This window comes from Catharus ustulatus, chromosome 18 (assembly GCF_009819885.2).
Source record: "Catharus ustulatus isolate bCatUst1 chromosome 18, bCatUst1.pri.v2, whole genome shotgun sequence".
Lineage (NCBI taxonomy): Eukaryota > Metazoa > Chordata > Aves > Passeriformes > Turdidae > Catharus > Catharus ustulatus.
The window spans coordinates 3,264,190-3,381,039 of NC_046238.1; the positions used below are offsets into that span (position 1 = coordinate 3,264,190).

Sequence of the window (116,850 nt, forward strand, 5' to 3'; positions counted from 1 at the left end):
CCCTTTATCATCCACGTGCCAATGATGCAGCACACAGAGCTCCTGGAAACTGTCATTACTGCCTTTTAACTCCATGGAAGGAGGAATAAAAAGTGCCAGACCTCCATAAGCTTCCCTACAGAGCTTTCTTTAAATGTGTGTAGAAGATGGAAACAGCACATTATTTTGTTGTTCACTTCTGTTAGAAAAATACTATTTCTCCTATAACTAGGAAAAAAAAAATTGTTCATTTTAGAACATGTGATGAACATTTACCTTGCCTTGCTTTCCAAGTGCAACCACATAAACTGAACTGGTAAATGATGCAAAAAGATTTTTCAGCCTCTCAGAATTCACACATAAAGGTGCTTTGGTTTTGCTTTCCTGTAAAGTTTAGGGAGAAAAGAAGAAAGATAAATAAATAAAGGCTTTAACTGCAAAAAGCCAAGGGTTCTCATAGAGATTCAAATGCAGAGTGCACCAACATAATTTATTTTAAAGATCTTTGGGTTTTGCACTAACTGCAAAGCTGAGAATTTGAAAGAATTAAGTTCACTCTCTAACATTATCTTACAGACAATCCCCTTCACAAGTTTTTTGTTAGATAATTGAAAATGCTTTGGTTTACTCTGCTTTACACTTGCTGGAAGGGCCAATGCTTTAGCAGCTCCAAGGAATCCCTCACATCAGTCTAGGGCTCCCTCTCTTGGCAATGAACAGTGTACAATCACTTCAGCCTCCCTCCCCAGACAAGGAGGAGAAAAAAGTGTTAGAACAATTAATCAGGATTATAACACTTCCAAGTATTCACAAGTGGGAGCTCTTCAGATTATGAAAACTGAATGGTATGGCAAGGTTCTGTTCAAGTAGCTAAGAGAATTTTAACAGTTTCTTGATTAAGAAAACCTGAAGCCAACAGCTGTGGCCCTTCCTGAAATATTCCACTGTACTCATCCTCATTTTGCTCAGCTTGTTTTCCCAATTTTCTTCAGCAGCTGATTTTCAAAAACCAGCATTTTGCTGCTTTAGGACTCCAATTAGAAGCTCTTTAGCTAAAAGCTCATTTATTAAACCTCTGTAGACAACCACGAACATGTATGTACAGCAGGTTTACATGAAGGACGATGCTACAAAAGATACAGTGGCAATTAAAACAGACCCACATAAATAATTTATAAAAATACTTGAAATGGTGAAAATAGCACTGGAATCCCCAATTATTTTCCTCCAATTGCCAGGACTTTGATGTGGGAAATCTTAACATCAGACCTTTTTAAAAACATTCTGAATATATTAAACTTATCTACAGGATAATTAGCAAAATGTATAAAGTGTAGATTATTGTACAAAGGACAGATATTTAAAAAAATCACCAATCCACCTGAAACTCAAGGACAATATAAATCTTAGCCAAAATAATGAACACCAAACCACAAACTCTGCATTTTAGAGTCTTGAGTATTGGCAAATAAAATGCTCTTAACAAATCATCAGTCCTATTATTCCTTTAGTGGAAGCATGAAATTTGGGAAAATTCTACATTTTCTGGTCCTGGTCAAGATGGAAACCTGCACTGACTTCAACAGCAAGGAAAAACAGGGCAGACCTGGATTTGTCAAGATTTTCTCATAAGATGAGGGAGGTTATCTGAGTTTGTAAAACTGGGGAGGAAACAAAAGGGATTTGGACAGAAGAAAACAAAAAAAAAACAGTTAAGATTTAAGTCTTTTTCTTTTGTTGGTTTCTTGGGGAGTTTTTTAACAGGCTCCTTATCCGTAGATAAACCCCGGTTGACTCTGCCATATTTTCAAACTCGAATGGTGTGATGCCTGCAGCAAACTTGCTCATGTCAGGAACAAATCCAGATTTTTTCACAGATGATCCAGTGCTTGTGGGCACTTTATTACCACCTGTGTTCTCCTCCTCATTAACCTCAGGATTGGGAGCAGGCAGAGTGTCATCCAGCAGACCTTCAGAAACTGCATTTTCAGGATTTTCCTTTAAGTCCAGCAAACTGTCCTCTAGATTGGGACTGGGTAGAGAACATTCATTTTCTGGGATCTGCTCACTGATGTCAGAAAATTCTGTTTCCACTGAGATCACTTTCTCAGGTGACCTGACTTCTGCAACAAGATCTGCTTCATTCCTGGCTGGTGATGATGTGAGGGAATTCCCAGTTAAAGGTGTGTCAGCAGGAATATCAGAGTCACTGTTTGTGCTCTCTGCCTGCTCCAGAGCTGCCCAGATTAACCTCTGCTGCTCCTCCAGCTCCTCCAAGGTCAGGGTATCCTCATCCATGACTGAGTCCACTATTTTGGGCTGAGGGCTGTCACTGGAAGAGTTTGCTGGTGGAGCAGTCCTGGGGAGGGGAGAGTGGCTGGGTGTGGAAGGCTGGGGGGGGGTGAGTGGGGGCGTTCCTTGTGGCACAGGAGGAGGGGTGGACATCGATGGAGATCCAGGTGGCAGAGGAGGCTGGAACTGAAAACTGTTGGGAGTTTGAGATTTCTGTGACCCTTCCAGATCTAGAAAGATTAAAAGACACTTTTTAGAACTTGAAATCTGAGCAGGACAAAATTCAAAATGCCAGTGTTCTGATTAACTACCAGATTTACATTTTCTCATCCTTGGTTTTGAGCTGAGACAGAACAAACTTTGTGAGGGTTTTCATATTCACCAAAATGATGGTTTTTTGGGATTTTAACTCTCCCAGCCATTCAAGGCAAAAAAATTACTCTTGAAGGTGTCAAGAACAAACTCATCCCACACTGAGACACACTGAAGGATTCCTCATGGCAGATTTCAAAAGGAAAGCCAGAAGTTTCTCCAGCTGTTCTAACACTTAACACTGAATCCTCTTTTGAGTTTGCCTCATTTTTCAGAAGCTGTAAGCCTGCAACTTTATGTTACTTCATCCAAATATTTAGGGATTTGGGGGTCTTAACAGAAGTTTCTTCAGGGTGCTCCTGAAGTAAAGAGATCAGTTTTTAACCTAACATTGCACTTGTTCTGAGCACACCTGAAAGCTCCTGCCTGAAAACCACAGTGACAATGACAGCAAATGTCCCTGCAGCAGGACACTGCTGGCCTCTGTCAGCACTGCCTTTACTTACACCAAAGTGACTGCTAGCACACTGGCTTCTCCTTTTAACTCTCACATTTCAATTCAGTTATTTTGAAAATAAAAGTTGAAACTAGGGAAAGAAAAGCAGAATGACTGTACCAGAGTCCAGGTCCATGTCAGCTGCTGCTGCCTCTGAAACCTCTTCTCTGGCTCGTTTGGAATGATGAGACTTTGACTGAGGTGCAGCCCTTTTGCTGCTGGATTTTGGACTTGGCTAGAGAGAAATGATCACAAAAACAAAAAAGAATTAGTATTATACCATACAGGGTAATGTTTCCAGCTGTAAGAATTACAGCAGTTTTGTAACTATACAATAATTTGTGGACCCAGTGTGTAAACAGACACTGACATTTGATGTGCTGCCTATGAAAATTCTTCTCATTTATTAGGGGAGTCTGGAACTTCCAAGTTGTGTAAATTCACAGCAATATTTTTCCAAACTGCTCACAAATCTTTGCACAACTGGGATCTCCTTATATTATGTGAAATAACTGAATTAATTTTAAACATGAAGCCATTTTTTGGTAAAACAGGTAAGCCAGATGAGCATTTCACCCTCACTAGTGTCAATAAAAAGTCTGTCCCCTTGTGCAGAAAGAAGATACAAGCAAGAAATCATCATGACCTACACTAACTAAAAGACAACATTGGTTTTTTTTTTTAATAACAAGGAGATATATTCACCTCCTGAAAACTAGAAAGGTAGTGAGCAAAAACATCCTTCTGTTGAGATGGCTGCATGGGGATGGAACCAAACATCTGCCACTCCTACAGCAAAAAGAAAAGAAAAGAGATAAAATAGAAACTGCATATTGGTTAAGAACAACTTTGGCTAACAACACAATAAAAAAAAACATTTGGAGGTCACTAAATGGGAAAATGTAAAAGTGTAAATGCACAAGTGCTTCTTTTTAATGCACAGGCATTGAGGTCAGTGATGGAATTCCCTGACAGGAGGTTAAAATGTTTTTGAAGATAAAAGTGCAGCACCCACAGATTTCTTGTGTGCTCTTGCTTAAGAGGGCACCCACTAGACTTGTTTAATTCCAGTTGTTACAGAGCTTTGCAGAAGTTGTGCACTGACTGATGTAATTTTTTGTGATCAAAATTATATTTATAGAAACACCCACAGTGATTTTCATATTCCAAAAACAGCCATGGAGTTTTGTGGTTAAAAAATATCAAACTATCCTTCCAGGCTCATAATGGAAACAATCCCCACAGAAGCACTGTCAGACCCTAGCACAAGAATCATGTATCAGTTATCAAATTAATTACAACCCCCAGCCCCAAAAAAGAAGAGACTCTTAAAAGGAAATAGTCAGATGCAGAATACAAAACATTAACTCTTGGCTAAAAGCAATTCCTGTCACTCAGCACTTGTTTAGAAGGCAGAGAAGAGCTCCTCACATCTGGGATCCCACTGGGAGTGGATATATTAAAGCCTGGATAATTCACCAACTTGGACACATCATAAGTGATACGTTTGGGCTGGGGAGAGCACCCATCTTCTGCTTCAACTTCACCTACAATGGAATCAAATTATTATTCATTAATTAAGAACACCACTGAAAAAATCCACAGGATTTAAGAACAGGGTTTTGAATATAAGTATTGATAGGTTTTGAAATCCCCAGAGGCAGGAACTGTGACCAAATCCATCAGATAAGTGCATGAAGCCTCCCCAGAAACCTGACTGGGTGTTCCTACACAACTGCTCTTCATGTACCACTGCCAGCCTCAGATTTTGGCACCAGCACTGTTGTGAGATACAGCATAAATCATGGTCATCAGCAAAAAGCTGGTAAATTATTTAAGTTAGGTTCCAAGAAAAATGTTGTTTGCTTGCTGGTGGTTTTGTTCCTATGTAAAAGAAATTTATTGAGGACTATGGCTTCTGTCATAAAGGAAACTGGACAATGAGAGATTTGCAAGTCTTGCACTTTTACAGTCTCCATCTTTGCAATGCACCCATTATGTTTTATGTTTATTATTGTTTTGTTGTTACATCACAGCTGATAAAAAAGATTCATTTTTACATGAATAAAACGACTCTATTTACAACTTCCTCCCCCTTCCACGAGTAAGATAAATGTTTACAAACCAGTAATTTTATTATTCCCTGAGGAGGGTGCAGCCAGTACAAAATCTCATAGAAAAGCTGCATTCCAGCCCCACACTGCTCACCTTTGCCATCATACAGAGCCAGCCCTGAGTGCTCCATCTCAGCCTCCTTGAGCCAGCCCGGGGGGTAGCCCAGCTGCCGCATGCGGTAAATGAACGGGGGCAGGCTCTTGTCTGTCACACCAAGGGCGTCCTGAAGGACCCCACTAAGCCCACAAAACAAACAGAAAATAAAATGTCATCCAGAAAAATCCCTTAGTGACAAAAGGCTATGAGCATTTTGTGGAGGTTTCAGCTGTCAAGGTAAAATAGCTGAGTTTTAGCTCCAACTGTGTTGTATTTCAACCCCAGATATAACAATTCTAGATGAAAACCAGCTCTGATATTGAATATAATTCTGTGCCTTGCTGATATGCTTCAGCACTTTTTTAGATTTAATTCTACACCAAGAATAACCCACTTGACCTGCTCCTTCTGACTCATGGCCTTGAGTGCAGCTATCAACAGGAAGGGTGGGCCTTGACACTGAATTTTCTGGTGATTTTTTTGGAGACTGCCACACAATACTACAATTTCTCTGAACATTTTGAATAGAGGGAGAGGAGCACTCAAAGCTGAAAATTTGCAGGCTTCTGAATAATTTTTTAATAGGAACATAATAAATTTGCAATTTGAGAAGTCAAAGAGAAATACTAATCTCCCTGCATTAGAGAAAGGGTAGGATTGTCAAGCTAGCAGTGAGTTTTCATTTGAAAGTTATTTCTGCAATTTATTAAAATTCCATTTAGCAAATTCAAACATAACACACTCATAGTAAAGAGCAGCAGGTGGACTCAATAAACTCTGGCAATTAAAATCTGGCACTCCAAAGGCAGAAGAGGTATTCCAAAAAAGCAAATGGAAAGAAAAGAGATACCTAATTACTCCTGGCTTAAATTTTCCAAACCTCTCTTCTACTTCTTCTGCATGGTAACGCTGCTGAAAATTCTGATTGCCCGAATCGCCACAAGCTTCCAAAAACTCCTTTCTCTTCTCGTTTATACGAGCTGCATTTCGTGGCTTAAAGATAATACAATTGGCAAGTTTAGAGTTGGACAACTCACAATTGATGCACTCCTTCACCCCACACAAAGCTTGGAGAGCAGCAGTCTTGGCAATACTGGTGGCTTTACCTGTGGGCAGTCCTTCATTTGATGGTCTTCAGAACCACAATTGAAACAGTGAGGTTTGGGCCTGCTTGAAAAATGCACAACAAATTAAACCTGAAAACAACTTTGTAATGTTAAATACACCTAATTGTTTTCATTCTTGACAGGTTTTAAGGCTTAGATTTGAGAAAGATAAAACCAAAAGCAATTACTGCTGATGTCATGTGCTCTCTTCTGCTTCTCTTAAATTTATATCAACACTTAAATAGAGAATATTGCTGATTTCACAGTGCTAAGGAGAACATGGGAAATGAGCAAAGGGCACAGGGAAATAGGAAATGGTATCAGCAAAGGTCAGATCCCCTCCACAATACTGGGAATCAGTCACCAGCAAAAACAAACAGCAGAGCACAACCATTTCTTTGGGAAGTCCTGGCCCACAGTCTTAAGTAATGCATTTTGTGAAGCTGCACTGAAAACCTGGAATGGAACTGCAGCTGCCTTCAACTTAAATCTTCCTTTACATTCACACTGTGGCAGGAAACATTTGCAATGTTACTGAGGTGAAATACCAAGACTTCAGAGGAAGATTTCTTTTCTGAACATTAATTTTTACTGAATCAGGATGGGAAGCAGAAGTGGAGATAAAAGTGTGTCCAAGGTAACTCCAGCTGGGAACTGAATCCCCTTCACCTCTGACCTCCCATAAAAAGGACACCAGCAACTCTCAGATCTGTCTTAAAAATCTACCAAGCAGGCACACAGGAGCTGTTCTACAGAACAGTAACCATGACACAACACCAGTGCAAGAATGACAAACCAATCACTAAAAAGACAAAAACCAGAAGAACCAAGTATAAAAATTCAGAAAGTGTTCACACACTGAATTTAGATCCTTCCTAAATAAACTCAATAAAGACAGACCCACTGACTGCAATGCTTATTTAATCTAAATTTAATTACTCATTGCTCAAGTACGTCCAAGACACACAAAGTGCATCTGAACTTTTCAGCTCAAAACTTGATATTTAAGAATAATACAAACCTTTTGGGTTTTACTTGTATTTCTTGTCCATCTAGGGAGAGAATCTGGCTGAAAACTTGCTGATATCTTTAGATTTCAATAAGGAAGTGCTACTGGATGAAGCAAAATTTCAATTTTGTTTAAAATATCAATGAAAACTTAATAGTGCTTTGAACAGAAGACTGACTCACTCATCTGCATTAAGTTTCAAATGGGTCCTTGATAAGAAGTCCTGAGTATAAACTATAAAATGATTTCTGCTATAAACTATTTGTTAAGATAAGCTTATGCTGTTTCCTCCTACAAATTTCCACCCAGTACTTTATCAGCACTTGCTAAAACTACAATCCTTTTGTTTACAGGCAGGAATTTCCAGGTGATAATTCTGAAATGCTTCACAGAAGTTAAACCCCATTTTGACAGAGTTTCAAAATGACAGAGTCACTGAGAGCAGTACTTGGGTCATTTAGCAGCCAGTGCCTGATGAACATTTCCCTCAGAATCAGTTCAGCCACACTTAACTTGGCATTTAAGGAGAAATTCCCATTAGGCATCTAATTCCTTCACCCAGAAGTTGGGAGATTGTAAATTTGCAATTTATGTTCAGATAAAAGTAATTTTTTATCACTGACATGACCCTGATTGCAGAATTCTGAAACTGCTTCTTGTCCTGAGTCTTCCCAGGACAGAATCAATATTGGAAACCTGGGGAGATGATGCCATTGAGAAATTTCTTGTCCAATTTCTTTAGCCATGGAAGACATCAATATTAAAAAAACATTTCAACATTTTCCAGCTTTTTTCAGCATTTCCCTCAATTCCACTTTTCAAACATTGGCTTTAATCAACAATAAAATGTAAAATGGATGCATGTTAAGAGCATACCAAATTAAATTCTTATAGAAGACTTTCCCTCTAGTTCCCATATAAAAAAACCATTTTACAGCATGTTTGAGATTCCCAAACCCTTTTCTTCTCCCAGAGTGGATTTTATGGAGGGAGCTAGCAATCAGCAAGGCAATGATATCAAAATACTTCTTTGTTTTGAATAAAAAAGCCATTAATGACTCATTAAATCATCCCATCTATAATGACTGCTATGGTTTAGATAGAAACACACAATCCACTGAAGAGAATTTGAGTTCAATTTACCCCCTGGAATTCTTTGGATTTGACAAACAGAAAAAAGAAAGGTGTTTTAGCAAACAGGATACTTAGGTATTTCCCATCCTTCTGTCAGCTGTGGATTCTCATTTAAAATAGGCTGTCCCAGTTTATCGAGACAAAAATTGGTAAAATACAGAACACTTCCTACAACCTGTAGAAAAAAAGTCAGAGAATTGTCAGAAATGTGTCAGTATTTAGGTGAGATTGGCAGCATTTCTATAAATTTACACTGCTTGAAATACTTCCAGGTTTTTTTCCCCATTCTGTAAGAATTTACAATTATTACAAGCCCAAATCTGTACACACAAGATTTTTTTGCACTGATGTAGCCCAAAAATGCTGAATTTAAATTTCATTTATCAGTGTAGTAACAGCAGATCTTATTTTAATGGCAGTGTACAGAATGTGTAGAATGAAGAGTCACACCTACCATGGAAGTGCACAGTCAAAAACTTACACTAAAAGCTTCTTTCACTTTTTTAGCAGAACTTGAGCTGGTTCCTTTACAGTCCTCTTCCAAAACAACACTGGAGGGCTGACAGGAAAAATAAAAATAATTAATTTAAATCAACAGAGCTCTTTAACTAATGATGTAAAAGGCACAGAATGTGGGGTTCAGCTTCTGTCCTTTCACCAACAGAAGGATGGAGATGTCCACATCAGTCATGAAGCTTCCCACAGTCCAGAGCATGACACAGCTCCTTTCTAGGGCTTTCTCTGATGAGAAATACACTGCATAACATTTTCATTCTTATCAAAAAAGCTAAGGGAAACATAGAGAGAAATGTGCCATTCCACCCTTTCACTCCAAGTGAATGGTAAGAATCAAAATTCTAAACTTTATTTATGAGGATAAAGTGCAAATTTTCAGATTCTGTTGTTTCTCTGTTTTCTTATATATACTCAGAGTTGGGCCAAATACTGTCAGAAGAGGATATATTAAGTTTTCTACTTAATTATTTAAACCAACTTATTAATTTCACTGAAATTTCAATAAGGACAATTTCCAAGAAGTATTTTCATGGGAAGAAAGGATCTTTCTTTTGTCCTGGGCTCTATTTTTTGGAACAAACCATTGTACAACATTTGTTTGACAACTACTTGATTTGATTTTTGCTAATGTTTAACAGTGCAATATTTCAATTTTCACACCACAGAGATGGAGAAGAAGCATTTTGTAACAATGTGAGTTTTAAAGTACCTGGGGCTTAGCATTCAAGTGGGATTTTTCCTGTTCACTTTTCTTCTGCTCTTCATATTTTTGAACTAAACTATAAATAAAATCTTCAATTTCTTGATGATACCGCCTGGGAGGAAGCACAGAGAGATGAAGGCATGAGCAAGGCTGAAACAAAGAGCAGATGGCTCTTTTCTTAAGATTTATCATTTACTAAATAATTTAGAAAAGAGGAAAACCCAATTCTTTTTTGTCCCCCTCTCAACTCTCACCAACACAAATGCAATCTGGTATTAGAGAGCACCTGAGTGTGGCAAAAAATCAACTCAGAGGCAGGGAAAGATTAAATTCTTATATTTTACCCACAACATTCCTGAAATTCAAACTGCTCTTCAGATTCACTCCAAATTCCTGGAAGTCACCCTTGATTTCATGATAAAAGCAGATATTGCAAATGAACAGAACTCCTGTCACACTGCCCATTATCCTTTCTCCCTCCCTTCAATAGTTGATGTTACTGAATAAAATCTACATCCACAATTTGGGAACAGCACTGTTACATCCAAACAAATAAAAAAGCCCCCATTTCCTGTCAGGATTGTTTTTTCTTGAAAATACTTACTTAGTAATGACATTGTTCATAAATAAAATCTGCAGCAGAGGTCCATCAACTTTGGGGTTTTCCACTGAGATGCCACTAGAAGAGCACAGAACAGACAATGGGTACAGTAAATATTCCCCACTGGTTTTATCACAGCGGAGTCTGCACCCCACAGAGGGAAGAAAAAATCTGTATTTTTAAGAAGTTCTTATCCATTTAAACAGAAATTATCCTGTTGAGCAAAACAGGTTGGTGTGAGGTGGAAGAACAGAACACCCCCACACTACAGAAATATTTAATTCTGTGTGAACAGAATTCTCTTCCTGCTATTCTAGTTTCAATAAACTTATACAATCTTCTAACTAAGATTCATTCAAGCATTTTAATGCAATTTCTCCTCACTGCTAAACTTTACATTAAAACTGTTTCCCTGAAGAGCAAGTGAGTTTCATAAAACAGATACACACAAATAAATAAGAATTACAGCAATACCAACTGAGTTCCTGCTACTCAACTCCAAAAGACTTTTCAGGAACTGGAATGTCATTTTAGAAGCCCAACACTGAGCAGGGACTGGGACATGGAAACAAGATTGGCAGATTGCTACCACAGACAGCTTCTACCTTAGATAAACTCTATTTTTATATATATAAATATATATATATATTCTTTCTATATAATTCATACAGTATTTCAAGTCAGCATTCACATACCTAGGACGAGTCAGAATTCTCAGCTTCCTTTTAAGTTCCTGATGTTAAATTATTGTTAAGGATTATGATTTTCTTGGGAAGACACAAACCCACACCCAAAGCAAGCAAGAACACACCAAGCAAGAATTTCACAGAATAAAGAGGGTTTCAGTCCTTCCCTTTCACTGCACAGGGGATTAGTTAAAAATCCACCTGTTGCTGAAGAAACACAACAAAATGAAAAAATCAAAACCAAACCACAAACGAAAAGAGGACTAGCTGCAACAAACCAAACAGTGTCATTCCTTACATGCAATGATTGTATTAACAGATTCATATTTTATTTTAAAAATATTTGTGGTCATCACCAAAAGAAAGGTAATGGTAGCACACATACACTTGTAAATGGGAAATAAATTATAACAAATTTCAGATTCCACTCTGCTGCAGCGGCAAACCCAAAAATCGTTTAGGGAACCTGTCACAATCCAACTACTTGAAATTGTAGCTGCACTAAAATGGACTGTCAGAGCGGGCACACTTTGTTTTCCCTGGAAAGGCAGAAGGCAGGGATCAGCCCCAGCCGTTCCAACAGCCGTGCCCGCATCCCAGGGCCTGAGCTGGGGCTGCCCCGGGCCCGGCCGCCCTCAGCAGAAAAGTTTCTATGGAAAGCGTGCTCTGAGGAAGCCTGGGAGCACCACGCTCGGCTCCCCTCACCGCCCAGCTGCCCTCTCCCCTCGGTTCCCTCCCACAGACCCGGGCAGCGGCCGGAGCCGCCCTGAGGGCCGGGACCGGCTGGCCCGGAAGGGAACCGGCAGCAGCGGCGCGCCCGCCTTCCCCCGCCCGGCGCGGGCCCTTCCTCTCCCGCCAGGATATTCTCCGCCCTCAGCCGCTGCACCGTCTGGTCGCGGTCGCGCAGCCGCTGGTAGAGCTTCAGCAGCGGGTCCGGCTCGTCCACGGCGGGCGGCGAGGGCGGCCCGGGCTCGCCCTCCAGCTGCCCGAAGAGCTCGCGGTCCCCGAAGTCCACCTCCGCCGCCATCTTGGCCGCCGCAGGAAGGGCGGGGCGGGGGCAAAGGGCGGCGGGAAGCGCGGGGAGGGAGAGACGGCGCACGCCGCGGACTACAACTCCCAGTGTGCACCGGGGCGGCGAACCACAGAGGTGGATGGCGGCGAGGCGCGGTGCACGCTGGGAGGTGTAGGCGGTGCGGCGCAGAACCAGCCCAGCAGCGCTGGCCGTACTCACAAAGGAGGACGCGCTCCTGCCTCCAGAACCGGCACCGCTCCCGGTTTTGGAGTTTTTCTTCCTCTTCTGAGAAAAGGAAAGCGGTGGAGAGAGATGGGGCAGCAGCAGCAGCGTGCAGGACAAAAATATCTGAAGTAGGGTGTCTGCAGCAAGACCCCTCAATGCAGTATTTTAGGCAAATCCTACTTCAAAAGAACCAAAGCAAAATCTCCTTAAGTTTTCCCTTCTCTTAACTGGCTTATGGGAATTTGGCCCAAAAGAAAAATTACTATATGACCTTAGAGAAAAAAATGTCTTTATTATTAACCAGTTTTTTTGCACTGGATTATGTGCCTATTGGCCCAGACCGCTAAATAACATCTACACAATGTTTCTTTCATGTTTCAAGAATTGAAAATAACTGTACAAGGTTAAAGTACAAAAGTACACAAGACAGTGGACACGAAATATCCATGTATGAGTTCATCCCATCTGCTGCTTGGTTTGAAAAGTAGAACTTTAACTAAAAAATACTGTCCTCCTCTAGTTCTGTCAAGTTTAATGGAAGTGGGTATAACCTGATTACAACACTAACACCAGTATCACTAATCTGATATTTACAAAAAAAATTGTATTTTTCAATAAATTAAAGTCAATGCAACACCCATGCAAGCTAGAATGCTAGCTTTTTGGTGAACAAGGACCCAACACGTGAACAAGAACCTTCCACAGTCCCAAACTTCAAAACAGCCTTTTTTTTTTTTGTTTTGTTTTTTCCATTTTTCAAACTGCATCCATTCCTCGCATGGAAGATGTGAACCCCAATCCCATTCCTCTTTGCGTGTGAGTCTGTGATCTCGCCATTTCATACTGTGCATCCAGATTTCTGAACACCTCCTCCTGCTGCTTCAGTGTTTTGTAACTCTCCTCATCCACAGAACTGCAGCCAGCTTCATCTTCGCTCTGGAAACACAACACAAACATCAGCTCTGGACAAGTGAGGTTCACAAATTCTTACAAGAGTAACAATTCAAGCATTTGGCTTTATTGCTGCAAATTTTCTCTGTCAAGGCCTTCACCCAGTTGCTTTTTGAATTAAATTCAAATTTAGATGCTGCTTCTGAACTTAAATACTAAACAGTCTTAAATACTAAATTACTCTTAAATACTAAATACTCTTAATTACATCACGTTAGCTTAAAATCTTTACTGGTTAAGGTACACTGAAATAAAAAGTGAAATCATTATCCTGCAATTAATAAACTTAATTGTATATTCAGAATTCTTTACCTTAATGCCCATCAGTTTTCTGAATTTGACATTTTGGTCCTTGTTTCCAAAATTTAGTTTTTCCCATATTTCTGCAGACTGTGATTTATCCTGTTCAGATTTAAAAAAAACAAAAAACAAGTGTCATCTTTTTATCTAAGATTCCATTAACAGCACAATAGAGCAGCAAGCAAAGGATCAGTGCTGAAGACAAACCCCTCCTGTACCAGAGCTGGAAATAAAAGGTTTCCAAGTCTGCCATTCCTTCTGCAGCATCCTCACAGGAGCTCTTTGAGGGAAGCCTACCCAACCATGGTGTTCAAAACACAGAGGTTGGAATTCAGGCTTGAAGTAAATTATAGAAAAATGAATTTGTTTATTGTAATAATGAATATACAGCACAATTCAGGAAGAACTGCCCAGAGAGCATTCAAGGTTCTCCTGCCCTCCCTTTTGTCTCCCACCATTGCCATGGGAACTGGCTTGTTTTTCACATCTTGTGGAACAGTCTGTAAAGGTAAGAGCTTGTTGTGTAACTGCTGCAAGATGGAAACCAGCCTAACAAACACTTCTGTACCACAGCAACAAATGACAAAAATACTAATATTAAAGTGGCCATTTTTCCCACAGTACAGCAGGTAAAAGCTCTGCTGAAATCCAGCAATGTTCTGAAAAAGCAACTGCCACAGATGCCTTCCTTACTTCAGTAATTGCAAAGGCATTTGACAGAGCACAAAAGCCTGAAGGCTTGTTTGTATTTATGACTTTTGCTAGCATTAATTACATTACTCTGCTCCTGTGAAGTTACCAGCAAGGTGGACAGACTTGTCTTTGAAATTTGCAATTGGAGAGGACACAACCACCACATCAGAAATCTCTACAGTGCCAGAAAGGGGAGGTTATACATTCCATACCTCAGCTATCCCTTCCCAGTTAAGGCAGACCACCTGGATTTGATGTTTAGTTACAAGTTGCAGGTAAAATCACAAAATAACACTAAGATCTAACTGTATCTCTGAAGCTTTATGGCATTTGGGGTTTCCTTCAGTCTTGTGTCACAACTGTTAGTCACTAAAGGATTAATTATCCTGGTCCTTTCACTCCTAAATCACAGACTATTCTGAGCTGCAAAGGACACACAGGGATCATCAAAATCCAACTCCAACTTTTACTGAAATCTTACTTCAGGCTGGTATCAGAACTTGCTATGAGATATGAAAGCTGGAAATAACATTCATCAGCATCCTTAAGGTGAGTGCAGATATTCCCCAACGAGTCCATGAAGGTAAGAAAAGCCAACATTACCCCTTCCTTTTTGCCTTGCCAAAGCATCTTCCGCTTTTTCTCTTGCTCAGCAAATTTCATGGGGTTCACTGCTGCTGGGTTGTAATAGCTGGGCACAGCTATGCCAGTCTCTGCCAGTGCCTTGGCCTGCAGTGCTGCCATCTGAGCTGCCATGGCGATCTGAGGGGTCACTTGTGTCCCTGATGCCAGCAGAGCCGCGACGTTGATGACGGAGCCTCCTGTGGCTGCAGCAGCTGAGGAACAAAGGGAACTTGCTAGAAAGAACCAGGGACTTGGGGAAACAACCCCAAAACACACACAAAACCCAGCCACCAACCTGCCACAGAACCTAACAAAAAAACCAAATGCCTCAAACACTTAAACAGAAGTTGGATTGCACAGATAACAAATGCATGATAAAATTAATGTGATTTCTGAACTGAGGAACAAGTCTGCAGTAACTTCAGTGAAACAGAAACAAGTGAAATTAATTCTAAACACCTCTGTGCAAATAGCAGCCCAATAGGCATCATGAGATCTTTTAACAGCCCAACATAAAACATTTTTCTTGTACACTATCAAGTAATAAGAAATCTCAATAATTTTTGTTGTGGATTTGTTTCTTATTTTTAGTTTTACTTTCTTCAACATTTCCTAGTTCTTGTTGTGCTTCTTATTAACAACTACATAAAGACAACCTGTCCAACTGTTAAATAAGACTGCAACACTCCTGTAACACAAGATTATCTATTTTCCATTCATAGTACTCTCAGGAATTAATCTAACACACATTCCCTACCTGCAGCCATTTCCTGTTGCTTCTGTTTTTCAACCATTTCCTTCTCTCTCTGTTCTTGCAATTTCTTTGCTCTTTCCAGCCTAGAGGTACATAAAAATAAAAATATTTAGACATGTAAAATCAACATCAGGAGCTTATTCATGTCACATATGATTAGAAGCAGCACAATTTCTGACCTTCTGGCTAAGGCTTCCTGTGCATCCATAGCTGTGTTTCGGCCCCGGAAAGGCGGCGGGCTCGGACTCCGGCTGTGGCTCCTGCTGAACCTTCGAGGCTTTTCAATTCTTTTCTTTCTCTCTCTGTAACCAAATTTAACAGTTGCTAAAACAATGAAGCTACACACGTAGCTTGATATTTCACAGAGTATTTGTTCACAGCATTGAAAATTTGTTTTATGATTCATTTGGAGCTCTCAAGAAAAGCTTTCAGAGCGTTTACACTACAACAGTCGCCTTGTAAGAACACAGAGCTAAAACTGCAGATTTCCAGCTGTAGCAAATGTGCAATTCTGGGTATTCATTCACCCTCTCATACTCAGGGTTCAGAACAAATAGATTTGCTCTAGAGAGTCTAAATCCTAAGAAAAATCATCTAATTTCTGGTAAAAATTGCAAGAGAACTTGAATTAATCAAGCTAGAAGAATGTTTAAAAACCATAAGAGACCTCAAAGCACTGTAATTATGTTAATAAGGAGCATCTTGAAGAGGCCCAATTTAAGAAGTGGAATAGCACTTCAGGAAATTACTATTACTCTCCCCTCTGTATACTCTTCCCTAAATGTGCTTTGAGGGAGCCTACTAAGCTGAACATGTGATTTGTCTTGGCTTTCTCTTGGGAAGAGAACTCTGAATTACCAGGCGCCTGACCATCTGAAAAGAACCCAGTTAAAATGTATTTTTAAGCAAAATACCAAAACATTCAGTTCAACTCTTCTTTCCTAACCTTCTCCCCACCTCCTTCCAAGCAGGAGTCATTCTTAGGACATCTGTACATAATTCCACCTAAACAACAGCTACTCAAACACATATAAAAGGTACTATGAGCAGCAGTTCTCTGTGCCAGATCATTTATCTACAGTACAAGAGAAGGGTTTATCCCAGTTTAAGCCTCTGACATTGGTGTTTCAAACAAAGAAGTCACAGACACTGGAAGTGCTCAGCATAGCTTAATTTACAGGAGATATCATTCACACTTTCCCAGGTTTGCCATAACCAGTAAATTGAGATGCACAAAGCTGGTTTTGTAATATTTTAACTTAAATGTTATTATCACCCATTTGGGGCAAAGCTAACTGGGGACAATGGTTAACTTGACAACAGCCACTTTCCATGGCATTCAGATATTCTCTTTCTTCTGTTTGCAACCTGAGCAGCATCTACAAACATCATGAAATGCAGACTGAAGTTACAAAAAGATCCTTGTTTACATGACAAATCTGGTAGAATACAAAGGAGGCAAGACTTATCTTTTCAGAGAAGATGACAAGATGCAGATTCAGGCACTGGGAAGTGACAGATCTGCATTCCTGAGATAAGATGTAATGCATGTTTCAAAGATACCTTCATTTTTCCCCGTGCTGACTATTGTTGTTTGGTCTTGTCTTTGGTCTGTGATGCTTTATTGCACTGGTAAACATCAAGGAAATAAATATTTGAGCTTTTGTATTGAAGTATTTCCATTTGAAACAAGCAGTTGGTGTCAAGTTTTCCACCTAGCATTTAATCAGAGCCACACTACTAAAGAACTGCCAGGAGGTTCCAGGCACTCAAAAACCAAAAGATTGGTTTAAATGCCCATGAGGACAGATCACCTGAAAATCTGAGCCTGACATTATGCAAAGAACCATCAAGAGAAGGTCAAGCTCTGCTCTTTACAAATGCTTCTGTCACAGCCTGCTCACTGCTACACAACAAACACTGCATGTCAGGAATGAGGGAATTCCTTTCACAGGTGAATTTTAACAGGGTAGGTTCCACATCACTTTATCTGGCTTGTGCAGAGTTTGCCTTGAGGATTGTCCCAAAAGCCACCTTCTTTTCCAGGCTTTGTCTGAGCCCTGAACTTGATGAACTGTTCTAGCTCCAGAGAAAAAACTTATGCCTCAACTGCCATTCTCTGGGATTTGTGGGACACAACCAGCACTTGGAAGAAAAGGATTCTTGCAGTATGTCCACCAGCATCCCACAAGGCCTGCTCCCAGTTGGAGAAATTCCTAAGCTATGACTATCCCTCACTTTTTCTTCCCATATTTGATGTTTCAGGTAATTTGAATTCCACTGCAGAAGCCAAAAATCTATTCTGGGACATAAAGTTTTCATGGAGCCTTTACACACCATGTTCAAAGTGACTTTTAAACAGAGCACATTACCTACAGGAACTGGAAAAAATGGGGAGCTGAAGCTTTGCACAACATGCTGAATGTAGCTTAAATACCATTAAATGCAAGAAATGTGTACCAACTGCAGACCCAGCTCTACTCACCCCAGCTCAATGTTTGGTAGAAAGTGCCTGTCAAAAATACGACACAAACCATGTAATTCAACTACTTCTTCAGAAAGGTTAAGTCTTCTGAACAGTTTCACAAGGGATGTTGTAGCACTACACCAGTGTGATTGTTAAAGACTCCAATGTTCCACTGTAATGCTGAGCAGTCATAACCAGTCACAGAACAATTTAAAATATTCTGGTGAAAACACTATTGAGAGAACTGGAACAGTCAACACTTTCTTGCAGCTCTGCAGGGACACTGATTTTCATTCAAACTACTTTCAACAAAACATCTGTAGCAGTGACTAAGTTGCATTTCAGCTTCACCATTGAGAAAATCTTAAGGGCATTAAAAATGCAAAGGTGATACAAAGCCTCCACACCAAAATACTGAATGCATTATCAGTATTGAACTTTTACTTCTAACAGTGATCAAAGTGGCAACACCAGCATACCCCAGGTGAGGTATGGAATCTCAGCTATGTCAAATAGAGCCAGACCAAGCCAGTACGTGTCTGGATCAAGTGCTTCTAGAACTTAAGGAAGAAAGCAAAGCACCCAGGGAGAAATTTAATGTGATAAATATTCTCAAGCTGAACTTTATTACCAGGAGCTGGTAATCACTAACACTGAAGAGTACATTCATATCAGAACTAACCCATCTGAACCAAAATTTACCTTAACACCACAACAATTGCCACTTCACAGAAAAACTAACTTAACTTAGTGGAGCTGATCAGAATTAGCTTCTGATCTGTGCATCTGCTCTGACAGCCAGTGGTTCCCAGTTAAACTTTCCTTTTACCAGATGTACACAAACTGAAGGGATAAATACAGCAGTATGCCAACCACACTACTATTGTATCAAACACAGGAAAGGGTCACCTCTGTCTCATTCCTCAGTTCTTCCCACTTAAATACTATTGCTACCAAGTCACACTATGAAAAGACAAGAGCTTGAGACTCTTCAGCTGTCTAGAACAATGTTTCTGTAAGATCAAGCAAACCATCCAGTCCTGAACCCACTGTCAGTACAGCTGAGAAAAAGCCAAACCCATTTAACCGCACTGAACAGACGTTAACTGGCAAAGCCTTCACATCAGCCACCACACAATGTCCAAGCAAACAAAACCACGTACATAGAAGGTAACACTTACCTGCTTCTGCTCCTAGTTCTGCTTTTACTTCTACTTCTATGTCTGTGTCTAGATCTTGATCTAGAGCGAGATCTGATGCGTCGCTTTCTCTCTCTGCTGCGGGATCGGGATTTTTTCCTATCACGGCTTCTACTACGATGACGTCTGAAACACACGCCCCGAATTCTTACACATGTTCTTGTGTTCAGGTGCAGTTTGTACTTCAGGATTTACACATGGGTTTGTCACCACAGGGCACAATGCATCAGGCAGGGTGGGGACATTGCAAACTACACATGGAAATGCTCAGCCTAGAACAGGCTGAGGGATGAGATGGGAAAGGAACCAAACCCCACCACCAGCCACAACTGAGCTGCACAGTGTCTGCAAATAACCATACCCATCAATACTGCTATTTTTAGATATTCATTAAATTGTACATATCAAAACAAATACAAAGCCAAGCTAATCTGATGCAGGAGTCTTAAATCCAAAGGCAACACCACCCTGCTCCTCTCCTTGGTACTGTGAGACCTTTGGGAAGAGGTGCCCAAGGTGCAGCTTGTGAGTCACATCCTGTCATTAGCCAAAGCGTGTCCCTTGCTACCCTGTTTGCTGCACATTCCTCAGCTACAAGGGGAGAAGTTCTGCTGGCAGCAGCCTGTTTGTCCCAGGCAATTCTCCTACCCTCAGAATGTGCTGGGTGGGCCACCAGGCAAGGAGGATTGGCCAGCACTCCCTGTGAGGAAGCTCATGACTTGGGAGGCAAAGAGCCATGTCACTGTAAGGTGTATTTGCTTTCCTGTCCTGACAATACATTAAATACTCTCTTTAATATTTTCTATACCAATTATAAATGTGAGACACATCCCTATATAAAGTCTTAGTGCTATTTTGCAATTTTATTCCGAACCAATCTGCAAAAGAACTACCTACAAATGCACTGCCTGGTGAAAACTGAAACATGCAATATAAGTTGATGCTTCACACTAGGCCAAGAATGGAACTCAGCTGCATTTCAGAACTCTACAGAAATTCCAAACATGGTTTTTGGAAATGCACTCACACAATAATCAAATGTAACAACCTACCTTTCCCGAGACCTGGATCTGGAATGACTCCTCCCTCTGGATGACTTCCTCTCTTTGCGTTTATGCCTCTCCTCACCATTTTCAGATGAATTTAGGCTATCTCTTCCCTTGTCAGAAGAATGCTCTTTGTCATTGTGGTCTTCAGATTTGTGCTTCTTGGAGGACTTCTCTTTGGATTCATGTCTTCTTGCCTGTTTTAAGAAGAAGTTGGTTCTTTCAGGAAAATAGTGCAACAAAGAGAGTTAGTATGGGTATCAGAAGGTAAAAATGCTAAGTTGTGATGCAACATTAGTAACCTTAGGAGTGGGACTCAATCATGAGCCACAGCTGCTTTACCTAATGCCACCAACTACCCAAAGTTGCAAAAGTACACTATCATTTTTCCCCCTTTTCCCTCCTCCCACTGTCTATTAAGGATTTTTAAGGTATCCATCCAGGTATCTTTATGGTGTTTCCATGTAAGACTCACAGAATTGCAATAAAAAATCTGGCATTTTCAGTTACTGTCTTCATTTCAAGCACTAAGTACCTATCTTAAAGAACCTGATAATTTATGAATATGCATATATATATATATCTAAAAACACAGTTGTAGTGACTATTTAGTATTTGCCTGAGTTTTCCCTGTAGTAAGTTACTAAAATCCACATGTAGTTTCAGACAAACTATTTTGCTTATAGAACCAAAAAAATCTTCTAGTCATTATCAGGTAATCATTTTCTAGAGCAAAACTCTCTTCAGTAACTTCATACAGTTTTTACAAAGCAAAGTGATAATTTCCATGGCTGCCATCCCATTTTTAGTATTTCAAATGAACATGCATCACTCAGACTTCCCACAGTAGTTTTAAATTACAGATATGCTGCTCCACTATACCGCAATTCCTTCCTGCAGTGCCTTTAAAAAAAAAAAAAAAAAAAAAAAAAAAAAGATTCCTTTTTATAGCTGCATTGCCAAAAATATTCAGCAAGGTCAGGCCTGATTTTTGCCAGTGCTTTCCTTAGAGACTAAATCATGACATCAACACCCTTTCTTAATATACCCAGTGTGTTTTGAAACCTTTCTAGCACAAAAGCCCAGCCTGCTTAAATCTTCTGTTTAAATAATGGTTTGCTCAAGTCACAAACTAAGCATTCTAGATAAACCTCAATTATTGAAAAGTGTTTGGTTTTCTTGTCTAAATCTCTTATAAAACCTTTTGTTCCATCACAAGTCTCTCTCAAATGAGTCTGAAGAAGATGCTGTAATTGGTTTATATCCACTTGCCCAAGCCTAATTCTTCATTAATATGTATCCATTTCTAAATGTATTTGATTATTATCCTTCAAGTAAACAAGAATATTAGATAATTTTCCTGCTTTCACAGTATTTTATTCTTAGCTCCTTTAATAATCAGTTGTCACAGTTGAGGTTTTCTGTACACTAATGTTAAATCTATATAAGCAGCTGTTCTCACATACACACTAAGAAGAATTATTGATATTCAGCATTTAGTCTACAGACAGAGCTTAATCCTGCAAATGAATGACAACAGTACATCTACTGTGGGAGATCATTTCTCATCTGTTCACTCTGCAAAACTCAAAAGCTGCTAAATAAATTGTGTAAGATTAGATCCAACAGCCTGGCAAGCACTGGACAGGATTTTAAACACTTTTTTTTTAATAATTAATTTTTTTTTAAATCACATCTTTCAGACACACCCTCAATAATAAAACCACCATTATATCCCATAACGGATTTAAGATATTTTTAAGGGAAATATGAGTTTGAATGACTAATAGTTACCTTATCATGAAGTAGGCTTATAATTTTGCTATCTGAGTCTGCAGCGTCTTCAGTTCAGTCTCTTCGCGCATTAGCACGCTGAGTATGATTTATTATAGAAATGTTATCATGTGAGCTAAACAATAAATTATTCAATTTCACAAAAACTCGCCTAGATTTTTCTTTCCTCTTTTTTTTTCTTTTTTTTTTTTTTTTTTTTTACCAGAGCTTCCATTGGAATGGGGGAAGGAGAAGTTCCTGACCCGGGTTTGAGGTTAAAAAGTGCCTTATCTGTCCCAGCCCCACACGGCTTAAGCTTCTTTAGGACTATTTTGATGCTCCTGCTTTGCTTGTTTCAGCTCTTCTCTGATGTGTGAGCCAGTTATTTTTAAGGCATTATTGATGCTGTCTCTTCTCACTCCCCTATATATTCACACACACACACTTATTCATTTATTTTAAGAGACAGCCCTCTGAAATTTTTGCTGCTACTGTCACATTTCCAGCTGACTCAGCTTGTTTGCCAAGCTGTGACAGCCTTTACAATTAAAGGATGCAATAAACAGAGCTCAGTGTGGTGGGGAATTATTTTTAATACACCTAAGTAGACAGGTATGTATTATTCAAAGTCCTGAACACTGTCCAGGAACAAGGCTTTTGGATAATGGAAGCTCTGTAAAAGTGATCAAGAACACCATTCTACTTCTCCACACGAACTCTCTCTCTTTTGGCTGTTTCCACAAAAATTTAAAAAAAAAAAAAAAAGAAAGAAATTAAGTTACTAGTTTCTGAAAGCATTTTCTATAAACTATTACCTTGTCAACATGATGGCTGCAATCATGCTTCACTATGAAAGGCTCTCCATATCCATTTTTAAGCTTAAAGTTTTCAATTTCTTGTACTTACCATTAAGTCATTTACATAAGTTTACACATATGTGCATTACTACAAGATATTTTTAAGAAGTACAATTACCTAAACACTACAAAGTGTTAATTACCTCTTTGCTTCTGCTGCGGCTTCTGTGTTTTCTTCCTTCAGTATCTGGAGGAAAAAAACATTTACTGTCATTTACCAAGATAAAGAGATCACCTGGCTATAATATTTCTACCTCTTTTTGATTATTCTATCCCTTAAAGTTGAGATTTAAAAAGTAAACAGCACTTATCAAGTATCTATTGCAGAAAGCAAACTCCAGCTGTTAGTCCCAGTGCTTTGCATTTATTTAAGCTCTAAAACTGTTTAACATCATACTCCAATCATGTTCTTCTGCCATGTAACCTTATTGCTGTAACTATGCAAAAGTATCCCAGTCTATGCTTATCTAATCAAAAGGAAACAAAATGGGACAGTTTCCTGTTTGGTGTGGTCCGACTGTGTCCCCCCTCCCCGACTCCCTCAACAAAGATAAAACCTTTTCCCTCAGCACTTTCAATATTTAGGATACTCCCCAAAAGTGAGGAGATCCATTTTCTCCCAACTCTAACAGGTTACTAGGGCTAAGTCAGTCTATTTTATCCCAAAATTGCTTCTAAGAGAATTCAGCTCCACAAGCAACTTGCTTCCACCAAGACCTTACCTGACTTCCTTCTTCTTTCCCTCGACCGTGAGCGTGATCTCGAGTAATGATGCTTTGATGTTCTGGGGGAACTGGAGGCATCTGATTGTTCCTTTTTCTTCTCTCTTTCTGGAGAGGATTTTTCTGGGGCTACTCCATCTCGTTCTGTATCACTACCCTACACACGAGGACAGAATTTTTAAGAAACAGAAGCTTAGGAATGCAAACCAAGAAAAGAAACAATTTACCTCATGCTTCCTCTGCAGATATATCTAATTTATTCTTTTTGTAAAGACAATGCTGTGTTCACCTCATGCTTAGGCAACAGCTTTAAAGACTTGCAGTGAACTGTGTAACTGCATGCAGACTGATTTTTCAAGATTTTAATAAAGAGAACTGGTATAAAGTTCACATTTTGCTCTCTCACTTCATTAAACTGTACTTTACTTTTTCCATGTACTTCTAAGACTATCAGTAACACTAAACTCTGAGTTTTCTTTACTTGGTGTTTGTAGGTCAATCACTTTTCAGCATTTCCATGACCAGCATTACTTGAGCTCAATGCTGTCCCAACAGATCTGAGTGACCTGACAAGTTTGGGCATTACTGAGGCCCAGCACAAAATCCCCAGAGTGCTCTGAAGCGTGGAATGAACTCTGAAGGGAAATGCAGTAAGGTGCAATGGCTGGACAGGTCAGTCTGGAATGAGGAAACACCTCAGCACTATCTCTGCAAAAATATTTATTTGTATGAGAGCACACACCTGTTCCAAGATCAGACTCTTCTCAGATAATGAAAAACAAACTGTTCCCTCCACTCCTAAACCTTCATCTAGGAGGACTAAATCCAAAAACTGCTTTTGTGAAATTAAGATATTCTGTGACTGAGTGTGTGAGAGGTAAATGAGTACAGCTGCTGTACAATGCACTGGCAGGAACAGTGGAAGAGCACACACTATGAAGGTGAATGTGCTCCCATTAATGATTTCACAGGTTCACTGCTCCTGCTCTGATCTCCCTGCCAGTGACAATCAAACCTTCCAGACAACACGGGGCTGCAGGAGATGGCACTAAGGACATCATTCAGCCCAGAACTGCTATTCAGGAAGACAATTTAATGTAGCAGAGGACTTCAACCTGCAGTTTTCCACCAGCTGCAGCTGGCAGAACAGTTTGCAAACAGAACAAAACATGGGAAAACCTCTCAAATGCTCATTCACATCCACTGCTTTCAAAACAAGCAGCTACTTTTTCTTAAACCACAACAGATATTACAAATTGTCATTAATACACTGAGCCCACTGCCACATTTTCCAAGGCTACCAATCTCATTATTTACACAGTGCTGCTCATTAGTGCCCTTGTGCTCTGCACCGGAGGGAAATCTCTGCGCTACAAAAAAGAACAGCAATTAAAAACCTGCCAAAACTCTCTGAGATTATTCTCAGGTCTCAAACTGGCCACAGGCTCAGTGTTACCTTGAATAAGCCGCTCACCTACACTTCAGAGGAACCTCTAAATATAGCAGTAGTAGCTTTAATCTAAGTGCAAAATCAAAGTACATAATTACAGTCCTTCTACAGAAAAACGTATCTTACTCTTATCAAAGTTATATAACAACAACAAAAAAAAATTAGAAAGTATTTCATTTTCTCCAAAAGTTTACAGTCCCCCTGTTGTTTCACCACTAGTCAAACTTCCAAGACAAGAACTTTAACTACCAGATTGGACATTGCAAAATGCTTTAAGTCAACTCTGAACAGTTTTATCACCTTCAAGCCCTGTTTGTTTGTTAGTTTTTTTTGTTCCTGGGGTTTTAGTTTTTTACACTCAAAAATTTGAAAAAAATTAACCACACCAGGTTAACTCTCTGATAACTCCTACTGATTCTTCAACTCAATTGGGGGTGAAACACCTTTCTACGTTACCAGATCACAGATTTTTTCAGAGAAAATAAAGCCACACTTAGAACCTGCTTGAACATGAAAGGCAGTGATAACTACAGCAGAGGCGCTTCTCATCGATATTAACCATAAAAAGCAGAATGTGAGCGAATTATTTGAATGCAAAAAAGCCTGTGACCAAACACAAAGAAAAAGGGCAAAGAAAAGGAAAGGAATAACAATTTAACACGGCACAGACACCAAGTCGCTCCCCTCACGGGAAGCTTCGCCCCACAGTCGCCATGAGAAACGCCAGTACGGCCACAGCGCTTCTCCCCAAAGCCATGGAACCACCAGGGCTCAGTCCCACGGAGTCTTCTCCTCTCTCCAAGCCCCCAGGAACGAAACAGAAACTTCTGGAGCCGAGGATCGAAGCGGTGGGCGCAGCGCGGCCGCCCCTCCCCGAGCCCATCATGGCGCCGCAGCCCAAGGCGCGGCGGGCGCCATTTTGTGTCTCCGCGCACACCGCTCCCGACCCGGCCCTCCCGAGCTCTGCCCCGCTCAGCCCCTTCCCCGCCACCCCCGCTCCAAATCCCCGGCAGCGACCGCCGCTCACCGCCATGACCGAGCGCTCGGGCCGCCGGCCCTCAGCAACGATCTCGCAGGGCTCGACCTCCCTCGGCTGCGCGGCCACAGCGATCGCGCGGCCCCGCCCGCCCTCGCTGCGGGTGCCCGGATGTGGCGCTGGGGGGAGCGCGGGGGAGCGCGGTGCCTTGTGGGCCGGGCGCCGCGTTCGCCTTCGCGGAGGTTTGGCCGCCGCCGCCACCCGTCGGGGCTGTGCCGGCTCCCGCCAAATTGAAACGCCGGAGCGGCTGAGGGGGCGCGGTCAGGGGAGCCGGGGGTCCCCGAGGGCACGGGAGTGTCACCGGTGAGGGGATCGGGGAATCCTGAGGGCACGGGAGTGTCACCGGTGAGGGGATCGGGGGGTCCTGAGGGCACGGGAGTGTCACCGGTGAGGGGATCGGGGAATCCTGAGGGCACGGGAGTGTCACCGGTGAGGGGATCGGGGGGTCCTGAGGGCACGGGAGTGTCACCGGTGAGGGGATCGGGGGGACCCTGTGGGCACGGGAGTGTCACCGGTGAGGGGATCGGGGAGTCCTGAGGGCACGGGAGTGTCACCCATGAGGGGATCGGGGAGGGGAGTGTCACCGGTGAGGGGATCGGGGAATCCTGAGGGCACGGGAGTGTCACCCGTGAGGGGATCGAGGAATCCTGAGAGCACGGGGGTGTCACCGGTGAGGGGATCGGGGGGACCCTGTGGGGACAGGAGTGTCACCCGTGAGGGGATCGGGGGGTTCTGAGGGCACGGGAGTGTCACCGGTGAGGGGATAGGAGAATCCTGAGGGCACGGGAGTGTCACCGGTGAGTCCCGAATGTACCGGAGTGTCACCGGTGAGGCTTCAGCCTGGCCGAGATCCACGCTGCTCACTTGGTTCTAAACACGCTGTTTATCCTTATGAAGTTTCTTGCACAGCCATTCTTCCTGGCACAGTGTCCCCATACAGTAATAAAACTAACAGCTTGCCTGTAACCGTGTAACATTTTAGCGCCCTACAAGATGTTCCTGAAATGTTTATCGCAGGGTAAAGATGTGGAACGATATCGAGCTGCTGCTGAACGAGGACACCGGGCAGCTCCCTGTGGGGCTGGGACACGAGTGTGGCACCGCCTTGTACCAGGTGGATACACTGCTGCAAATCACATCTTCAGAAAAGGTACAACCCATCAAAGCCCTGCTTTTGTCTGTCTTAATAATTACCTGCGCTTCTTTGTTGTGTTTTTTGAAGTGCTCCTGTATGAAATAGTCTTCTCTTTCCCAGGTCTCTGAGAACCCCCAGCTCCATGCATGCAGCTCCAGGGATGGCAGCATTGTTGTTGTGGACAGATCTGTGGCACTTCTGGACAGCACTGGGCTGTCTCTCCTCATGCACATTCAGTTTGGTGAGTTCTTTCCTTTGGAATTCCACTTGGCATGTGAAAACTGGCTTTTAAAATACCCAGGTTTGTACAGGAAAACATAGGAAGTGTCTGACTGTCCTGTGAAGGGAAGCATTATAACAAGTACCTAAGTAATAAAAAGTGGTTTTGGCTTCTGGACGCAATTAAATATTTCAGAATGTTTTCTAACTTTTCACTAAAGTGGGAATAATGGATACTGAAACCACTCCCTGTAGGCCTCTTTCTGTGCTTCATTTAGTCAAAATAATTTGTTGAAGAAATCTGGGACACTTTATTGTCCAATTCTTGTGTTAATATTTATTGACAAAACCCAAATCTTGATATGTGACATCTTGCCATGGAACTTTTCAGATACTCACGTGGATGTAGTGGGTATGTGTCAAGACAAACAATTCCTAGTGGTTGGTGAGAGAAGTGGCAGTTTACATCTTATCCACATCCCATCAAAACAAACCTTGCTAACAAAGGTACAGTAACTTTTCTATTTCATTTTGCTGAGAATGTTTTGTTCTCAGACTTGAGCTTTTTAAAATTATTCTTCCAAATACCAAACTATCAATATAATTGTCTTTTTGACCACATATTTTAACCAAAGAGGTGAAAGAGGCATTTCTGTTCCCATGAGTAGTGAATAAGGAAAATCTGTTTAGGAATGGCATGCATAAACAAGAACCTTCATGAAAAAAAAGAAAAGTTTAAAGTTTGAACCCATAATCAATATTTTAATTTTTTTAGTGAAATACAGAATAATAGTCTTTATGCTGTTTCTATTTTAGATTTTGGTTGAACAATCTACAAGTGAAAAGACTTATTTAAATCTCTTTTTTGTTAAAGATAATGCAGATGCAGGTAAGAACTGCATGATTTTCTTCTCCCCCTTGTGGTTTTGTTTCCCTTTAATAACTCTTGGGAAAAGAGATTACAAAATAAGTAATACAGAAAAGCATAAAGAAAAGTTAATTTTATATGCACAGTGCAAAGTTGTATAAGATTCTTTATCTCATTAATTATTTTACAAATGCTATAGCAAACAAACATTCAGAACTCAACACCTCTTTCTTTTGAGGTTGTGCTAAATATATGAAAAGGCTTAAAAAGAATTCCATCTATCAGACCTCAGTAGTTCTGTTCTATAAGCTCCCAGCCCTGCATTCTGCTCCTAGTTGGAAATGACAAAATTTTTGTTCTAAATAGTCTAATCTACTGGTCAGGTGATTTTTGGGGTCACTTATTTCACTGTCCTGTTTACAAACAAGTCTTCTCTGTACTTGCTCTTCAATACTTCAGTTTGAAATATTTGCTGGTTTTTTTTAGGTGTTTATCACATGTTTATTCTCACAAGCAATGGATGCTTCTGCATTATGTGTGTCCCACTTGGTCAAACACAGCAAGGTAGGATAAGCTACAGACCCTTTGGGGTTTCATGGGAACAGGGAGATCTCTACTCAAAAACTTTCTTTGTACCTTTTAAAAATGTTGAAAATGTTTATTTAACACTGATTTTTAATTTTTTTTTAATATTTAGCAATTGAGAAGATGGATTTGACTACAGCAAAGCAAGTAAGGAACACCTGCAGAACTGGTGAAATTGTTAAAAGTGCAGAGTTTGTAACCAAACTTTGTTCTGTGAATTCTATTGACCAGTCCATTGTTCCACCTCATTGCTGTGATTGTTGCTTTTTCTGCACGTTTAGAAATGAGCAGAGATTTTATCCACTGGTTCTATAAACAACTCTTTTTCTTCCCCATCCCTTCCTCTCCCACCCACAAGTTACAAGGACAGATAAAGACAACTTTCATTGCCACGGGAGAGCATCACAGCCTGGGCTGTCAGGATTTTGTGATCAGCAACTCAAGAAACAAAATCCATTTAATAATTGGGGTAAGCACTGAGAATGTGATCATAACCATTTTTATGTGAACAGAGATGGCATTTTTGGATCTGCAATAAAATTTGAAATAGAAGCTTGAAATAGAAGCTCATCACAACATTTTTGCTTTTCCTTTCCTTCACTGTAAATTTAAAGATTCAGCCTGTCCATAGTTTTTTCATAAGGAAATAACTGTTGTCATTTCCAAAATTACTTTGTTATGATGGATGAGGGGAAAATATTTTCACCCTGAGTTTCTGAGCTTACTAAATCTTAGTTCCTGGTTTGTACAGGCTAGATTGTTTATAGATACTGTCCTTGAAATCATAGACAAAACCAAACCTGGCAAGAATCTTCCAATCAGGTTCTCATTCAACAAGGCCTGCTGAAATAACAAGGTCTAATTCAACAAAGCTTTTAAACATAAATTAAATACAGGAACTAATAAAGAAATTAAAATATAGACATGCTTTGAAATGTAATTTGGGACTTCAAACAAGTTCTGAGTTTATTTTTTGTAGCCTGTTGAATTTAAAGGCATTTTCCTCAGTAGGCCCAGTGGAATTTCATTCAGCTTTTATCTTCTATGAGAATGGAAAGTGGATATTTTGAAATGCTGTTTTCAAAGAGCCAAAAGCCTGGTCTTGAAAGAAGTGAAAATTTTAAATTAAAAATAAAGAAATCAATGTATTTTCTGAACATCAGCAGAAGAACAAAGTTAAATTTAATTTTGCAGCTTTCCAAGTTAAAGATCAGTTGTAGAAGCAGACATGTCAGTGGACAATTATCTCCTGTCTGACCCCATTTTACTTTGCCTCTCCTCACAGGGTAAAGGTGATTGTGTGCTCTCCAAATGGGAGGTGGAACCCAGCAGTGCCCTGGTGTCTGCTCAGAGTTTTGCTGATTCAAGTCTGATCCAAGGTAAAGAAGGTTTGATCTTTTTATAGACAAGTATAGATTTCATATTTAATTGCAGAATGTACTGATTTTGGGTTATGTCATTGTTTTTAATAAATTCACATGTACCAAACAACATTTTTGTAAAGGTACAGCCAAAATGTACCTTCAAAATTGCAGTTTAATTCAGTTACAGAAATCACAATTCTCTTCAAACTAAAATTTGCACAGTGCTAGCAAGTTCCATGAGGTTAAACCACGAGGTTTCCAACACTTGGTTGTGTGTTTGAATTTGTTTTTGATTCTGATACATTTCTCACAAAATATAATGAATTTATGTGAGCATTAATACTTTAATTTTAATATTAATTTTAATATTAATATTTTTAGGTGCTGCAAAACTTCAAGTCCTCGACAATCAGCTGTTTGTTTTGGATACAGAGGTATGGGTAATGATTTGGTTTAATCTTCACTTTACAGTGTTCTTAAATCAGTTTATAAACATATTTTTAAGGTTTAAAGTGAAGTTTCTTTAAAATGGATGTGTTTATATTTATTTGTGTTTATATCAAGAGCATCTTGATCTTTCTGTGTTGTTTTTTTAAAAATTCTATTCATTATTTAAGCCACAAAATGTAGTATTTTCCTCAAAAATTGTCTTCTATGAGGAAAATATGAAATCATGTCTGATTTTTTTTAATCTAGAACATCCTAAGCACATGGGATATTTATTCTCTCACTCTCATTTGGGATTGGCCTTTATTACATATTGAAGAATTTCTCCTCACTACTGAGTCAGATTCCTCTCAAGTCACGTGGTAAGTGCAGTGTTACAGCACCAATCCTGACAAGTGAGAAGTTGGTATTTGTTTTCATGGAATGCAAAATTTTCTAAAACACAGAAACAAAAATATTTCACAGTTTTAACCTAAGATTATTACAGCAAATTTTGCTTTCTTTTATCTCTTTCTCATTCCTAAGGCAAGGGCTTGCCAATGTGAAACTGATTGTCATGACAATGCCAGATGACAAACAGGTAAAATCTTATCTGTGTTCTGTTCCTTGATTGTTATGCAATTGCTTATAGGAAAAAAAGGGGACAGGGGATGGAGGTGACAAAATATTTGGGGAACAGAGAATTCTGAGGAGCTTAAAGCCCAAACTGAAGTGTGGCCATCAGGGTCTAGCAAGTGAGGGATTTTTGTGGTGGTGACCAGGCCAAGCTGTCCCTGGTTGGGATTTTTATGGATGGTTTGGTGTTTTTATTTATTTGATTTTTTAAGGTAGGCAGACAAGGAAGAGCAGCAAAATCTATTATAATCCAAAATCTATTATAATCTTACACCCCTTCACAGATTTCTTCAGAGCAATGTCTCTGCTGCCTTCAGCATTTACCCCCAGGTATAGGCAGTGCAGCCAACTGAAATAAAACACCAGAATAAACATGACACAATTTTAAAAATTAGTTTAAACCTGTTGAATAATAGACCTAGAGAGAGAGAGGGAGGAAACATCAGAAGTTTCATTAATGTTCCTCAAACTGAAGATCTTCATTCCATAAAAAGTCCTACAAATCTGCCCTCTAATTCCACAAGAATTCAGAAATGATTCTGCAAATATCACTTTATCACCAGTGTAAGAGATAAAAGTAATTCTGACTTCTTTGTTTTCTCCCTTTTTTTTTTTTTTAATAGATGAGAAGCCTAATGGTTTTTGCATTGCCAACTATGCAACAGCTCTATTCTCTGGAAGTGTCTCTTGTTTCTTCCCTTGTTCAAAGTGGGATTTGGACAGTAGGTTTTGTTGATTTTTTTGTTGTTCTTTGAAGAAACATAGTTGTATTAAGTTATTCTTGTTAGGTTAGAACCACCTCCTGCTAGAAACAATGCAGGAACCCTGCAAAGAAAGATTAAGTGATGTCCCCAACAGACAGAGAAAAGTATCCTACTATGAAGCAAACTGAACAATTTAAATTTAGTCTGAGGTCTCTTGCACTATTTAACAGCACTGCCAGTTGTTCCTACTGCTGTTACAGCTAAAAACTGAGGGAAGTTTTTAAAGTTCTCTTAGCATAGAAAAATGTTCTGGATTTATTTGGAATTTATTTCATTTCACCTGATGGTTTCTGTCATTGCACTCTACAGGATACAATATATTTCCTGGAAGGAATTCATGAAAAGCATCAGATGTAAGATAATATTTTGTTTGTAACTAGCTCATTATTATTATATAAAAATGGCAGATAATTCCACATAGAGCTGATAAATTCACACAGTTCTCTCTCATCCTCAGGCCCTCTGAAGACCCAGTTTCTATAGTAGTGATGAGAAGTTTAACTGAAGCCTTGCCAGAAAATAGGTACTGGTTTCTGTGAAAAATCATTTTATTATATTTTTTTTAAATATCTGGAGTTACACTGAAGTGCTTTATTTTGTTTCATCCTCAGACTAAGTCGTTTACTGCACAAACACAGATTCACTGAAGCAGAGAATTTTGCTACTCAGTTTGGACTGGATGTTGAGGTGAGTTGTTCCTTAATGACAAACACATTTCAGATTATTAATTATAACTGAAATTATGAATAAGGTTCTTGCCCTATAATCCAATATTACAACTATCACCAAAGCAGTGGAATGTTACCTTATAAAACATCTCACCATATTTGTATTGTTTTTTTTAACAGCTTGTGTACAAAGTAAAAGCAAACACTATTTTGGAGAAACTGGCTGCAGCTTCTCTTGGCAGTTACTCCCAGGAAGCCTTGCTGGATCTTGGTAATGAAGCCAAAGAAAATTTGCAAAAAATTCAGGTTTGTTTCTATTTCTAACCTCTTTCCCTACTAAAGCAATTCAAATTATGAAGGGACTTGGAATTAATTTCAGTTGTTTCCTCATGCAAACAGGACAGCCAATTTGTTGTGAATTACTGCATAAATGCTCCCTGGCCTCTGTATGAAACCACTCGAGAAATGCTGAATTATGCTAAAGTCAGAGTAAGGGTTTATTTATTTCTATTTCTTCTACTCTTCAATTTCTATTCCACCCTTCTGTACATCTTGAGAGGAGCACAGACCAGTTGCAGTCATTGCAAAAGGCAAAAGTAAAGGCAGTATAAATCCTATGTAATCAAACATGAAGAGGCAGCAAGTCTTGTTCCAGCCTTTGGTATTGCTCAAGGGCAAACAAGAGCTCACAGTTTGATTTTTGTGTCAGAAAGCAGGGTTTAGTTTTGAGTAGCAGTTTTTTTAAGTACCTTTAAAATATTAATTTTCAAACTAAAGCTCAAAGTAGGTCACCTTTTTTGGTTTCTTTATTTTACCTTTTCATCTTATCAAACAGAACCAGAGAGATCCACATTGTCTGTGTGATCCTCCATCCATGCAGAAATCCGTCCAGGTTAGATCCCATCTAACACTGTAAAATTTCAATTTACACAAGTCCTGACTTTTTGCTCATGTCCTTACTGCACTCACAGTCCTGCCTGGCATGTTCTGAATTGTCAGCCAAACCCTTTCATGCCATTTTTCAGATCTTGAAGAAAGACAACAGAAGCAATGCTCCACCATCTGATGGGCCTCCAGTGTCCATAGCTGAGGTGAGGACAAATTTCTTGGATCTGCAGTAATACATCATATAAATAATTGTAATGTAGAGTTTTACAAACTGTAAATTCAGATTATAACTGTAAACTACTGCTGAACTTTTTTAAAGTCTAAACAAAGTTGTATTTTATAGCATGAAAGAAAACCACAGTAATGACAGATTCAGAAATAAGCCATTCCTTCAGTCATAAAAAGATTCAGTTTCAGAATGCTGCATAAATTGAAGACAGAACCTTTGTTAAAGTACTTTTAGGTATTTCATTTTGTTTCTTGTTTAGTCCTGTTGTAAGTCCATCCTGTTGTAAGACCATCTGCCTTCAAGGAGAATCAGTGCTGTAACCATGTAATGTAACAATATGTTAAGCCAGATATTAACCTTAAATCTGATTTACATTCAGGTACTGAGAGCTCAGGCAAGGCTTACAACATTCTGTGAAGCTTTTGGACTAGAGAAATTCAGGTTTGTTTGTTTAAGATTTAAAGTCAATTTAATTGTGGTTGTTCAGCCTGTACCACTGAATTTAAAATTATTTTAGTTTTTTAGTTTTAATTCATTTAACTTAAAGCTCTTCCTTCTCTGCCTGGAGTTTCCCATCCTGTGCTGTGGAGAAGGGAGAATGCAGAGAGGCTGACTCATCCTGTATGTTGAAAACAAATTATCTGTTGCACATCCACTTAAATAGTTGGGGTTTTTTTGTTCAATATGTGTAGGAGGGATTGTTATTTTATACAAACACAAAGTACCACTCCTGTTGTTTCTTACAACATCCAGCACTAAGTAGAAAAGTTTTGAAGTCGTCCCCACATTTTCTTTGTTAATGACATTTCCCAAAACTTCTCTTCCCCCTCTCACTTTTAGTGGCATTGCTTGGACAGAATTCCTGAATAATGAGGACATGTTCAAGATTATTGTTCTCCAGCTGGAAGAAGGAAAGTTGGCTTGTGCACAGTACCTGTGGCTTAGGCATCAGGTGAGGTGGCACAGACATCTCTGGGGTTAAATCTCCAATTTTCCAGCCTCACTGCACAGGGGCTGTTACAAAACAGCTCCTCAGAGAAACAAAAGTCCTTGGCAGAATCTCATCAATCACCACAATGATTACCTGTTCACCTGCATGCTTAGGAAGCTGAACTTCTTATTGATTTAGGAATAAACTGGTATTTCTGATGGCAGAATTCATATTTCTAAGTCATGGCAGTTTGATTTATTTTGCAGTGCTTGTAATCTTCCATCCACTTTCTTGCAAGCACAGCTCTCAGAATTTTTAAGTGGATGTTTGCTGCCTACCTTAAAATCCTTTAAAAGTTATCACTCAAACTCCTTACTCTGAATGACACATTAAAGTTAGTGCAAGTGTGCTGTTATTTTATTTTTTAGTGCAGGACTTTCAGTTCCATGTCTGTTGTTTTCTCAATAAGACAGAACTGTAGAACAAGTCTGAGAGTAATAGAACAATGTGATTTGTAAAGAAATTCCTTCAATTAGATCTTTTTTTTTTTTTAAGAAGACCAAGCTCTACTTTTACTGAACAGAGCTGTTTATTAAATTTCTGTCTATGACTACTCTTTGTATTTCTGAAATTTCCTGACTCTTCATATTAGTGAAACAGCTTTACAGAGTATCAGATGAACATAAATTCCATGGATCTGTAATTGTTCTGGTTTAATATTTTAGGCTGATTTTGAAAGCAGCTTTGATGAGAAAATGCTGAAGGATTTGTTCAATGCCATCCATTTCACTGCTCCTTTGAAGGAACTTTGTGTGTGGCTTAAAAATTTTGTGATCCCCTTCTCAAGAAGAGTTGTACCAGATGGACAGGTGAGACTGACTTTAGAACTGTAAATTGGAATTTTCTCAGACTAAGATGATTTTACTGTCAGACCTCCAGACTTCTGAATGTCAGCAACTTGCTCCTCTGTCTTTGAAATGGATTCTTTTCCCTAGCTTTTACATTTAAAATTATTTCTTTTCAAAGACGTTTCTAAAGGCAAATTTTACTTTGATAAATAGCATAACTCTACTTGTAACTGCATTTTTTTCCAGAAAATATTAGCAAAATTGCTGGAACAAGCTGCTAGAAACCTTGAATTAACTGACAAGGTAAATCACACTGAGAAACTTGGCATCTCTGGTATTTCTGGATGTATATTACAGTTTGCTAATATCAATTATTTTGGACAGGCAAACTGGCCTGAAAATGGACTCCAGGTGGCAGAGATTTTTTTTACAAGTAAAAATCAAGGTGAACTGGGAGTGACAGCTTTTGGCAAGTGGACTCCTTTGGTAAGAAATGTAACAAATACAAGAATTATCTTCCAAGACTTCCAAGAGATTGTGTGTGCTAGAGCTGGAGTGGATGGTAATCAGGTCACTGATGGGTTTGGTGAAGATTTACTTAATTCCATGAAGGGAAAGAACCAAGTTCCAATTTCCATGTGGTTAAAAATTTTTAAAAAGTTGATGACAACCTTTTAATAGTCTTGTCTCCTAACATTTCACTTCTCACCACTGTTCCAGAGGTGTGGTGACTGTGAAGAGATACAGAGGTTAAAGAAGCTGGTAAATGATCTACAGGAATTGAGAGATCTCTACAGAAAATACAACTGCAGGCTGGCATTCTGTGATTTTGAAAAGGTAACCCTGCAGACACTTGAAAAAATGCTTTTCAGTTTGTTCTGAAGAGGAAAAGAATCTTACAACATGTGATTTAAAGTTAGACAAAAGAGGAATCCTGATGGATGTTGGTATAAATTTGTGGAAATGTATCAATTTCCATTCATAAATTGCTAAGACTATTTAATAAGTTGTGTTACAATTTTTTCTTTCAACTCAGGTTGTAAATCTAACATAAGATACTGTGAGAAGTGTGGCTCAAACTCCATGGTTTGCAGGTTATTACAGATCATCTATTGTGCAGCAAGCACTTGAAACAGAGAAATCAGAAATACAACTGAACAAGAAAAGCTTTGTAAATGAAAGGATTTTTTTGAGCCAAAGAGGGATTCTTGCTCTGGAAATCTTTCAGTTGATTTCAGTGGCCTCTGGATGTTGGATTGTGTGTCAGAGATGTGAATGCCTTGCACTGACATGTGTGATGTTCTGACTTGGCCTTTTCCCACTTGCTGCCCAGGAAAATGCAACCACGATTGTGTTTCGCATGCTTGATAAAATCTTGGCACCAGAGCTTGTCCCATCAATTTTGGAGAAGTTTATAAAACCCTACCTGTGTGAACACAACCTACAAAAAGATGAGCTGCTTCTGCAGTATGTCAAGGTATCCTTATTTTATTCCTTTAAAAAAACCTATTTCAATATAAAGAAATAGAAACCAAGTCTGATGAACCTTTGAATTTACAACTGAATTTTAGATAAATCCTATTCCTGTCAATGAACTTTATGATAGTTACTATTTCAGTTATGAAACAACACCTTAATGCCCAGAAAACTTTACATTTTTGTTGATACTATAAGATACTCCTATTTTTTGTGATTTCACATGGTCTAATCTCCTTTATCAACACTCAGGATCTGCTGGAGCGTTGTCGGACACGTTCTATTTCCGTGTTTGAGACTGCCTGGGAGGCCAAGGCAGTGGCTGTCATTGGCTGCATCTCTGACACAGATGTAAGTAGGTTGGATGAAAGGCATCAAGTGACTCCACCACATCAGTTCAGAGCAAAACATGATTTTTACATAATCCTCTGAGTGCATTTTTAAGGAGTGCTACGAGGAGAAAATAGTGTGTATCTTCTTACTCTATTTTAGTCATCTCCCTTGTGATGTTTTTTGAGGAGATGATTGTAGTTGTGATGTCATCACATGGAAAATTCACCAATTTTAATATGTATGGAGCCCAGTCTCATAAATGACTGCAAGCATTTTTTCTAAGCTTGACACATCTTAGGGTGACAATGCCCTTTATGCAAGTGCAGATTGGGCAAGGAAATAAAATACTTGTCTAAAGGGGTCAGTCACACCTGAACAATACTTCAGGGGACTACTTTGAAACTTGGTTTGTAAAGGGAGCTGTTTGTGTTCCTTTTGCAGCTGAAATTTGATGCAGTCCTGCAGATCATGCACGGGGCTGTGGTGCCATGGAGTGCAGCAGTGGAGCAGCTGGTCAAACAGCACCTGCAAATGAACCATGTCAAGTAAGCAGCATCCACAGGCTGGGGAAATTCTGTGTGCCTGATGTGGTGTGATGATTGAATCCCATAGCTGGGGGTAGCAAAGGGAGTAAGAGTGGTTGAATTTGTGCCCAGAGTGAAGCTGCTGCAGGAAAGTTACCGACTGATGGAGATGAAGAAACTTTTGAGAGCCTATGGGATAAGAGACACCAATCTTCTAAAGGACAAACAGATGATAATGGTAAGTACCAAGACTTTAGATTTCTCCAAAAATCACAGTGAACAGCACTTGGTGATTTTTTTTTTAACCATTTGAGTTGGTTTTTTTTAAACATCTCCCCTTCATTAGGAGAAAACATGAGTATTTCTGGAGAAGTTCTTTGAGATCCTGAGGAACCAGACAAATTTTCAGGGTTCCCACTTTAATTTCTCTCAGTTACACTTCAGCTTTTGCTAAGCTGCACTAGCTTTTCTCCAGATAAAAGTTTCAGGCTTCCAGGTAACTTGCTTGATACAAACCAAACAATTCCATTGGTAAAGCAGCATTTATAAACTAATTCCTTTGTTACCCTGTACATCAACAAACTAAAGTCCATTTCTCTTTTCTTCTCACAGAGGCTTGTGAAATACATTCTCAAACAAGACACCCCTACTTGCTTGGAGGATGCCTTGAAAATGGTGGAAGCCTACATGCTGCCCACTGGGGAGGTCTACTTCCTGAGGGTGATGGATCTGATTGACAAAGAAAGGGTAGGGAAATACCTGATCCTGGAATTTACAGAGGCCTCTTGATGAAACAGGGGCAAGCTGTATTGCTGCAATCTTACAAGCAGTTTGCACACTTATTAATTCAAATTATTAATTGGACACCTAGCTGCCTATGTTTAGCATTGAAAATGAGTTCTTTGTCAGAGTTTTATCCTTTTGTGGCAGAGTAGGGTGACTCTGCATGACCTGCAGTACACCAGATGAGTTTGGAATTGAAGTTTACCCATTTTCATGTATTGTTTTTGCCATTGTGCAGCATCAGAACAAGAATGAACACATAGCTCAGCTTTTGCAAAAGCAAATGCCCTTTCCTTTTGATTATTTCTGTTCTAATTTTGTTTCCTTTTCTCCCTTCAGGGAGAAGAAGCTGTGGCTTTGTTAAAATCTCTGCCTCTTGCTCAAGCTGAGGAAGTTGCAGAAAGATTGACTCTGGGAGGAAGGCTGGTGTTACAGAACAAAACAGATGATCCTGAAGAGGTACCAAAGCTTTTCACACCACAGAGTGTGGACACAAGTTATTCTGAGAAGGGAGAGGTGTGGATAGTTCCTGTGAGAGCTAACACACTGTGGAGTAAACATACTATACCTATAAAATATCTACTGTTTCTAGAAAGGATTAATATGTAAAATTTTCTGTTCATTTGCTTTTCAACTGATTGTGCCTTTGTAATTGTTGCTAAAGGAGTTTGTGGAATGTTGCATTGTACTCTAAGAGCTGAAGCCCAAGTCTGTTCTGACAACATTTTAACAAATAAATACAAATCTCTTCCTTTCCTGCAGCAAAACCAACAAATGTTTATGACCAAGACACTGGTGGAAGTCCTTAAATTCTGGTTCAGGACTCAAAAAGGTAAAGGTACAGCTTCAACATCTTCTATCTCCCTTGTGTAAATGGAATACAGATATAATTGGTTTTGTCCTCTAACAGACAACCCAGTGAAGAAATATGAATGTGGAGAAAATCTGAAGATGTTTGAAACACTTGCTACCCTGCAGGTGGGTATTTTTGTTTTAAATCCCTTTTGATTTACTGTGGTTGCTCCAATTGTTCTCATCACATGAATCAAATTAAAACTTAATTGTATTTATGACATGCATGCAAAAGTTGTTTTTATTATTGACTTCAAATTGATTCTAAGGCTGATGAAGCAATTAAATCTAGTCTGGGAAAATTCTCAATTAGAACTCAGTTGTCTATTTAAACCAAAAATTAGATACTCTCACTAAAACCTTAATTGCTGATACTTCAAAGAGTTCATAATAGAGTGCTGTAAGAATTAATTAAGATCTCAGGACAGCAGGTAAAAAAAAAAAGGAAATTACATGGACACAAATACATAACTTTGTTGTTTTTGTTGTTGCAGGAGTATTTTATCTTTCTCTCAGATAAAGAATACAGGAACCCTTCACTGATTTCTGCACTTCTTGAGGATCACATAAACTCTTATGAACGTGTCAGATCTGCATCCAGGTCTGGAAATGTGCAAGCAGTGAATTGTAATTCAGAAGGTGGCAAGCCCAAAACCTCTCCCACTGAATCCAGGTTGTACAGACTGGCTTTGCTCCTGCAAGTCTCAAAGCATGAACTGGGAGAAAAACTGGCCTTGAGAGCTCTGGATGATGGAAAAGTAGAAGTGGCTGTCAATATTTGCAGGTAAAAGTGCAGAGCTTTTCAAGATCATCACTTTTAATGGGCTTTTCTGAACTATTTTTGCCACTTTTTTGAATTATATAGAGCAAAGGGGTTTTGTTTTAGATAAATAATTAGGACAGAATTAAGTAAAAGCCCTAAGAATACTTTTTTATTTTTAACATCTTCTTTCTCAACAGGGAGTTCTGTGAAAATAGCTGGAATGAACATACAGGGAAGCTGCTGTTTGCAGTGTGTCAAAGGCTTTGCCATATGCTGGGAGCTGATGTTGCCATGATCATTCCTGCTGGGATGGATCTTCCAGCAGTGATCCATGAGCTGGCTGGCCAAGCAGCCACACTCTGCAGTCCAGGTAATTCCAATTTTTACTTGTGTTCATGTTGGGAGCCCAGCTTTCCACCCAGTGCTCAATAAAGCTGAAAACCAAGTGAATTTCTAGATCTGCACCTGTGAAAATAGGTGCTGCAATATTGTTTCCTTTTAATAAGACAGATGAAGCTTCCATTCCTGCTAATGATCTCAGTATTTTTACAGATTTGGTGTTGGATTGTCTGGAACTGTGTAAATACACTTCACTTGCCAAGGAAATTCATGGACAGTGCCAAATGGACAGCTATGAATTTACAGCAGAGGTATTTTCTGTGCTCTTCACTCACTGTATGCATTTGCTCTCTCATTTCTCCAGCACTCTTTTATCAAAGAGCTAACAACAAAAAAAATCCACAAATAAAAATTTCCTAGAATCTGTGTGTTCTTCAGCTTAGAGAACAAATTGATTTGAGTCCTAAAAGCAGTGCAGCTGTGGGACAAGCACAAGTAACATCCTTCACTTACATATCAGCACAATAAATCCTGAAAACAGTGATTTTATCAAACAGCTCCTGCCAGGACTGGCAGAGAGCTGCCTTGAAAATATGGCAAGGAGAGTTTGGCTTTTAAATGAATGTATTATGTGAAAGCTTTCCCAAGAGTTCTGTAAAACTTTAGGATGATCAAGTTCTTGAATAGCAGCTTTGTTTTCTGTTTAGGTCAAGCTGTGCTTTAGGCTACTTGAAATGAATGGGCTCTTACAGCTGGAGTGGAGTAGAGCAGAGTGGCTGGCCTTGTTTATCCACTAAATGTTATTTTTCTAGAAAATGGTCCATTTGCAAAATGTTGGCTTAGAAATTTGGCCAAGGATGTTTATGAAAGCCTCCATTAAATTGAATAAGAGTACATTTTGGCTTTACAGCTAAACAACTGCAACATGAGAGACAAATGTGGCCACTCTAGGTAGGAAATGGATTTATTGCCACTGGCCATTTAACAGAATTACAACTTCCAAATAAAACATCATGTTCTATTCCTGTATTCCAAAACAGAAACCTGTTAGAGGACTCACTAACTCTGTACTTCTGATAATGTTCTTACTTAGGCAACATCTTCTGGAGGAGATAAAGATCCCTATGAAGAGTGGACTAATGATGATTTCTTTAAAGAAGATGGGATAGTCCTTGACCCTCAGACATCTCTTCCAGTTGCATATGAACTCACTTCTGCTGTTCTGCCTGTTTGTGGTAAGCTTGCTCTCCTCAACAATATCAAATCTGTGTTTCTTATTGATTTTTATCTAGAAATATAAATAATTCAGCTTGTGTGTGGAAATTATCACCTCAGAAATCTCAGTTAGACAAACTCACAGTAGAAATACCCATCAGGGGGTGTAGAATGGAGAGATGACTTTGGGTTTGGTTCTTATTTTCACAGATGCAGAGTTTAATGTTGACTGTCCCACCCAAGGGATTTACATACAAAGCAGTCACTGAAAACTTGGATTTCTTTGTGAGGCTTAAAGATATTTTCTGCTAGAAAATAAATTCTGAGCAGGCACAGTTAAAAATAGCAGCAAATGGCTCTTGGGATTTGTGTATCTCTATTTTATGTCCTGTCCTGTGGTATTTTTAGGGTTCTCCCAGACTTGCTGAGTTCCTGCACACTGCTGATAAGCATTTTCTGTCTTTCAGAGGACAAGCTGTACCCCCTGGAGTTTCAAAGCCTGGCACACAGAACATTCATGGAAGGTATCACACACTGCTTGGGTGGGAAAGGACCTTAAAAAAATCACCCAGTCAAAAATTTGTGGTTTGGACTGAAATGGGAACCTGTACTGAATTAAAAGCCATGAGAATTTTAGATTTTAAAGGGAACTAAGGCACATCCTGACTCATAACTGTAATAAAAAGAGAAAGTGCTCTGATATTAACTCCAATATGCTTCATAATTCCATTCTGGGCTTGTTTTTGAAATATTTCACAGGACACAACTTCCTGCTGCCTGTTGGATCTCCCTTCTCTGCAGCAGTGCAGAACCTGCTGGAGTGCAGCCAGTTCCAGCTGGCCCTGCAGCTCACAGTCTGGGGCTGTGGCTCCTGCCTCCAGCACGGCATTTTAACCACCCTGGATCTGGCCCTGAAGGAAAAGGTGACTTTTAGCATGTTTAGAGATGTTCTCTAAGGACTTGGGAGCAGGGAAAGGCTCTCACCATCATCTTTTATTAGCAAACTTGATCAGATGTTGAGTCAGTTTGTGAAAGGAGCTGGTGATTTTTTCCCTCTTTTTCTCTCTTTGCAAAGTGTGTTCAGAACTGAGCTTTTATTCCTGGCCTTCCTGCAGAGACTAGAGTGAGTGTTAATAATGGTTTATTCTGTTCCTTCATGTTGTTTTACCAACAAGCACTCTGAAAACAAATCCTTTTTCTATCTAGAAGAAATCTTTGTAAGGCCTTAAATAAATCTGAAAATACAATTACTCTAGCACCTCCTACCATGCTGTAAATGACAAGTTGAAGATTTAGAATTCCTTTTAATTAGGTGCTGTTTTCTTCACAACAGTCACATGACAGCAATGTGCTCCTCACTGAGACCAGAAGCTTCCTCCTGGCTATGAAGGAGAGGAGCAGTTCAGTGATCAGGACCTCAGTCCTGAACTTACTACACAAGGTGAGAGTCACTTGGGAAGGCTGAGGGAGCCACTTTGTTCTGCTCTCCCTGGCAGCCACATGGAATTGTTTCAGTTGGAAAAGATCATGGAGCCAACCCTTAAACTAAAGCCAAGTCCACCACTAAAGCATGTCCTGAGCACATCTTTAACCACCTTCAGCAGTGCTGAAAAACCTCCCTGAGCCTTTCCCAAAGAGGCTTTGGGTCCCTTGTGGGCTGTGGCTCCTTGTTCAATTTGCTCTACTTGAAAGGTTCTGAACACTGGGAACATCACCTTTGTGACAGTAATGGCCTTTAGGATCTGTAGGTATTCTCTAGCTCATTTGAAATCCTGCATTTGTTTTAGATTGGTAGGTTTTTTTTTTCCTGGGTGGGAGGACTTTTTAAGAAGCTCAGTGCAAAATGTGCAATTTACCCTTTTCTGAGGCAGCTTAGACTGAGGGAAATCAAACTGGTGTCAGGAGATTCAGATTTTAAATTTTAAATCCTGAAATGCATTTTTCCCCCTCTCTAACTTGAAGACATGTCTAAATTATGGAGTATTTTTCCTGTGTTACACTTAATACAAATACACCTATTGAAGAAATGAAATAAATTCCTAAGGTTTATAATTTTTTTCTCCCAATCCACAGGTGTTCAACTCTCGTGTCATCGATCAGAGCCTGGCCCTGGGCTATTGCACCATTTTACCCAAGGAAGAAATGATCAATAAACTGTGGGACATCATAAACAATTCATGGCAGAATTACAGAAAAGTTCTGGTAAATTCCCAAGGCCTTGAGTTTCTTCAGCAAACAGAGAAAGTTCAAGAGATGCTTCATTGAGGGCCCTGGGAGAGGAGCTGCCTCTGTAGCACAGTGGGAAGTTGTGTCAATATTGGTGTGATTTTTTACCTCATCATGAATTATTCCAAAGTTTGAAATTATTTAATTCAGGTCCCATCTTAATTTAGATCTATGTTATATTTTGGATAAGTTGTCCTCTGGCAGCAATTCTCAAGAATGGAATGAGTGAATACATCTCTTAAAATAGAAAGGAAGATGGGAAATAAAGAAATGGGGAGTAATGTAATTTCTGAGAAAATGCCTAAAAAGTACCTTTTGTACTTTCTACAATGTTAGGAAAATATTTTACAGAAAGTAAATTTTAAAGCAGCTTTGAACTACCAGCTCAGGAGGTGAGGCAGTCCTGGCACCTTCTCAGAGGTTTGTTTTCATTTTACACAGTTGTGTGATAATTTTGATTTGTTTGAAGTTCCTCTAAGGATTTAGACCTCAGGATTCCTGATTTTCAGGTGATTTATAAGACTTGTATCCACTTCCCTCCTTCCTTCTAGGCAGTAGCTCTGGTGGGAGCAGAGCTTACTGACCAATATGGTGAAGCAGAAGAAAAGAAAAAATTCCAGGAATTGGTTATTGATGCAGAATGGGGTATCCAGCTTGGTAAATTTGGTGTAAGTTTTTATTTATTTACTTATTTTAGAGTTTTATTAACCAATCAGTTAATAGCAATATAATCTGAGATGTGTGTGAATTTTTAGACAGATTTCCCATTCAAATGTAAGCAAATTTTGGGTTTTGATTTTTCGTTCTGCTTGTCTGCATAAATAAACATCAGAAATGGAAATGCAATAATTGAGGGGGCTGCAAAAAAATATTTAAGTTCTTAAATATTATTTGGCATGGGGGATAATCAACAAATCCACTGCTCTTTCCTGCTCTGAAAGTGTCTGGATTGAAACTAAAAAGTCAAAGCTTCACTTATAAGGAATTAATTTTTATTTTATCTAAAAGATTCTCATAAGATGAATGTGTTTTTATCTGCAGATTTCTTTTGAGACTGTGTTTAGGCAGCCACCAATAAGGAAGAAAGAGCTCATAGGAGTGCTGGTACAAAACCCAGAAGTGGACACATGTCTCATCTTGAATTACTGCAGGTACTGATTCCATCCAATCTATTGCTGTAAAAACATCCATGGCCACTGAAATCTATTTTGCTTTAAATAAATCCTAATGAATAGAAAATGCACACAGTTCTAAAAAATAAAAAAAAATAAATATGCTATTCAGAATACATCCTGCCCTTAGATTAATTTATTGATGAGGGGAGGAAACTCCTTCATGACACCAAAGCTCACAGAGAAAATAATAAAATCATTTTCTGTTCTTTGCTAGCACTTTCATGCTGGACAGTGATGCTGCACTGCAGCTTTGCATTGAAACCCTTCTGCTCCAGAACTCAAACACAAATGATGTTGAAGATGACTCTGCAGAAAGCAGGGAGAGGCAACCTCATTCCACATTACTGGCTAGAGCTCTACAAATCATTCCTCTGCTGAACAGCACCAAAGATCTGGTCATGAGCCTCAGTGGAATATTGTACAAGGTAAAAAAATAAAAAATTACAAAATAAAAAAACAACACAGCCACATCCCTGGAATCTACATCTAATAATTGCTGCATGTCACCTGAATGACAGATGAATAATTCCACAGAAACTGAAAAGGTTGTGCTTTTCCAAGTTTTCTTAAAGCTTATAAATGTTAAATTTTAGTTTTCTCCTTCTCTACAAAAGAAATTGCAGCCACATATCTGATTTTCTTAAAAGGCAGGAGTCTTTCATCCTCACTTCCCTTTAAAACTAACCAGCCAGAAAAATCGAACAAAAAAGTAATTTCTAAGCACACTGGAAAAGTTCTACATTAAAAATAGGTGGGGGCTAAAAGTTATATGTTGGGGGTGTTTTTATTTGGTTGAGGTTTGATTTTGTATTTTGAAGGTTGGGGTTTTTGTAGGGCGAGTTTTTTGGGGTTTGGGAGTTTACTTTATTTTGGTTTTAGCACTTATTGTTTGGTCTTTCTGCAAAATCATGATGCCTTTTTTAAGGATTTAATAATTTTAGAGAATTATGTCATGATGCTTATATCAACATAACACTGAAGAAACAGTAATTAATATTAAAATTGGGAAAAAAATCAACACACTTGCATGTTTTTATAAGACAAATCATGTAAGATCTTCTAAAACAGATGATTATTTTGAACAGCTGGATCCTTATGACTATGAAACTCTGGAAATTGTCCTCAAAGTGATCCAAAGTGCTGATGAGAAGAACACCAGCATCCAGCTGAGCCAGGTGTGTCCAGATGTGTGACCTTGCTGATGGCACCTATTTGTCTATTTATTGATGGAGCTGTTCAGCACTGTTGAAATTAAATTAATTATTCCCTCAGAAAATAGCCTTTAAAAGTGATTTCTCAGCAATTTATGTTTTCTTATTTGTTTTTTTTTTTCCCTAGGCTTTGAGCCTCCTCAAACATCTGAAATCTTACACAAGGATTTCTGCACCAGTGGACAGAGAACACCAATATGTTTTGGAGCAGATGATTCCCTTGTCTCCAGCGGCTCACACCAGGCTGCCCTTTCACCTGCTGTTCTTCAGAACTTCCCAGAGTTTCTGGAGCATTATATGTAAGTTCAGCATCTCAAATTCCCTTTCTTTGCTCTCTCTGCCCTTCCAAGTGCCACACTTGATGTTGTGTATTAACTGTAATTCTTCATTAATGCACTTTTCATCCCAACTACTTCAGAAAGCTCTTCCTGTGCTCCCAAACTGCTGCCCACAGGATGAGAAATACAGTGCAGGGTTTGTCCTCAAATCCTTTCCTAGGACCTCTAAAATGTATCCACATATCCCAGCCCAGTGGAGATAATTTGGATCAGATCCTTTCTCTCCCAATGGAGGTCCCCATCCACCAATAAACTGCAAGAGCTTCATTTCACAGAGAGAGCTGCCAGTGAATTGTGAGACTCTCACAGGAAACTTTTCCTTTTCAGCTGCAGAGCTCAGTGAGGAAACCTTCCCAACCCTTCTGCTGATTTCCAAACTAATGAAGGTAAAGTAACAACTTGAAGGAACTGATTTAAGTATAATTCCCCCACACCCCAAAAAAAGAAGTTTCCTGTTGGGAAGGATAAGGATTTGACAGGGAGGTGTCACAGATATGTGTGTAGAACAGAAAGATCTTTGAATGTAGAATCTGAAGAAGGAATAGAAATGCAAGCAGGTTTTGATATAGAGGAAAAGAATTCCTGGGTAGCTAAGAAGGCAAAGAGCAAGAGAGTTGGAAGGGGCTTTTATGACTGAGCAAAGGATAAATCCACCTCAAACAAAAGATGTTTTTGCCAAGCAAAAAGATTTTCACAGACAAAGATGCCATGTTGCAAGTAGAGAAAAGATCTCAGAATTTTCCACTGCAAGAAAACTGAAAAACAACTTCCAGCTTAAACTGTAACATACTGCTTTTTGTGATTGGAAAATAGTGACATTAATATGGAAATGTTAGTAGTTGTGCTAGGCTATAAGGAATTGTAAAGGTGTTGATTGGTTGTCATGTATGAAGATGATTTACAATGAAAAGTATTGAACCAGAACTAGAGGGAGCTTTCAGGTGAACCCACAGTTTCCATCTTTCTTTTGATGTTGGCCTCACTGTAGAAGCTCTGACAACTCTTAATCTACTCCACCACTTCTCCAGGTTTCCCTGGATACCTTCCACATGTCTGCAGTTCAACACGTCTTTGAAAAAAAACTGAAACCAAAAATATTCGAAATGAGAAGCAGTGGCTCCACCTCCATTGTCAACAAGGAAACCATCAAAACTGTGCAGGCCCTCCAGTCCTACCTGCTGGCCATAGTCAATCCAGAGTGGGCTGTGGCCATGGCCCACAGGATTGCCCAGGAATTCCCCATAGGTGAGTTGGAAATGGGATGGGGAAGGGTGACCTCTTTTATGGTCAGAGATCACTCACAGCACATTAAAGGTGGTCTGAGAGTTCTTGTCTTGCAGCCAGGGCACAAAAGAAGACTCAAAAGCTGATGTTCTGAGGTTTCCAAGGTTGTTTATTCTTTCTTATCTAAGGAATTTTCTTTCTACCTTACAGTGATCCACTCTGCAGCTCGTTCAAGGCTCTTCTCCCTCCCTCTGGGGCTGGAGTTACCTTTTATACTCTAAATTATGTATGCTTTATTTACAATTTATTCCTAATACATGACACCCACATTACACTGTCCAGTTTTCCCTTCACCAATCCCAAATTGGCATCCTGACCCAGAAGATGGATGCCATGAAGAAGATGAAAGAAATTCTTACTACACCACAAATCCTCCTTCTTGTGTTCAGACCCTGATATAAACAATCTTTAAAACTTGACTTTTCTACCTTTTAACACACCAATTTACACTCTACTTATTTTTGTGACTCTGTAATTCTGGATATAAAGATGGTAATTTCTCCCAGGGACTTAGATGGAGCTCACAGGGATTTTGGGCACCTTGCCAAGGCTTCTGAGCCCCCTGCCCAGACTCCAGGGAAGCCAGGGGAATATCCTTCTAATTATTTTTAATTCTTCAAAATAAAATGGATATAGTATATAGTATAGGAAGGATTAATGAAAATTTATTTACTTCTTTCCCTTCTTTTTTTTTTAATCATTAAAAAAGGTCCTGACCATGTCCAGGCACTGAAATTCTGTCTCTATCTGGCTGACAAGTGGCTGAAGAGTACTACAGCTGAGGTAATGGAAACTTCTTGCCAGATTGTTTTGAAGTTCCTACAAAAATTACAAAATACTTCTCTTTGTATTTTAATTTTTGGTGTTTTGGGCAGTGATGTGAAAATTGTACCAGAACCAACCCTGATATGGGAAATACTTTTGGGGAAGTGACCCCCAGAAGAATCCCTTCTGTCCTGGAACATTCTGCAAAAACCAGGCTTGGTGTTCTTGGAGCTTGGACAAAAAATGAGCAGTTTTAGGGGAGAGTCATTTGTTCTCTCTCCTGTTGTGGGCATTTTTCTTGCTGGAATCTGTTCCAGCTTTGATCAATAGCATTATTAACTTTTGCTTACAGTTCCAAGATTTTTAGCTGTTTGCAGGGTTATATATAAAGAAAATGTGCTTTGACTTGCTTCTCAGGCTTGTTTTCACATGGTTTCCTTTCCCAGGGAAAGGTGAATAAGAATCTCAGCTTTGATTATAAATCTCAAACTTTCTGTGGAGTTGTTGTAAATAATTCTCTGTACTTAGTCACATGATTAGAGAGAACTATGCCAAAATTAAACTGAAATTTGAGCAGTCACAAGTTTTAGTATTAATCTTTTTTTCTTCTACATTTTATCTCAAAATCTCTTAATTTTTCCTACCTGTATTTTATTTGGCTCTTTCACAACACAGATTTGGAATTTTTTTCAAAATACCTTTCCTAGCTAGAGCAATGTGGTTAATCCTCTGTGTCTGCAGAAAAAATACCTGTGGGTACAGGTGTGGGGACACCTCTGAGGAGCAGATCCTGCTGTCCAGTCTGTAAAATGATTATTTTTCTTGTGCTTTTGAGTAAAATAAGCTTTTTCTGTAAAACTGTGGTGTTTTGCTAAAGGATGAGTCACATGGGAAAGCAGAAATTCTCCAGAGGAGCTTACATGCCCAGTACAAGAGAGCAGCAACAGAAAATGTCCTGATAACAAATAACTTGAACAGTGGGGAGCATCTAAAGTCCATTGTGAAACCAGCAAATCTGATTGTTTTACTGTATGAGCACCACAGCATAGACCAGAGATTCCAAAATCCAGCTGGCAGAGATTATCCAGGTGAGTTTTCCATCGTGCAGGCTCAAAGCAACTCTTAAAAACCCCAAATTCTGGTTTGGAAATAACACTGTCTGCCCCTTTTCCTGCAGATATCCATGTGGCAGCTAAGGAGATTGCTGAGATTAACAACTTGGACATGAACAAGATTTGTGACAAACTGCTGGCCAAGTGGCTGTGTCCACCCCCAGGGGTGAGGCATCACTGTGGGGTTTGAAAAAAAAAATTGCCAATTATATAAAAAATGGGCTTTTTTTCCCTCTACTTGTTCAAAAAAGCTGGGGTTATTCTGTACAAATTGCCTTAGTTCTCATGAATCTGTTTAAGATTTCAGTACCTTCCTGAAATAACACAGCAGTGTCTGTGGTGAGGGGGTTTGAAAAGCTTTTCCTTCTCTTTGTGTAGAGATTCAAACCTTCCCTTTAGTGCAGCCAGCCTGAAAGATTTACAACTGCTTTACTCCATCAGCCTCACCAAACACTGCTTTTAGCAGGGATATCACCCAGCTTTTTATCCAAACAATGTGGAAAACTCATCTCAATTTTCATTTCTTTTTCAAGAAAACCCAAGAGATCTTTGGAGATGTACAGGAGGATGAAGAACTCCGAAGGTGTGTGTGTGTTACCTGCAATATGGTGAATTATTTTTAACTTGCCAGTTAAAAAATGGCTTTTTCAAGAAACCCAACTGTGTGTCTGTGATTCAGAGCTCACTGTTCTTATTTTTACTTTCTGCTGACATCACTTTTGAATCATCCAATATTTATTTATACCACAAAATGCCATTGACAATAACTTACATCTGTAAGTGCTTAAGAGCAGCTTTGTGGAGGTTTTCCCCTCCTTTTTCATATCCTTGCTCTCTTTTTGGCAGTGAAATGTTCCCATTTCAATGACAGCTGATGTGTTGGGTTTCAGCACCTGTACCTGCATTAAAAACAAACCCATTTTTGCAGGGTTATTTACCTCCTTCAGTCTCGCCCCATGGATTACAGTTCAAGAATGCTTTTTGCAATTACAACAGCTGACACATCTGTGAGTTGCTGAATTCTTGTTTTAGCTTTTTACTTCTTACTAAAAATCAAATGTTGTTTGCTTAACTGCAAGAGCTTCAACTTCTGCCCTTTGCTGGTTTGGTGTTTTGGGTGGTTTGGGATTTGTATGAGCTCTGTTTGTTCCTCCCTTTAACCTTTGGGTTAAAAGTGATTTTAATTGAATTTTGCTATTAACTCTCAAGAGCAGCCCTTGAACTCTGGGTTTTCTAAACTTATTGCTGATATTATCTGAAACAACTTCATGAAACATTTTCTGGAGTGTGCCTTAAATTGGCTTCAGCAGAACTTTAACCTCCAGTTTTTCCACACTTCATTATCTATGTGTTACCATATATCACAAGTATTTTTCTTGCCTGTATTACTACTCTGAAATCTAGAAAACCAGAGGATTTTATACACTTAACATGATCCTTTCTAGTTGTTCAGCCAATTGTTGTGACTTTGGGACTGTTTTCCCCTCAGCCCTTTGGTGACACTCAGCTGACATTTGCTCACAGGACCAGAGCATTCAGGTGTTTGCTGTACCTGGCAGATACCAAAACTGTGGAATCACTCTTCAAGAAATCCATTGAGAAAGTCAAGTAAGAGGAATTTTTTACTTATTACACCCACAGAAGGACACTTCAGTGTCATCCTGAGCTTGGATACATGGATTAAAATATAAACATCACCTAACTCCTGCTTTGGGGGGTTTCTTTTCACAGGTATTTCCTGAAGTGCTGCATTTATCTGGCAGAGTTTGAGATTTTGAATATTCCATACACTTATGAATCATTCCACAAGAGCCCTAAGGAAGGCATGATCAAAGGGCTATGGAAGAACCACAGTCATGAACCCAGGGTAGGATTTTTAAATCCTTTTAAATTTTGTTACACACTGTGTGAATTTCCACCCCTCTGCAAAGCACAGGCTTGTCTAAATATTTTTCTTCAATGTACTCTGGAAATGACAGATAAAAGCTACACCCTTTCTAAAATTAGAAAATAAAATACCACATTTAGATGGTTCAGGTTTTGTTCCTCCCATGTGTACAATCATTTTGGAAGTGGCTTGGAAAGGTTTGAAGATGATGAATTTCTGTTAAAATGCAGCATGTCCTTGCTCCCCTTCAGGCTGTGAGACTGGTGACAGAGCTGAGCTTAGAATACAAAGTCTATGATCCCCAGCTCTGGAATAGCCTCCTACAGAAACTCCTGGGCTTCAATTTGGTAAGGAATTTTTAAGGATAAAGTCCTGCAGCAAGGTGAGAAAAAAAGCTGGGTTTATCCAGTGATTTGTGAATAGATACAGGAGCTATAAACCATGATTACTTTGAGCCCTGAGATACTGAACTGGTGAAGATTTGAAGAATTTGAATGTTGATCTTAAATTGTTTTTAAAAGCCTTTCAGAATAAATCCTTTGGTAATAAATTGAAATTTTTCTTTTATCAATTTACATCATAGGCACATTGTTGTGTGCAAATACACACAAACTGTGCACACATGTTTGTTTCCATGTGTGTACATACATACATGGCCCCTAAAGTGTATTTATGATCATGGAAATCCTGATTGTTGCCATTCAGAATCCTAATTGCCTGTGGCTGTCAAACATGATGTAAGGTTGCTGCAGCCTAAGGAGGTAACAGATGTACCTGGCAGTGTGGTTGATAATTTTATTTATTAAACTACAAAACAAATTTCCATAGGTGTCAAAGGAACACCTTGGGAAACTCCAAGTTTGCATCCTGCTCACAAAACAAGCTAAATGCAGTTCTGTAGATTATTGCCAAATCTTCAGACACACCAAAGGACTTGAATTTTTTTTTCCAGATTCAGTATCTAAGAAGAGTTTTGGTTGCAATTACTGGGATTCCTTCATTATGGGAGGTAAGCAAATATTGTCTGGCTTCTCATCTTTTTCTTCACTTAGAGGAATTGGGAGTGTTTGTGTGTGAGGCATGAAAAGATTCTTTTTGAATTCCTGTTCTTTCTATAACAGTGCAATCTATCAGTGAACACTGGACAGAATCAGTCAGAATATGCCTGAATCTCAGACTCTGAGCTAAGGAAAGCAGTGGTAGGGAAGAATTCACCCAGGATAAATAAGAAGGAATATTGGCTTTTTGCAGGGGCAGTGGGTTGGGGTGTCAGGGTTATAACACACTTGGTTACAGTTGGTTTTACTGTAATTTGAACAAATCTTTGTTGCCACCAGATTCCCAGTTTCAGCCCAGCCTGGCGCAGTGTGGTCCTGTCCCCCTTCCTCACAGGTAGGGATCCACCTCCCTGTCCTGCTCCTGGAGTAACCTGGTTGTAGATTTACTACACCTTGTTCTCTTTCTTTCTCAGCCTCGTGTCCACCAAGTCCCAAACAGCTCCAGGAGTGTCGGGAGGGCTTTGAGATCCTGCTCAGGTGAGGTCCCAGTCCTGACCCAACACTGAACACTCTGTGCATAAACCAGGCTTTGCAAAAAGCTCCCTGCTTCATTATTTCATTCACAATTACACACAGGACCCACCAGAGCTCAGAGAGCCTGATTTGAACCAAAGCAAATTTGGAAATAGAATAGAATCTGGGATGGGATCCTGTGCAGACACATCTGTACCAAAGCTGTGCCCTGGACAGGTGGCCAAAGATTCTAAGCAGTCTACTCTGAAGGGAAAGAGAAACTGGATGTGTGATCTGGGGTTTTTTTCAGGCTACAAAATCCTCATGAGTTTGTATTTAGTGAACCTTCAATTTGCTTGGCCATTTCTGAAATGAATGTCAGGCAGAAATGTTGCTCTACCCAACTTCCAAACCTCAGGGCAGTTTTGCTGACAGCACTGAGCCATCCATTAAACAAATCACAGCTGGGAATTTCCCTCCTGATCTCCTGAAGGTGTCCTGTCCTGGCTGACCTGGATATTGTTGGAATTGCTAAACAATACACCCAGCTGGACCTCCCAGCTTTTGCCCTGGGGTGCCTCTTGGTCATTCCTCACTCTGAGAAGAGAGAGCAGCAAATTCAGGTAAATCAGAAGTTTTATGTCCTGTCTCTGCAAGGGAAATGTCCTTAAGCATGTCCTGCTCACCAAAGCAGGTCAAAGGGGAATTCCAGTTAATTCAGCACATCCCTGCTGATAAATGCTCAACATTTGCCACCCTCAAAGGCTTCTAGAGGGATCATGTGAACACTTCCTCTTCTTTTTTCTTTTAAAAGTTCAGTCATCCCCAGTAGCTTTGTCATCTGACTTTGCCTTTAGAGAATTTGAGGATGTTTTATGGGATCCCACTCATAAAACACATGGGGTGAAAAAAACCAAAACAGTGAAACCCAAGCCAGAGCAGATTGTAAGAAAAGTACTGAGTCCTGTTCTGGAAGGGTGCTGAGTTGGAAACTCCTGACTTACAAGGTTTGATGGTCACAAGTTCTGCTAGAAACCTTCTGCCTTAAAGCCACATCCTCACCATCAACTTTCACAATTTCCTTTCTCTTTTCATTTGTTTCCATTCATTTCTGCTCTGCATTGTTCTCCCACATGAAGTAAACTGGGACCAGTAAAGACACCTTAAGTTCTTAGGCTTCCAGTCATTACAGTTCACTCAGAAAGGTTTCCCCAAATCACAGCTTAAGTGTAAGAAACTCAGCCTGCTGCCAATGAGTCAAAAAATCCTGTGACAGCTACAGCAAAACACCATTTAAGATTTAAAAGCAACACTTTCAGTCCAAGCACACAGATCCTGGTTTGATAATTCTGTGTTTCAAAATATTTCTGAAGAAATCAAATATTCGTTCTGAGAGAAGAGTTCCTCCTTTAATCAGTCACAGAACAATAATGTTTTGTAACTTATTGTCACAAGGGTTTGTTATCAACCTGTAAGAAAGAAACTGTGCTGCAACAACTGGATGAGTACATGGACAGTGGAGAACTGGTAGCATTTGCTTCCCAGGTAAATAAATAAAATTCACTTCACTTCCCTTTGACTTAGAGGCTTTTTTTGATAGATAAATGTTCTTACCTAGGACTTTCTTTTCTTGTCCAGCCTTACTTGATATAATGTTCAAACAGTGTAAAATACTTGTGGAATGTATTTTTCTTTATGTTGTGCTACTCAAAACTTCTTGTACATACCCAGGGCTGCCCCTGTCTGGAGGGCAGCAGAACCACTTTGGTTTTTTTAATAAGTATTTAAAGCTAAAAGGCCAAAGGGTTTAGGAAACTGCACTTTTGCCTTGCCCTGAGCTGCCTCCCTATGGGCAAGTTTAAATCATTTCTCTCTCTGAACCTGGGATCAGTTTTCATAAAATCTGCCATTTCCCAGCACTTAAAAAAATCTTTAAAAAAAACCTTTTTCTGTATAGAGTCCAATATGAAAACTATAAGCTCTTACCATTCAAAAATAAAATCTTTTATCTAAAATATTAACACTTTTCATTACTCAAACTTAAATCTACAGATCAGCTCTTTGGTTCTGGACAGTATCATCAATGAGAAGCTCTATGAACAGTTCTGGAAAACCAAATATTATCCACTGTTAAAGCAACACCTGATAAAGACCCACAGAATAAAAGAGCTGGTGGATTATTTTACCAAAAATAACTGGTGAGTGAATGGTAAAAAGCAGGTAGCAATTGCAGGAATTAAATCTCACCTTTATTTAACTTTCTGCTGTTTGAAGTCACAGAAGTTTTCTAACACTTAGTCTCCAAGGATTTTTAAAGTATTGCTAAGTTAAGAAATAAATTTCACCTCACTAGGACAGAGTTTTACAACCATTCAGGACCAAGCAAGAGACTGGTAAGCCTGGACTAGCAGCACATCAAATACAGTTAAAATAGAAGCAACCAGAGTGAAATAATCAAAACCTTGGCCTTACCTTTAGGTGAATCCAGCTCAGGAGCATCACAGAATCACAGCTTCAGCAATAAGAACACTCAGAAAAAAATAAATGAGCTGCCTGTACTGAATTCTTGGGAATTGATGGTTTTGCCATGAAGTTTTCAAGAATGAAAAGCACCTTTTGTGCTCCACTTAAATCACAAATTGGGTTGGGCCCCACTCCCTGTGGGGGACTCACAGCACCTGGCTCCTCTCACACCTGGGCTCACTGTTCCCACTTAGCCCACACAGACTGGGACAGGAACCAATAAACATTTAAATTCTAGAATATATTTATTTTATTTTATTGACAGCCCTTGAAAAAGCCAGATTTGTTTTCTCTGCTGGGAAATGACAGGGCCCATCTGACTTCAAAGCCATGGGATCATACTTTGAGTTTTTACTCCTGTTGTTCAAATTGTTGGATTTTTAGAGAGCTTCATTTGACAAAGTTGATCAATTTTGCCTCTTACAGCCTTGATGATGCAACAGCCCTGATTAAAGAGTATCAAGAGAAATGTGGAAACCCTGCTCTGGCAGAGGTCCCAGCACCTGATCTTCTGCAGGTAAAACAAACCATTTCTGCACCTCAGGCACTATTTTCTCCTTTTTCACGAAAGACTTTCACCCAGCTTCTTGCAAAAATACTTAACTGATCTACTTTAGTAGCATGTATTGTATGTAATAAAATATCCCTTCATGAAGTCAAACAATCCACTGGACCTGAACCAAACCTGTGCCATCACTTCCAAGACTTTCCCAGGTCCTGGATCCCACCCCATTTTCCTAAGCCCTGTTAATGTTGTTCTTTCACCTTCCAGGTGTACCTGAATGGATCAGAGGGGTCCTGTGTCCTGGAAGTGCCATAAATTAAATCAGGATTTCCCCTTTTCCCTCCTCCTGGCAGGAGGTGGGGCTGTGCCTTCAGAACTCTTGTACAGAACATCAGCCTCAAACCCCAGAGCTTTTACCAAGAGCGTCCACAACCCCTCCACATTTTTCCAGCTGTTCTAGGCTGCTTCTCCTCCATTCTCCACCCCCACAAAACCAGTTCAGACCACAGCACAATTTCCTGCTTGTAGTCACCAGTTCATACTCAGCACTTTAACTTTGGGAAGGAGTAAAGTTTATTTCCTTTACTTCTGTACTTCCCCATGTTCAGGCCTGCTGTCAGGACCACTCTGAGATGTCACTCACAACATCAACTTCTGTTAAACTGCAGGGGCTGTGGTTCATGTAAAATACTTTGTAGACAAATTCTAAGTGTAATTTTACAAACTTAGGTATCAATTTTGGCATTACAGTAAAAGTAAATAAATAAATAAACTTATGTATCCATTTTGGCCTTTCAGTAAAAATAATTAAACTTATGTGTCAGTCTTGCCCTTAAAATATAAATTTTAAAAACTCATGCATCCATTCTAGCCCCTTACAGAATTTTATAAACCTCTGAATTATGAATTTGTCAATAAATTGATGTTCCAGTCAATAAATTCCCTGAATATCACGTGCCAAGGTTTTCTTTTTGACTTTGCTCTGCATTAATGAAGTGCAATTAGCCAGAGGTTCTTGAGACACCAGCCTGAAATGGCAAAGCAGGTTTATTTTGAGTATGAATGAATTATTTAGTCAGCTCACACAGAAATAAAGGTTCCAGCTGATGGAAAATTCAGAATCCAAAGGCAAAGGAGACTGCCCCCCATCCTAATATTCTGCTGTGGGAGGCAAAAGATAAAAATCTGTTTTGTTGGAAAGTTACAGCAGTTGTGAGAAAGGGGAGCTGTTAAATACACCCAGGTGTGTCTTCAACAACCCAATTTATCTTCAGCACTTTAAGATCACATGGGATTGCATCATTGAGAGCCTCTGCATGAAGTGCACAAAAAATGGAGTGTGAGATGTGAGCCACAGATGAAGGAAAGCCTCTCCTCACTGGTTATGGATTTAATGAGATCATTCATGAAAGCACAGGGAGATCTGAAACTGCTTTGATCAGACTCAGTTTCTACAGTGAAATGGTGAGGTAACTGTAATCCTTTCAGAGCCTATCACACCATTTCACTCCTTTAACTTAGCTGAGAATGTTAAATTGAGAAAATTAAATCTAAACTGGATTCTGAAGCAAACCCAGAGCCCCAAATCTCTGTTCAAGCATCCTTAGGTGAACACCAAACCACAACTGCTGCATTCTCCCCCAACACCACCTCACCAAGCCCAGCTTTTCTATGAAGTGGAGTTTATTACAACATTAAGGAACAGTATTCAGACAGTTATCTTCATGGAATATTTTACAAATCAATTCATACAGAGAAAAGCAAACACAAGGTTGTTTAAATTCATGACAAGAAGTTACATTGTTAAGCTGTTAGTGACAGTGCAGGGCTGTAAACGAGCAATCAAGTTTTGGAACTTGCAGTTCAGGAGATGGTAAAAATACCAGACAAGCCAAAACATTTTTTTAGGATTTCTTGTACTCAATTCTTTCTACCTTCACATCATCTCCAATTAGTTGATAGACATATGTAACTACTGTAGAAGCCTGGATGTCCATCAGCACAAATGAAGGAATGATGTTGCTGGAAAGAGAGGAAAAAAATCATAATGATTGTGTGTCTACAACCCCCTTAGTGTTTTAGCACTGTTTAGCAGAAATCACTTCAAGAAAAAATGAGAATTAATCCTGTAAATACAGCACATGAGATCTGAGGCTGTGAGGATTTCATGTTTCAGTCCAGGAGATTGTACAGCTGTGTGAATTATACAACTCTGTCCTCTCCTTGACATTTAAATCAGAAATATTAACCCTCAGGAGTTTGTAGTTCAGTTCTGTTACCCCAAAAAAATAAAGACAAATCCCCCCAGTATTGATATTCACTTACTTCTCTAAGGCATGGTAGGCTCCTGTAGCTGATCCTGGGTTGATGTAGAATTTATTTTCGTGTTCAAATGCCTCAAATTTGTGTGTGTGTCCTGAAATGAGGATGTCCACATCAAACTGCCTCTGGAGCAGTGCCAGGCTGGCCATGTCACCCCAGGGGATCACCTGATGGCCATGAATCAGCCCAATTTTGAACTGTCCAACAGTCACAACTTTCTGCTCAGGATAATTCAGGTTCTAAAGATAAAGAAAATAAACCAAGCCCAGATTAGACAGTTTTAGATTTAAACACCAGGAAAGGGAGAGCTCAGGAACTCATTTCACCGCTTTTACATCAATGAACTCCAAATGTAAAAAACATCAAAGATACCCCAAAAAAATGGACACTACCTCATCAAAGTCCCCTCTGACAACATGGACATCCCCAGCCAGGGTCTTGAGGTAGTCATAGGTGTCCTTGGTGCAGAGGTTCCCTGTGCACAGGATGTGTTGGATCTTGCCAGGCACCAGCAGCTTTTTGAACTTGGCCGGGAGGCTGTTGCAGCGATGGGGGATGTGCAGATCTCCCAGCACCAGCACCAACTTCAGGGGCAGGAGGGGACAGAGGGTGACAGACACAGGTTAGGGCACAGGCAGCACTGCAGTGTCCTCTGCAGAGCCACAGCTTGGCACTGGGACCCCAAAGCTGCTAAAGGAAGGATGGAATGGTGATGGAATTCAAGGGGCAGAGGGGGATTTACAAACACAGCTCTACAAATTATTGGTGGTTTGTTGCTGTGCAAGATAGCACATTGATAACAGATAACAATATAAAACAATAGATAATAATAGATACAGATAACACAATGCCATTGTATTACCTGATCTATTTTACATAAATTTGGGAGCTGCCATGAACTATCCCACTGTTTTTTCTCTCTAACGTGTTTCAAGCACAGACCTGGCTAAGCTGCAGCCATTACTTTTAAAAAAACTCTTCATCCAAGTTTAAAAAAAATAAAAATTAAAAAGCAGCAAATTTGCAACACATGTTAATAGCTGACCAGAAGAGGAAGCATGTTCAGAGTCCTCATTGTAGAAATCACTGAAAAACTGAATAAGGCTAAAAAATAACAACAAAAAACAAACAGGGCACTGCAGAGAAGCCAATCCAGGTCACTGCACAGTGTTCCTGTTCCCACTTCTATCCATTTATAGTTTCAGATGCCAGAATAAAAATGTAGTGGGGGCTTCAAAATTAAGGACTGAGATGATGCAAGGTCATGGCTTAACAGCACAGGCCTTAAATCTGCAAATAAAGCAATAATGCAAGCAACACAGGGCAAATTAATTGTGCAAAAAGGGCATGAGAAGCTCTATAAAGCAGGGAATGTTATGGCACTGCTCTGGGAAAACTCTGGATCTGGAGACTCTCAGCCCTAGGAACTCAAAGAATGGCTCCATATTAAAGAGATTTTTATCTTTATATTAGTGAGGCAGTTCCTAAAATGACACCCTCAGATGTGTTTGTAAAGGACACAGCCCAAAATTATTTCTATAAACTAATATAAATAGGCTAGGAAATTGTATTTTTAAAGATTTTTTTTCCTCATGGATTTTTAGGCCGTGCAGTTCCCGTCAGGCTGACAGTCCTCAAAAAGGCAGAGGGAACTTGGGGAGTATTTTTGATTGATTTGGGGTTTTTTTTAAGATTAACAACATCTCAGTGCCACTCTCAAAGCCATCTGGAGGCAGATGGTTGAAAGTATTGGTTAAATAATACAAAAGCTTTTTAATCAATGAGTGACTAATTTAAAATGAAAACCAGGAGAGGCGAGAAAAAAAAAAGACATTTTTTATGGTCTTTGAAGAGTAAAAGTGGATAACAGTGATTTGCATTAATAACTGGCAATAGAGAGATTATCTTACTGCTGCCTAAAGGACTTAAGTGTGCAGTACCAGTTATGCATTTAATATTTAATAAAATTATCCTGCCACTCACACCCCACCGAGCCAGCAGTGTGAGCACTCAGCACATTCCCCTTGCTGACAAAAATCTCAGCCCACATTTCCCCAAAAATCACATTTCAGCTCCCATTCATTTACAGAAAAGCTTGGCAAGCCTCAGTGCGCAAACCAAACCAACAGCACTGCAGGGTGTTCAATCACCACAGGTATTAGAGCTCAAAACAGCAGTGAAAAATGCTAAAACACCTGGATTTTACCAGGAATTCATCTGAGCCACCTGCCAGTGACACGGAGCAACACGAACGAGCCCTTCCCACGGTGTTAGCGAGGAGTGACTTACTCTGTGCCCAGCCTGATTGGAATGAAGGAGTTGATTGCAGGGGATGAGAAACAAGGCGGAACATGATCAATGTTAAACGAGAGGAAGCAACAGAAGAGAAAACACAGCCAAATGAACGGGCAAATAATAATTAATGAATTGTCGATGTTATGAAAGAAGCGTTAAGTAATAATTAAAAAAAAAATTAATGCGATTACGATAAAATTAATACAAATTATAAACGGAGCTCCTGCAGTGACGGCCCGGCCCTCACCCCTGGGGGCCTCTCCTGAGCGGGGCCCGCCCTCCCGCCCGCTCTCCCCCGGCCCAGCCGGCTCGGGCCCGGCTCCTGTTGCCGTGCCGGGGGTTCCGGGGTGTCCGGGGGGTCCTGGGTGGGGGTCCCGAGCAGGTCCCGGGCCCGCCCCGCTCTCACCATCGCGCCCGCTCCGCTCCGGCCCTCCCGGAACCCGCCCGGCGCCGGCACCGCCCCCGCTACGGCTCCTGCGAGGGGACAGGAGAGCCCCGAGCGCGGCCGTGCCGGGATCCTCGGGCTGGGATTTCACCCGCGTGGAACCAGAGCTGGCCCCAAGAGGAGCCGATAATGACAGACAGACTGACAGACAGACAGACAGACAGACAGACAGACACTTATTTACTTATTACTTATTTCAGAGCTGCGCAACCCTGTGTGCTCCGTGGTCTCCCACAAACCAAGCACCCCAACTATCAATTCTTTTTACTATTTATGCCTCTACGAAACAAAGGAATCGGTGCTCATTGGCTACAAGTACATAGTTCTCTTATTAATTAGTATTCTGTTAGTAATGATTCTCTCGCCTCCCGTGCTAATTAGTGCCATGCTCAGCCCTTTTCTTTTGGGATTCCTGGCTCTGTCTCGAGCTGGGGCTGCAGCTCCGATCTCTGCTCTGGGAGCAGGGACTGGAACCAGGAGCGGCCGGAGCTGTGTCGGGGGGGTTTTAGGTTGGATACAGGGAAAGGTTCTTCCCCCAGGGAATGGGCACAGCCTCGAGGCTGCCAGAGCTGCAGGAGCCGCTCTGAGGGACAGGCTGGGATTGTTGCGGTGTCTGTGCGGGGCTAAGGGTTGGATCGATAATCCCTGCGCGTAACTCGGCACAATCCCCAATTCCATAATTCCCCAATTCCACAATCCCGAATTCCACAATTCCCCAATTCCAGGGCTCCTCATCCGCCCCCTTCACGGCGCAGGCCCCGCCCCGCAGCGTTTCCCGCCCTCCGCGGCCGTGAGGGGAGTGGGGGGGGCGCCGTGAGGGGAGTGGGGGGGGCGCCGTGAGGGGAACAGGGGCGGCCGTGAGGGGAACAGGGGCGGCCGTGAGGGGAGCGGGGCCCGCCATGAAATGCGTGATCGGGGCCGCGCAGCTCCGAGGTACCGGGGCCCCGGGGAGCCCGGTGCTGGCGGGGATGGGAGCGGGACACACCGGGAACGCGGCACGCCCGGCAGCGGAGCTGGGGATCCGCCTCTCCCTCACGGCAGCTCACGGGGGCTGGTTCGGATGTGCAGGATTTGGGGACAGCCAGGTGGAGATGCCATGGCCTGGCTGTGTCCCCATGGCTGCAGCATTCTGCTCCATAGGCAGATCCCCAGGCCCTCTGCTGCGTCCCGCTGTGTTTTTAGGATTCCATCTCTCCATTTGTCCCGTTGCTTGTCAGATTTTCCATCTGTTAAATGTCATTTCTAGCCCCGGTGGTGGAGTTTTGTCCGATTGATTGAATTTGTGGGAACAGCAGATGCTGCAAAAGGACACGCGACATTCGAGATGCCTCATCACAGGCGGCTTTCCAAAACGCTGAGGGTTTGGATAATTAAAATATTAATTTAAAAGTAGCAGTTTCCACCATCAGTTTTCTTACAAATGTATAAGAAATTTAAAATGTTTCCTCTTAAATTATTCTGGAGAAAGGGCAGTGTCACCTTTTTATTTTAATTTAGAACACATAATGCAGTGTTTTCTTTCCCTGGCAGTGTTTGGAAGAGCAATACATGCCATAGCACGGATTAGTGATGAATTTTGGTTTGACCCCGTAGAAAAAGGTGTAAGTGAATTTTATTTATTCTAATTTAAAAATTTTATGTATGCCCAGTATTTATACTATTGGATATTGGTTTTTCCTACAGGTATCTTTCAGCCCATCACATTCTCAGCTCCCTCCACTTTCAATATGGACAAAAGCCAGATTTTCTGTGATTGCAATTATGCAGATTCCATCGTGAAAGATTTCTGGATCTACCCTAAGATCCTTTGATTTTTTTGTTGTCCAGGACATCCTGATTAATGCCATGGGGTTCAGTTCTGTTGTCACAGGTCACAAGGTTTGAGTTTTGTACCACACAGGAGCTGCCTCTGAAAACAACATGTTTTGTACCATTGTGACTGAACAGGAAGAACACATCCATTAATGGTTCTGATTAATCAAACACCATTTCCAGCAGAATTCGTGTTTTCTCCAGAGGTTTCTTAGTTAAAAGTGATCAACTCTCCTTAACTCACTGGGAGGATGGAAAATCACAGGTGGAGATATTTGGTTTTATACCTGAAGAATTTTTGAGGTGTGAGTGGTGTCTTTGTTCTGAAATGTCCCTCAAATGCCTCAACCACAAGCTGAGCTCTGGCTGTTTGGGTAACTCAATTATTTTTATAAAATTATTAAAAATACACATTTTAATTTTTAAAAATCATTATGAGATGTAAATTTGCTGGTGGCACTGAAGCCCAGAGGAGGCTTTTTTTAAAAGGTTCAAGTTTTGAGTTAATAAATTACTTTATTCCCATTCCCTCAGTGGCTGCATTCAGTGGTGTTGGAATCTTTTCCAACCCTGATGACTCTGTGATTCCATTTCCAGCTTGCCTTGAGATCAGTGAATTCCTCGAGGTCAGCCTATGCCTGTGTGTTCTTCTCATCCATGTTTTTCCAGCATTACTGCTGGACAGCCGTGTCCCAGCCGTGCCACAAGGAGCAGCAGTTGTCCCTGCCCTGTAAATTGATCATTAAGGTACATTTTAGTCATTTGTTACACACAGCAGCAAATTACCCCAATTTCCAGCTGCAATTACAGTGGGTGAGGAGCAGCCTGGGCTCTCCCAGTGTCCCCAGAGCAGTTTGGGGAAGCCTAAAGAGCAGCAGCTTGAGATAAACCAGGCTGCAAACCCAGGGAAATGGCATTTATTGCAAAGCTGTTCAGGGGGTAACCTCTGCACTGATTTTTTTTTTTTTTCAGTCAGTTCTTCCTGTGTTTAGATGTGTGAATGTGCTGGAAAGGAATGTAGAGAGATGCAGCATCTCCACCAACCCCAGTGAGCACCACATCACCTTCCAGCTCCTCTGCAGGCACGGTGAGGGCACAGGGGAGTTAAAAACCACAATAATGCCATTGTCAACACAGCCTCAGTCTGCAGAATTCCTAAATAAACATCACCTCCCCCCCAGAGCTGTGCTGGAGGCAGTGGTTTATGTATCAATAATCCAGCTGGGGTTACTGAATTTAGGATAATACTCTGACAGCTGAGCTCCCTTAGCACATCCTTACCCAGAGAGGCAGAGAGCTGTAGGGTTTGTGTTCTGCATTCCACTCCCATTTAAATTATTTTACCAGTTAATTACTGATTAAAATTGCAGTTTCCCACCCTGCAGTTGTTGCTGTTAATTTATTTCTTGTGCATCCTTAAAAAACTCAGATGCTGTCCAGGCACAGCGAATGGGATGGAGGGAGGCTGAGATGGATTCCATTTCCTGGTAGTGGTGAGGTAATTCCATAGAGCTGGACTAAGTCACTTGGTTACTTTTTTATTGAATAATTAATATTTTTTTAAAAACTCCTAAAATTCCAGCCAAGCACTGATTTTTGTTCATTTCCTTTATACTCAGGTCTTGTAAAAACCTATAACCTGACATTTCAAGAGTGTGATCCCTTACAGGCTGTTTTTGCAAAGCACATGTGTCCAAACATTCTCAAAGTCCACTCCAGGTAACAAACAGAAATATTTCTTTTTTTAGTTTTATCTTCTAGTGTAACAAATGCTAAATAGTCATAGGTAGAATTATTTTAGTGTTGAATGACATTTTATAGGCTGCTGGCTGATGTGATGATTCACTTCCCAACCAGTCAGGAAGAAATAACCTTGTCAGTAACTCCAGTGAAAGTTTGTTTCAAGAGTTACACTGAGGAAGACACTGGTAAGGAAACTCAAAATGTGAACCAATACTTGAGCTTTTAACATTTTTTTTCCCCAGGAATAATAACTGTCACGACATAAATGTGGGATGAATTTTATGGCTGAACAACATTTTTAACAGAACATTATATAGAGAGAGATTTTTAAGTCATGCTGCCACCCTCTGGTTTTAATAAATTAAATAAATTAGAATAAATTGAAACATCTTCCTGGTGTCAGTGGCAGAGCTCAGACTGAGCAGCCAATTGAAATAAATTATGCCACTTGCTGTAGGCTTGAAAGAGGTAATTACTGTGCTGCAAGAGCAGCAGCCTGGCAACTGCCAGAAAAAAAAGGGATAATTTTATGTTTTAAAAAGAACTATTTAAATCTGAATACCACAATTATAGAATTGATATCATTAGAGAGCATATTTTAGTCTGAGGACAGCACAGAGTGTCAGCAAGGCCATGGTCACATCTCCAGGAGCTGGAGATTCTTGGGGTGTGACTCAAAGTTAATTTTGAAGCTGTAATTGTGGCTTTGAAGTAGAGGTTCTTGTGTATCATGTAATAAAGAGAAGCTTTTCAGACTTGTTATGAGCAAAGCTGGGGAGAATGACCTGGGAAGAGCCTGGAGCACAGGGCTGGGAATTGGGCTGGGAAAAGGCTGAGGAGGATCAAGTGCTACAGAGTGGCTGGAGTGAAACAGGGCAGAAATTACCAAAACTAGATTACACTTTGAATGACACATTTGGTGATTTTAGAAACATTCACTTACCAGCACTGTTATAAGAAAGTGAAAAATGGGTACAAATGTAAAGAGATCCCAAAACCCCGGTGAGGGAAGGTAAGAGCTGCTTACCACAGCTTGTGTGAGATAAATCAGAGCAGAGCCAGGGGGAGTGGGAATAGCCTGGAACACTTCCTTGGCAGCCTGGCCTTGCTGTGGAATTTCTCTGAGCTCTCGGGACTGTCACACGACAGGAAAACGCCCTCTCACTTTCTCTTCACACAGCCCTTGAGGGGTAACAACAAACTGAATACCTGAGACTGAACAGCCAATTTCCTGTGTCAGGAAAAGATTGTGATTTAAAACAAAGAGCCTCAGTCCACCTCCATTGTGCTCTGGTGATTGTCAGCAATTTTGATTAATCTCTTAAAGTCACGCTGCAATTTGGGCTTCCCATCCACGCAACAACAGACAGCTGGGAATATTATTTGTGAGGGATGCCTGTGGAGGAAGAACAGCAGCAGGTGTTGGTTAGATCACCCAGCAGAACATGGAACAGGTTCTGTTAAAATCCACTCAGATCTACACCATGTACTGCAAGTGAATTGAGGATTTGACTTTAATATGTATAGAAGCTAAACATTTATTACTGTTAACCAGTATAAAAACAATTATTTGTTCAAGCAGCGCTTATGTAAAAACCTCAGGGCTGCAATCACAGCTTTGTTGAGTTCAAACTTCACTGCTGTGAGTCCCTGACTTTGTTGTTATCTCAAACAGACTTTTCAAGGACAATGCTTACTGAGATACAGCTCAGTCCAGAGGAATTTGACTACTTTCAAGTTGGAGTAGATTCTGAAGTGACATTTTGCCTTAAAGAATTGAGGGTAAAGTAAGAATTTGTCTGGGAAGAAAACCCATTTCTCATTAATCGGCCTGACTGTACCAGGACAGCACAGGATGGTTCCTGTGAATTGCCCTGGGCTGTGTCCCTCCTGACAGCAGCAGGGTTTCACCACCTGGTTGAGGATTAGCTTTAAACCCCAGGATCCTCAGAACACCTCAGAGCCTTTCAGAGGCAAACAAAACCCTCCTGAAGCAGAGATGTGGTTTCTGTGCTGGGCAGACACAGCCCATCGTGACCAGGGAAGTTCTCAATGCAGAACCTCTGGCAAAGCTCTGACAGGGAAGGACACAAGTTATTCTTAGAAGCAGCAGACTTTTCCCCTCTTTTTGACAGTAAACAGCAGTTAGGATAAACTTATATTCCAGCATTAATGTCTGGGTTTAACCAGCACTTCACCCTCCTTCTCTGCAGGGGCTGCTGGCGTTCTCCGAAGCTGCGAGCGTTCCTGTGTCCATCCACTTCGACAGATGTGGCAAGTACGTGTGGGAGCTGGGACGCTGCAGGCACCCAGAGAGCTCTGAGCTGCAGATGAGGGCAAATTTCATTTCAAACCAAAGCCATTTCCAACCTGCAATCCAGAGTTTGTAACTGCACAGAAAGCACTGCACCCGGGGTGGGCGTTGCCAAGGCAGCCGAGCTGACTGAGGAGCTCACTGGGTATAGATGACCTGGACACCTGAGGCTCCCAGTCCCCTGCAGGCAATGATTTATTCAGAACTTTCTGAATACAGAGAATTTTAGCAATTACATATTTAATGCTGTCATTGGACTCTGCTACTGCACAGCATTTGCTGATGGGAGCAGTGAGATCTGTAGCAGCAAATACAGATTTTCAGAGGAGCACTTTCTAATTCCATAGGTAGAATCACAGAATCTGTGTCACCTCCCACAGGATCTGTAATTCCTTGTGCTTTTTCAATACTTGTGTTTAGACCCATTGCTTTCAGCATTGAGGACCTGCTGCTGGAGGCCAGCTTCATCCTGGCTACCTTGTGTGAGGCTGAGAAGGAAGCAGCTTCCCCAGAGCCTGCCTGCTGCCCACAGCCCTGGCACAGGTAATGGGGGCTGAGGGGGCAGGTGGCCTTGAGAGGGTGAAAAACTCAGGTTTTCACAGGAAAACTGAACTAGAGGGCTTCAGGAACATCTCAGCAGCAATAAGGGGAGGCAAGAGAACATTCTGTACAAGCTGCTGCTTTCTCATCTCCATGGGGTCTGGGCACAGCAGGAGGGAAGATGCTGAGAATCTCCTCTAAAGCTGTGATCTTTTCACAAACAGAAAATAAGGATATTCCAATGAAACACAAAGCCAGTTACTAACCTGCCCTCCTCTGTCCAACCCAGCTCCAGGACTGGCATGGATAATCCTGACCAGACCTCCATGGATGGAGCCAGCAACGCAGACACAGCCACTTCCAAAAAGCCACAGCAGAAGGGAAACGCTCCAAGCATGAACTCGGCAAAAGAAGAGGTAAAAAACATTCCCAGAGGCCCAGAGAGGGATGTGCCAGGCAGAGCAGGAGCAGCCATGGCTGAGGCAGCAGCAGGAGAGGCCACAGAGGCTCCTTATGAGAAGGTGAGGGAACTCCCCATGGGGTCAGCAGGGGATCCCCAGAGCTGCTGTTTGAGCACTGGGGGTATCACAGAATTCTTACCTGTACAAATATTGCATTTTCCAGTTCCACTCCTTATTCTTTGGAGCTGTCTCTTACAAGAAGGAGGCCATTGGTGACACCTTCCAGAGTTTGGTGACAGCCAGTGACACTGAGGAGGAGTTTGGTGCCTTGCAGAGCTCCCAGGTTCTGTAGTGCAGAGTTGGGCTCCAAGGACAGACAGGAGGGGAGGGCAGTGGGGGCCCAGCAGCACAGAACCTTCTGGAAATGTCAGTGCTCTGCTAATGGCACAGATTTAGTTCAGGATTGACTCTGTTGAGGTTTGTGTGTTCTGCAGGAGCTGCTGGGGGTTCTGCTCTCAGAACTCTCACTGGAAAGAGGCTCAGGTTGATTCAAACTCTGTTACCACATCAGGCAAATGAAGCTGCTGTTCTGGTGAAGGGTGCTGGAAAAATAACCCAGCCCAGCTCCAGGAGAACTCAGGTTTTTACAGACTGCAGAACCAGCCTTTAACTGAAAAACCAAAGTTGTCACAGAACTACATTTTAAAAAATAAAGGTTTGTGTTTCAGACTTGCATTATTCTTTTCCTTCCCTGCATCAGGGGCAGTGCAGTATTTCCAGTCACACTGGAACACAACACTGAAATTCCCAGGCAGTTAAAGGATCCTTATCTGCCTGCCAGAGCTGCAGAAGGCATTGGGTGTCACTCAGGTGTGGATGTGAGAGCAGTGCAGGGAGGTCACAGTGACAGCCCAGCCCTGGCTGTGCCTCTGTGCCACCAACCACATCCCCACATCAACAGAGGGTTTGCAGGCAACTTGACTCTAGAAAGCACATTTTAGTATAAATACTATATTTATTAAATATCTTTACAATTTATTTAAATGTATTTACAGAACTATTCCTGCATAAGTTATACCTCAGACATGAAATTCACATAATTGCCTCTTAGGTAAGCATAGATGATAGTCTCATTTTAACAGCAACAAAAAAGCATCCTCAGATACAGACTCAGATTTGCTTCATTGTTTCAGCTATCTTTGTCAGAAACTACTGCATACAGTCGGGTTCTCCAACAGCAGCTGCTCCTCCCTTACCAAGAGAGGGACATCCCACCACTGAATCCTCCCATCCTGCCAGATCACCACCTCTCCCTTCTCCTCAGCTCACTTGTAACTGCCTGGTCCCAAATCTGCTTTTTGGTTTGGTTTTGTTTGCAGCCTGAAAAAAGACTTTTAGGACTGTATGTGCAGCTCTCCCAAAGATAGCCAGGAAAGTAGCAAGGAACCACAGAGCTTTCCCAATTCACATCCTCCCCTGTTCCACCCCGATCCCTGCGGTGCTGCTGCAGCAATCCCAGGTTCCTAGGGGACAAAGCTCCTCCTGCTCCCAACAAACCAAACCCTCTGCAGCAGCTCCAAGCCAGCCCAAGCCAGGGAACACCTTCCTTGTACATTCCTCTGGTGACACTCCCAACCTAACCCTAGCACGTGTTACTGCTTCATGCATCGCTGGGAATTATTTTTGATAGGATGGGCCCTGTCATTTCCTTCTCCAAAGATCACTTGTGCGCAGACAGCGTTAAGTTCATAGGAAAAAATCAGGTTTGATATGTTCAGAGTGCACATCTTAAAAAAAACCCAAAACAATCAAGCATGTGATAAAAATATCAATTCTTTATAATACAGTATTGCTTTATAAACAGATGGAAAAGCTAAAAGCTTTACTGGTCTTTGGTGTGCCCGGTGAGGGAAAAACTCATGATTTATAAATCAAAACCCAAATTTGTTCTTTATTTAAAAAAAAACCCCAACAGGTCATGGTGTAATATGAGGCTTTGTGGATACACACAGGGAGCAGGCCCGGCCCCGGGGGAGCAGGAATTTGGGAATTCCAGACCCTCTGACCACACCTGTCCCCAGGGAAAGGCTGGGAAGGGAACAGCGAGGGCTGGGAGCAGAGAACAGCCCGGGGGCCACGGGGGCACGGCCTGAAGGGAAGGGCAAAGGGAAAGAATTGATCAAATCTGCTCTAATCCACAAGCGTGCGAGTAAATACTGGATAAATGTAAAGACAGCCAGGGTGGGGAGGGAAAGGCCCCTCCCAAACAAGAAACAAAGCCCTGTTCTGCATGTGAATACATTCCTCCGAGACAGCCAGAGACAGCTTGTTCAGGTTAAAAACAACAGACACTGACAGGTTGTGCAAAGTTCTCCACCACTCACTGTTCGTGTGTCGCAAAACTAATTAAATTTTTCTTCATTAATATAATCCTCCCCATACCCTCACCAAAATCCTATTTTGGTCAAGTTAGGGTAGTTAAGGCATTTTGATGAGTAATTACAAGGTGATTTAAAGTAGATATCTAACATTATGCCAATTGAGGAATAGCAGATAAATTACTGAAGAGCTCCCAAATTAATCACTTATTATAAATGAAATGCCTGTTACAAGCATGATGCACTGAAATATAGTAAAATGACATGTACATGGTACATGTTAAATGACCTTAAATAAAAGCTTGACATAGTTACGCAAATATACAGTACAAGTCCACAAAAATTCTTTAAACAAGTTGAGGTAACCTCAAACTTAAACAGTTTTAATACAATAAACCAGGTAGTAAAAATCTCCTCTTGAGAGCAGGTAAGATTCCTTACTGACCAAGTTTAACTGCACTCACCTAAACAGCAACATTACCCGACTTTTTATATATAAAAACATGGCTTTAATTTATTTCTACATACTTCTCTACCAGCAAAAAAGTTAATGAAAAACTGACCAAAAATATATATATCTTTACAGCTCTCAGCTTTCATATGAGCCTCAGGAAAGGAAAAGGAAAGCTGGCTGGAAAAGGGGGGACAAACGTGAGCTACTGCCATTGAAAAGGAAATGTCATATTGCAAAGTGGCTGTTAGATAACTGTAAACATCATTAAGGATCATTGAAACCCCTAAACTTTAGTTAAAATGAAATGTAAGCTTCGCTGATTATTCATTAAGTTTCCATTTTCGTACTCGCTGCTGCTGCCGCAGCACAGAGGTTCCTGTTTGAGTCAGAAAGGATCAACTGGACTTCAACTGGTGCAGCATATTCTGTTCTACAAGCAAGAGTGGCAATTATTAACACAAATTATGTTTTGTATCAACAACAGAATTATCTACCCAAAGTGAAGACGCTCGGAGTTGAGGATGAGCTGTTTTGTGCAAGCTCCCATTTACCATCACCCCACGCTGAGATGGGTTCAAACACTCAGAGACCTCAACTGTGGCCAGCTCGGCTGTTTGAGACTGAGCTAGAATTTTTGTTTCAAAAAAATAATAATTATCCACAGCCAAAACATCCAGAACCAGGCCCATTATGGACGAATGATCTGCAGAACTTTTAAGATCACAGTTAAGCACCTGAAATCACAAAACACATTTTGCATCCATATAACTTGAACTAGGTTTGTTTGAAATCTCGTACTAGAAAAGGCTCCTAAGGCTGACACCATGGATGGCAAGAGCAGAATGTTTACAGCAGTTATAAATCTCCTGAAAACCGGAGCTCAGAAACACAAAACCTCGGCTATCACTGGAACAAGACTATGCTTTATGGAACTGGGTCTGTAACACACCCTCAACAACAGACAACGTTCCTAGCAAATAGAGTAATATGCCCTCGTGCAGAGGTGTTACCTAGTGATCTAGTTTGAAAGGTGATCAACCAATTCTACTCCTTGGAAAGTCACATCTCCAACGCAGCAAGGCTGGGGGATGGATCCTCCCCTGTTCCAGACAAGGACTCAGCTCTCCAAGACAAGCTCCAAGCCTTGAGCTTCTCCATCTCTTGCTGGCAGACCAAGACCAGTGGACTACAAGTGGTTCTTAGCAAGGGCCTCAGCTGTGCCTCGGGCCAGGCTCCGGGCTCAGGGCGCCTGGAGCAGCTGGGAAGGAAGGAAGGAAGGATCCTGATCCTGATCCTGCCAGCAGGAAAGCGGCCGGGGCACGCGCGGAGCTCGGGCAGCGCCAGCACCTCAGTCTGTGTACTCGGCTACGATGGAAAGGAGGACGGTGATGTCGTCTGGTTTCCCCCCTGCAAGGGAAGCACAAACCCTCTGCACCAAACCACGGTGGTTGGCTTCTGATCCTCTGTGACATCCCCCATGGAAAGCTCTTTCACAACTGGTTCAAGTGTTCAAAACCTGGTTTGAGCAGACACAAACTCTGCCTCCCCCACCCCCTTTCCAAACCGAGGGGTGCACTGACATTTCACACAGTACAAAACCACTTTCCTTTTAAACTCCAGTGAGATCAAACCATGAAAAGGAGGTCAGAACCTTGAACGCTGCTGGTAGCTGGCAGAACACAAAGCCTGTTTTCAGCAAACTCTTTAATAAATGCACGAAACACCTGACACTGCTTTGTGACATGTAAACTGCCAGGACACCAGATGTCCTCAGGAATTTCCACTGTAAATCAAACATCAAACACCTCTTTAGCATCTGCTCCAGCACTGTGTTACCTCAGGTCTTCCTAAAAGCTACTCAATGTTTTCAGTAGTTATTTTTCAATCTCAACAGCCAGAGCAGCACACTCAAATCCTGGAGAAATGGCCCAGGAGAGGTTTTGTCATGTGAGAAGTCAAACCAATCCCTTGGACTCTGGAGATCTGCAGCTTCATTACTGAGTGAGCCTGGAGCAGCACAGAGCCCAAGTGTGACAGCTGCTACCTGAGCACAGGGGCTTAAGGCTCTTCTCATCTCTGTATTAGAGTATCTTTGCTGGTAGAATTTTATTTATTTATTTTAAAGTAAAATATTGTTTAAAAAAGGTGTTTGCTCAGGCTCTGAGGTCTGCCAGGTGCACAGAAGTAGAATCAACAGAGAGATCAGTATGGGGATGCCATTATACAAGATTCAAATTTCAACCAAAAAACCAATCCCAAATCTACCAAAGAGTGGCAGAACCTCAGCTGAAACACAGCAGGAAGAAGAGACCTTAAAAAAATATCCCAAACAAAAAACTACCCTCACATGCCACCACCCACACACCCAAATCCAAACAAGTTGAGTACAGGAGTACTGGAGAACTCATCTCACAGGATTCCTGGGGCAGCAATGCACAGATTAGATTAAAAATAAAACAATCAGGGCTCTGTGTTCTCCATGCTCCAGCTGCTTCCCCACAGGAGGCTCCTGCTCTGCTGGGGCTGGGATGGCCTGAGCAGGCCCTGGGGGCTCTGCCAAATCCCACACGAGCTTGGTGCTCTCCTGCCAACCACATTTCCTACTGTTCTGTTTTCCTACAGGATTATGGAACAGCACAACTTCACTTGGCTAAAGATCTCTCCAAGACAGCAGCAGAGGAGGAGGAGCAGCTCTTACCTCTGACATTCAATCCATTGTCACAGGCAAACTGTGCAAAGGGTGACATGTACGTGGGGTCGTAGGCCAGCTCGTGGGCTTGCTCAGCAATGCTCCGGGCAGTCTGCTGGATGCTCTCATAGTTGGAGTTCTAAATCATGAGGAAAGAAGTTTATTCTCATTCAGGGAAGCTTTTGTGTTGATCCCAGGTTTGGAGATGCCTCACTGCAAACAGAGCTTCCCCATTCTTTAGGGTTCATACATTGGGTTACAGCTGTGGATCTTCACAAGGGATGGCCACATCCAAATCCCCACCAGCAGCTCAAGGCTGGGCTTTGGAGGATTTCCAGAATTTAGAAACTTAGAAGAACAATACTCAAAGCAGACTAAGCCATGTCACCTGAAGGGAACAAGGCATTTGGCAGCTGCAATGTCCCTGTCCCTGCAGCTTCCCTCCCTCCCTCAGGCTCTGAAGTATTTGTTTTATCTCAAGTGCAAGTCTTGCACCTCTGGCTCTCTCAGCCCAGCTGACAAGAGCACCCTTGGGGAGAAGGGACACTTTAAAGTCAGATGAGAAAAATGCACTGAGAGCACACACACCTTCTCCAGGCTGTGTTTTAAGGACATTTTTTTCCCTGTTTCAGTAATTCTGCTGCTTTCCTCCCAGGCTTTTCTCACTCAAGCCAACCTAACAGACAACCACTGCTCTTTTGTCTGTAACCATTTTTAAATGCCTTGTCATTTCAAGAGCCTTCCCTGCAGGTTTGGGAATTAGCAGGCATTTATGTGATTAACTTTTGGCTGAACCCCTTGGGGATCTCCAGTGCCTTTCCCAGACAGGCCAAAAGGTGGAGCTCAGCTTTCTTCCACAAGGGAATTGCAGCTCCAGTGGCCAGCCAGGACACTGCACAGACAAGGCTGTGAGGTGGCTGCAGCCCCAGTGACACATCAGTGACCTGTGGAGCTGCAGGATAAGAGGAGGCCAAATTCTCTTAAAACCACACTGTAATTCTCTTATTTGCATTTCACAGCAGAATAGTTTCCTCAAGGACTTTATACATATTGATATCTCCTTAAGTGTACTTTCCTTTCTGTAAGTAAATAGCCTGAAGCTAAATGTTCCCAGCCAAGTTAAAATATTTTAATGTATTCTTCCTATTTAAAAAGAACATTTGTGGTCACTAATGTGGAAAAGTTGTCAGGATTTTTTTTTAGAGAACACTGAAGATTTTCAAGCACGTGCAACCCACAATTCAGAGAGCCCACACTATGTCAGAATTACTGGTTAGAGAAGCTGAAAGTTATTTTAAGTACAAGTTCACCCTCAAGTGACCCAGGAGAGGCTTCTCTGTTTTTCTGTGTGTCATCTCCAACCTGCACATGCAGTGTGTGGCCAAAGGCAGCACCTGCTATCTCCTCCTTCCCTCCCCTTCTCCTTCCCTCCCTCAGCAGTTATGACATGGAGCCAGCTGTCACTTGGGAAATTTATGCCCAAGCTGCTGTTTCTGGATTCAGCCTGGATGCAAATCCAAGAAAAAGCCCTCTGGGGTCAATGTCCCTTCACTGCTCCCATGGGGTATTATCTGAAAAGCCTTTTAAGGACACAGCACTTTGTGGTGGAGTTTTTATATAAAACACAAAGGTTATTAGAAGTAAAGGGAGTAACTCTAAAGGTTTAGGCAGCACAAAAGATGTGAGAGTTTGAGGACACAGTGCTCACCTTCAGCTTTTTCAGCTCCTGCAGGATCATGTAGTCAGGCATGTTGTCAAACAGTCCATCTGTGGCTGTCAGGATGATGTCCCCAAGCTGCACATCGAAGGACGTGCTGTCAGCAGCCTCGGGGCTGGGGATGGACAGAGGTTAAAGGACTCCAGCCCTCCCAAAACCACCAACCCACCTCCAACAGCACACCACAGCTTCTGCACTCGCTGCTCTTTGGGGGTTTGTGCAAGAGAAAGGAGTGATCACCCACTGTGGAGCTTTAGCACCAGGATGGGCAGTGAGGAAAGGCCAGCACAGGCCCTGGGACTGCACACAGGTCCTGCTCCAGCTCCCACACCCAGGATTTGCAGTTAAAATTCCCACATGAACAATCCTGCAAACTAATCTGCTTCAGGAGAGTGTCTCCATGGAAACCAGTAAGCAGAATGGCAGCTCAGGGCTTCCTTCTGCTCATCCTGAAGATGTAAGAGTGATACTTGAAAGAGCAATTCATAACAGGCCTGGCCCAAACACTTCAGGATTCTGAATCACTTTCTAATTCAATGGGATATGAAACATGCCTGGAAATCACTACCAGGAGACCAGAGTCTGCTGGAATGCTTCAACACATTACACAGCACCAGGAGGGGAAAACACCCAGTTTGGGCATGAATATTGCTGCAAAATCTGATTCTCAGAAGCAAGATAACAACAAACCTTTTATTTTTAAAGTCTCTTCAGGGGTCAGTAAAAAGCAGAAATTGCTGCATCCCCAGGCTAGGTTCTGCCAGAGCACAGAGGAGCTGCTTTGCTCAACTGCTGTGCAGCTTCAGGAAGGCTGATGGAGTTAAGATTGCCTGCCTGTGCCCATATATAGCCAAATTCATCACTGAACTGGGACAACAAATACAAAAGGACAGAGAAGCGTTTCGACAAGGAGCATGAGTGCTAATTAACGTCAGGAACAGTGCAGGAACCAGCCAGAAAGCTGTAATCATGATTCAGAGCTGAAGTGTGGGAGCACATTTATCTTGTGCTTTCCTTATTACTGGATGACTCAGAGTACTTGGCTTCCCTGACTTCCACTGGACATTATCAATTATCCTCCTGCTTTTTGTTTTTATGGTCTTCCTATGGATGACAGAGAATCTCAGAAAAATTAAAGATTTTTTACAGCTCTGGAATTTCAAGGGTTCATTTCATTTTAGTCTAACAAAGAGCCTGGATTACTGAAGGGTTCTAATTTCAGAGTCCTACCCTGGCTTCCTCTCAGCAGTTGCAGGGTGAAGAAATAAAACCACACACAAGAATGGTCAGGAGTTTCAACAGCTTAACCAACACTCCCAAAAAGAACCCTTCTGGATTAAAGCCTCAATCTTTGCTGCACCAGCCCTGACACTGCAGAGAATCATTTAGGCTGGAAAAGACTCAAGCTCACTGAGTTGAAAACTTCAGCTGCCTACTGCATTCCCTTTATTCCATGGCCACTCTCTGAAGATCCTGTTACCACCTCCTTATATTGAGATGAGGGATTTCACTTTAATCAGTGAGACATTTTGAAAGCTGCATTTTAACACATATTTGAAAGCTGTTTATTTTTGAATTTATTTCATATTACTGGTGAGATTTCATAAAGTCAGGATGGATCAGCCTGACATTCCTAAGGGAAGACACAGGAACAAGCCTGCCTTTGAAACAACTCATTTCTGTGAACAGATTGTCCTTTCCTCATACTCTCATTCCCAGCTTGGTGTTCTGCCAAACAGTTTTTTTGCTGGTTTTGGTCAAATACAATATACTGCTGGAAACAGCAAGTTGGAAACACAAGTTACAGTCACATGTCCCTCTGCTCTATTCTTCAAGCACTTGCAACCTCAGTGCCAAGATATCTAAATTAGCTACTCCAAACAGTCCCACGGGAGCAGAGGCAGGGATTGGAACCAAAGCTCTGCTCTGTTGTCCACACAGCAGCTGTAGTGGGTGACATCTTCCCATGGATCAGAACAAGCTATGGGAATATGCCACCATGGACAGCCCAGTAAACTCAGACTGTGCAACAGGTACAAGGTTAAGCACAAGGTGAGAAATGTTCATGGCACTCACAGAGGGAGGGTGGCAGGTACAGGAGCTGGCTGGATATGTGTTTATATCCTGTGTGGTACAGGAGAGCCCCACAGCAGCAGGAGTGCAGCTCTTTGGCAGCTGGTCACACACACAGATTAAAAATTAAAGTTCCTCTTCCTCCTTACCTGTCACTTAAGACAACTCCTTCTGCTTCTGGTGGAGCTATTGAGAGCTGGAAGGGAGTGTTGAAGTAATGCTGCTGCTCGTCGGATCGATGCACGACTTCCCCACCTCTGACCACCAGAAATCCAGAATCTCCCAAGTTGGCTGTGTGTAAACGATGACTTGATCTGTCCAGGACTACTATACAAGCTGTGCTGCTCCCTGCAAACACAGGGACTGCAGTCAGCCTCACACAAACTGCTGTTCTCTCACTGATCTGATCAATAGTTCAATTATTACAACATTCAGCAAAGCTTGAAAGTCAGGAGAAATGGAAATACTCAACAATGCCACAATTTATATAAAACAAAACCAGCAGAATGCTAGAAATCTTTGCAATACAAATGATGATTTTTGTGTAGAATTCACTCTTCCTGCTTTGATTTTGGTAAACACATTATGCTGACAAATACCTGTTTTGTTTGGCTTTATTTACAGTTTTCCATCCCAACATACGTCAGCACATTCTGCTATAGGACCGGATTTACAGAACTCACATAAAATACTGAAATTCCAAAATCATGGAGATAATAGAATTCTAGTAGCATCCATACAATGCTAGGAGCTCTCCACACAGTTTCACTCATCAGCTGTAAATAAACCACACCAAGTAAAGAACTGTTTGCAATTAAGTACTAGGTCCTGCTGCATTTCTCTGCTCAGAACATGAAATGCTTTTCCTCCCAGCCTGGCTCTGCAGAGCTTGCTTCAGGTTTAAAAAATAATAATCCTGTCACATCTTCAGGACACCAACTCCCCAAGTTTAAGAAAAAAAAAGTATTTCAGAAACAAATACTATTCCAAATTGAAGTAATAGCAGAAACATGATGTCAGCTGTGCTTGGAACTATCCCAGCCATGCTTGAGGGCACTGAGGAATTCTCCATTCATTCACTGGGAAGTAGCCACCAACTGTGCTTGATTGCAAGCCACAAAAATGCTGTATTGCAAAGAAACCCAAAGTCCTTCACAGCAAACAGGACAGGACAGGACAGCACAGCCACCAAAACACCTTTCAATCCCCAGGAGGGGAAATAAGCTACAGCACCTCTGCCCCCATCACCAGCTTGTGAACTGTCCTCACCTTCTACCCTCATGTTCTTGCAGCAGGATTTTCCAAGCACAGCTCCATGCTGGACAGACCCCAAGCTTGCAGTGAGCAAAGCTCAGGATCAGGCTTGCTGGTGCAGAAGTCCAGCTGGCTGCAGGCATTGCCTGTTCCAGACAATTCCCTTTCCAATACACAGAGTTCCCTGCAATGCCCTGAATCTGTTCTCTAGTGAACACACAGGATCTTCTCTGTCCTTAATGAATGTTAAGTCAAAGCAGTACCTCTGGAAAAAAATCTGATTTTATATGTGACAGTGTCCAAAACTGTGCTGCAACACAAGAGTGATTAAATAAATGGCACAGTTTCCTCCCATTTCAGTTTTATTTTATATTATTTGCAGGATTCAATCCTGATGAACCAAGTATCCAGGCTTAAAGCACAACAGCAAGGAGAAGTTACTGCCTAATGAATCCTCCTTAATGAAGTCTTCTCCTGTCCCTTTATTTTAAATAAACTCTAAATGCTCATTGCTGTGGTAATTCCTTATTCTAAAAATACTGTTCTCAGCTGAAGGAGAAACACTAAGGATCATTAGTTTCAAATTCTAACTCTATTAGCAGAGTGTAACCAGGAGGCCATGAGTGGAATGCAGATCTTGTGACTCAGCACACGCTGCTTTTCAGCACTGCAAAGGTCAAGCCCAGCCGAGCTCTGTCTCCAAAGGCACAGGGAGAGCTCTCAGTGCCCCACTTTGCAGCTCACTTACAGCTACACCTGCTTTGCACAAATAAGCACCATTCAACACACCAAATCCTAATGTCATTACTGACCACTGCTATTTTGGTGACACTTAAGGTCACTCCTGAGGTTCCAACCTATTCTTTGGTGTATAATGCAAGAACATCTGCTCCCAGCTCAGCAGACAAGTTAAATATAGCTCACACTGCACTGCTCTGGCACAGGAGATAAGGTCAGGTGAGCTGTGTGCATTTTGTGCAGGGCAAACATTTTCTTGGTGCAGAAGAGGCCTCGTGGCCTTTAGAGAAGTGGCCTCTTGGCAGAGCTGTCAGCTGAGACCAAGCATGGCCTCTCTATCTGCTCCCAGTCCCCAGGCAGCTGAATGCCCTGTGTCCCATCAAGGCTGACACAGAGTATGTGAAGCATCTACTTCAGCTGCCTTCAGAAAGGTCTGTAATGAATCCCCCCACAAAGATTTATAAAAATAATGCTACCAGAGATTGTGTGATATGAACTAAAGTCAACCAGCTGGGGTTTCAGTGCACTGGACATAAAAGGCAACAGGAGCAGAGTAAGGCCAGCAATGAGCAGAACTACATCCAGTTACTATCAGAAAATATTTCTCCTTGCATAACTGAAGCAGAAAGCCACAACCAGTACCTCAAAGAGTTTTGAGCAGAGAACAGTTATTTATACATATAAAATACAGAGTGAGCACATGTGCACAGCGTGTTCCACTGCAGAACTCTCTCTGCAAACTCTGGTGAATTCACCCTTCCCACAGAAAGCCTTTTATTTTATATATAAATACACACACATCAACACTCCCTGCAATACTAAATTGATTAAAAAAGTTTTAGAGAAAATAAGGATGCCACCAAAGCCAACTGCATTTCTATGTTTTCAGTTAATTAAGAGAAGTTAATTGCCTGTAAATTTGCTGTAGACAACGACAAGAGATTCAGGCATCCTTCAGCAAGCCCATGGGTAACACACACCCCAGATTGAACTGACATCTTTGTGGTGTCTTACCAAGCAAAGGTACTTTGTTCTGCAGCAGCTCACAGTAGCCTGCAGTGAGAATTCCAACAGGATTGCTCGGAACAAACCGTCCTTCTTTCACTAAACGTTCACACGTCCGCATGAGAGTCCCTGAGAACTGAGAAGGGTCAACCCCGTAGTCTCTCCAGCCACCAACACCATCTGCCACCCCTGCAAGGAAACACAAAACCAGAGTTACCTCAGCACAAAACAAGGGCTTTAATTATTTACATCACTTGGGATATTTAGTACCTAAAATGTAGGACGTGGCACCTGCCTGGAAAGCATTTTTGATTAACAAATAAATTTCTGAGTATTTTTAAGATAACTTCTGAGATCAGTTCCTGGACTAATCTCCAAATATCATCTGAATTGCTGAAAGGAAGGTGAAAGTCTAATGCTGAAAATGAGGGAAAATAATGGGATATTTGGGGGTAAGGTGGGGATTCAATCCCATTAACCTCTCATCAGTCCATTAAAAATAAATAAGTTTTATTAATGTTAAATGTGAAGGTCAACATTTTCATTAGTACAGAAATGACACAAAAACTCTTCCTGCTATTCAGTAGCCCATTTTTTTTCCTCAGACTGCCTCCTCCTATGAAGGACAATGATTTCTATAGAAAATAAATCTCCATTTTACAAGTGTTTACCAAAATCCCTGTAACCAACACAATGCTGGGACCTAGCCCTTTCAAGGAGAGCTTGGTGCTTACAGCTTCAGCCAAGCAAGAGAATGAAAACTAAGAGCCAGAGAATTTTCAATTATTCAAAATAACCTGGATGTCAGAAATTTAGACCAATTCTGCCAAAGCTTGGGAAGCTTCTAAGCAACAGGGACAACAGTGACTGTGGTCATGGAAAGGGGTGAGCAGAGGGAGGTGAGCAGCAGACACATTTTCTGTTGGTCATTCAGTTCAAGAGCTTTGAACTTCTTCCAATTGCCTAAATGATAAAAGCAGAATACTTCTGAAGGTATTATTTCAGATTAGAATGTTACTATGTGGAAATTTTTCCCAAAATCTTTTTGATCCTCAGCATGGGACAAACCATTTCAAGCAGAGATTTCCAAAACATAATAAAACTGAAATGTGTTAGTGATAAAAGTGCAAAAAGTGAATTTCAGTACTCAGATTGTGTTGAAGGACAGTCTCCTCAGGAAAAAAAAAATTATCAAAGGCATGAAAATGTGAGTGAGAAGATAAAAGCCAATTTCCTCATCTCCAAACGCCCTTCACACGGACAGGGGCTGAAACTGAGACGGAAGCTTTAGCGCCGACCTTGGCGTGAACTATAATCTGCCAGGAGGTTATCGCCAGATTCTGAACAGCCTATCAACATTAATCAGATTTCTCCCTAAAATAGTGCACAACCTTTCAGACACCTGCTTTGTCCCTCTGTTTTCTCAGCAGAATGTCACAGGAATGCAGATCCCTGCGTTCACCTCTTTGAGCAGACCCCAGGAGGAAGCTCATGCAAAAGCACTCGGCATTCTCAGAAATGACTTTTCTGGATCCTCCAGGAACAGCTTAATCCTCTCCCTACAGGTGTCACAACCTCAGGTTAATACTGGATTAACCATTTGCTTTCTGCTGCCACACAGACAAGTCTAGAAGAAGAGATCATAAAGGAAAGGTTCTAGATCTGGAACTTGAAACTGAAACTCAGCTTCTGGTTAAACAATGGTGCTTTATGAAGTTACCAGATAAATATTTTGCTTTCTTCCCTTTAAAATGAACATAGTCCACATGCATTTCTGCAGTGCCTCACTGACAACAGGGTTAATGCAATGAAAAGATGTTTGACCAGTGCTGCCCAAAGCTCTTGGCTCCCAAGGCAGTTACAAAGAGAGCTCAGCAGAAGTTACAGAGTTCCCTCAAGCGATCCAGACAATCCTTTCCCATCAGTGTTGGGAAACACTGACACACAAACACTGCAGCTTTAGCACAGAGCACCAGAAACCACCACAGCAAGCACCTGAGGAGGTCACTTATCAAAACCTATTCAATTTTTAAAGGAAAAATTAGTACACCACCTGACTTCTTTGTTCCTTTCTTACTGCAGGCAGGAAATGTGAATCATGGCAGCACCCTTCACTCTCTGCCTTTGTCTGCCTGCCTTCCTGTCTGCTTTCTGCAAGCCATGAACAGCTTTAAGTAGGCTCTGCCAGTGCTTTCCAAAGCAATCACCCTCTAGACATCCCCCAGCAGCTCCTCTGGCTTTGGCTGGTACCACACAGACAGACAGACAGACAGACAGACTGACCCCACAGCACCAGCACAGCTCCCCTGGCTCCCCACAGCGACACCCCCACAACCCCCTCAGCAGCCACCAACCCCATTTCTTGGTCTTGCCCCAAATGGAAAACGTGAGGGTTTATAAAGGTTTGGGGCCAGGACCTTGAATCATCCTGTCCTACCTTCAAAGGGGTTTTAAAATAAACCCAGTATCTTTACATTCTGCAATCTCAGTAACCTGAACAGCTTCACGTGGGAAAGCAATGTGTGATTTTGAAATAGTTTGAGTAAACTGCTACTGAAATAGATGAAATGTAAATGAGAATAAAGTTTAAGTAAACTTTGTGCTATTTTATATATACAGCAAACAAGGAGTGAAATGTTTTCAAACTGCAGATGTAGCAAAAACTAAAAATTCAGCTTTGATTAATTCCAGGTTTTCCCTCTGTCATCAAAAGAAAATTCAAAGGTGTTGCTATTGGCAGGATCACTCCTAAGGAATAATGCCAAGCTCTATTTATATATAACACCTTTGCTTTCATCCAAGAAAAAAATAAGGTATATATTCAAAATAATTGCCTTTTCAACAAATGCTGAGGTTTCCTTTGAGCCATAAACCAGTGTGATCCAGTACTAACCATGTTATAAATTAGGAATTACAGGACATTTAAGGCAAACTGCATGGCTGAGAACTGCTGAAATTGAGCTGTACACAAATCTTGGGGGTTTTTTTCATTCATGCCATTCAGTAAATGAGAATTTTATAGAAAGATTTCTGTGGCTATTCCCTGTTCAAGTCCATGCAGAAATTACACAAACACCCACGTGACAGTGCACTGCCTGCAGCCAGATGAACCACCACTGTAAATAAAGCAATTGAAAATTTCACAATAAATTACTTCCAAAGAATAAATACTTCTCAAGTATTTAACTGTATTACAGAGATCTTTCAGAATCTCAGAGTTAACACTCCACTACATTGCCTTGTGCTGGAAAACACAGAAACATGCCTGCCAGATAAAATACTTGCTGCATGTGTCAATCCAAAAACTGACTTTAAGATTCAGAAAAGCAAAATCTCTCTCAGAGAAACACCTGTCAGGAAGTTACAAGACAACAAATGACTGATGCTGCAGCACTGAAACTGAGCCAGACAAGATGCTGGTGGTGAAACCTATTAAAGCTGATTTCAAAATGTTAAAAGCACCTGGGATAAGACTCCAGATGAAATGCAAATGTGAAGTTGTTTTGCCTGCCAGCACATGAGTTCCCTGCAGAAGCTCAGGGAAAAGCAGCCAGTGCTGAAAGCAGCTTTTCACCACTCACTTGTGTGAGTGAGATCCAGGTGCTCTGCCTGACTCACAGCAAATATAAACTAAACAGCCTGAAAGTTCAGAACAAAGCCCTGATAGTGATCAAACTCTGTTTAATATAAATAAAGTTATGAGGGGCAGTGCTGGTTAGCTGGCAAATTAACCTGCCCATGGTCAGAGTCCAAAAGTACCACCCTGTCCCAAAAATCTCTTGAGAGATGGATATTCTGAAATACTGCATCAGCCAAGAATAAAAATCACACAGAGAAGCACCAGGCAGGCACAAATGTGTCAGCAGGAGCTACTTTTGCATGCAACCACAATTAACTTTCTAAGGCACTCCACACATCCTACTGAACTTTCAATTTCTTGAGATCCTTACCTGAAATAGCAATGAATCACTGCTAAAAGAACATCAAAAGGATTTATTTATAACTGAACTTTGCATCAAATAGAGGCTAAAATGGTTAAAAAGTGCAATGAATTACACCACACAAGTTTGAAACACAGCACCTGGTATTTATCAATGCCAGAACTGAGATAAAATGATAAGATTTCCTGTTTTATCAATGGTGGGATAAATCACACACCCAGACAGGTTCTCTAAAGCAAGTCCAGTGCTCAAAGGCAGCACTGACCCTCAGCAGCTTCCCTGGATCTGTTGGAGCCCAAGGGTGTCTGTCCCCCCCTCAAGGTTTTGACAAAGAAATAACCCAGTTAAACACAAATCCCCGAGGGCAGCTTGTGTGTGACTGCTAACAAGTTACAGGAGGAAAGGTTACTTATTCACACTGTTACAGTAAAACTTAAACTACCCTTGCATGAAAGGAAAGGTTCTGGAAGAGTAACCGGGTGACAACAGGGAGCAAAAAACAAAGGCAAAGTGAGCAATGATCTTGAGGAACAAACTGAAGGAGAAACACAGAACTGGAAACATTAAATTGTGCATCTGCTCCCAGAAGAAAGCAACAGTTCCTTTTATCCCCCCCTGCCACAGCACACTTGTTCCTGCAGCAGATTTTTACCAGGTAGATTTCCTCCCTATTTTACTGAAGCCTGAGAAATCACTCTGTGCATTTAGAGAGCTCCAGAAGAACACTAAACTATAAATTATTTCTGCAGGCTTTATAAAAAAATCCCTAGTTACAATTACCTAATTTCTCAAGCTGTTCAGTGACTGTGGAACTGCTGAGGAAGGACAGGTACTGGGGGCAGACACTGAAATAAATCCCTGCCAGCCTGACTCATCTCAGGCTCAGTTTTCACAGCAGGGATGAACCAGTGCAAAGAGCAGAAGATTTTTCCAATGCTCCCTATGGCACAGGTATGATTAACCCTCACCTCCTGCACTGGGCTCAGTTTTCCTTATTTCCCTCTGATTTCTGACAGAGTCTGCTCTTCCTTCAGGCCAAGATCTGTGTATGAATGGAAAACTGGCTGCCATCACCAAGCATCTTAACATTTACTTAAAACTAGAATTTAGCTGGAAATTCTGACCTGGATACTTGGTGAGCAATGCTCTTGCAGAAACTGTGGGAAAGAAGAATAACCAGAAGTTTCATTCCCAGAGGTCACATTCAACGCTGCTCCAGAGCAGCTCTGCTGACAAGAAACTCAGTGCCTGTTAATGGGGTGGCTCTCAATCTTTAGTTTCCCTACAAATGCCAGCACTGATGCCCCCACGTTGAACAGAAGATTTCCTGTGAGCTGTTACAAACACAGACACGTGTGCAGCCCTGCAGATCTCTGCTGCTGCCTCTCGGGCACCCTGAGCTCACACACAGTAGGTGAAAGGTGACTCCGAGGGAGGAGGGCGATTCTCGGCTCCTTCAGTGTGATAAGTTGTGATAAGGCAGCAATCTCTTTAATAGGTATGATACCAAATAAACCACTTAACATAGTCCTCTACAACCTTCAGGCATCCAATGAAGGATCCCTCCAAGCTCTACAGCTGCCACAACAACCTTGACATTTCCTCTACAAATCCTTTCAGGTGTTGAAGTTTACTTTTCCTGATGACAGTGACACCAACAATATTCCAGGGCTTTGTCACTCTGCAGTTTTACCTACCTCCTATGCAGGCTGCTGACAAATTTTTCAAACCAAGTGCAGCTCCTTTCACTTTAGAGTAGCTACCCTGCAGCACTCAGACACTTCCCTCCCCTAAAAAATTAAAAATCAAGATTTGCAGCCAAAAGAACAACTGTCAAATTTTAACTCTGCAGTGAACAGAGTTTCCTGCTGCCAGACAGTTTTTCCTTACTCCTGGGGGACAGAAATAGTTTGGAAGAGTCAAGTCACACTGGCTACACCCAAACTTGTACCCAGCAGAGACATTGTATAAGTGATGCTGTCACGGGATGCGCATTGGCTGCTGCAATGTTTCAATCATGAGTCACACAACAGCTTGGAAAATCCATAAAAAACGAGCAAAGAAGTCAGGAGCCTGATAAGGCCACAACAAGAAAGAAAAGGCAAATCCCAAATTTAAATAAAAATCACCAGCATGTGACACCACAAAATTTCTGGAGGTGAAAACCTTGGCTTTAATGTTTACTTTTGGTAAATCAGTGAAATGGCTGTAAAACTGTTTAAGTTATTTTTAAAAATCTGGCTTGTTCCCCATGTAGTAGAAATCCTACTTGCATGCTAATGAGAGAAAACAGATGTGTCAGAGTCTTGGTTTTCAACTACTTCTGTCCTCAAAAGTTCCAGAGACATCAGACATGAAGCAGTGCAGAATGTCTCCCAAACCCAGTGAGAGATTTCAATACTCTGAGGATCTGAACACCCAAGACACTGGCAGTGAATGAACATCATGGTACAAGCAGCACAGAAAGGAAACCCAGGCCTGAATTGTAAAGCTCTAGAGATTAACATTGGCAGCAAAGCCATTTCCTTTCCTTAGGGTGATCCCTAAGGAAAAACTCCTGTTCTGAGCTTGTTTCTCCCTGTGCTCAGAATGGAAGAAAACACTCAAACCTGACAGGTATGTTCCAGAGAAAAGCAAAAATGAGAGACAAAACCCCCAAGGATTCAGGTACACCAGTGACAGGCCTTATCAAGCTTGAACAACTCTGGGAGAACTGGAAACAACCTGAATCTTCTTCAGCTTTCTGCTGATCTTACTGTGAAAGGCTAAAGCTCAGACTAGAAGACATTGTTAAACATTCAGCCTTTGAACTCTACAGCACACATACAACAAAAGGAGTGTTTAGCATTTTGATTCTGCTATAAACATCTGCCAAGCCAGCTCTTGTTTGACCTAAGAAAATGAATCCCCAAGCACTCATGCCAAAGGCTGGGAGTAGTTCTTTCACTGCTCCACCACACCCAGTCCATCCCACACAGGCAGGCTTTCCATAATCCACTGCTTCCAGAGAAAATGGCACAGATGAATTCCATATTAATTATCTGGCCGGCCTTTGTCACTTTGACTACTCACTCCAAGTGATACACTTGGAATTTACTGTGTCAACTGCTCACTGTGGCTCAAACCACGTGAGCCTCTTCCTTAAATGTCAAAAAATTGTGTCTGAAACACAAAGAGTGCAGCTCAGGCAGTTCTGCTGAGGTGCAGAGTTAGGTACTGAGGTAGCACAAAATTTATGAGGGTCTTAAAAAAAATCATTAAGGAATCTCAGGTTTGTGATGGGAGTAAGAGGAATTGAGGGCAGGAAAACACTGGTGGTGCTGAAACTGTCTCTGCAGCACTGCAAAAGGGCTGGCTGAGAGAGTAAAGAGATGACCCAGCAGCAGAAACTGGGAGAAAACTACTGTTTGTAAACCTAAGAGCTACAGATGAAGAAGAAAAAAACATCAAGTTAGAAGCATCAAAACCCACCTGAACATTCCTGCTTTTGCAGAAAGTACAGAGATTTTGGGTTTTCTAAAAAAGCAACAAAGAAGTGACAGAAAAACAGCTTTACCAGGGAAGAAACCCCAAAACCAAACAACCCAACAGGTTTTCCATTTAAATTATTTGCTTCTTGGTACTTAAGGCATCCTGGGTGTGATGCCTTCTTTGCTGCTTGGTCCTTAAGTGGAGCTACAATTCTGTTTGTTTCCAAGTTGCCATGAAAATTAATGCAGAGACCAACTCAGAAATGCAACTCTCTGTTGATTCCAGCAGGAACACAAGACAAACTGTAGGTCCACATACAGCAATTACCAAATATGGCCAAAACCCCCTAAACATCATCAAAAGAGGCCAAATCTGTCCCTTCCCCACATAAAAAAAATCCACTTCAAAGTACAGGAGATCCTGCATTTCTCTTAAGGGCAAACACCAATTGCTCAGTTATTTATCAGTGCTGGCCTAGCATGAACTCTAAAGGCAGCCAGGGTTAGTCACATGCTAAAGGAAGGGTGTCCAACAGCTAATTCTAATCCCAAAAAGTTTATCTGGAAGAGGCACCACAGAGAAGATGTAGAGTGTCTAAAATGCACCCACCAACCTTCCACATCTTGAAAGCTGTGGCATCACTCTTACAGTAACAGCTCCCTCGAGAAAAACCAGCAATAACTGTTACCTAGCACCAACTTGCAGCTTCCTGAGGAAAACGTCTCCGCTCTGTTAAATGGCAACCAAGTTACAATGACAGCGCCAAACTGAAGATCCACCAATTCCACAGCATGAGACAGCACAGTGCAACCCCATCGGTTTAAAACAAAGAAACACAAAACTAACCCCAAACAAACAAAAAAAACCCCACAGACGGGAGCAGGGAGGAGGAATCTTTTTTTTAAGTGTCAAAGTTTTGGTGAAAATTTGCTCCTGGTAGTTACACCACAGCTAACCTGTGCAGAGTGTCAGTCAGTCAAATTCAACCTTGAGCACACAGGAGAAAGGTCAAAGCACTGTCAAAAGCAACGCTGCCCACAGTCTGAAGGTTCTACTGATTATCCATAATTATTCACTGCTTCTAAAATCTGAAGCCTTAAGAGTCATTTTGCCCGTGATTCTAAACCAGAGAGCACAATCAGGCCAGAACAAACAACGAAACTGAAGTTTGACATTTGATTCCAGTCTCAATGTCACTCTGCCTTTCACTTGACAAGGACATTGCACGCGTTAAAATCAGGAAGTGCCTGTTCAAGTGATCTTGTCTGCTAAAATACAATGCATGTACACGGGGTTAGGTTTTAAAGACAGAAAGTGGAACGCACAGGGAGCTGTTCCTCTGAGTTTTGGAGCCACCAGGCCTTCCAGGCACCCACAGGTGAAACACCCAGGCCGGGCCAGGACACCCGGCACACACAGCCCCCCGTGCCAAAGGCAGAGCTGCAACAAAGAGCACCAGCGCTTCCTCGGGAAGCTAAAAAAGCGAACTCACGGTGACACTGACAGGCAGAACCAGCTCCTTTGTCTGAGGCTGGGGGTTGAGCCGCTCGCCATGTGCAGCTCCGGGAAGGAGGGAGGAGGTCACAGGCGAGGCCGAAGCCACCTCAGCCCCCGGCCCGGCCACTTACCCAGCACATCCGCGGTGCGGTGCCGCGCCACGAAACAGGCGTCATCCCCGTAGCACATGCCTTTCTTGAGGATGCCCTTGCGGAAATCTTTGCCGAAGCCACAGCTGGCCGTCACCAGGCTGTAGTCGCGGGAGTCCGTCTGCGAGAGGCCGCCCAGGACCGCCCGCGCCACCAGCCTGCCGTAGGAGAGCACCGAGAACATGGCGTGGGGCGCCCAGCAGCCGAGCGCCAGGAACGCGGGGAGCCACCGGCGCAGCCGCCTCCTGCCCGCCGAGCGCCCGCCGCAGGGCGCCAGCCTTCCTTCCCCTGCCCGCCGGCCCGCGCCGCCGCCGCCGCCGCTCCGAGCCCTGCGCTCCGCGGAGCCGCGTCCCTCCGGCCGCCGCTGCGCTTCACCCGCCCTCGCTGCCCCTCACGGCCCGCGCGCTGCCCCTCGCGCTGCCCCTCACGGCCGGGCTCGCCGGCAGCGCCCCCGCCTTCCGTGCCACCCCCCCCCGCCCCCCGAGGGGGGCTGTGCCAGCTCCCCGCTGCCCGCGGAGCTCTCGGAGCTCCCTCCGGGCTCGCTCCTCGCCGCCCGCGCTGCCCGGTCAGAGCCGCCCGCGCCGCCCCCGCGCCCCGCCGCCCGCCACCGCCGCCATCTTCGCCGCGCGTGCTGAGGTGAGGTGAGGGCCCCGGCGCTGGGCGGGGCGCCAGCTCGGCCCCGCCCCCTCCCCTCCTCCCGGCGCGCGTGCGCAGCGGCGGCACCGCGGCCGCCCCCCATTGGCTCCCGCCCCGCCTCATTTGCATATTGCGGGACAATAACAGCGGGCGGCTCCCGGCAGCCCCCGCGGCGCCGAGCGGGGTCCGCGCCCCCGCCCCGCCGGCTCGCGGCCGCAATTAGCGCAATTAACGCAATTAACGTTCTCACACCGGGCACAGCGCGCCTGCGCCTAACCCACATACTTGCCCTCCACGCCCCGCGTGTCTCGCGTGCTCCGAATAACTCGCGGGGACTCGCTGGCCGCCGGTGCTTCGTGCCTGCCGAGGACGGTTATGTGAGTCACACCGCGCAAAAATGTTCTGGGTTTTGGTTTTTTTTTTTTTTTTTTTTTTTTTTTTCCTCAAGGATGACTCGCCCTGTTCTCCCCGAACCGGGGACAGAGCCAGCTCAGCGCCGGCGTGAGAGGCTTCTCTGCAAATCCACAGTTAATCCATTTTGGTTAAGGAACGTGAAGTGCCAAACAAAAGCCTCACGAGGAGGGTGTGTGGTGCAGTCGTCATTCAAACCCCATAAAAACCACGTTAATTGTAGTTGAGAGCGGCACAAAGCTCTCAGCTGGACAATTTCAACAACAACGACTTTAAGGCATCAGTGCTGTAGAGACCCACAATATTCAAAAAGACCCAATTCCTCATTTTCTGCAGCTCGGTTTTCCGTGCTGCTCGTGGGTGTGCAAAAAAATGCTCTTGTCCCCTTGGAAGTTCCCAGCAGGTTTCTCTGCAAATTCGTTTAATTCCTCTGGGTACACGCACAAGAGGCTGCTGCCGCCTACACAACCCGAGACACGTAAATAACAAACAATAGAGGTGTAAATATGGCAAGTGTGAAACCTGCCCCCCGAGCTGCCTGCAGTGAAAGGAAGAGCTCTGTGCCACAAGCCACCGACAGAAACGCTGCTGAAGCACCCTCGATATCACACGGGAGGCATTTTGCTGCACGTGGACCTTGACAGAGACGATATTGCCCCCCTTACACTGCTAAAGGCTTAAGCAATGCGTGACAATTACCCAGCTAAAGCTGAAATTACATCCAAACTTATTAAAAAATTAATCCTCGTGTCAGAACAGGGAGAAGGAGAATGAGCACGAGGAGCAGCCCAGGCCCAGGGTGGTGGATTAGGGAATGGCTGCACAGCTGAATGTGCCAATGTGCTGGAGATAAGGGAGTGCTGCTGCCAGAGCCTGGCAGGGTGTGAGAGCAGACAAACAAGGTAGCTCATCTCAGTGCCTCACACCCTCCTTTATCAGCAAAGGGAAGCACATATTTGCAGAACTTCCCCCACAGAATCATTCTTTCCCCTTCCCTGAGTCTCGTTCTTCCTCCTCCTTGTCCAGGTCCTGTCTGGTTCAAGTCCAGCCTGGCCTAACCCCCTGTTCTGTGCCCTGAGGCAGCTCAGGTCGGTGCAAGGTGACCTGTCCTGCATTACCTGGCTGTGCTGCTCAGTCTGTGATCCTCCCCAGCTAAAGCTGAGTTCTCCATGCCTTGATGCAGAGTTTTCCAGGGCTGGAAGGGTTCTCTCTGTGCCACTTTGCCCAGCAGCTACGGCTCAAATGCTGAGGAACATCGTGAGCTCAGGGCTGACGAACTCATTTGGCAGAGCACAGCTCTGTGCTTCCCTAAGCACTCCCAAGCCAAGGCACACCGTGAGCTCTTCACACTCCTCCATCCTTGAAAGTCTTTGAAACAGCCTCCCTGGGGAAGTGGTGGAGTCACAATCCCTTGAAGTGTCTAAAAAATCAGCAGATGAGGCACTTTGTGACACAGTTTAGTGGGCATGGGAGTATTTGGTCGAAGGTTGGGCTTGATCCTGAAAGTCTTTTCCAATCTTAATGATCCCATGATTCTACCCCAGGTCACCCACCCAAGTCTGTCCAGACAGCCAGACAACCTCACAATTTACATGGTAATTAGTAACCTTTGATGAACTCTGTCACTCCTGTGCCCAGATGAAAAACTGCTCCTGGTTTTCATTCAGAGGATCTCTGGGCTCCTGTGAGACAAAAACCCAACTGTTTTTCATAAAATACTTCAGAACTGGTTTTCTCCACTGTTCAGTGTCAGTCTGGATAGTTCTCCCTGTAAATGCCTCCCAGCCCATGCCCTGCTGCCTTACTCAGTGTTATTCTTGTACCCTGAGAGTCGATACCCTGCCAAGTGATATTTGTTTAAAATTCCCCAATGCACAAATCTGGCACAAAAACTGGAGCAAAGGGCATCCCCCTGGTTACTGCAGCTGGCTGGAATCTTCCCACCTCAAAGTCCAAGATCTATTTGCATCAGCTCACTTAAGCTGCAAAAACAGAATGAACTCTTCCTGCTAGGCTTGCTCAGACCAATAAATGCACAGGGGAGTGCAAAGCAGAAGTGCTGCACAAAGTCATCAACTGCTGAAGGCACAGGCAGGTTCCCAGCTTGTTTTAAAACTGATTCACTCATAGCTGACGTCAATCCTCCTTCCCAAGTATCTTAGCCCTGAGATTGGAGTGTGATAAATACTACCTGTAATGCCATCTGCTGTACAGACTGCCCCAGCTCCTCTCTATTTATTTAAGGGCTAATCTTAAATGCAGTTTATTTCAGCCTGGTTTGACTTTGTTTCGACTCTGTATCCAAATGTTTGTCCACTTGGACTTTTAAAGTGATCTGTCATAGGGCAGATATTAGCCCTGAAAAGATGAAGTTCAAGGCAGCACAGATGGATTAAAAAGAAAATTAATGTGAGAAGCACCATGAGGAGTCAATAGAAGATGCAGAGTCAGAAGATCACCAGCAGGAATGACAGAATGGTTTGGAAGGGACATCAAAGATCATCTCATCCCACCCCCTTCCACCATCCCAGGTTGCTCCAACCTGGCCTTGGACACTTCCAGGGATGTGGCAGTCACAGATTCTATAATGCTTAAATGAATCTTGCTGCTTAAACTGTAATTGAAACAGTAATAGAGCAAATCCTTGAACATGTATTTTAATAAACAGGAATCTGCTGCATCTCAAATTGCTGGAATTTTCATTTTCTAGGACCTCCCACATAAGGATCACAGTGCCCTTTTTAATTATTAATTAACTCATGTTGACAGGATAAATTAAAATCTCTGTGATGGAGAACAAGCATTATGTATTGATGTCCTGATCTTATCCTACACACTTGGATTTGCTCTTTGGAACCTCTTCCAGAATTCCAATACCAGGGTGGGTTTTATTGTGGGGGTTTTCAAATGGTTTTTCTTAGATGTGGGTTTTGTCTTGCCTTTCTCTGCATGACAAAGGTGGGGTTTTTTCCATTACAGCAAGTATTGGAAATGGTTTAGATGAACTGTTGCTGTGAGTGAAACCCCCCAAAAAAAGAAAACCAGATTAATTCCATCCTACTTTGCTTTTGAACAGTTGCCCACTTGTATTCCATTTCAATGGTAGATGCAGGAAGAATTAATACCTCTTTATTCATCCAACTCCTGCCCACATTCATCCAGGATGCAATCTGTGCTTTCAGATTGCAGCAAGGCTTGGTTTTCATCCGGGAGTCTGGTCCCCTGTGCACCATCAGCTTTGCCAAGCAATTCTGGATGCAAGAGGAATGTATTAAATTCTGTTTTCCCCTGTGCAGTTTCAACACCTATTTAACTGATTTTAAAGGCATCAGAAACATGTAAACTAACAGGTAGGGGTATTTTAGTATTAATTATCTCCTGACACTGCGTGGAACAAGAACACAGAACACAACCAGTGATGATAAAATAAACCAAGCACCACTCTCCCTCCAAGCCTGCAAAGTAATTTCCAAGTTTCCAACTGTAGGGAGGAGAAACATCTCCATCCCTGTTAATTGTGGGAGCTTAGTCAAGGAAGCTGAAGGGGCTGTGAGCCCCTGAATCAGCTTCATCCAGAGGGAGGTTATATCTCAGCTGTCCTTCCTGCAGGATTGCCTCTCTTTTTGTTCCTTTGCTGTGGGACAGTGAAAGACATGGAGTTCTAAAGATTCCCAGGATTTCCTCTAGACACAGGCACATATTCTCTTCAGTGGCTGCAGCCAGTCCTGCTACAACCTCAGTGAGAAGCAAAAAATAAAGCCCTACAGTGCTATTTTTACAGGTCCTTTTCAAAACTGGAAGTGTGTGAAGTCACTCTTTTAAGCTTGGAAAAAAAAAATAACAAACCCAACACCACCAACACCATTTTGGCCACCTCAGGAACAGCAAAGAAAGAGTCTTAAAACACTTGCTGTGTGGAAGAAGGTAAACACAGAGATTTTGGGGAAGGAAGGCAGGTTGGAGGTTATTTCTGTGAGGTTATTTTGGGGTGTAAGGTCTGAGGTAGAGTGGAGCACACCAGGTTCTCACCTTTGTGTCACTGTGTCCTTGGAGGAACGAGGCCTTTCCATGGGCAAGGATGATTCCAGGATTTTGCTGTTTCAAACCCTTCCTGTCCCAGCTCTGATAACATCAAACAGCCTCGGTGGCCTCTGTGACTCCTCACTGCTGTGATGTGGACACTGCAAAGGAGCAGCACTGTGGAATTATTTCAATTTTCAATGAACTGAGCTGGAATTTTAGAGCTTTGAGAGCTTTTGTTGTCTTCCCTTTAAAGTGACGGTAATGAACCTGGTCAGGTTAAAAAAATAAAGAAAAACAGATTGAAGAATTAGGGAATTTTTAAGGTTGGAAAAGATCTAAAGAACCCAAAGGAACAGTGATCATTTAGTGACTCTCTAGCAATTTTTTTTTTTCCAAATTAGTACAAAAATAGAATAATTTAGGTTGAAAAAGACCTCAAAGATAACTGTGCACATAGAAAGATTACAATTGTATTACTAAATATGCTCACTGAGCACTGAGGACCCACAGCATCTTCAAAAGGAGAAACTTTAACACTTTAAAGATTACTTTAAGGAAAGATTACTAAAAAAAAAGTTGCAAAAGTATGTGAAATATGAAGACATATATATATGAATGAAAATACTATATTTTATATTGCAAGGGGCTATTCCCATATTTATTTTTTTTTAGGTGTGGCCTTCCAGGAGCTTTTTCCCAAACCGTCTAGGTGGATTACAGTTGGATCACAACACCTGAAACCCTTCCCGTGGCTGTGAGGGGACACCGACCCCTCACCACCGCCGGGCTGGGCTGCTCCTGAGGGCGCTGGGTGGCCCAAGCGGCCGCCTGGCACCACCACGACGGCCACATCCAGCCAGAACCCTGCGCCTGGCCTCTCCCTGAGGCTCCCCGCGATGAGGGAGGATGAGGGCGGCTGAACGAGCCTCACATGACGGGTCCCATCCCCGCCCCTCGGCCGCCATGTTGCCGGGCGCGGCCCTTCCCCTCCGCCGCCAAATCTCGCGAGAGCGCGGCTCGCCCTTCCCGTGATGCCCCGCGCGCCTTGGCAACGCGCCGTTGCTAAGGGCGGCCGCCATGGCGGCGGCGCTGGGGCCCGGGGCTTTCTTCGTCCTCATTCTCCTCCTCCTTTCGCCGCCGCCGCTCCGGGCAGAAGAGTTGGCCGCGGAGCCCGCAGACACTCGTGATGCCGCACGGGTCCGCAGCGCGCCGGCCCCGGTCACGGACGGTGGGTGCCCTCCGGGCGCTGCGGGGCACCGGCTGAGGGGAGCTCCGCTCGCGGCCTCCCTCGGGCATTCGGCCTTTGGGCTCCCCTTCCTATCGCCCGGGATTGGCACAACCGCCCGGCTTCTCTCGGTGCCTCGCTGCACCCGCTGCACCCTCCTCAGGAAGGCTCAGCGCCCCTCAGCACGCTGATGGTGGCACGGACATCACACAGTGGGCATCCCACAGCTCTGAGGGCCATGGGGATGGAGGGCAGCGTCCCCTGCCCGCCCAGCGCCGCTCTGGGCACAGAACCCAGCTGGCACAGGAGCCCAGGCTGGCCCTGGATGTCCCTGGAGAGCTCCACGCACACCCCGAGCTGGTTGCACGCTTTGCCCCAAAGCTCCGCCCCAGCTCTGTGGATACACTGTCATAAAATTAGAGCTGACAAAGTTTGGTTACTGTGTTCTTAGAAGGTGTTTCCTACTGTATAATCGGCTACACTTTTATTTCCCGGCGGTGTTGCCCTCAGCTGACCTTTCCATGGGTTGCTTGCCAAATAAACCCACCCCAGTGCTACCCCCTTAGGGAAAAAGAGAATAAAATCCCCAATTTCACAGACATAACCTTGCAATCTAATGATCCGTGTTTAAACTTCTCTTGTTTACAGGGTGAGCTAAGGATCCAGGGCTAAGCTCAGCCAACAGAACAGTCAGAACTTCAGAGATTCCAGGAAATACCTGGATACTGTTCAGGTGGTCAGAGAACATCCAGGAAAACAGGCAGCAGTCAAAGTGAAATAAAAGAATTTGTTATGAAAACATTCTTTGAATGTATTTCTTATAAAAAACCTTAATTTTCCTCATTCTGTGCTATTCTTAAGTCTAGATTAATTACAGAACAGCAACTGTCATAAACAGATCAGTGGAGTAATATCTGTTCTCTGAATTTATAAACTTGAAAATCTCAGAGAGTTTCAAGAAGTTGCCAAATGTGTATCTTATTGAGCCAGTTTACAGAACTATTAGCAATTACTCTGTCTGTGATTACAATATTTCACAGTATCTAAAAACAGACAGAAAAAAACAGTTTCAAAGAAGTCAATTCTGATTGTGTTGGCACATCAGGGAAATGTATTCCTGGACCCTGAGACATCCTCAATACTTGTAGACATCTCTCTGCTCTTTCAAAAGCTTTTATTTTTTTTTCCCAATAAGCTGAAACATGCAGATAAACACACCTTGTTTGTATCTCTCATTTTTTTAACTCTGCAGGGCTGAGTAGGTTTTCACATCTCCAAAACCCCAATTGAATTGGGGTTTTGTTTCTCAGGGAACAGATTTTGGCATATCTTGGTTTGTGTTCCAAATAGATTTGCTCAGCAGCAGAAAAGATAATTTAAAAATGACTTCAAGAAATCGTGAATTTGGAGAAGACTTTTGACCACTGTCAAAACCAGGGCGAGGTGAAGAGTGGAAGTGTTTGGGACATGCTGTGAAGTGTCAAGTCCCCAGTGCAGTTCTCATTTCACTCTCTGGTGCAGTTGCCAGGCTGTGTGTGTGTGACCTGCTGGTGGCACAGTGTGATGTCAACTGCTGCTGTGACCCCGACTGCAGCCCCGAGGACTTCAGCCTCTTCACCACCTGCTCGGTCCCTGTGGTCACGTGAGTGCAGAAACAACAAAAAGTACAGAAAGTACAAAATCCTCCTTCATTTGCTGCCTGCCTTTGTCAGGCCTCTGTCCTCTCCTCTGACAAATTCCTGTCCCTTCCTGCTGCCATCCTGATCCCCCTTTCACCAGCCCCTCCTGGCCCCAGCCAGGCAGAGCAGCAAATCCACCTTGCCCTCATTCCCTCTTCCCTCCTGCTCCTTGCTTTCCTGTTTCACTGCTTCTTCTGTGGGTATTTAGGTGCTGATGCTTTTTTTGGGAGGAAGGAATGATGCATCTTTAGACTTTCATTGTCTGGAAGTTAAGAAAACTGATACCACAAAATCAATCTGGCCATTTCAGTTTTTATCAGTAAATTTATCAGTAACCTCTTTGATCACATTTATGGTATCAGCTACACAATTAATCAATTCAGAGTTTGTTGAAATAGTGAGCATTTTTCTGACCCTGATTTTACAACCTGCTCCCTCACTGCCACTTCACAAACTCTAAAATGTAACATTATACCAATAAAGCCAAGATTTGTTTCTTTGCTATCTAGTTTATCTGAAAACACCTTCACCCAATTCCATCTCAAAGAGGAGTTAAGAAAGCTCACTTCAAAATCATCATGTGCAAAAAAATCTCTTGGTGACTTCTCAGAACAATAAGTGCAGCTTTCCAACCCACCTTCTGTATAAATTATGCCAATCTGAGCACTGGGGTTTATTCTTGGTGCATTGAAATTTGAATTAGCAGTCATGTCAGACTGTGGTTTCTTATTGTTCTGGCACACAAAGACTCCTGCTCCCCATTTATAGGTATTTATATAGATCAGAAAGGTCTAATCAACACCCTCCTGAGTGACACTTTAATTGCCTGCTGGAAATGCCTCAAATGAAGTTGTGTTTCTTAGCCCAAATTTTTTTGTGTAAAACGTTTATTTTGCATGCAAAGCCAGGGGATTTTCAGTGTCTGCAGTTGTTGTGGGTCTCATTATTTACATCAGAGTTTATCTGCATTTGCATATTTGTGTTGTTTTGGCTGATGCCAAGGCAGAGGCTGTGATGGCTCTGGAACAGCAGCAGCAGGGTTTGATTTATGATGGGATCCTATTAACAAATGACTCACCTCATGGAAGAGCTTAACTCCAGGCTTCAACATTTCTGTAAATTATTTCACTTCTCCAGGGCCTGTCCTTAGCTGCTCCATCCTGCTGAATAACAATTCACAGAGATCAGCTTGTGTTTGTAGCATGTGGGACACACCAGTGCTCCCAGCTCTGAGCTGCCACCTTCTCCTGCACTTCTGGGCTGTTGATGAGCTCATGGCACAGCCCTAAACACTTTTCCAAGGCAGCCTGGGTTATTTCCCCTCCTGTTCCTCACTCTGCCATTTCTTTCACTTGCATCTCAAGTAGGAATTTTTCCCATTCCCTGCTCAAAATGAATATTATTCCATTTTCCTGCTCTGACATCCCATTTGGGTTGTAGAAATGGAAATGCTGCTGAGCTGTGTGTGACCTGTGGTGCAGCCCTGCATTTTTGGGGTCTCAGCCACCTGGATCCCACCCAATTTGACATTTTCTCTCTTATATTGTCACTGGTTTTCCCTCTCCCAATCTGTTTCATGTTGCTGCTCAGTTTCCTCTGCTGAATAAAACGTGGGAGAATTCTCTATTATTTATTATTTATTATTAAGCACAGAGTATAAAACAATAAGAACCTTCTAAGGACATGACTATTCTACAAATTATGTTAAACCCAGTAATTTTATGCTTTTTTTTTTTTTTTCCTAATGCTACCTCAGTAGATGAACTTTAAAATGTGGTCAACTTCTAGTGGATCATTTATTTCTTTTTATTCTTTGCAGAGGTGACAGCCACCTGTGTAGTCAGAAAGCTGCTGTGTATTCTCTTGATGTTGAAGCAAATCCACCAGAAAGGATATTTAAATTAATTGACCAAGTCAATCCCAGTATTTTCTGCATTCATGCTACAAACTGTAAGTAGAGCTGTAGGCAGTGTTAAGCATTGTGGTGTTGTTTATTGTAAGGTATAAAAAAAAAGATTAAATTTAAAATTATTTTTATTTTATTAAACCTCTCAGGAAACTGGTAATTCTGTCTGCTCACAGTCCTTATGTTGTGATGCTTTCATGTGAAAACATGGAATTAAACATCTGGTACTCTTGGTCTTCTTTATTGAAAAAAACCAAAATAGCTTGGAGGTTTTTTTTGTAAATAATTTATCATCCTAAATAAATCATGTTCAAAGTACACTCATTGTTACTAAATATTGTTTCTATATATTTTTTTCCTTAAATTATCTCCTTCTTTAAATATTTTGACAGATAAACAAGCCCTGTACCTGAAATCCCCTGAAATCCCAACTCCAGAAAATTTTGATCAGCTGCTTGAAAAATATGGAGGTTCTTCTTTCAGGGCTGAGCCTGACAGCTGGGATTTGGATACAGATGTTCAAAATCCTCCTGAGGCAAATGAAACTTCCAGATATGAGGTAAATGATCTCTGATTCATTAGGAGGTGAATTATATTTGATACAATTAGTGTTAGATTATTCCAAAAAGAATAAATCATCATTGTTTACATCTGCTTTTAAATAATGCAGTTCTGCTGGAAGAAACAAAATTTATATTGGTCTTAAAGCATAGAAATGTAAAAAGAAGAAATGTAATATTTAGTGACTTAAAAAATGAACTAGATTTTTTAGAAATTTGAAAAATAAGTCAGATTTTTTTTCTATTTTCAATGTAAAGCTGTAGCTGAAGAAATAAGTTCTGCTTTTGTTCATGTTTGTTGTTAATAAAAATGCTCTGAAGCTTTCCCTGGGCTGAAACACACCTGTGTACCTGACTGTGCTTTTTATTTGGCAGTATGGGCTTCCTGTGCAGACAGAGGATGCATTTCTAAGGCTGCCAAGTCCTGTTGTCTCTTCTTGGTGCTCTGATGCAAATCCTGCAGGTTGGAAAATGCACTTGAATCCCAATTTTTTTGCTTTCTAGTATTCTTGAGATTAGACAGTCAGAAATCTGGCACATTTGCCATGGAGAATTCAGCTAAAGGTTCATGAGCAGATGATTTTCAAATCACTCCTGTTTCTCTGTTTTGTTTGGTTTTTTAAGGCATAGAATGGAAATTGTGTTGCATCTCCATTAAACAATCAAAGTGAGCCGTGTAAATCCCTGAGAATCTTGTTAAAGGGTTGTTTATCCAACAATAAAATGTCCTGTTTGGCATAATTGGTTTAATCAAACAGTACAAGGGTGACACCCTGAGGGAGGAGGGGTTTGCACCAATCCAGCCCTGCCTGGGCAGCCTTTGGCAGCTTCCCTTTGCCCAGGGGTTCCTCTCTCCAGTCAGATTTGCAGGCTGAGCTCTTCATTTTAACCTTTCACACAATTTCCTGAAAATCTGCAGAGGTGGAGGTGAAAAAAAAGCCACAAGCAAACCCACACCTGCTTTTTCCAAACCCCACTGTCATCATTAAATGTGGGCTCATAAGTCATGGTGATGATTACAGGACTGAAGTTTCTTGTGGAAAAAAAAATCTTATTAAGAGATTCAAAAATTAAGTAATTTTCATGAGGCTTTTTCTATTTGTTAAGAAGCAATATTTTGCCTCATAGCATGTTTTAAGAATATAAAAAATTTCATTCTTCAAAGCTGACATGAAACCTTATCTGCAATAGAAATGACATTTACTTTCAATTTTGCTTGTACCTGAGTTCTTGTATTGTTTTTCATTTATAGTTTTCATAATTGCTCTTTCATTTCCTCCAGTAATACTTGGTGACTTTTTTTTTCCCAGGGTTTTTAGTAAACCAAGCCACAAAATGCATTAGATCAGTAAGTGTGGAAAAATGTGACAGCATTCAAGCACTTAGCATGTTGTTTTATATCAACTCCAGCATTTTGGCAGTGAGTATAATTTGAAACAGTCATATGGCTGAAATATTCATGTTTGATTTCTTTTTGCATCTGCAGAATGGAGTAACTTCTGTTTACTGAGGGATGTGGTGTTTTATCTGGATTTTTAAATTGTGGGTTGGGAAGAAACAGCAGACTTCTATACAGAAAGCCTTTGGGAATGTTTTTGCTTCAAGCTTTGGTTACAGAAGCATTTGCTGTTCTCTGCTTAGCCAAATGTAAATAATACAGTCAAAGATAAAGTAAAAAATCATAGTTTTGAAGAGCCAAGGTCATGCCTACTGAGTGAGTGCAGTTTCACATTTCTGTGCATGTTCAGGCTTTTCCAAGAAGCTCATTTACCAGAACACATCATTCTAAGAAATCTGAATTTTAAAGTGTTGGTAAAACTTTGTACTGAAAAAAGAACCTGTCAGGTTTAATCCTTTGTATCTGCCCCTTTCCTCCAAGCCTCAGTTTTTTACTTTGTGCTCCTAAAGAACATGACTTGGAGCAAGTTTCTTTGGATCCTGCCTGCTAAAATCCAGTCTGGGGTTACTTTTCAAAGCTTTCCCTACTTTTTCATCCCCTCCTGATCTGGGGGATGATGTCTTTTGTATAAATAAATCCCCTGTAAGGATATTTGTGAAGACAAAGAAATTATTAAAGAAAAAAAATGAAACTTAAATACATCATAGCTTAAGCTGATGGCTCCTTCCAGAAGCTGAAAGTCATAAAGAAACAGCAACCTCTTTACCATTAAATCTTTTTTTAATTTATGTAATTATTTAATTTAATTAGTGAGTAACTGCCCTTCCAGGCTGCTCACAGATTCCAAAGCTGCAAAGGCAGTGAAGCCCACTAAGCAGTTCACACCCTCACATGGGATCATTCTGCTCCTTCAGGATCTCACTGAAATCAGCCAAGGATTGCTGCCACATGTTGGCTTTTGATCCTCCTGTTGTGGAAGTGGAGCAAACACTGCCCCAGAAGGGCTTTGAGTATCTCCATGTCCTCCCAAAATGAGTTCTTGTTGGCTGCAGGACCAAAAAAGTGCAAGAGTGGCTCAGGCCAGGCTCCAGCAGCTGAGTGGGTTTGATTTAAAGATGAATTCCCTTTCCTGACTGGAAAAGTCCATAACCCCTTATCCCTGTGCTGCTTGCCAAGGCAGTGGCTGAGCTTGGGAGAGGTCAGAGTTCTGCCCAGAGCACGCTGGATGTCAGGAAGGATCAGCTGCAGGAACTGGAGGAGGCTGAGAAGCTGCTGGAGATGCTCTGTGGGAAGGTTCCCCTCCCAAAGGGAGCTGGAGGTGGGATGTGACAACGGAAAAGTGATGGCACAGGGGACAGGGTGGTGACAGGGCAGAGCAGGAGCCCTCCCAGTGCCAGCAGGTGGAGCTGCTGGCAAAAGAAACGGCAAACCAGTAACTGAGGGAGCCTTACTGGGAGCACTGGGACAGCGGGCCCTACAGAAAGCCCCATCCCCAGGAGCCCACCCTCCCTGCCAGGATGGGCAGTGCAGTGAGAGCAACGTTTTGGGAATTGTTACAGAAAATCTCTGCTCCCTGTTCTGGCCTGACCAGCAGATCCCCAGTGCTGGGGATTCCTGGAATCTCCCAACAGGAGATTTCACACATGGTACCATGGTTAGTTCCTGCTTTTCCTTCCTCATGCTGAGGGAAAGCTGAGGCAGCAGTGTGGCTGCAGTGCTGTCTGCCAGTGACCTCCAGAGCCATCATCCATCACCCAGCCATGGGTAAACAGAACTTTAGGAGTGGTGCTCACTCCCAGCCCAGTCAGAAATAGCACTGTTCCCTGAAGGATGAGTCTAATCTTTACAGGGATTTTTATTCATCCAGCTCATTCTGATGGCTGAGCTGTACCTTGGGATGATAAATGTGTGACAAACTGTACCTGCATCACCTTCAGGTCTCCAGCTCCCAGGAATGTGTTCCCTGCTGGGACAGATGAGTCACTGCTCTCAGTATCCATCATCATTCTGCAGAATTGCTTCATGGTCAGAGTCCAACCCTTGATAGCTTCTCAAAGATGTGACTCAAACATTCATTGGAAAGTCAGAAAAGTAAAACCTTTGATAAAATGGTGTTTTACAGCCTGATTGATGACCTTGGTCTGACATTTCTGCTGAAATATTTTTGTGGGAATTTTCAGTGGGATTCACACCTCCATGTGCTGTATAACAAGAGAGACACTTGCTTCTGTTTTAGTGGTTTAGAGACCATGAAATTATGGAACAGGACAAGAAAAGCTCTTCATTTCTTTGGGAAGCACAGCCTGGCAGCTTTCCTAAACTGGTGGTCTCTGAATAATTCTGAGAGTCTGAAGAAGGAGGGGATTGGATTGTGGCAGTTCTTATCACACTTCCTGGATACTCTGGTTTATATCCAATTAACTCCATAACACAAAAGTTATTGTTGTGAGAAAGAGTTAAACAGACAAAGCCTTAGCTGCTTTACTTGACTGTTACATGCAACAGGTCAGACCTTTGCTATTGCTTTAATTTGTCCTTTTATTCTCCCCCAGGCACCCAAATCAAGTCAGATGGTAAGTATCCTTCTAAATTAGTTGGAAAAGCTGTGGGCAAAATTCTTATTAAGTTATAGTCAGTGGGAATTTTTCACTGATTGATCAAATCCATTAAAAAATTTACATCTTTTGCTATCAGTAATGATACTTAGCAACTCCAAGATAAAATACTGCCTGCAAACATTCAAGCCTGATACATTCCTGTCATATAAAACTCCCTCTTTTCAAGAAAATCTCTTTATTTATTTAAACCCAGACCCTCTGGTTGAGCTTCAGCAGTACTTGTAGCACAGCAGTTGTTCAGAGAATTGCTGCATGCTGTTGCTGTGGAACAGAACAGAAAGGTCACACACATAATAACACAGAAAGAGCCAAAATTAATTACTCAGTGTTCAGAGCTGACATGAGTCTGTTTTTCAGGTGAATATTACTGTGCAGTCCATAGTTGTGCAGTCTGTGAATGGAATGAGGACTTTACTGAGCAGCAGTGATGTCCTGAGGCTCCCAATGGTGTTGGATGAGCTGTGCATCAATGCAGTTCTCGGGGTAGGTCTGGCAGCCTTTTCCTCCTCAGAGCTGATGGAAAGCATCTATGCCTCAAACCACTTCTGATTCCCAAAGCTATCAGGAAAGCCTTGCAGTTCCCAAATACTGTGACATCTCCAAAGTGAATGTCATGGGAGAAGCACTGAGTTTGGATAAAAGGGATTGTTTTGAAACAAAATAATAACTCTATGCAATAAAACATTGAGCCAGGCTGAAATCCTGCTGTTAATTCTGTGCATGTGGCAAAACAGACAATGACATGAGTTTGGAATTTACTTTATGCTTGGGAGAAGATGATTTCAGGTGCACTAATGACAGAGAAAGAAATAGATACTGCACATCATCTTTTAATTTTAAAATAGATGAGTGTTGTGTCTGTGCTCAGGTTTATCAAGAGGTCAGTTGTGAAGAGGATATAATCCATCCCCACCCTGGAGCTGAGTTTCTTAAGCAAGGAAGAAAGAAAATACTTGCATGGTTGAATTTTTTTTTTCTAGTTTCTCTTATGTATTTGTTCAAATTAATATCTAAACCTTTTAATTTTCAGGTGAATTATCACATTACCCACACAGACACGGGAGAAATAATAGAAGCAGCTGCTGCTTTTGTCTTGGGGGCAATTAGCAAAGAAGCAATTTCAATAGAGCAGAGCTTCGAAATCAGCTTCACTCAGGTAACTGTGGAGATGTCATGGGTGACTTGCTGAAAGACATTTAATTACAAAACTTATTAAACTTGAATCAGAACAATTGTTAGCAGCAAGGTAAAGCAGAACTTGGCCTGGACACCCAGGTGAGGCAGCATTTCAGAGCTGGTCAGTAAAGTCTGTCACATTTATGAGCCCCACCTTGTGACTGTAACATTACAGTCTTGCCCTCATCATTCAAGACATAATCCTAAAATAACTGAAATATTTCTGTGTTTTCCAGCCACTTCAGTACAGGAATAAAACTAATATTCTCTGTTTGCATTGCAGGAAAATACACAGCCAGTCCCTCTCAGTGGCAATCCTGGTTATGTTGTTGGGCTGCCTGTCAGAGCAGGATTCCAGCCTCCAGGATATCCTTTCCCTGCTGCATTTCTGTTTGCTGAACTTGCTCTGGTCCATCCTCACAAACCCTTTCTAGCATGGACAGCTATGAAATACATCTGTTCCCTACCAAAAATAAAAATGTGCTTTTCTGGCTGTGTTTTAGGAGGGAATGACTCAGTCCTGACTGCAATCTCCTGGGACTGTGTAGTGAGGTACATTTAGCCCTTCACTGCACACCCTGGTGCTTTTTCACACTGTGAGAGGAATCTTGAGCCATTCTAACATTTGCAGCAATATTTTAAGGCTGTGATTAAGGAGTCTTTTTTTGTCCTGATATCCATCAAGCATTTAATTTCCCTTAACTGTGTGTTACATCTGGCATCATTCAGAGTAGTAACAAACACAGCCAGCTCACCATTCTGCAGAGCACATCCACCCAGGACTGCCTGGCAGCACAGGGAGCCAGAGCCCCAGTATTATTTGGTTATAACATGATATCAGGCTGTAAGTTACGGTAAGAAGTAATTTTTTTTTTTTTTTAATAATTTAATGCTTTTAACCTTTTGACAACCCTTTGCCTTAGGCTCTGTTCAGGTCCTGAGCCATTTATACAGCTGGAAGAGTATTGAGAATGGAGTATTTAATTATAAAAAATGTCATTTAATTAACAATGGTCTTTCTTCTGGAAAGATTGTGTACATTAGCAACTGTAGCCAGAAGGCTTGAGCAGAGCAGAGAGCAAGGAGAATGATGACTGTGCCAAACCAATGGATTTTTTCCTTTTTTTTTTGTTTTGTTTTGTTTTCTGGAAGAATTACAGCAGCTATGGAATGCCAGCCTTTGGCTCAGACCCTCCTTGATGTGCTGAAGGGCCAAAGCTTCCCTGAGTTCGTGGCCTCGTTTGGGAATTCTCAAGCCCAGGATGTGCTCGACTGGGTGCCAATAACTCAGCTCCACATCTCAGAACAGGTGAAAGTTCAACCACTTCCACCCCTGCACCCTCAGATCTGTGCCTGTGCTGCAGCATCAGCTCAGCTTCACACCCTAAAAATGCAGGAGCCAACTGGAGGAGAAAATGGGGCTGGGAATGCAGAATATTCACAGAGGAGGGTTTCACTCTTGCTGTACAAATTAGATTTTATCAAACTGGTATGCAGGCACCTCAGCTATGGATCAGGGCAATATATTGGGTACAAAATGAGTTGTTTAAACACAGGTTAGAATGTTGCTCTTCTAAGGATGGAGCACCAGAGGTGACAGGGAGGGGACAGAATCAGTGTTTCCATTCTTACTCCAGGTCAGGGTTAGAGAGAGAGAAGCAGATAGAAGACTCTGGATGGTTTCTTGCATGCTTCTGCAATTAAAAAGCAAATAGTTTCTGTAACCAGAAGTGTGATAGTTCAACAAGAAATGCATAAAAATATTTAAGATTATAGCCTTCAAAATTCTACCCTGGCAGAGTTCAGGATTTTGTCCTGCCCAGCAGAAGTGCAGCTGCTCTGGTAACCTCAGTGAGCCTTTCTGGGGACATTCTACCCTTTTAATAACATGAATAATTAATGACTGTGATGCTTTCTGCATAAGGCAGACAATGAGATGATTTCTCACACTTTGCAGAGCCCATGCCAAATACCAGTGTCACTGGGAATAGAAGTGAAGTGGACTAAATATGGATCCCTGGTCAATCCACAAGCCAGGATAGTGAATGTTACAGCCACAATCACTACCAGCACACTGAAGCAGGTATGTAATTAAATTACAGGATTTAAAATAAAACAAGTGGCTTGTTTTCCTTGGCTATCAGCTGTGTGACAGTGACCCAGATAATCTCATTATCTAAAGGCAGCACTTCACATTAGAATGTATTTACACCCAGCAGTTCTCTTCCAGCTCAAACAACTGTGGGCTCCTTGCCAAAACACACTCCAATAAAAATCTATACATCATTTAAGGAAAGAAACATGGAACTATATTAAAAAAACCAACCTTTTTAACAAATATAACCCAGACCAAATAAAACAATTGTACAAATAGAAAACTGAAGCTAAGTCCTGTTTGTATTTTCATTGCAGCTTCCCTCAGGAAGGGAAAGGATCATTCCTGTAACAAGTTCAGTGGTTTTCACTGACATTTCTTCACCTGCAGAGCCAAGCTACAAAGCTTGGCCCACCATTGACATCAAATTACCCTTTGACTTTTTCTATCCCTTTGTCTAAGGTAAGTATGCATCAAAACCACATATTTCTGCTTTTTTCTTATTTTTAGTCCATTGTTTATCCTGTGACTATGATGGGCCACCACTTTCTTTTGAGTTGTAGATACTGTGCTAAAATTGGCCAAGAGAGGAAGGGTGAGACCTTGTGAGGGTTCTCAGAAGGTTTAAGGTCAAGAAACCCCCAATGAAGTGGAAAGTACCCAATTCTAACTCTGCAGAGAGGACAGAGGTTGCAGTTTGAACTTGCTGGTGGCTCTGGCCCAGTGACAGCCACCCTGTGGGATCCAGCACAGGCAGGAGGGGAAGGGAAGAGCACAGGGACACCCAGGGAGAGCAGCTTCATTATCCCATAACAGCAGAGCTCAATTGCTAATTAAACTCATCATGTGCTATTAGATAAGATCTGCTTTATCTCCTTGCATAGATGAATATTTCTGGCTATTTCTCCCACACTACTAATTAATTTACCTTTTTAAAAATAATCTGGACATTTGAGTTGTGCTTTCAGTGACCCCACCAGCTGAGAGGGGCTGAGACACCTGCTGCAGCCACCATCTCTCAGAATTCCCACTTACACCTCACTCTTCAGCTCTTAAACAGCCTCTCCACAGGGACACTCTGGTACCTGAAAAAATTCAACCACCAGCCTGGCCTTTCAGAATTTGCTTTTTCATGGCTTTTCTGGAGTCTGACTGTTCCCAGCAGTGCACTCACCTACATCTGTTCTTACATATTACAGTTCTTTTAATACATGGATTTATGAGCTGTGGAAACAAAGAACTTTGCAGCCCCACAGGCTGTGAAGGAGCAGTGAAAAGGGAAGAAGAGATGAGAGAATGCAGAACTGGGATCTGCTGCTGGAACAAGGCATTGTTTGATGTAGATGGCACACGTTTGCCTCTATTTTGGGGCTGATTTCTTTGTCAGGGAAAGGAGTGGTGTGTTGGTGTTTCTGAAATGAATGTTATATAAATAACAAAGTGGCAGAAGCAGCAACAGAAATGAGGAAACTACTAACAGTGTGAAAAGAATGGCTGGCAAGGAGATGTATTGATGATGAACAGGCAGCTGGTGGAGAAGAAATTGCCTTTTCAGCCTGGGTTCTTATCATTTATACTGCAAGTTTGTTGCAAACAAAGAATGTTATCACAAGAGAAAAAAAAAAGAAATTATTTTAAATAAGTGGTGCTTTTCTGGATGTGTAGCTTGTAAAGATATGTCTTTATTAAATTATTTTGCAGTTTTGACTGTACAACTGTACAAGAAAGGAAAAAAAAATACTGTTTACAGGGACTGTGTGTGATTAATTTTCCAGTAGAACTATTTTTGCCATCCCGAGGTCTGATCAAAGTGGGGTCAAATAGAAAACACAATACAAGAGGAAGCAAAGAGACAGAAAAACTTTTCAGGTCAAGCTGGCAGATTCCAACACAGCAATCTCCAAGCAGAATTCCCACCTTGGAAGATTGGCCTCCTATTTTGGCTGGCTGAAGAGTCCGTGCTGTTTCAATATGTTATTCAGCCTCTCGATTTCTTGCTCCTGTAAGAGACAAAATTCAAATCATTAACAACCTACAAGCAGCTTCCCAGGTTCCCACAGATCTTCCCACTGCTAGAGAAACAGCACAACCTGGCCAAAAGAAATAGGACAGGGGAAGGAACATCATTCCTTGGAGGAGGAGCAGCCCAGGGAGGCGCGGGCAGGGCTGTGCAGCTTCAGCCCAGCTCACCCCACACTTTCCAGTGAGGAAACCAAGCCAGCAGTGCCAACCTTGCACAAGGATCCCCATTGGGTAAACCCAAATTAAAAGTGGTTTTTTTTACCTTCTCCAAACAGCTGTGTTCCAGTTGTTCCACCCTTGTGGCAAGTTTCAGGTTTGCTTGCTTTAACTTGGACACTTGTTGCTCCGAGCGGGTCTTCACCGATAAAATTATTCCTGTGGAACAATTCACAGTGGGTTTGCTTTACACTGTAAAACAGCCACGAGCAGGAGTTCACAGCACACAGGCTCTGTGCTCAAGGAGTTAAACATGTTCCTCTCCAGCTCAGTTCTGTCATCTTCAACCACCCTTCCCAAGTGCTTTTGTTAATGAGGAAGAGTTTTAAATCAGCCACCGGTGGGATTCGGATACCGATACTCTGAGCCTGGCCTTGGAGCTGAATTAATCACTCTGACTGTCACTCAAATCCTGAATTTGCTCCCTTGGCAGAGCCCTGGGGTGCAGCTGGGGCAGCTTTGCTGTGTTTTAGCAGTTTTAGGTGTGACAGCAGAGCAAGGCCTGGGCCACAGGGCTCCTGCACCCCTGAGCCAATCACTCCAGCCAGGCAGAACAGGACCTGGCACATCCCAAAGGAGCAGGACCTGGCACATCCCAAAGGAGCAGGACCTGACCTGGCACATCCTCAGGCCCACAGGGCTTTGGCTTCACCTTGCTCAGCTGCAGTGAGAGCAGGCAGGGTCTCCTCATGGCAGAGGTGTCACTTCTCTATAAGCACTGTGAGGTGATTCCAGATCAACTCAGCCCCCACACTGAAGGCATTTTGTTCCCACAAAAATAAAACAAAGCAGCTTTGATGAGAGCATGAAGAACATCATGTTCTGACACAGCTCCTCTGGATCATGGCTGATTCCTGTGCTCCAGGCACCGGTTTGGGCTCTGGGGGTTCAGTTCTGGAGGACAAAGCAGCGCTGCTGCTCATTTGCATTGATAACATCGACAGGAACGAGGCACTGACACCCAGCACCCCGGTGTGGGGCAGATTCCCTTTGTCCCTTTTTGCTGCTAGCAGGTGGACATTGCATAAAGCTTGGCAGGGAGCCTGGAGCACCCAAGGGTGAGGGGATTTACTGGTAAATGCAGTCCTGGATTTCTGCTGTAAAGTGAGGCTGCCATGGCTCCCACAGCCGCACGCAAATCCAGTTTCTCTCTGACTTTCACTGTGAGCTAAGGAAAGCCACAAGCTGCTCTCACATCTCTCTGCACCTTGTCCCCATTGAAAGGGGCTGAGGGCAATGGGCACAGCCCCAGCAATCCCCTCCTCTGATCCCAGCTGTGTCAAATACAGAGCACCCAGCAAAAGTGAGAACACAGGCACAGGACAGAGCTTGAGCTGAGGTTTCATGCAGGAATTTGAGGTCATCTCATTGCTGTATTTTTTGGAATCCCAAAATTCTTTCCTCAAGAAGGAAGAGAATGTTTGCATCTATGCTTGTTACAGATATGTCCAAATTTATATCTATTTGCAACAATTTACATTTACAACAGTGAAATCACTAAAGCCTGAATTGGGCTTTATTTTTTCTATTTCTCTTTTTATGGCAAACCCTTTGAATTCAAGCAAGAATGATCTGTAGTAAGATCAGGACATTCCCTGCAGCATCCCTGGAGGGGATAATGGAGTCACAGCAGAACAGAGCATTAAAACCTACTCTGCTGTAGCAGCAAATTCAGGAAGACAGGGGCTCCCCTGCCAAAAGGATCCTACAATGGAAATTCAGAACATGAGCCATCCCTCTCCAGGGGAAGGGTGCAGGAACAGATTATGGGCTGTTTTTGGGGGGAATGTGCCTGGTTGCCACGCACCTGAGGCATCACACCAACACAAGCAGCAGATTGTTGCTACTCCAAAGGAATTGCAGCCTGATTAAAGCCACATTCCAGCCAGGAAAACCACACAGCTGGAACTCCGAGTTCGCTGGGAGAGCACAACCCCTGGGGTTGGGTTTGAGAAAGGAACAAAACCCAGGTAATTCAGGGAAGTTTGGCAAATGCAGCCCAGCCCTGCACCCACCGTTGATGATCCTGGCCACCCTCCAGAGGCGCAGGAGGATCAGGAGCCCCACGGCCTCAAACTCGTGCTCGCGGAAGATGAGGACGATGTCGAGGATGAAGGACACGATGACAACGATCCCATCCAGCACCTCGAACTTGTGGTGGAAGAACTCCCGGCGATAGACAAAGACTTTAAACCCCACCTCAACCAGGAAGATGGTTAAAATGGACAGGGAGAGGTAGTGGAAAACCTGGGGAAAGAGCACAAGTTGAAGGCAGGAAGCCCCACAGAGTGCACACGTGGGCAGGCTGGAAAGGCTCTGCTGCTCGAGGGCACCTCTGGTTTGGCTCTACAAGGAGAAGGGCTGAGGACTTCCCTTCCATGAGCACCAGCTCAGCAAGGCTGGAAGTCCAGGTCCTGCCACCAAAGGAAGGGAGCTGCTGTTCATGTTGATGTTTGCCCTCGTTTTACCTTTGGGGTTATATTGTATCTGTCCGGTAGGATGATTTTCAAATCCATAAGCAATTCCCCAAGAACCAACAAGGCATCCAGGATCACCAAGCAGACAACCCCGATCTGTTGGAGGAGAAGAACCAACATGAATCCCATCCCAGCACAGACAGAGGAACAAGAGGAGCATGTAACCTTTCAGCTAAACACACCCTGATTGTCCACAGCCCTGATTTGGCTGGTTGTGTTTTGTGGAGCATTCCATTGCTCCTGTTCCTGCTGCCCTGAACGTTGGGTTATTCCACATGAACCACCTGGCTCCCCACCAGACCCCACTTGGCGTGGGGGGCTCGGGGAGCTGGAGGACAGCACGTGCTGGAGCCATGGTGATTGTGCACTGGGGCTTGTCTCCTCTCAGGGGACATCTGCACCTGCACTGGGGTTATTCTGTGCTCAGACAGCTCAGGACAGCTCAGCTCAGCAGCAGCTGCTGCTCTTTGCACCGTGGGAACTCAGAACCTCAGTGCTGTCCCTGAGCTCCCTCCCAGCAGCTCTGCTGTCACAGATTCCCTTGGCCTGGGTTTGTTCTGCCTCACCTGAAACCTGTGAGAGCTGAAGAGCTTTTTCATCATGTACTGGAAGGAGATGTGTCTCCTGGGGGGCTCCAGCTTGATCTCTCCATCTGGCTGCTTCTCCCCAGGCTCAGGCTCGTCCTCCTCCTCCCATTTGCGATAGTCGTTGTTCCATTGCACGGGGTCATCGCCCACCACCGTGAAGTGCTTCAGGTACCTGGACATGGCTCTGGATCAAGCTGGCATCACCCTGCCACCGTCTGAGGGACAAGAGCAGAGTGTCACCTCCTCGGTTGGGGCTGACCAGGATGCCAAAATTTTCTTTTTTCACCCAGTGAGGGTGACAAGAGCGTGACATTCCGACAGGGCCCTGCTGACGGGAAGTTGCTTCATGGTGATACCGCTGGTTTTGCATCACCTCCCCCGGCACCACGCTGAGCCCCTGCTGCCTTCCCAGTTCTGTTTGCACCCTTCTCCTCTACAACACAGAACTTCCTCACAAGGTATTTCCAAACTTCTCCAAACAAAGCATTGATTACGGGAGCAAAAGCTCCAGCCCTTATCTGGCACCTCGTGATGGAGGTGGGGGCAGCTGCCCTTGTGTTTCTGTCACTCATCCAGGGAAGCTGTTGGTCAAGCTGACCCCAGCATCCTCATCCTCTGGCCACACCGCCAAGATGAGGAACAGTCATAATTCCCCTCAATTAACACCAATGACACCCTGTTATCTCAGCCTTGACAGGCAAACTAAGCAGGTGATGCCCACATTCCAACCTGCCAGCTGGGTGACATTGTCCTCCCCATCTCCTCCCGTCCAGAACTGACCTCCCCCTCGGGCATCTTGGCTTCAGCCCATCCCTGCAGGTACCCAGCCAGGGGCAGGACCATCAAACCAAACTCCTGATCAAGGCCACACATCAGCAATGAAAACCATGAGTGAAACTCTGAGTTCCCTGGAAGAGCAAGAGCCGGGCCCCTCCAGATGGGCTGCATGGCTGGCGGCAGAAGAGGCTCTCGTGATTTTAACACAACCCCGCCAGCATCCCTTCCTCTTTGGGCAGTCATGCGAGGCTGTCTGGCCCACAAACCCCCCGAGATCCGCTCCTGGGGTCAGCACATCCCCATCCCGCTCTGCGGGCACCGTCCTTGCCCAGAGCCGCCCGGCGAGCTCAGCACCCCTCTCAGGGTCCCTTGGCCCGGCCGTACCCCCGGGCTGCTATCCCCGACCCCCGCGGTGGGCACCGCTCCCAGCTCCGTCACCTGCGGGGAGGAGGGAGCTGCTCCCCCGGTGCCCTCACTGGGGCAGCACCTTCGTTCTCTGCCACGGGCGCTGAGCGGAGCCCGCGGGGAGCGGCCCCGGGCATCGAGCCCCTGCCCGGTGCGGGACGGCCTCGGGGCTGCCGCGGGGCCTGGAGGGAGCACCCAGGACAGAGCCAGGGCTCCGCAACCTCCCCCATCCCCAGCACTGACCGGAGCGGCCACGGCGACGCCCAGAACGGGACGGAGCCCGGGGCCGCGGCGGGACCCCGAGGGGAAGGACGTGGCAGCCCCGGGAGGGTCCCGCTGTAACCCCCGCTCCAATCCCGGCCCGCACCCACCGGGCCGAGCCCGGGACCCTCCCGGCCGCCCCCGCTCCCCGGTACCGTGCGTGTCCCGGCTGCGCCCGCCGCTCCCGCCGCCGCCGCGGAGCCTCCCCGGGCCCGGCTCCGCCTCCCCCCGGCCAGGGGCGGCCCCGCCGCCTCCTCCCCACCGCGCCCGAGAAACTTCAGCGGGTCCCCGAGCCAGGCCCCTTCCATCCCCGACATTGCCGCGGCTCGTCCCTACGTGGGAGCTGCTGGAGCAGGGCACGCCGGATGGAGTTTAAACTTTTTTCTCCCTCATTGTTTTTAAACTTTTTTCCCCATCACCCGAAACAACGATCCAGGAGAGTCGCGAATTGAAATTGTGACTCAGATCCCAGAGAGAGCTGCTGAGCACGGACACAGATTAGTGCCATGAAGTTGGTGGAGATCCAGGGATCAGTGTGGGCTGTAAAACCCAGGAATTGGGCCTGGATTAATCTGCCTCCATTTATAGTCTCGTGTTTTGTCAGAGGACTCCTCGTGTTTAGGGTTCCCCTGCATCTCTCAAACACAAGCTGGTTTGGGAAGTCCTCAGAAAAACTCAGCTGGGACCCATCTCTGTGGCACCTCTGCTGGGGCAAACTGGAAATATTCCTAATTTTCTCCAAGGAATAAACACCTCTCCAGTCATGCACTTCTAAAACCCAAAGATGTATGGTTCTTTGAAAGTATTTTCTCCTAGAGAGTGTTTAAAGCTTTTCCTGCAGCCTGAATTATTTTCTAGCACCTCATCCCAAAGCACCACATCCCTGTTCCTCTTCCCAGGGCCATGAGCACAGGTCACACTCCCCTGGAGCTCCAAATCCCTCAACCATCACCCCAAAAACAGTGACTTACAGAGCTCTGGAGTGTGACAGCAAGAGCACAGCTCTGGACCTGGGGCAGGGAGGTTTAGCTTGGGGGTCTCCAGTTAATTTGGGCATTTTGGTTTCAGCTGAGCCCAGTAAGCAGAAATGAGGTAATGGGGGAAGATCTGCACCTGAGAGCTCATCAGATCCAGCCCCTTTTGGATGAGGACTGTGGGGTTTAAGGAGAAAACCCCCACCACGAGGGGCATGTGTGAATAAAATCCCTGTGCTCCCCTAGGGCCTGATGTTCCAAGGAAAATGGATGTGTTGTTGTTGTTGAAGTCAGCCTGACTCGGAGCAACACAACAACAGTCCTGACACATCCAGAGCAAAGCAGGAACAGACAAGAATGACTGTGTGCAAAGCTGCCTTTCCACAGCTGGATGGCAAGGACAGACTTCACCTTGGAGAAACCTGAGAAACACCCCAGTGCCTCGAGGGACACCCAACATGAGAGCACCTCAGATCTCACTGCTCCTTCCAGGGCACACAACAGGGACTGGGGAGAATTTGGATTGAGCACAATTTCCTGCTACCTCCTGTGGAGATCCCCAGCACAGCCCAGTGCCTCTTCCCAGCCCAATCCATTCTTTGCAGCATCCACAGAGCTCTGGGCCAGCAGGAATTGGTGCTGGGCTGTGGGGACACAGGTTTTAGGAGGCTGCTCCAGCCATTCCATATTCCTGTAAGTATCAATAGGGAAAAATAATCAGCAATCAGCATCTCCTCCTCATAAAAACAACTTAAACCCAAAACCTGGCCTGGAATCTGCCTGAGCTGCTGATCACAACCTGCAGCCCCTTCCCTCTGCCATGGTGGGACAGGACCCATCCACCTCCAGCCCTGGGAGCTTGAGGAATGACCCAACCTCGGGGAATGCAGCCAGGCAGAGAACACAGCCCAGAATAGACACCTGTGTCACCGAAACTGCGTTTGGGGAGAAGAAAACAAGCCACGGAGGACAAAGGTGTGGCACAGCCAGAGGCATGGCCAGCGAGGAGAGGTGACCCTGTCCCCTCCAGAGCAGGAACATCCCAACTGGCTCCATGTGTGCTGTCACCACAACAGCAACAACAGAGGTGCAGGATGTTGGACAAGGAGGGAGAAAAATTACAGAGCTATAAAGGAAACCACAAGTGTGAGTCAAAGGGTGAAAGTGAGTTTGTGAGACAGCCTTACCAGGTAATCTGTGACATCTGATCTAGCAAGCTCAGTGAGGTAGTTATGAGATTTTTGATTAATCAGCTGTAGAGGGAAGGGAAAAATGTCTTCAGAGTAGGAAAATGGCTCTTTGATTCTGAGAAATACAGAAAAAATAAAGCCAATGGCTGCAGACTGGATCTGTGGCAGGAGAGTCCCACTCACTGCAGAAGTAGAGGGGAATTCAGTGGGACACCAGGACAGAGCTGGGCATTCCAGTGCCAAACGTGTTCCTCAGTGCATGCAGCAGCACTGCAGCTGGCCTAGAGCAGGCAGAGGTAGGAACCAGCTGAGTGCTGAACACCCCACAGCATTTCCCACACTGCAGTGAAGCACAGGAGCCCAGGCTGGTCCTGGGGAGGCTGAGAGCCAAGTGCTGGAGCTGGCACACAGCTCACCTGACCCCACCAATGATAAAA

At 42.7% G+C, this 116,850-nt stretch overlaps 8 protein-coding genes and 1 long non-coding RNA gene across 16 annotated transcripts; 3 read left to right on the plus strand and 6 right to left on the minus strand.

Annotated features, from left to right (window-relative positions):
* Positions 1–1,024: 1,024 nt before the first annotated feature.
* ZCCHC8 (zinc finger CCHC-type containing 8) lies at positions 1,025–12,088 on the minus strand. 2 transcript variants are annotated; one of them, XM_033075863.1, is made up of 14 exons: positions 11,910–12,088; positions 11,055–11,097; positions 10,363–10,437; positions 9,765–9,870; positions 9,021–9,098; positions 8,611–8,714; positions 7,418–7,483; positions 6,397–6,457; positions 6,141–6,283; positions 5,288–5,430; positions 4,511–4,626; positions 3,785–3,868; positions 3,200–3,314; positions 1,025–2,501 (listed from the first exon to the last, which is right to left on the minus strand). In XM_033075863.1, exons 1-14 carry the CDS (start codon positions 12,070–12,072, stop codon positions 1,699–1,701), a joined length of 2,100 nt encoding a protein of 699 aa, XP_032931754.1. In that variant the 5' UTR covers positions 12,073–12,088; the 3' UTR covers positions 1,025–1,698. The 2 variants fall into 2 exon arrangements, with proteins under 2 accessions (XP_032931754.1, XP_032931753.1); XM_033075862.1 differs by having other exon boundaries at positions 6,397–6,460.
* A 466-nt stretch (positions 12,089–12,554) lies between these two features.
* Positions 12,555–26,252, minus strand: RSRC2 (arginine and serine rich coiled-coil 2). 2 transcript variants are annotated; one of them, XM_033075845.1, is made up of 10 exons: positions 26,146–26,252; positions 23,669–23,825; positions 23,090–23,133; positions 20,323–20,513; positions 19,253–19,396; positions 15,784–15,906; positions 15,608–15,687; positions 14,830–15,062; positions 13,546–13,635; positions 12,555–13,218 (listed from the first exon to the last, which is right to left on the minus strand). In XM_033075845.1, exons 1-10 carry the CDS (start codon positions 26,149–26,151, stop codon positions 13,039–13,041), a joined length of 1,248 nt encoding a protein of 415 aa, XP_032931736.1. In that variant the 5' UTR covers positions 26,152–26,252; the 3' UTR covers positions 12,555–13,038. The 2 variants fall into 2 exon arrangements, with proteins under 2 accessions (XP_032931736.1, XP_032931737.1); XM_033075846.2 differs by lacking the exon at positions 26,146–26,252 and adding an exon at positions 22,111–22,188 and having other exon boundaries at positions 20,323–20,535; positions 23,669–23,716.
* A 926-nt stretch (positions 26,253–27,178) lies between these two features.
* On the plus strand, positions 27,179–56,919 carry KNTC1 (kinetochore associated 1). The gene is made up of 63 exons (XM_033075971.2): positions 27,179–27,304; positions 27,410–27,530; positions 27,900–28,015; positions 28,325–28,397; positions 28,863–28,940; positions 29,074–29,108; positions 29,320–29,430; positions 30,247–30,340; positions 30,707–30,759; positions 31,022–31,134; positions 31,298–31,352; positions 32,011–32,109; positions 32,461–32,504; positions 32,609–32,674; positions 32,763–32,838; positions 33,000–33,125; positions 33,219–33,308; positions 33,845–33,910; positions 34,316–34,377; positions 34,777–34,888; positions 35,593–35,736; positions 35,962–36,018; positions 36,100–36,201; positions 36,436–36,552; positions 37,049–37,192; positions 37,444–37,542; positions 37,966–38,069; positions 38,181–38,286; positions 38,661–38,795; positions 39,171–39,290; positions 39,594–39,663; positions 39,742–39,809; positions 40,178–40,467; positions 40,644–40,816; positions 40,999–41,096; positions 41,879–42,020; positions 42,468–42,524; positions 42,760–42,923; positions 43,334–43,441; positions 44,074–44,202; positions 44,778–44,894; positions 45,268–45,377; positions 45,616–45,826; positions 46,487–46,576; positions 46,740–46,911; positions 47,278–47,336; positions 47,979–48,195; positions 48,944–49,017; positions 49,877–50,087; positions 50,177–50,277; positions 50,645–50,694; positions 51,040–51,118; positions 51,601–51,719; positions 51,843–51,978; positions 52,251–52,346; positions 52,952–53,008; positions 53,337–53,391; positions 53,471–53,534; positions 54,004–54,133; positions 54,966–55,055; positions 55,563–55,708; positions 56,460–56,550; positions 56,806–56,919. Exons 1-63 carry the CDS (start codon positions 27,179–27,181, stop codon positions 56,851–56,853), a joined length of 6,666 nt encoding a protein of 2,221 aa, XP_032931862.2. The 3' UTR covers positions 56,854–56,919.
* Positions 56,920–57,550: 631 nt separating this feature from the next.
* Positions 57,551–61,618, minus strand: VPS29 (VPS29 retromer complex component). The gene is made up of 4 exons (XM_033075975.1): positions 61,562–61,618; positions 59,253–59,444; positions 58,864–59,099; positions 57,551–58,560 (listed from the first exon to the last, which is right to left on the minus strand). Exons 1-4 carry the CDS (start codon positions 61,562–61,564, stop codon positions 58,443–58,445), a joined length of 549 nt encoding a protein of 182 aa, XP_032931866.1. The 5' UTR covers positions 61,565–61,618; the 3' UTR covers positions 57,551–58,442.
* Positions 61,619–62,469: 851 nt separating this feature from the next.
* Positions 62,470–69,067, plus strand: RAD9B (RAD9 checkpoint clamp component B). The gene is made up of 11 exons (XM_033075439.1): positions 62,470–62,533; positions 63,131–63,201; positions 64,010–64,159; positions 64,385–64,499; positions 65,032–65,131; positions 65,234–65,340; positions 66,831–66,937; positions 67,369–67,433; positions 67,890–68,012; positions 68,299–68,530; positions 68,634–69,067. Exons 1-11 carry the CDS (start codon positions 62,500–62,502, stop codon positions 68,760–68,762), a joined length of 1,233 nt encoding a protein of 410 aa, XP_032931330.1. The 5' UTR covers positions 62,470–62,499; the 3' UTR covers positions 68,763–69,067.
* Positions 69,068–70,457: 1,390 nt separating this feature from the next.
* Positions 70,458–90,104, minus strand: PPTC7 (protein phosphatase targeting COQ7). Its single transcript, XM_033075952.1, has 6 exons — positions 89,759–90,104; positions 80,728–80,907; positions 77,871–78,069; positions 75,640–75,763; positions 73,941–74,070; positions 70,458–72,649 (listed from the first exon to the last, which is right to left on the minus strand). The coding sequence occupies exons 1-6, from the start codon at positions 89,958–89,960 to the stop codon at positions 72,591–72,593; spliced, it is 894 nt and encodes a 297-aa protein (XP_032931843.1). The 5' UTR covers positions 89,961–90,104; the 3' UTR covers positions 70,458–72,590.
* Positions 90,105–93,936: 3,832 nt separating this feature from the next.
* Positions 93,937–95,767, minus strand: LOC117004626. Of its 2 annotated transcripts, XR_004419655.2 has the most exons (3): positions 95,617–95,767; positions 94,853–95,004; positions 93,937–94,074 (listed from the first exon to the last, which is right to left on the minus strand). It is a non-coding gene; the product is annotated as an uncharacterized LOC117004626 (long non-coding RNA). The 2 variants fall into 2 exon arrangements; XR_004419654.1 differs by lacking the exon at positions 95,617–95,767 and having other exon boundaries at positions 94,853–95,084.
* Positions 95,768–95,857: 90 nt separating this feature from the next.
* On the plus strand, positions 95,858–109,291 carry TCTN1 (tectonic family member 1). 3 transcript variants are annotated; one of them, XM_033075544.2, is made up of 15 exons: positions 95,858–96,074; positions 97,593–97,713; positions 99,570–99,700; positions 100,049–100,215; positions 100,592–100,679; positions 101,527–101,639; positions 104,171–104,188; positions 104,591–104,716; positions 105,264–105,389; positions 105,693–105,775; positions 106,123–106,263; positions 106,562–106,718; positions 107,367–107,492; positions 107,822–107,966; positions 108,704–109,165. In XM_033075544.2, exons 1-14 carry the CDS (start codon positions 95,924–95,926, stop codon positions 107,963–107,965), a joined length of 1,692 nt encoding a protein of 563 aa, XP_032931435.1. In that variant the 5' UTR covers positions 95,858–95,923; the 3' UTR covers position 107,966; positions 108,704–109,165. The 3 variants fall into 3 exon arrangements, with proteins under 3 accessions (XP_032931435.1, XP_032931434.1, XP_032931433.1); XM_033075543.2 differs by lacking the exon at positions 108,704–109,165 and adding an exon at positions 109,206–109,291 and having other exon boundaries at positions 95,861–96,074; positions 101,527–101,636; positions 104,168–104,188; XM_033075542.2 differs by having other exon boundaries at positions 95,866–96,074; positions 101,527–101,636; positions 104,168–104,188.
* On the minus strand, positions 106,726–114,448 carry HVCN1 (hydrogen voltage gated channel 1). Of its 3 annotated transcripts, XM_033075548.2 has the most exons (7): positions 114,405–114,448; positions 112,786–113,021; positions 112,211–112,315; positions 111,758–111,989; positions 109,789–109,901; positions 109,422–109,504; positions 106,726–107,103 (listed from the first exon to the last, which is right to left on the minus strand). In XM_033075548.2, the coding sequence occupies exons 2-6, from the start codon at positions 112,984–112,986 to the stop codon at positions 109,439–109,441; spliced, it is 717 nt and encodes a 238-aa protein (XP_032931439.1). In that variant the 5' UTR covers positions 112,987–113,021; positions 114,405–114,448; the 3' UTR covers positions 106,726–107,103; positions 109,422–109,438. The 3 variants fall into 3 exon arrangements, with proteins under 3 accessions (XP_032931439.1, XP_032931437.1, XP_032931438.1); XM_033075546.2 differs by lacking the exon at positions 106,726–107,103 and having other exon boundaries at positions 109,413–109,504; XM_033075547.2 differs by lacking the exons at positions 106,726–107,103; positions 114,405–114,448 and having other exon boundaries at positions 109,413–109,504; positions 112,786–113,072.
* Between the last annotated feature and the right edge of the window lie 2,402 nt (positions 114,449–116,850).

Bases quoted from the DNA above. Each gene is read 5' to 3' on its own strand.
- KNTC1 (XM_033075971.2), top strand. From the start codon at position 27,179: ATGTGGAACGATATCGAGCTGCTGCTGAACGAGGACACCGGGCAGCTC. The intron at 49,018-49,876 runs GTAATGGAAACT...GTTTTGCTAAAG, and splicing joins TGAAGAGTACTACAGCTGAG to GATGAGTCACATGGGAAAGC. The intron at 51,979-52,250 runs GTAGGATTTTTA...GCTCCCCTTCAG, and splicing joins ACCACAGTCATGAACCCAGG to GCTGTGAGACTGGTGACAGA.
- RAD9B (XM_033075439.1), top strand. From the start codon at position 62,500: ATGAAATGCGTGATCGGGGCCGCGCAGCTCCGAG. The intron at 65,132-65,233 runs GTAACAAACAGA...GACATTTTATAG, and splicing joins ATTCTCAAAGTCCACTCCAG to GCTGCTGGCTGATGTGATGA. The intron at 68,013-68,298 runs GTAATGGGGGCT...TGTCCAACCCAG, and splicing joins TGCCCACAGCCCTGGCACAG to CTCCAGGACTGGCATGGATA.
- PPTC7 (XM_033075952.1), bottom strand. From the start codon at position 89,960: ATGTTCTCGGTGCTCTCCTACGGCAGGCTGGTGGCGCGGGCGGTCCTG. The intron at 78,070-80,727 runs GTAAGACACCAC...CTGTGTTTGCAG, and splicing joins GAACAAAGTACCTTTGCTTG to GGAGCAGCACAGCTTGTATA. The intron at 75,764-77,870 runs GTAAGGAGGAAG...GTCCATCCCCAG, and splicing joins GGAGTTGTCTTAAGTGACAG to CCCCGAGGCTGCTGACAGCA.
- ZCCHC8 (XM_033075862.1), bottom strand. From the start codon at position 12,072: ATGGCGGCGGAGGTGGACTTCGGGGACCGCGAGCTCTTCGGGCAGCTG. The intron at 9,099-9,764 runs GTACTTTAAAAC...TTTTCCTGTCAG, and splicing joins ACTTGAATGCTAAGCCCCAG to CCCTCCAGTGTTGTTTTGGA. The intron at 6,284-6,396 runs GTAAAGCCACCA...ATTATCTTTAAG, and splicing joins AAATGAAGGACTGCCCACAG to CCACGAAATGCAGCTCGTAT.
- HVCN1 (XM_033075548.2), bottom strand. From the start codon at position 112,986: ATGTCCAGGTACCTGAAGCACTTCACGGTGGTGGGCGATGACCCCGTG. The intron at 111,990-112,210 runs GTAAAACGAGGG...CTCTTTCCCCAG, and splicing joins GATACAATATAACCCCAAAG to GTTTTCCACTACCTCTCCCT. The intron at 109,505-109,788 runs GTAAAAAAAACC...TGTCTCTTACAG, and splicing joins AACACAGCTGTTTGGAGAAG to GAGCAAGAAATCGAGAGGCT.
- VPS29 (XM_033075975.1), bottom strand. The intron at 59,100-59,252 runs GTAGTGTCCATT...CTTTATCTTTAG, and splicing joins TCAGAGGGGACTTTGATGAG to AACCTGAATTATCCTGAGCA. The intron at 58,561-58,863 runs GTAAGTGAATAT...CTCTCTTTCCAG, and splicing joins GCCTACCATGCCTTAGAGAA to CAACATCATTCCTTCATTTG.
- RSRC2 (XM_033075845.1), bottom strand. The intron at 19,397-20,322 runs GTAGGTTGTTAC...CGTGTGTTTCAG, and splicing joins AGATCCAGGTCTCGGGAAAG to ACGTCATCGTAGTAGAAGCC. The intron at 15,063-15,607 runs GTAGGGAATGTG...TTTGTTCCTCAG, and splicing joins GCAACAGGAAATGGCTGCAG to CTGCTGCAGCCACAGGAGGC.
- TCTN1 (XM_033075544.2), top strand. From the start codon at position 95,924: ATGGCGGCGGCGCTGGGGCCCGGGGCTTTCTTCGTCCTCATTCTCCTC. The intron at 96,075-97,592 runs GTGGGTGCCCTC...TCTCTGGTGCAG, and splicing joins GCCGGCCCCGGTCACGGACG to TTGCCAGGCTGTGTGTGTGT. The intron at 105,390-105,692 runs GTAACTGTGGAG...TTTGCATTGCAG, and splicing joins TCGAAATCAGCTTCACTCAG to GAAAATACACAGCCAGTCCC.